The sequence below is a fragment of the Elephas maximus genome, chromosome 24, assembly GCF_024166365.1.
Source record: "Elephas maximus indicus isolate mEleMax1 chromosome 24, mEleMax1 primary haplotype, whole genome shotgun sequence".
In the NCBI taxonomy this organism is placed as follows: Eukaryota; Metazoa; Chordata; class Mammalia; order Proboscidea; family Elephantidae; genus Elephas; species Elephas maximus.
The window spans coordinates 58477803-58599698 of NC_064842.1; the positions used below are offsets into that span (position 1 = coordinate 58477803).

A 121896-nucleotide genomic window follows, 5' to 3' on the forward strand; every position below is an offset into this window, starting at 1 on the left:
GTAAGTCACCAACTGCGTGGTGCAGGCTCTTACCTACAGTCCTAGAAGGGTAGGGGTGATTGGAGTAGGCACAGGTATCTGGGTGCAGTGGAGGTTACATGCTGAGCAAGGCAGGGGGCTGATGGCTGCCCTGAGTGTCTGGGAGGAAAGTGTGCCTCTTTCCCAGAGTGCGTAGGTGGATGCGTTTTGCATCTGGACTGTGGGCACCCATTGCTGTTGGTTGTAATGACTGGGAGGCACCACTTATTCTTGGATCCCTGTTGCAGGTGGCTAGGTGGCATGGATGGAGCCACCAGTCCTCAGACCCCTGGTGTGGGTAGGTGAGGACCCTGCTTAATGGGCAGGGTGGTGTCAAATACCACAAGTCTGCCACTCCACCATATACAGTGAAGTTAGGCTTCAAGTATATACCCTGTTGCACAGTGCTAATGTCTGCCTGTGCTGTTGAAATGGGCCCACACAGGTCTATGCAGGGGTGAAAGTCATTCGAAGTCCATGGACCCCTTATGCCTGTGCCTAGGCAAAGGAGCTGTACCTGTCCTGAGTTCCTTGTTTAGGCGAGCTGGAGATTGTTTTTTCCTCTTTGTTAATTTGTTCCCTCTCCCAGGCTGGAAGAATGGCTCATGGCAGGTGACGGGCCCTACTTCCAGCCAGGGAAAGCAGCAATTGGCAATTGCTGAAGCTGACCTGGGACCCAGTGCAGAGTAGGGAGGGGCCGGGGGGAGAGGTTCTTTCCAAATGGGGTATTTTTTGATCTGCGTGGTAGGTTAGACACATGTACTTATCTTTTGCTGATTGAGGGCCGCTTCTCACTGGTTCAGAGGGTTGAGCAGACTCTCTGCCACTCAGTCTCTCCTAATGTGGAAGATACGTCGGGAACACCATTGCTTGCCTCAGGGCACTCATCCGCCAATCCAGCCTGCAGGGTGCCGGTTCCTGCCCCGTCAGGTCTGGCAAGTCCTCACTGCTTCTGAACCATGTCTTCCTACCCCTGCCACTCAGACTGATTCCTCGACCTTTGATGTTCAGGGCTTCTAGATTCTCATATGTAAGAAATTCACTTGTTTTTTCAGGTCTTTGTTGTTAAAGGGGGCCACCGGAAGTATCTGACTACTCTACCATCTTGGTCCCACCTCCCTAACCATTTCTATATATAACTTTTATTCAACCTATTTTCGTATTGAGACCCAAATAAACTTTCATAACCATGTAATTACCAAATAATTATAAATTAATATTCTGAGCTATTGAATGTTTGGTTCTGCCTGTATGCAATCCATCTAAGAAACGGCTGATTTGTACTACAGAAGGGAATGTCCTTCATTTAGGTTTCTGCTTAAATATCATCTCCTTAAAGGAACTTTCACAGATCATCCTGTCAAACCTCACCTCCCTCCATCCTTTTGCCCCACTTTATTTTTTAGTGTTACTCCTACCTGAAAAATTACATTATACACTTGTTTATATCTGCCTCACTATGAGAGCAGGGGCTTTATCTGTTCACCACTCTATCTCCAACATCTAGAACAACTCAGATATACATTGAATAAGTTACTGAAGAAGTAGTTTCCAAGAAGTTGGTATAATCGTCAAAAACACAAAACATTATGTGTATTTAAAAAGATGAATCTTTACCCACTTTATTTAGGCCAGTTAACCACATGTTAAAGAAAAAGAAATTAAAGAACATGCCTGACTAAGAATTCACGTTATTTAGAATGATGAAATCTTACCCTACGAATCAGGCTGTTCAGTTTGTGCATTTTATTTCTATGCTTTACTCCTTACTGGGGGCTTGCTAAATATGTTAGAGCATGTAATGGAATACCAAGCCACTGTTAAGAAAACGTGACACAAGTGCCTTTGTTGATACAAAAATTGTGGGAGAAAAAAGCAATTACATGATTCCATTTACATAGAAATAACTATGTATGTGAGTGTAAACATATGCATCCTTTGGAAAGATATACATCAAAACACTAACAGTGATCCTATCTGCGTAATGCAATTATATTTGATTTTTATGTTTTTTCTTCTCTGTATTTTCCTATTTCTCCAAAACAAGTACTTATTACTTATTATGTAAAAGAGAAAAATTGTTTTAGAGGATTATAGGTATGACTGAGTGAGTTTGCACTCAGCATCCATTCCAACCTCCTCTTTCCAGTATGTCTTCCATTGCTGCGACTGGAGAGGGAAAAACAAATATCCCAGGCTCCCTTACACCAAAAGTCATGTTTTAAGCTTTGCCTGTTGCTCTATTTTGGGATGGCATGTGCAGCCACAGAGAGGTCAAATTTTTCTGCATTCCAGTGTAGTCAGTGGGTGTCAATAAATACTATGGCAGTTTCTGTTTTCCTGGTACACAGCTACAGCAGCATTTTCAAACACTGATAATTTCAATGGTGGGCTGACCCTTGGACTACTGCAGGCATAGCATGTTTTGCTGGGAGTCATTACTGGAGGCCCAAACTTGAGCCCATTCCTTCAAATTTTACAATGACTTTGTAAAGAACTAAGTAGTGTCAAAATTTCCAATATTAACCTGCATCCCTCTTAAAATAGCTAGAGTGTGTTGTCTCCTACAAGTCATCACTGACATAAAAATGAGAAATTGTGTATCAAGTTACGAAATGATACACACAATGAAAACCCATTTTGGAGTGAGGAGAGGGCAAAACATGTGCATACAAGCAGGAAAAAAAAAATCACTAAATACACTAAAATGTTATTGTGGTCATCCCTGTCACCCTGGTGGTAGACCTATGGGTAATTTAAATTTTATTTTTACTTATTTGTTCCATTTTTTTTTTTTTTTTTTTAGGGGAAAATCTTAAGAGCCATCCCCCCCACACACAAAGGAAACAAAATCCTTCTACTGAAAAAAAAAAAAAAATTTCTGAATATATTCAGAATGTTATAGGCAAGAATGAGAATTAAAGAAGAGGTATTAATTTGCATCTAACACCCCAATACACACAGAAGTATGTATCATGGTCCTAAACAGGGGAGCAGCATAAATCCTCATGGTTCATGATCCCAAAACAAATACAGTGTTTGTCTATTCTGGTGGCACGGTCCAGCTGACGGCAGACTGCTAATAAAAGTGCAGCTACCTTGGAAACCAAACATATGAGGTGAGACTAGCCAGTGTCCCAGCTGTTGGCAAGCTTTTTTGTTTAGAATAGCAGAAGCGCATCTCTTAGAATTTACTAGCTATTTTAAAAGGCATAAAACAGAATGGAAATATCTTCACATAACCAATCACTAAGTGAGATTTTAGGACAGAAAAGGCAAAAGCAAAATGAACTAAGGAGACTCTTTTTTTCTTTAACTTTCCACATAGCTAACATTTCTTTGTTTCTGGATTGCTCTTTATTCCTCCATTTTCTACCCACTAGCTTTGAATCGGAATCGACTCGACAGCAACTAACAAGCTTCACGCCTTAGTTTCAAACCGGCAATACACAGGACCCAGGCAGAGCCTAGTCCCATTTCTTTATTCACTGGCAGAAACAACCAAGTGTCACAATGCATTTGCAATCAGAGAAAAAGCAGATAAACCGTAAGCTCCATGAGCTATGGAAATTCCTGTCAAGGTTTTTTTTGGATTAGATTGGTAAGAAAAAACACCCCTATTAACACAGTTAATGAAGCTATTTCTGAAGTGTCCAGGTTTGATACTGTTTCCTCTTAATAACAGTGTCCATCAAAGGTAAGTTTTTAATTTTGTTTAACTCTAAGTTTAGATCTTTATCGTTATTGCTTCTGTGACCTAAGAAATCTTTGGCTACCCCCAAGTCACAAAGATAATCTCCTATATTTTTCTCTAAAAAGCTTTATCCTTTAGCTACATTTAGGTCTATGATCCATCCCAAATTCATTTTTGTGCATGGTATGCAGTAAGGGGTCAAGGCTCATTTTTTTCCATATGCATATTCAGTTAGTCTCACTCTATTTGTTCAAAACACTTACCACCTTCCCTGTTGTATTGCTTTGTCACCATTGTTGAAAATCAAGTGACGGTGCAAATGTAGACCTACTTCTAGGCTCCGTCTTCTATTCCATTAGGGCTCTTTCTTCTAGTCTATTAATTTGTCAATCCTTATGCCAGCCCCGCACTGTCTTGATTACTGGATACCACTTACTGGTAAGGATTACATACTCCTTGAATTACTTTACAAAATTAAAAGCCTCTATAAAAAAGGGCATATAAGTTAAGTTGAAATAAATGAATGGGATCAAGATGAATCTCAAATACTCCTTAGGAAACCATTTGAAAAAACTGTATCGTGACTTTGAAAATACTCCAAAATTAGTACTGTTTCCAGAGCAAAACAAATTTTCTCCAAATAGCTTCATTACCTTCTGTTGAAACTATATAAGCAGGACAAACATTTCGTGTATTTTTCTACTCAACTTCCCAACAAGTTTTTTCACATTAGTTCTAAGTCATTTAATAACACTACAATGTAGTAGGACTAAAAATAACCCTTAAAAACCCATGTTTTGAAGCTGAAAGATAAGTACACATTTTCTCTACACATGTTTAAGTTTTGCCATAATAAAATGTTAAAAAGTCATGTATTAACTTCAGAAATGTGCCTGGTAAAGAAAAAAAGTAGATAATTTCCTTTATGAAAAGAAGTTTTATAAAAATTTCCTTTAAAGTTTGACTTGGAAAAGAAGATTAGGAGCAGTAATACAATACTGTTTTATAAAACAGAAAAACAAAGCAACTCCCAAAAGCAGTAATAAACCCCATTGTGGACAAAATGTACATAGCTCTTGTAAACTGGTGGGCTGTGATAATTTTGTTCAAATTGAGATAAAACGAGTCCCTCCTCCTTTTTCAAAGAAGATAGCCTGAACTGTCAAACCTCCAAATTTTTTTTTTTTTATAATGATACAGCCTAACAGCTTGTAAAAATGTTGCCAAATTAAGAGTAACACTAAAAATCTTTAAGATTTACTATTTCTTATCCTGAAATTTTGCTTTGACGCATAATGGTCACATCTTCTTGAAATAAATCTATAATAAATAAACAAATAACCCCAAACACTTTGAGAAAGTTCGCTAAAATAAAGCCAGGATGCTTATTATCTTTTCTATTGGCGGCATGAAAATCACTAGAAATTGTACTTTTGTCCTTTTCAAATGATCTGCATTAAAATCATACTTGGTCAAATGATTGATACAGGAGATAAACAAAATTCAGTTTTAAAACCCTCATTACATTTAAATATCAAAGATATTTTTTTTTCCATTAATGATGAGAAGAAACAAGAGATCCGATTTAAGCGATATCTGACATTTATACATTTTCAGTCTCTAACTGGGCTAAAGAATCAAAAGATTAAAAAAATTACAGGTAAAGAACAATCATTTGTGCCTTGTCTAGGTTCATTACAGTAGTTATATACCCAGAAAACCAACAGGAATTCTCAGATACAACGTTGAATAATAGAATTTGGGCAGGCGACTCTTAACATGACTTTTATTTAGGATGTAGTACATGCACATGATGCAGGTAGGAAAAAAGTGTACGAATCCATGCATTAAAGACAAGACTGGTGCTATCGCCAGACGTGCACTGGGCCAATCACGATGTTGCTCCAAGTTTTTAATGGTTTCCATGAAAGTAAGTGTGGAAGCAGAAATGTGCACACATCCCAAAGTATCCTCTTCATTTGGTTTCCTGAGCTTTCTTGGCATTCTGTTTTTCTTTTGCCTAAAAATTAAAGATAGTATGTTACAAATTCTTAAGTCTGTTTTAGATGCTATTATTAATGTAAAATGGGTCTAAGAGGGTATTCTCTAGCTCAAAGACTTGAGATGTATTGTTCACAAGATATCTACAGCATTACATTTTGTAACTTGAGCGCTGCAACAAGCCACTCCTGGACAATTATAGACCTAAGCTTTGCCCTTAATAAGAAAGGGTTATGTTTGGTTTGCAGTTCTTTCTTAAGTTGCAATGTATTATTATAATTGTAATAATTTTAAAAAATATGACTCATTCCATAAAGTCATATTCATTATTTAAAAAAAAATACATTTACATGATATTTGCCCGTTTCTCATTCAAATAAAGTGTAAGAAAAATACTTTGGTTTCAGCATATTTGAATTATGGTTAAATGAGTTTAACATAACAACGGTACTAAAGCGTTATGCATCCTTTGCTGTCAATACTCATAGAATTATTTTATTGTGGTGAATGTATACATAACAAAATATAAGCTATCTCAACAATTTCCACATGTACATTTCAGTGACATGGGTTACATTTTTCAAGTTTTGCATTCTCACTATCCTTTTCCAAATCATTCCACCACTAACATAAACTCAATGCCCCCTAAACAAAACCCCCCCTTTCCTCCACCCTCCCACCTCTGGTAACTACTAATAATCTTTGATTTCTATATATTGCTTATTTCATGTAAGTGAGATCATACAGTATTTGTCCTTTTGTGATTCGACTTATTCAGCACGATGTTTTCAAGGTTTATTCATGCAGTGCCAGGCATCAGAATTCCATTTCTTTATGGCTAATTAGTATTCCATTGTGGTTATATCCCACATTCTCTTTATCCATTCATCTGTTGAGTGGCATTTCAGTTGTTTCCACTTTTTCGCTACTGTGAAAAGTGCTGCAGTGAACATGGTATATGGGTTTCTATCTGCATTCCTGTTTTCACTTCTTCTGTGTATATGCCTAGGACTGGGATTTCTAGATCATACGGTAATTCTATGTTCAACTTTTTGTGGAACTGCCAGACCGTTTTCCATAGTGGCTGCACCATTTCACATTCCCACCAGCAATGGATGAGGGTTCCGGTTTCTCCACAACCTCACCAAAACCTGCTATTTTCCATTTTTTTGATCACTGCCATGCTATTATGGCTGAAGTGGTATCTCATTACAGTTTTGATTTGCATCTAATGTCTAACGGGAACCCTGGTGGCCAAGTGATTAAGAGCTCAGGCTGCTAACCAACAGGGTGGCAGTTCGAATCCACCAGCCCCTCCTTGGAAACACTATGGGGCAGTTCTACTCTGTCCTATAGGGTCACTATGAGTCAGAATCAATTTGACAGCACACACAACAACTTCTAATGACGTTGGTCATCTTTTCCTATACAGGTAGTCCCTGACTTAGAAGGGGATTTGCTCCAATGACTCTGTCATAAGTCAGTTCTGATATGTCAAATACCTCTTTTTTTAGTTTTCATTGTTATTACCTTTTATTATCAGTATCTTCATAAATCTGATCTTTGAACATCCGTGAGTAAACATCTGAGAATAACACCAGCAAATTACACGCTGCAACACTGTATGTGGTACTTATTACTAACGATAAGGTATACACATAAAAAATTTAAAACAAAAAACAACGGATGGCTGAAGTGAGGTTCGTTCTAACTCAAATACGTTGTAGGTCGGGGACTACCTGTACTTGTTGGCCATTTGAATGCCTTCCTTGATGAGATGTCTGTTCAAGTCCTTTGACCATTTTTTGAATGGGTTGTTCGTCTTTGTTGTTAAGTTGAAGAAGTTGTTTATATACTTTGCATATTAGACCCTTATTGGATACATAATTCCCAAAAATGATCTTCCAATCTGTAGGCTATCCTTTCATTTTTTTGATAACGTCCTTTGATGAAAAAAAGTATTTAATTTTTATGAGGTCCCATTTATCTACTGTCTTTCGCTACTTGTGTTTTTGTCAAATCTGAGAATTCATCGGTGAAAACTAGGCCCTGTAGCGATGCCCCAGTATTTTTCTTCTAAGAATTTTGTGGTTTTAGTTTTCACATTTAGGCCCTTGACCCACCTTTAATTGTTTTTTGTGTATGTTGTGAGACACAGATCCCAATTCATTCTTCGGCGTGTGGACATCAATTTTCCCAGCACCATTTATTGAATAGACTCTTCCTTCACCTTTGAATGGATTTAGCACCACTGTCAAAAATCAGTTGACCATAGATGTGTGGATTTATTTCTGGACTCTCCGTTCTACTCCATTGGTCTACTGTATTTTTATACAAATAACGCACGCCTTCTGCGTCTGTTTGCCAACAGCACCCTCCCCCAGTGAGGTATTTTTGTAAGTGAGCTATGTTAATTTTGACGCAGTTATTTGCATGAAAATACAGTATATGCCTGTTATTATACCAGTCCAGGATATTTTAGGAGACCTGGTGGCACACGATGTTTTAATTACTGTGCTGACCTTACTTGTAGTGAAAAAATGTTTTTACATATTATTTCATTTGATCCTCATAAAAAACTGTATAAGATTTAATGCAGCAATTATTTTTTTATTCTTTTCCAGATGAAGAAGCCAAACCTCACAGATGTTATCGAGCTCAATCGAAGTCACACACCTAGTAAACAGTAAAACTTCAATCAGAGGTCAAAAAATACATGTTCTACAGCAGTGCTTTTCAATGTACGTAACAATAATCTGGGACTCCTGTTCAAATGCAGGCTGATTCAGTAAAATGCCTACTATTCTGAATTTCTATCAAACTCCCAGGTGATGACAATTCTGCTTGTCCTTGGACCATACTTTGAGAAGCAAGATTTTAGAGTACTAGAATACAATGTTCTTTCCATTATGCCACTTGGAGAGAAACCAGTAAGTTAGACTCCTGATATTATACAATAAAAGTTTTTTTTTCTTTCAATAAGATACAGAATAAATAGAAAAATTACAATATTTTTTATAACGTATTAGGTAATACAATTACCATACAATAGTAAGACAAGGCTGAGTGTGTGCCGTAGAGTTAATATACTAAGCACAAATGTTTTATGTGTCATATAACAAAATAATAAAATTAACTGCCTGCAAACATAATTTGTAATTTGATGTCTATAGTTTTGCACAGATTAATGCTAAACAAAGAACTTTTCTGTTTTTAAATAATAAAAATACAATTTGATTTCAGACATAATTGAAAGTATGTACTTCTTTCCTTACTGATCTCAAGATACACGTAACAGAATGTTTAGTAAAATTAAACAAGAATATAATTACCGGAGTATGATGTAAGCTTGACAACACAATATAATTAAATGACCAAAGACATACAAGGCAGAGAGTACCCACGTTGTTGTTGCTAGGTGCCATCCAGTTGGTTCCGAATCATAGCAACCCTATGTACAACAGAAGAAAACACTGCCCAGTCCTGCACCATCCTCACAACTGTTGTTATGCTGGAGCCCGTTGTTACAGCCACTGTGTCAATCCATCTTGTGGACAGCCTTCCTCTTCTTCACTGACCCTCTACTTTACCAAGCATGGTGTCCTTCTCCAGGTACTGGTCCCTCCTGAAAACATGTCCCAAGTCTTGATACTCTTACTTGTAAGGGGCCTCCTGGCTGTACTTCTTCCGAACAGATTTGTTTGCTCTTATGGAAGTCCATGGTATATGCAATACTCTTCACCAACACCACAATTCAAAGGCTTCAATTCTTCTTGTCTTCCTTATTCACTGTCCAGCTTTCACATGCGTATGAGGCATCTGAAAATACCATGGCTTGGTTCAGGAGCACCTTAGTCCTTAAACTGACATCTTTGCTTTTTTAACACTTTAAAGAGGTCTTTTGCAGCAGATTTGCCCAATGCAATGTGTCATTTGATTTCTTGACCGCTGCTTCCACAGGTGTTGATTGTGGATGAAGTAAAATGAAATCCTTGACATAGAACTTGTATATAGACTAAGAGGCAGTCATTCAAACAGAACAAGGGAATACTGCACAGTTTAAAAATCAGAACAGTTATACATTAGGGTTGTATCTTTTCACCACACTTACTCAATCTGTATGCTAAGCAAATAATCTGAGAAGCTGGACTACATGAAGAAGAATACAGAATCAGGATTGGAAGAAGACTCATTAACAACCTGTGATATGCAGACGACACAACCTTATGTGCTGAAGGTGAAAAGGACTTGAGGCACTCACTGATGAAGATCAAAGGCTATGGCCTTCAGTACGGATTAAACCAAATCAAAAACCAAACCATTGCTGTCGAACTGATTCATAGGACATAGTAGAACTGCCCCACAGGATTTCCAATGAGCGCCTGGTGGATTCGAACTGCTGATCTTTTGGTTAGCAGCCAAACTCTTAACCACTACACCACCAGGGGTTTCCTAGTATGGATTACACCTCAACATAAAAAAAAAAAAAAAAAAAAATCTTCACTACTGGACCAATAAGCAAAATCATGATAAACAGAGGAAATAATGAAGCTGTCGAGGATTTCACTTTACTTAGAATCACAATCAACACCCATGGAAGCAGTGGTCAAGAAATCAAACAAGGTATTGCATTGGGTAAATCTGCTGCAAAAGACTTCTTTAAAGTGTTACAAAAGCAAAAATGTCACTTTGAGGACTAAGGTGCACCTGAGCCAAGCCACGGTATTTTCAGTTGCCTTATATGCTTGCAAAAAATGGACAATGAACAAAGATCGAAGAAGGATCGATGCATTTGAATTACGGTATTGGTGAAGAATACTGAAAATAGCATGGACTCCCAGAAGAAGAAACAAATCTGTCTTGGAAGAGGTACAGCCAGAATGTTCCTCAGAAGCGAGGACAGTGAGACTTTATCTCACATACTTTGGACGTTATCAAGAAGGGACTACTCCCTGGAGAAGGACATCATGCTTGGTAATGTAGAGGGTCAGGGAAAAAGAGGAAGACCTTCAATGAGATGGATTGACATAGTAGCTCCAACAATGGGCTCAAGCGTAACGACAACTGTGAGGATGGCGCAGGACCAGGCAGTGTTCTGTTCTGTTCTGTTGTTCATAGGGTCACTATGAGTCGGAATCAACTCCACAACACCTAACAACAAGAAACTCTTTCCACACATTGTTTCCTTATCCTACTATCCCTTAAAATTAGAAAGGATTCTAATAATCCATTTCTGAATTTTTCTTAGAAGTATTACTATTAAATAACTATTATTAAATTCATCTTATATATAACTATGAAATCCAATCTTAAATATTTATATATATTCTAGCAATTTTTCAATCTGCTTTACATTTTAACATCGCATTTAAGAGCTGAAAATGATATATATGACACAATGGTACTTTTTTTAAAATAATATGAATAAAAATATACTTGTGCTGATTTGTAATTAAACATTTAATTCCAACCACAGATTTAAAATGCTGTGGATATGAAATTTTAAGTGGCGAAAGGGCTCAACCATCACAACTATTGTGAGGATAACGCAGGATCAGGCAGTGTTTCATTCTGTTGTACACAGGGTCGCTACATTCAGAACCAACTCAGTGGCACCTAACAAGGCTATTTAGTCCCTCGGTGTTACAAATGGTTAAGTGCTGGACTACTACTAAAGATTTATGGTTCAAACCCACCCAGAGCTCCTCGAAAGTAAGGCCAGGCAGTCTACTTATAAAATAAAAAGGTCATAGCCTTGAAAACCCTATGCAGCAGTTCCACTCTGTTCACATGGGGTTGCCATGAGTCAGAATCAACTCAAGAGCAACTAAAAACAACTCAAAGCTATATTCATGTACCTGTGTAGTATAAACAGTTAACACACTGGGCTGCTAACCAAAAGGCTGGAGGTTCAAGTCTACCCAGAGGCACCTCAGGAGAAAAGCCTGGCAATCTACTTCTGAAAAATTAATCACTAAAAACCCTGTGGAGCACAGTTCTACTCTGACACACATGGGGTCAACATGAGTCAGCATCTACTCAATGGCAACTAGTTACTGACATGGAGGAGAAATTACCTGTTCTGTATGCACCAAAGCCCCTCCCTCACTTCCTCCTCCCAGGATAAGAGATATTGCATATACGCACAAAATAAATGTATCTCAATACTGTTTATGTAATATTATTAATTAATGAATAATATAGAGAAATAGACAAAAGCTAAAACCTGTAGCTGTCAAGCTGACTGACTCACAGCAGCCCTGCAGGACAGAGTAGAACTGCCCACAGGGTTTCTACGGGGTGGCTGGTGGATTCAAACTGCCAGCCTTTTGGTTAGCAGCCGAACTCTCAGCCACTACGCCACCAGGGCTAGAAGTTCACTAACTACCCCTCTCAATAAAACAAATGCAAACAAGAGCACGCTGAGTTCGTGTTCCACTACAACCAGGTATTCACATACTGCCACCTTGTGTCCAAATAATGTGAACTAGGCAAATATGATTCTAATGCAAAACTGAAAAGCTCACAAAAATCTCGGGATATTCTGTCATTAAAATCAAATGAGTTATTTCTTTTCCTAACTGGCACAAAAAAATAATATTCACAGACTAATTTTAAAGCAAAATTTATACATTAAAATTCCCCTAAGAACATCTGTCTGCTCGCTAATAACATTTATTTATACCTAAAAGCTGGTACAACATGTCATATGATCTAGTGCAACACTCTATATTGTTATTTTTTGTTTAATATTTTCAATAGAGAAATGTTTCACAGTGTTTCATACAAAGAACACCATGTCTAGGTACTCTGCTAACCAAGCATTTCAAGAACCACAGGAGAGTAATTACTCATCTAAACTTTAAGTATTGGTTTCTCATCTTGGACTTCCTGAAAATTTAATATCCTGAGATACACGAATAGAAAAACCTATGTGGCAAAGAAAACATTGAGTAGTCTTATGCAATAGTTTTTGCCTTTAATGCTAAAAGTCAGGTCACACCTATTTTAGGAACTAGGTAGTAAGATACGTACAAAAATCGCATTAACTCACATCAGTTTTTTTGAATTTAAGATAATATCAAACAGCTGGGTTGAAATGTATCTTTGCTTTGTAAACTTTAAAATTAGTAAGAAAAATATACCTACCATGTATTACGGTCTTTTATCAAAGTGATGCAGTGTCTGCTCAAAGTGCTTCTCAAAATACAGTACACAAACCAGCTGCATTAGAATCACTTGGGGGGATTTATTAAAGATTCTTCCCCCCTATATCAGAGTCTCCGGGATGGGGCCAGGCAGCATGCATTTTAAAGAGTATCCAGGGATGGTCACTTTCAGAAACATTGATTTATAGTGTAAACTTAAAAACAATTTAACTGCATTTCATTTATTCAACAAATCTTTTATTAAGTCCCATCTGTTGAAGAAAAAAAGATCTTAGAAGTTAGATTTTTCCCTCAGTGGAAGGGATCCTAGACCAGGAACAAGAAAATCTATTTCTTAACGCAGCCTGTTTTTTGTGTTTTTCTTTTTTCCCCCTTAATGTCCGTTCTAATTCTACATTTTATGATTTTTAATTCATATTTTTGCTGAATTAAAAAAGGAAAATATCTGTTATTTCAATTATTAACATTAAATCTGTTTTCTGCTTAAAGAAAGGAGAGTATTTTAAACTTTATTTTAATACAACCGAAACGAAAAAACCAAATCCATTGCCGTAGAGTCGATTCCAACTCACAGAGACCCTACAGGACAGAGTAGCACTGCCCCATAGGGTTTCCAAAGCTGTACATCTTTACAGAAGCAGACCACCTCTTCTTTCTCCTGCAGGGCAGTTGGTGTGTTCAAACAGCTGTGCCACAAGATAACCTGAGTTTTTAACACTAAGTATTCTGGAAAACTAGAGAAATGGGACAATTCTTTATTTTTATCTTAAAATAGTTAGATTGAACTAATTCTTATTTAGAATATAAACAACTGGCTAAAGCAAAAAAATAACTAAGTAAGCTTAAAAGAATTTTACTTCTATTCATGCCAAAAAATTACTTCATGTTTTTGGAGAATCTTAACCTAGTTTAAGTATTCACCAATAAAATACTTACCTTTTCTACTAGTGGTATTAACTGCTGGTGTTCGGCTAAAGTCTTTAACAATTCCATTATGAAAGGCAGATAATTATGCTTCCTTCTGATATTTTCAATCTAAAAATAAAACAAACATCAAACCATGCTAAGTATACTTTTCTGCTAATATTTTGAGATTTGTAATTTTTGCATATAACTCAAGACAGAAATGGGATAGAATTTTCCATTCTCATAAGAAAAAAGTATTACAAAAAAATGAGATTCAGTTCCCACAGCAAAGAGACTGATATATCCAAGCATATGGAGAGAGTTTTTTGGATTTGGCTTCCTAGGCTCAGCTTAGCAAATGACAGAGACATTTAAAAGCACAATCTAAGATTACTTATAAATACTTAATTTATGAAAGCAAATATAAGAAGGCCTAAATGATAAAATTAACATTCTTGCTGCACTTACACAAAAAATCAGAATAACCTCAATAAGGCCAGCTTTATTTTGTGAACAAGATTAACCTTTCTTTGAGATATTTTTGATCAAAAGAGGGTAGACTATAGGAAAAAATACCTGCTTCAATGGAAAACTATGGATCTACACACCATCCGGAATTACGTGAATTTAGCCTTTCATTGCTGTTGAGCTATATGACAACACTGTAAGCTAGAAGTGATAGCAATGGAAAATTAATTCTTGTCTGGGGACATGCAAAATATTGCTAACTAATTCTTGTCTATAGACATGCAAATAAAAACATTGTTTGGTCGGAGCTCAAATGACTTCAATTTCTCTCTAAAAAAAAAGGTTTCCACCTACGTGTAAATTCAACATTCCTTTACTTCATATAAATTTGCATTTCTTTGACTTCTTCTAACTGGTTATGATATTTTACTGGTTCCTTCCATTAATTAATGAATTAAATAAAATCTTAACATATGTTCATTTTTTTATCGGTACGAGTCATTTTACATCTTCTTGAACAAAGAATTCTCAAACTGTATAGCACACAAAGATTCTGAGAACTCAGTTTGTGTTTTACTTTAGGCAGATATTAAAAATAGTTTATTACGTAATAGCCCTGCATAGGAGTATATAAATGGTGGGCAGTTGTTTTTTAATATCATGTGAAATGGAACATAAACACTGGAACATTCATCTCTTACTTTCCTGTTTCCATGAACTTGGCCTTTCCCTTTCCCTCTTCCTGAAATGCTCTGGAGCCTGCCTGTCCCCACCGTACCACCTGAAGAAATCCGACCAGTCCAACGTCCATTTATTTTATTTAACAATCGTTCACTGACTGTTAACCATTTTACAAAGCACTATGGTGACACTGTGGTGAGCAATAAAAAAAAAAAAAAACAGTCCTTGCCTTCAAATCAGTTTCAAATGGATAAAAATTCTTTTTGCTGGGACACACGACAAATGACATGAGTACCACATCATACAAAATATGTACAAAAAGTCATACAAAATTCAAAATTCTCACTACTCTTTTCACTTGCACTGAAAAAAACTTATCAGACTGTACGTGAAGGAGAACCACATTATTAAAGACATCCTTAATTTTATATTTGACTCGAAATCTATAAATGTTTGACATAATTAAACAAAACAAAATCACAATTATAAAATAAACCCTAAATAATCTCAAAGCAAAGTAAAACAAATGAACCTAAAAAAATCAAATCAGTAATATAATCTCACAGCAAGAACATTTTTTCAAGTAAATTTAAAACACAGTAATTTGATTGTACATCCAAAATGGGATATATTCTAAGAAAAAAGCAAATAAGAAAAAACTTCTGTAATCATACTGTTCCTGGTATGCTGTTGCTATTGTTATTCTGAATACACACACACACAATACATATATATATATATATACACACAACACACACACATATGCTATACATATACCAAACCAAACCCACTGCCATCGAGTCGATTCCGACACGTAGTGACCCTACAGGACAGGGTAGCACTGCCCTATAGAGTTTCCAAGGAATGCCTGGTGGATTTGAACTGCTGACCTTTTGGTCTTACCCACTACACCACCTAGGTTTCCTATATATATATATACAGCATAAATCAAATAAGTAATTATGTTAATGTTTTCAGGAACCAAGATTTTCAGCTTAAGAGAAGAGACACAAATACTTAATTTCTTCAATTGTAAGGCCCTTTAATCCTAAATTTGAACAGGAAAAATGTGAATTCACATTCTATTTTCTCTTCAAAACGATAAATCTCTCCATTCTGAAAATGCCGAGAAATAATAACCAATCAGCAGGAACAAGCATCCTGAGCACCCAGATAAAAACCAAAAACCAAACCCGTTGCCATCAAGTTGATTCTGACTCATACACAGCAAGCCTACAGGACAGGGCAGAACTGTCCCGTAGGGTTTACAAGGAGCAGCTGGCAGATTCAAACTGCCAAACTTTTGGTTAGCGGCCTAGCTCTTAACCACTGCATCACCAGGGCCCCAAGCACTCAGATAGTGATCTCTAAATATCATTTTCCAGTAAAAAGAAGCAAGGTTTCTTAAGAAAAATAGGCTAGTTCCAAGTCTGAGGTACGAAATGTACAAGACGAGCCTAAAACACTTTGTCATATTAGACAGCGAAGAAGCTATCAAAGACTATGGGGGTCATAACAAAAGGATTTGTAAGACAACCTGAAGAGGTTCCCAATGGCCAAAGGTAGGAAAATTTGAGTATCAATAAGAATAGCTGCAGTGAACTGAAGCATCAAATAGGTTAAAAATTTGTTTGTAGTAATGCTTAAAAAAAATTTAAATAGAAAAGAAGAAATCTCACTAGTTACCTTTGTAGAGTGCCAGAGAATCAACTCATTATTCTGAAACCGATAAACGATGGAGAAAAACAATCAAGCATTTTTAAAATATACCTTCCTGTCAAAAAGTTCTCTATTTTAAAACATTAAATGAATAACTTTTTAAGAAATAACATACCTTATATCTTTTTAATTTTTGTACTTCTTCTTCAATAAGCATCTGATTTTTGGCAACCTCTGACTGAATAGCACTTAACATATTATTACCCTGATCAGTATCCATGGGTTCCTCCTTAGGGAGAAAAAAAATACAGCACACCCTAATGATTGTGTTAAAATGATAAACAGTATGAATATGTTCAAATTTCCACTCTTAATACCGGTGACAGAATATCAGCCTAATGGCATCAACACTAAAAGATAAAAGCACTAATACTTAATATTTCTATTTTCTATAATAATACATATGAATTTTGTGTCTGGGTGCTTTAGGTGAAAGTTTAAACAGCAAATTAATTTCTCATTCAACAATTAGTACAAGAATTGTTTTGTGACATTGGTTGCAATCCCCGCGATGTGGCAACACTCTCCCCTTCTCCATCCTAGGTTCCCTGTTTCCATTCGTCCCATTTTCCTGTCTCTTCCTGCCTTCTCATCTTTGCTTTTGTGCAGGTGTGCCTATTTGGTCTCATATACATGACTGAACTACAAAGCATGTTCCTCACACGTCTAATCTTTGGTGGTGGCGAAGAATATTGAACATACCATGGACTGCTGAAAGAACGAGCAAATCTGTCTTGGAAAAAGTACAACCAGAAAGTTTCTTAGAAGTAATAACGCCAAGACTACATCTCACATGCTTTGGACATGTAATCAGGAGGGATCAGTCCCTGGAGAAGGATACCATGTTTGGTAAAGTAGAGGGTCGGTGAAAAAGAGGAAGACCCTCAACAAGATGGACTGACAAGTGGCTGCAACAATGGGCTGAAGCAGCAACAATTGTGAAGATGATGCAGGACCGGGCAGTGTTTCATTCTGTTGTGCACAGGGTCTCTGTGATTTGGAACCAACTCCATGGCACCTAACAACAACAATCTTTGGCTGAAGGGTGAACTTCGGGAGTGACTTCAGTTCTAAGTTAAAAAGGAGTCTGGGGGACACAATCTCGGGGTTCCTCCAATCTATGTCAGACCAGTAAATCTGGTCTTTTTGTGTATGTGTGTGCATTTGAATGGCGCTCTACATTCTTCTCCTGCTCTGTCCGGGATCCTTTATTGTGGTCTCTGTCAGAACAGAATACCTATGAATTTTCACCTAAAGAAAACTATATTTTAATCTATTATATTGCTATAATCTTCTATTCAGCTATAAAATAAATTTGCTTAAGTATACTCTTAAGAAAATGTAATCAAAGGTGTGTGTAAAAAAGCTATTTGTCTATATTTCTAATTCTTTAATCATATTTACTACAGGAAAATATTTAATCACAAAGACTAGTAAACAATTACATGTGAATCTAACCGTATCCAATAAATTCTTGGAAAAATACATTCTAACTTGCTTAATTGTATAATGAAGTCACAGTAAATAGTTTACATAGCTATTAATTGCTAACATACTATGTGTCAGTAACCACCTAAAGCTGTTTAAATATATTACCTCATTGAATCCTCACAACAGCCTCAAGCACTCAGATAGTCATCTCTAAATATCACTTTTTACATGAAGGAACTGAGGCATAGTGAAATACACCCAAATTTACATATTTACTAAGCGGGAAAGCCAGGAACTAAATCTAAGCTATCTGCCTCCAAAGTCTATAAATTACCACTCAGGACACTTGATTAACTCTACAGTATAAAAAAAAAACCTAAAACTTTTCCAGAGAAAATTACTAAGCTACAACTTTTGACTTAATAGCATGGCCACAAACCTCGGCAAGCTGTCTCTGTAATTCTGCTATCTTCTGTTCATATATCATTTTTCTGTCAGACACAATGGCCATTAAGTTAAATCGAATTTCACCTTCACTGTACCTAAAAAAAAAAAAAAAAGTCACTTTAAAGTTTACAATGTAATAAAGAATTGTAAAACTATTTATAATTAAGATAATCCATTAGGATATTCCATAATTCTCCTCTGGGATAAACAAAAATATATCAATTGGCTAACAATAAAAATTGACTTTTTTTTAAAAAGCTTCTCATATTTGATAGAGTACAACTGCAGGGAAAAAAATTAGCTAAATTTCATCAATCACAAATATTTTTAAATGCTCTAAAGTGATGTTAATTTTTCTTAAAACATTTGAAATAACAAGTATTTTCACCAGTGTGTCTATGTTTACGAGAAATATGGTAACTATCATTTACTTAAGATCTCAGAGAAAACAACCCAACAAAGAGCCCACATCTGTTGGACTAATTATAACGGCATCTTGATGGTAGTTAATTATATTCCTTATTATACATTTTCTCCAAGTCATGATTAATTTCTGTTTTTATTAATACTGCTTTTTGCTACGTAGCCTGTTGTGAATTTTCTGAATGCTATCTGATTTCCACTATTCTGGTATCAATGAAAACATTCAGCATAAGCTTGTTTATGGTAAGGACTGAATTTTAAAAATTACCCATAAGATACACATGTCATTTAATCATGATGAAAATATATAGAAAATGTAAGCCATTTCTATATTATTTCATCTCTAGAAGTTTCTCATACATAGTTAATTCACTGCAAGAATACGCCCCACTATAATGCTTTGAACTATGTAAAAATGTTTTTAAAACTCTACTTGTGGGACTTCTATTTCCCTATTCTTCCCAGTAAGTACAGCTAAAAACCCTGGACATTACATACATACATATAAATTTAAGACTCTGAAAGGCAGGCAAGCTGAGGAGTTCATGACCCAAGGAATGTCACAGTAGTGAATTGACTGGAATGTCTTTTTGCCTCATATACAGCAGACATGGAGCTGAAGAAGCCAGCAACCCATAAATGCCAAGAGGTGCAAGTAAAAAAAAGGAAAAAAGCCTAAGGACTAGGAAAGGGACAGCCTCACAAGACAGAAGACTTTTACACAATAACCACTCTGCTGTTGGCAAACACAACAAAAAAAAAATGAGGCCCCACACCAGCAAAGGCTGTGTGGGAAGCACAGACTCGACCTCCGCTAGACTGTAAAGAGATGCCTTAATGGTCCATCTAGCTGGCATCCTAGGAGGCTCAGTAGGGAGCTAGGACTTTCACCCCTGCCTTGTGGTCATAACAACACCCCCTTGCGGTATCAGTAGAGACGAAGTGGAAAGTCATAACTGTCGCTATCATCCGGCAGTAACAAAGCCTCCCCCACTGCACTGTCAGTGGAGGCCGTGTGGAGAGCAATAAGGAGACATTCTTACCACTCTCAGCTAGGCGCATACCAGTGGGGGCCTAGAGGGGAGCCAGAACTTCCGCTCCTGCACAGCAGCAGTGTTCATGGAGACTAAGTAATGGTCCTGAATTCTACTCCCACCTGGCAATAACAGGGCAGCACCCCCTTTTTCCCTAGCTGGAGTGATAGCCATGGAAACTAGCTAAACCAAAAGCTTTAGGTAAGATTGAAAGTCTCGTAACACACAAAATGTCCAGATTCCAATCAATAATCACTTGTCATATTAAAAACCATGAAAATCTCAACTTGAATGAAAATGATACTCAATAGATGCCAACATCAAGATTTATGAGAATTATGGCAAAGATTTTAGGAAAACCATCATAAAAATGCTTCAATGAGCAATTACGAACACACTTGAAACAAATGAAAAAATAGAAATAGAAGAAATTTTAAAAAATGGAAATTTCAAAAGTGAAATACACAATAGACAAAATAAAAAAATTCTATGGATAGGTTCAACAGCCGAATAGAAAGAGAAAACAGCACTGAACTGGAAGATAGAACAATAGAAACAACCCAATCTGAACAGAGAGAAAATAGACTGGGGGAAAAAAACACCAGCGCTAACATTCACACCACTGTAGTCCTGGAAAGAGAGGAGAAAGAGGGTGAAGTTGAAAGACTACAAAAACAATAGCTAAAACTTCCCAAATTTAAGAACATGAACATATGGATTCCAGAACAGAGCAAACCTCAAACAGGATAACACCAAAGAAATTCACACCAAGACACATCATAAACTTCTGAAAACTAAAAACAGAAGAAATCATGAAAGGAGCAAGAGACAAACTGCATACCCATAAGGGAAAAACAACTTGAATGACAGTAGATTTCTCATCAAGAAACCGTGGAGGCAAAAAGGAAGTGGCACAACATTGTGCAAGTGCTAAAAGGCTGTCAACCCAGAATTCTATACCCAGTGACAATATACTTCAGAAGTAAAAGTAAAATCAAGACAATCTCAGAAGAAGGAAAACTAAGTGAATCTGTCACCAGAAGACCTATGCTAAAAGAAATTCTCTAAAGAGAAAGGAAGTGAAAAAGAAGGAATTCTAGAACATCAGGAAGGAAGAAAAAAACAATGAAAAGGTAAAAATATGTAAATACATTTTCCTTCTCCCCTTGAATTTTCTAAATTATGTTTAACGGCTGAAGCAAAAAATATATATAACACTGATGTGGTCCTAAATGTATGTAAAATAATTACTTAAGGCAATTATAAACAGGGGCGGGTAAAAGTACATAAAGGGAGGTAACGTTTCTACATTTCACTCAAACTGGTAAATGTTGACAGCAGTAGACTGTGATAAGTTAGAGAAACTAAAAAAGCTATACAAGAAATATACTCAAACACACCAGACAGGACAAGGATGCCCTTCTAGCACCACTCCTATTTTACACTGTATTGGAAGTCCTAGCTAGAGCAGTAAGGCAAGAAAGAGAAATAAAGGGCATCCAGATTGGTAATGGAGAAGTTAAACTCTATTTGTGGATAATATGATACTATACATAGAAAACCCAAAAGACTCCACAAGAAAACTATTGGAACTAAAAGAAAGATTCAGCAGAGAAGCAGGACATATAAGACAAACATAGAAAAGTCAGTTGGATTCCTATACACCAATAAAGAGAACGATGAAAAGGAAATCAGGAAAATAATACCACTTATGATAGCCCCTAAAAAAAATAAAATACTTGCGAATAAATCTAACTAGAGAGGTAAAAGACCTATACAAAGAAAACTACAAAACGCGACTGCAAGAAACCAAAAGAGATCTACATAAATGGGAAAACATACCATGCTCACGGATAGGTAGACTCAACATTGTGCAAACAACAATTCTATCCAAAACAATTTACAAATACAATGCAATCCTGACCCTAATACCAACAGCATTTTTTAAAGAGATGGAAAACTAATCGATAATTTTCTGTGGAAACAGAAGAAGCCCTAGATAAGTAAAGCACTACTGAAGAAGAAGAACAAAGTAGGAAGACTCGCATTACCTGAACGCAGAACCTACTATACAGCTATAGTAGTCAAAACAGCCTGGTACTGGTACAATGACAGGTACATTGACCAATGGAACAGAACTGAGAACCCAATAATATAATTGCCTTAAATAAATCCATTCACCTATGGTCACCCGATCTTCAACAAGGGCCCAAAGTCCATCAGATGGGGAAAAGACAGCCTTTTTAACAAACGGTCCTAGCAAAACTGGATGTCCATCTGCAAAAAAATGGAACAGGACCCAGAGCTCACACCATATACAAAAACTAACTCGAAATGGATCAAAGACCTAAATATAAAGCCAAAAACTATGAAGTTCATAAAAGATAGGATCAACACTAAAGGCCCTAATACACAGAATTAACAGGATACAAACCACAACCAACAATGCACAAGCTCCAGAGGATAAGCTAGATAACTGGCATCTTCTAAAAATTAAACACTTATGCTCATCAAAAGGCTTCACTGCAAGAGTAAAATGAAAACCTACAGACTGGAAAAAAAATTTTTGGCTATTACAAATGAGACAAAGTTCTAATCTCTAAAATCTAAAAGAAAACCCAACACCTCTACAACAAAAAGACAAATAATCCAATTAAAACATGGGCAAAGGAAATGAACAGACATTTCACCAAAGAAGACATTCAAGTGGCCAACAGACATATGAGGAAATGCTCACAATCTCTAGCCATCAGAGAAATGCAAATCAAAACCACAATGAGATACCACAACACCCCAGCATTACTGGCACGAATCAATAAAACAGAAAGTAACAAATGTTGGAGAGGCTGAGGGGAGACTGGCACTCTTATGCACTGCTGGTGGGAATGCAAAATGATACAACCATTTTGGAAAACGATATGGCACTTCTTAGCAAGCTAGAAATAGAAATACCATATGATCCACCAATCCCACTTCTAGGAATATATCCTAGAGAAACGAGTCGTCACACGAACAGATATATGCACGTCCATGTTCGTTGCAGTATTGTTCACAATAGCTAAAAGATGGAAACAACCTAGACGCCCATCAACAGATGAATGGATAAACTGTGGCACATACACACAATGGAGTATTACGCATCTCATAACATGGAGGAATCCGGAGGGCACTGCACTGAGTGAAAAAAGTCAATCACAAAAGGACAAAAATGTATGAGACCACTACTATGAAAACTCATGAAAAGGTTTACATACAAAAAGAAACAATCTTTGATGGTTACAACGGAGAGGAGGAGTGGGGATGAAAAAACACTTAATAGACAACAGGTAAGTGGAAACTTTGGTGAAGGGTAAGACAGTACACAATACTGGGAACGCCAGCACAACCTGTACAAGGCAAGACCGTGAAAGCTCCACAGACACATCCAAACCCCCTGAGGGACTGAATTGCTGGGCTGAGGGCTATGGGGACCGTGGTCTCGGGAAACATCTAGCTTAACTGGCATGACATAGTTTGTAAAGAATATGTTCTACATTCTACTTTGATGAATAGCATCTGGGTTCTTAAAAGCCTGTTAGCAGCCACCTAGGATACTCCACTGGTCTCACCCCTTCGGGAGCACGGAAGAATGACGAAAACTAAAGATACAAGGGAAAGATTAGTCCAAAGGACTAATGGAACACATCTACCATAGCCTTCACCAGACTGAGTCCAGTAAAACTAGATGCTGCCCGGCTACCACCACTGACTGCTCTGACAGGGATCACAATAGAGGGTCCCAAACAGAGCTGGAGAAAAACGTAGAACAAAATTCTAACTCAAAAAGACGACCAGGCTTGCTGGCCTGACAGAGACTGGAAAAACCCTGAGAGTATGGCCTCCGGACACCCTTTCAGCTCAGTAATGAGGTCATTCCTGAGGTTCACCCTTCAGCCAAAGACTGAACAGACCCATGGAACAAAACAAGCCTAAGGGACGTATCAGCACTGGGGCAGCAACTGGAAGGCAGGAGGGAATAAGAAAGCTGGTAATAGGGAACTCAGCGTTGAGAAGCGAGAGTGCTGAATGTTGTGGGGTTGTTAGCCAATGTCATAGAACAATGTGGATACTAACTGTTTGATGGACACTAGTTTGTCCTATAAACCTTCATCTAAAGTATAATTAAAAAAAAAAAAACATTTATAGATAAAAGGGAATTCTAAAAATGTTCGAGTAACCCACAGGAAGGCAAAAGAAGGCACAGAAACAAAAGTTAGAGAGAACAAAGAGAAAACAATAAAATAGCAGACTTAAACTATAACACAGAAATAATTACATAATTTTACATGTAATTTTACATATACATTTCATATATATAAATATACACATACCCAAATGTAAACGGTCTAAATATACCAAAAAGATAGAAATTGGCAGAGTGAATTAAAAAACAAGACACAATCTCTTCTGCCTACAAGAAGCTCATTTCAAATACAATGATATGACTGAGACCAGACCAGACCCAGTGCCGTTGAGTCGACTCTGACTCACAGCGACCCTACAGGGCAGAGTAGAACCGCCCCGTAGAGTTTCCAAGGAGCACCTGGCGGATTTGAACTGCCGACCCTTTGGTTAACAGCCGTAGCACTTAACCACTACACCACCAGGGTTTCCAATAATGATATAGGTAGATTAAAAATAAAAGGATGAAAAAAGATGTATCCCGCATACATTACTCAAAAGAAAGCAGGAGTACCAGATAAATTAAAATTGGGGCAAAGAACATGTCCAGAGGCAGAGAGGTACATTTCATAATGATAAAAGGATCAATCCACGAAGAAGAAACATGTATGCACCAAAGAACAGATAGGCTGTTTGCAAAGTGGCTCCAACAATGGGCTCAAGCATAACAATAACTGTGGGGATGGCACAGGGTCACTATGAGTCAGAACCAACTTGATGGCACCTAACAAAAACAACAAACAACAGAGCTGCAAAATATGTGAAGCAAACACTGATATGGAGGAGAAATAAATCCAAAACTGCCCCTATTTGCAAATGACATGATTGTCTATGTAGAAAATGTCAAGGAATCTATAAAAAAAACTCCTCAAGTTGGTGGATGAGTTCAGCAAGGCCAAAGGATGCAAGGTAAAGATGAAAAAGAAAGAAAATTAATTGTATTTCTATATACTAGCAATAATGAAAATCAAAACTGAAAATACAATACCATTTGTATCACTCAAAAAAATACAAAGTGCTTGGATGTAAATCTGACAAAACGTGTACAGCACTTATATAGTAAAAAAGTGGAAACTACAAAATGCTAATGAAAGAAATCAAAGAATATCATAATAAACAGACATACCGTGTTCATGGATTGGAAGATTGAACATAACAAAGATGTCAATTCTCCCCAAATTGGTGTAAAAGTTTAAGCCAATTTCTATCAAAATCCCACCAAGAACTATTATAAACAAATTTTTACACTAAAATTCATATGGAAAGACAGAGGAACTAGAATAGCTAAAACAATTCTGGGAAAAAAAAAGAATAAAGGGGGAAGAATCAGTCTGTCTGATTTCAGGACTTACAGCGACAGTAATGATTGTGTAGTACTGGCAAAGGGACAGACACAGATCTATGGAACAGAATTATGAATCCAGAAATAGACCCACACAAATATGCCTGACTGATGTTTTACTGGGTGCAAGAGCAACTAAGTGGAGGAAAAATAGTCCTTTCAACAAATGGTGCTAGCATAATTAGATGTCCCAGTACTTAAGCAAAAAAAATGAGCCTTGACTTAAACTTCATACCTTGTACAAAAACTAACTCAAAATGGATCACAAACTTAAATGTAAAATGCTACACTTTAAATCTTTTAGAAAAGAACATACAAGAATATCTTAGGCTCTAGGGCTAGGCAGAGAAATCTTAGACTTGACAACAAAAACACGATTTATAGAGGGAAAAGCTGATGAGCTGAACCATGTCAGGATTAAGAACTTTTGCTCTATTAATGTTATGCCAAAGATCATGTTGGGAGGAAAAGGCCATAGGCTACAGATGGGAAAAATATTTGCAATTAGTCCAAAGAAGAACTAGTATCTAGGATATGTAAATATGTTCAGAGTTTAACAGTAAAAATAAATAAATATATAAATAATCTAATTAGAAAATGGGCAAGAGACATAAAAGACATTCAATATCCTTAGTTGGTCATTAAAAAAAAAAAAAACATTGCCATCTAATCAATTCTGACTCATAGCGACCCCATAGGACAGAGCAGAACTGTCCCATAGAGTTCCTAGGGAGCGCCTGGTGGATTTGAACTGCTGACCTTTTGGTTAGCAGCCATACCTCTTAAACACTACACCACCAGAGTTTCCAGTTAGTCATTAGGGAGATGCAAATTAAAACCATAATGAAATATTACTACATACCTATCAGAATGACTACAGTAAAAAGTAGTGACAATACCAGATGCCAGCAAGGATGCAGAAAAACTGCATCAATCATATATTGCTGGTGGGAATGTAAAACAGTACCACCACTCTGGAAAAGTCTGGCATTTTCTTTAAAAAAAAAAAACACTAAACACGCATCTACCATATGACCCAGCAACAGCATTTTTGGGCATTTATCCCAGAGACATAAAAACTTACATTCACACAAAAATCTGCACACAAAGTTTTATAGCACCTTTATTTGCAAAAGCCAAAAAGCGGAAACTACCCAGATATCATTCAACAGGTGATGGACATCAGTGGAACAAATTATGGTACATCTACACCATGGAATACTACCCATTAATTAAAAAGAATGAACTGTTGATACGAATAAACAATCTGGATGAATTTCCAGAGAATTAAGCTGAGTGAAAAAAGCCAATCCCAAAAGGCTGCACAGTGTATGATCCCATTTATATAACATTCTTTGTCAAAAACTATAGAACGAACTAGAAAACAGATTAGTCATTGTCAGGGATTAAGGACAAGGGGGGCAGCAAGAACAGGGGAGGAGGTAAGGCTATAAAAAGGCAACACGAAGGATCCTTTTGATGATGGAACGTCTCTGTATCTTGACTGTATCAGTATCAACACCCTGGCTGTCATATTGCACTACAGTTTTGCAAGATGTTACTTTACCACTGCAGAAAATTGGGCACAGTGTTCACAGGATCTCTCTGTATTATTTCTTACTACTACATGTGAATATATAATTATCACAAAATAAAAAGCTTAATAAAAATAGATGCTAAAAAACTACAAAATATCTGTGCAAATATCTAACATAATAGAGATCTACATGTTTAACTTCTCTGAAGACAAGAGTTCATGTTACTAAAATTTAGAGCTTTCCCGAAACAGAAATGTATTATTCCTAAACACATTAATCCAATCAAAATGAGTCAATAAGCATTGCTTAAAATAGAATAAATGCATTAAAAATGCTTAAAAACCAGAAGGTCACACCAATGAGACTAGCTGAGCATTTACTTTTGTATCCTTTTTTCTATAACTGGCCTCACGGCGCTGATCCAGTCATCTTGATTGCATGCCCCTAGAAAGAAATTTAAAAACACTTAAATAAAAATAAGAAAAATCAACATTGAAATTATCAATAGTTTGTCTCGAAATATCTCTCTGTACAAATATTTTAGCAAATGCAGAAAAAGAAAAATCTTTTTAGCATAACTATGTTAAGCTTCAATTCTAATTTTCTTGGTAACGGTGAAAGGCGAGAATATGATCATAATTTGCATTGCCACATTATTGCGTCACTTAGTAGATGCTGAACAAATGTTTGAGAAGGTAATGAATCGGTGAGTTATCTCATTTAAATTTACAAACCCGTGAGACAGTAACTACCCTGATTTTACAAATGATGAAACTGAAGGCTAAGAAAAACCAGCTCACATGTTAGTAGCGAAATAAGGACTCAACCCATATATGTCTGATTCCCATGTTCATAATTATAAAAATCTGAAATCCATGTGTAATGCAAAACTAACTTTACCTAGCACTTTAGCCCCCTCCCTTTTTTTTACCATAAATTTTAGCATAGCCACCAACTATATAATCTTTGATTTCTTTATGTATGATGTTTCTAATGAAAAGAACATGGCTGACTAGATAGAAGCCAAGAGAGAAAACAAAGAGATCAAATCAACCACCATACTAGGGAAAACCAGCTTCTACAGGATTGAAAGAACATTCTTCTAATTTTCTTTTAAACAAACAAAAAAAACCCAAACCCACTGCCATCAAGTCAATTCTAACTCATAGCAACCCTATATGACAGAGCAGAACTGCCCTACAGAGTTTCCAAGGAGCAGCTGGTGGATCTGAACTGCTGACCTTTAACCACTGTGCCACCAGGGTTCCAATGTTCTTTAACAGATATAGAAAAGTATTTTTTTTTTTTAGAGGCAACATGCAAATCTGCATCAGATAAGCTATACTGGCTTAATATATGAGGCATAGTCAAAAAGTACAAACCAAATGAACCAATGTTAATTTTTTTTAATCTAGAAGTATAAAGTTATATGAGCAGCATATAACAACATTAAAAAAAACAACATCGGATTCAATTAAAACAAGTTTTATAAACTTAAAAACAAACCTAATTTAAAAGTAAGAAAACTTAATGAGGTCAAAATAAAGGGTTAAAATTCTTCTGTGGGCCTATTATCCCAGGCCAATTTTAGAACCACAGACTAGTCCCAGTCTTGAGAAGCATTTACTACTTTTGCTCAAGGTTAGAGACAAGGCAGGTCAGAACAAATCCACTCTCCGGCACAAAAGACAGCACATGAGCACCTTATCTAAATAGAAACTTCGAGGGAAAATACTTTTGTGGACAATTAGATTGTTAAGCACTGAATTCAGGTGATTCTGAAAGATCCAATTCCCCCTCCGAAAATATTTTAATATAAGATAAAATGCTTGATATCTGTTACCAACAGGTTAAAAATCACAGGACTATTTTTTAAGTTGATTTAAGAAACAGTAGTTTTTAAAAGTTAACTAAAAAAAACACATATGTAATCTATAAGTTAAAAAATATTTTCTCTTAGAAAAAAATGAAAGGTCTCAATTGAACTACAGCAGTCAACATGACTTCCTGTAAGTTATTTCATTACATAGAGTGTTGAAGAACGTAAGGCCTTCGTGATTTAGACTACCTTGGGGTTACCTTTCCCTCCAAAAGTTAAGCAGCACTGTGACTAAAATGAAGGGGAACACCCAAATTTTTCTTACTTGTCAAAAGTGAAATACCAGGACATCTACAAATTTTGTTACATATTAAATTTATTTCGTGAGCAGCACAGAGGAATGAGATTACCTAAATCAATTGGTCCTTCTCTTAATCCATCTAATTCATACAGTCTTCCATTAACAGGAACGTAACTGACAAAATGAAAAGCATCTTCTTCTTTTGCTGACGTCTTTGCATCAAATTCAAACATTTGCTGTCTACAGTGGAAAAAAAAGAAAAGAAACAGTACTGGTTGTTGCTGTCAACTCCGCTCTTGACTCATGGCAACCCCATGCACAAAGGATCAGCCTGTCGTGATTCACAGGGTTTTCACTTCTGATATTTGAAAGCAGATCACCAGGCCTTTCCTCCTCTCTGTCTTATTTTGGAAGCTCTGCTGGAGCATGCTCAGCATCATAGCCACACTCGAGCCTCCGCTGACAGGTGGGCGGTGGCTCCACTCTAGGTGCTCTGGCCAGTGTTCACACCTAAGTGTCCTGCACGGAAGGGGAGACTTCTACCTCTGAACCACTACCGCCCTCGAGCAGTATTTATTTAATGTAAAGCCTCTTTACCTGGCAAAACTGTTGTGAACTTGTCGAATCACATCTGAATTGCTCAGTGCCAAACCTTTCATCTACAATAATAATTTTAAAAAGAAGAACATATTAAAATAAGAACTATCACAAATAGAGCATTTTAGGAATAAGATGATAGTACTTACAGCTGCATCAAAACTTTGTGAAAATTCTTTAAACTCTGATAATGTCTCTCCTAAGTGGACATCTTGATGGGTGCAGTTTAATAACACACTTACTATGGCTTGAGTAGCACAAGCATTATTAATTACCTGTAAAATACAAAAGCAAAGACATCAGCAATTTGTTTTAAAATAGTTTTTAACTAGTGACGGTGACCTCAAACATATAAATCAAGGTAACAGTTTTCAAGTTTTATTACATATAGTCTTACCACAAATATAATAAACATGTTTATTTTGTATTCTAGTCTGTTTCCAATAATCTTTAATTCTGAGGTTGAAGATTCTAGGAAACCAAATTAATGAACTCGTAACATGAGTGAAAACCAATCCACTTAGGGTAACGACCAATTTCTCTTAACCCGAAACACAACCGGTTAAGTGAAAAGAGCTTGTCCTCAAGTGAAAAGAGCTTGTCCTCACCTCCTATTCACTTCTCCGAAACTCACTCCTACCTATCCAGATTGAATTCATATTTCTCGTACGCAGCACAAGCCCCAACTCGTCAATTTTAGAGAAGTTCTCCAACAATTCATATTAGTTTCTACCCTCATATGAATTCCTAAAAAAGGTACATACTGTCCACATACTTTTTTACTCTATAACATATAGTCTTTACAGTGCTGTCATTTAGCTGGTAACTGTTTATTTTATAAATTACTTGGAGCTTACATTCTGGCCAGAGCAGAAAACATTTTCATAGCACTTACTATATGCCAGATACTTTTCTAGGCACTTCACGTGTATTAATTCTTTTAATCCTCTTAACCTATGAAGGAGTAATATTATCTTCATTTTACATTTGCAAAAGCTGAGGCACAAAGAGGTCAAGTAATTTGCCCAAAAGTACACGGCTAAGCAGGGGGCAGATAGTCTGGCGTTCCAGAATCTGTGCACTTAGCTACCATGCCATAGGAAGGCTCAGTATACATATTTGGTCTCCCTAGCAAGACTATAACCTACTTATGGACAAGAGCTTTTTCCATACTCCATTACCTGCACAGTGTTGAGATCACAGAGCTGGAAAGAACCTCAGAGACGATCCGTGTGAATGCCAGCAAGGTTAATTGTAGAGTTGAACTAAATTGGTAAACGATTTGCACTATCCGTGATATATTACAGCTCACTATTTTGTGTGTGAAAAACAGTAATTGCTGTGCGCTTAAGTATAAAAATACCTCTTAAGGTTTTAAAATGAGTTTAGTGCCACCAAGTGGCTATTCTAAGTATGTACAGAATTACCAAAAATAACTTTCAAAACGTATGATCAGCCATTCATTCATTCAAATAATATTTACCGAGCACCTACTATGTGCCAGGCATTGCACTAGATGCTGAACATACAGTGAACAAGAGATATGTGGTCACTGACTGGATGAAACTCATATAAAAATCACCTTATACACATCTATTTGGGAGAATTTTAACGTCGGCTTATGTTACAAAAAATTCTTTGCAGTATAAGTTATTTGTGTAGTTCCCAATTTTTTTAAATCTTTATTCACCATTTTACAATAAAGTAGTGGACTTCAACGATAGAAAAGAGGCCACAGCAGGGGTCACAAGTAGAGCTAGCCCAGAACTTTCAGAATTTGGTTTGAAATCCTTGTAGAATCATTTACTCTTCAGCTCATCAGGGCTCTTCCACTCTCTACCTCTAACTTCCACTCCCTACTTCATAACCCGATTCACATTCATGTTGCTAGCCTGATCCTGCAAGCATTTCACATTACAACCCCTGGATTGTGGGCTCCTAAAGGGAAGACAACATTAAATAAATAAATAAGGCAAATGCTCCGGCCATGAAGAATACGTCCACGAAAAAGAGATGCACAACAGAAAGACAAAACGGTGAAGGAACAGGTCATCTTAGGCTAGAGTATCAGAGGTTTCTCTATGAATGTGAAATTTCAACAGGGCTTTGAAAGCTTGGTAGAACCTAGAGAACAACGAAGGATATTCATTCTAGGAAGCAAGACGGTTACAAATGAAGGAACAAATTAAAACGTTAGGTTCAAAAAACAATAAGCACGTTGGTTTATATTGGTGTAATTGTATTCATAACATGAGATCATGCAATACCTCTAAAATCAATGACCTTCAGGAGTTAGGAGTTTACCCTAAGAGTGCAAAATGTCTGATTGGGGAATAAAAATGTTTCAGAAAGATGAAGCTTAAGATAATTCAAAGGAAGGGCTGAATGTAGCTGAAACCAGAAACAAGATCAGCTGGGTTGCTAACTTTATGCAGAAACTTTATGCAGATAGGAAATAAAGGGTGGTAAATTAATGGAGTAAATAAAACCACTATCACACAAATATGCAAGCCAGAAATCTAGGGGTCAAGAATATAACTAAAAATAAGATTAAAAAGAGAATTCTGGAATACTAATAACAACCATATGAAACAATTTTGAAAATTTAAGCTGAAATGGAGAAATTTATATATATCCATATATATATCTTACCAGAACCAATTAAAGAAGAAATAAAAAAGCCTGAAGAGTCCTTTAACTATTAAAGAAATTAAAGTAGTGGTTAAAAATATTCTTATATAGAAAATACCAGGCCCAGATGGTTTTACAGGCTAATTCAAACAAAATACTACTAAATTAAATCCAACAATGCATAACAACACAATGCATAATGACCAACTGGACTTATCTCTTATGTAAGGATGCAATTATTCTGGTATGAAAGGAAAATTTAATGTAACAAAAATTCATATAAAAAAATTGACCACATTAACCTAATAAAAGATGGGGAACTAATCACTTGGGCAGTTGCAAAAAAAGCCATCTGATAAAATTTAAGATCTTTTCATAAATAAAGACTCTTAGTAAATTAATAATAAAACTGCTATACCTGAAAAGGGATATAAAAAAATAAAAACAAAAAACATGCCAGGTGAACATCATCCTAAATGTGGAAATGTAAAAAGCATTCCCTTTGAAATTACGAAGAGTTTTATTGGTGGTGCTAGCCAGACAATAAGACAAGAAAAACAGAAGCATAAGGATTAGAAAGGAAGAAATAAAACTGTTATTATTTGTAGATAAGCATCACCCTCCCAAAAGGAAAAAAAAAAAAAACTACAAACAAGTTACTAGAGGTAATAGAAGGGCTTATCAGGATGGCTAAATATATTATTTATATATAAAAGTGAACTGCATTTCTTTATACCAGCAGGAAACACCTAGAAAATGTAATTGAAGTGAAGACGATTTACAATAGTAATATCAAGTAACTATGACTAAACTGAAGATGTATAAGACTTCTACAGAAAAAATTATGCAACTTATTAAAAAGACATTAAAGAAGATCTAAATAATTAGAGATACATACTACGTTTGTGACTTAATATCATGAAGATATCAATTCTCCCAAAATTGATCTATATAGTCAATGCAATTCCAGTCAAAATTCCAACAGAATTTTCCATACAACTTGATAAGATGATTCTTAAATTTACATGAAGACAACAGGGCCAAGAATATCAACAACATTTCTGAAAAAGAGCAAGGGTAAGAGACATGATCTATTAGATATTAGAGTTTATGAAGAAGCAAAAGGAATTTAGACAGTGTGGTTTGGTACAGAGATAGATAAATTGATCAATGCAGCTGAGTAAAGACTCCAGAAAACACACACACAGGTATGGAACTTTGGTATAGAACAGAAGTGGCATGTCAGATCAGTAGAAAAAACAAGGGATGTTCAATAAATGCGGCTAGGAAAAAACAGTAATCCATATGGGAAATGATAAAACTGAAACCCTACCTCACGCCATATACCAAAACCCAACTGTTAATGAATTAAGGACATACATGTTGTCTTAGTCATCTAGTGCTGCTATAAAAGAAATACTCCAAGTGGACGGCTTCAACAAAGAGAAATTTATTTTCTCATTTTTTTTTTTTTTTTTTTTTAGTAGGCTAGAAGTCCAAATTTAGGGCATCAGCTCCAGGGGAAAGCTTTCTCTCTCTGTCGGCTCTGGAGGAAGGTCCTTGTCATCAGTCTTCCCCCGGATTAGGAGCTTCTCTGTGCAAGAACCTTGGGTCCAAAGGACGTGCTCCCAACACCGCTTTCTTAGTGGTATGAGATCTTCCACTCTCTGCTTGTTTCCCCTTCCTTTTATCTCTTATAAAATAAAAGGTGGTGCAGGCCACACCCCAGGGAAACTCCCTTTACACTGGATCAGGGATGTGACCTGAGCAAGGGTGTTACATCCCACCCTAATCCTCTTTAACTACAGGCAGAGATTAGGATTTATAACACATAGGAAAATCACAAAATGGAGGACAACCACATAATACTGGGAATCATTGCCTAACCAAGTTGACACATATTCTGGGGGGACACAATTCAATTCATACACATGTCAGAAATAAAAATTTAAATATATAAATCTCTTTTACAACTTCAGATAGATAAGTTTCTTTAAACAAGATACAAAATGCATAGACTCTAAAATAAAAAATTCTATTCATCAAAAGAAAGAGAAACAATAAGTTCCCAACTTAAAGAAGCAGTATCAAGAATATATAGACAATTCCTACAAACGAAAAAAGAAAAGCACAGTTCGCCCAATAGGAAAATAACATAAACAGGAATTTCACAGAAGAAATACATGTGGCCAGTAAGCACATGAAGAGCCTTTCCACATCATTAATGATCAGGGTACACAGAAGTACCATTTTAGAACCAACTGATGAGCAAAAATTAATAAGGTCTGACAATGAACTATGTGGCTCTTATACACTGCTAAGTGTGAATTGCCAGTGGGAATGTAAATTGGATCATCCACTTAGGAAAACATTTTGGTATTTCCTCCTATAGTTGTACATTTTCATATCAGACGAAGTAGTCATTCTATTTCTAGCTATATACCAAGAGAAACTTACACGTGTACAACAGGAGACATGTACAAAAATATTTATAGTAGCACAGTTCCCAGCAGCAAAATGAAAAACCCAAATGCCCATCTACAGAAAAGTAAATAAACTGTTATATGTTCATGTAATGGACATTATTTTATATGACATGCAATATAAATGAACTATCACAATAAACTTATAGATAAATCTTAGCAATATAATATTGTGAAAAAAATCCCCCATAATTACATGATATGTTTTATCAAGTTAAAGTTTCGTATACGTGTACAAATTTTAGGATTACAAAAAATACACAAAAAGGAAAGCAAGGAAATAAACAGAATTCAGCATGGATCTTAGATATAACCAAACACCTCGCAAGATTGATTTTCTGCATTTGAAGGCTGAGGACCACAGTATCGTGGAACAATTCGGTTAACTGACATGACACAGCTCATAAAGTGCATTTTCTACATTCCACTGTAGTGAGTAGTGGCTGGGATATTAAAAGATTGTGAGTGGCCACCTAATATATAACTACTGGTCTCTACTCATCCAGAATAGGAGAAAGAACGAAACCAAAGACTCAGAGAAGAAGGTAGTTTACAGTACGAACAGTCTACACGAACCACAGCTTCATCTACCCTGAGACCAGAAGAACAAGATGGTATGGAATCCCCTTCCTATTGTCTGAAATGTGGAACAGAGAGAATGGCTGGAGCCCAGCAATCATCTTGGACCATGAAGTAACCTTTAGAATAGAAGTCACACACAAAGGAACAAAATTAAACAGCCTGTAACCTTGACAACTCTTAGTTGTGAAGGAAAAAAAGAAAAAAAAAAAAAACTTTTATTTTATGTAAACCATTGTTTTTCTACACCTAACCAAACATTATCCTAATGTAACATTTTTTCAGCTTCAAATCTGATGGCATCCTCCCCACTTGTTTTCTACACTCCACTACAATGGATGAGTTCTAGTACCTTTTACCAGTCTTACCCCCTTTTGCCATAAGGCTGTTAGTTTATCTGGGATAAACTATCCCCAACCCCTTTTTCCCAATTAATATCTACCTAACTTTTAGATTTCAGCTGAACTGTCACTCAAGGAAGTTTTCTCAGATGTCCATGACTAGGTCAAGTCCTGCTGTTACATGTACACAGTGAAGAATTTAACCTTGTCCAAAGAGAAGTCTGGCCTTTACCATCAGTTTATGGGAGGTGATCCCTAAACTCTTTGAATGTCATGCCTAACGTCTTTGTTTACTTAAGGGTTCTGGGCCATATCAGTCTAACAACGTGACTTTAATAATATTCCCCAGGTGATTCTTATATATACATACGACCTGTTATATGTGTAACAAGATCTGGGGATTTCAACAAGATTCCCAGGGGATTCTTATGTCCTCATCTACATCTTAACAAGACACCCAGATCTTGTTATGCCTATAACAAGATCTTGTGTGCATGTAAGAATCACCTGGGGATCTTGTTAAAATATAGGCTCTGATTCAGTATATCTGGGGTGGAAATGTAAAATCTCAGCAGAGGGTAGAACGGAATGAACCAGTTCAAAGCCCTGTGTGTAACTTACCACACGTAAATATAATTTTCATTAAATTTTTTTAAGTTTCTGAAAACACTTCTAAGAGTCCAAAGCACCTGGTTTGGGAATCATTACTATAGGTTCTTGAAGGCTAAGACCAAAGATTATATATTTATGTAATATACACAAAATGTATAGCTTAGGCTCATAGAAGGCATATTCTACAAACCAACAGATATTACTGGGGAATTACTGATCTGCCAGCTTAATAAAAACTTAGCATAATACTAAAAAAACTAAAAACATAATGCAGTACCAAGAAAAAAAAAAACAGGCACCACTGGAGAATCACTAATCTGATATCTTAATAAAGGCTACTGGAATATAGTACAAATAAAACATTAAATTACAGTAAAACAGATATGAAATGCAGAACGAGAAAAATATCAAGGAATTATAACTTCAGACACCAGTATTTTTTTTTTTTCCTTCTTCTTTACAGAGTATCTTCCTATACCTTAAAAATATTTAGGCCACTGTGGGGTCACTATGGGTCAGAATTGACTTGAGAGCAAAGGGTTTGGTTTTCAGTTTTATAAATCAAAAACATCGTTAGTGAATTCCAGTGTTCTTTATTGTAACATTCTTAGAGATCAACATTCATCTACATTTGTTGTATATCTACGTGCCAGAAACTGTGTATAAAAATAAAATCCCTGACTCCTGGATTTACAGTTTAGTATGGAAGAAATACAATTAAAGAAGCAATTACCTGGACTTGTGTGTTTATGTATATATACATGGTAAGAAATCTGAAAAAATTCTTTTCAATGATGGAGCAGGAATTATAAGGTACTTTTATTTCCTACATGATATATTTCTATAATATTTAAATTTTGTATAATGAACATATACTCTTACAGACATTGAAAAAATAACAAAACTTAACTTAAAAGAAGAAAAATCACCTGAAGTACTTTTAAAACTATTTATCCCTTATCCTTTGCCTCCTATCCACGTCTGGAGAATCACAAACACCTGCAGTTTTAAAGCTGTAATTATTGTACTAGATGACACATAAGTACAAAAATATTACAATATACAACTTGCTTATTCGTGTTAGAGAAAAATTAGAACTCAAAATGTTGACCATTAAGAGATTAAATAAATTATGGAACATCTATTCCAAGAACACTTTTAAAGGAGGCAATGTGGTAACATAATTAAGAGTGTCAACTTCAGAGCCACAATGCCTGGGTTTGCAGTCCAGCTCTGCCACTGACTGGCTGTGCAACTCAGACAAGTTGCTTAACTTCTCTGGGACTCAGTTTCCACATCTGTCAAATGATAAAGAACCTGCAAAACCTCATAGGGTTGTTGTGAGGATATTTACTGCGAATAAATTAACAATAAAAAATACATACAAAAGGACCCAGTAAACCTTCAATAAATGTTAGCTATTATTGTTAATATGTACTAAAATGGAACAATGTCAAACTTTTATCATTAAGTTAAACAAGATGCAAAATATTTTGCATAATCATCCAATTTTAGTAAAAAAAAAAAAAAAATTAAAAGAAGCTGAGCATATGAATAGAAAACATGGGAGGCAGCACAGCATGCTGATCCGCAAACCTGGCTTTAGGCCTCAGTTTAAGTTCCAAACCCCCCATGTATCAGCTGTGGGACCACAGGAAAACAAGTTAATTTTTCTAGGCCTTTATTTCTTCATTTCTGAAATGAGGATAACAACCTCATCGGGTTGTTACAGGATTTAATAAAATACTACATCTAAAGCACATATCTGGGCCACAACAGGCACAGTAAATGTTGGCTACTATTATATTTTTATTGTCATCATTATAATTGTTATCAATAAGAAGGGTCGTGGGAGGCCTCACTCTACCTGATTTTAGAACCTATTATACAGCCACAGTAGTCAAAACAGCCTGGTACTGGTACAACAACAGACACATAGACCAATGGAACAGAATTGAGAACCCAGATATAAATCCATCCACATATGAGCAGCTGATATTTGACAAAGGACCAGTGTCAGTTAATTGGGAAAAAGATAGTCTTTTTAAGAAATGGTGCTGGCATAACTGGATATCCATTTGCGAAAAAATGAAACAGGACCCACACCTCACGCCATGCACAAAAACTAACTCAAAGTGGATCAAAGACCTAAACATAAAGACTAAAACGATAAAGATCATGGAAGAAAAAATAGGGACAAAGTTAGGAGCCCTAATACAAGGCATAAACAGAATACAAAACATTATTAAAAATGATGACGAGAAACCAGATAACTGGGAGCTCCTAAAAATCAAACACCTATGCTCATCTAAAGACTTCACCAAAAGAGTAAAAAGACCACCTACAGATTGGGAAAAAATTTTCAGCCCTGACATCTCCGACCAGTGCCTGATCTCTAAAATTTATACGATTCTGTTAAAACTGAACCACAAAAAGACAAACAACCCAATCAAAAAATGGGCAAAGGATATGAACACGCACTTCACTAAAGAGGATATTCAGGCAGCTAACAGATACATGAGAAAATGCTCTCCATCATTAGCCATTAGAGAAATGCAAATTAAAACTACGATGAGATTCCACCTCACTCCAACAAGGCTGGCATTAATCCAAAAAACACAAAATAATAAATGTTGGAGAGGCTGTGGAGATTGGAACTCTTATACACTGCAGGTGTGAATGTAAAATGGTACAACCACTTTGGAAATCTATCTGGCATCTTCTTAAAAAGTTAGAAATAGAACTACCATACAACCCAGAAATCCCACTCTTCAGAATATACCCTAGAGAAATAAGAGCCTTTACACGAACAGATATATGCACACCCATGTTTACTGCAGCACTGTTTACAACAGCAAAAAGATGGAAGCAACCAAGGTCTCCATCAACGGATGAATGGTTAAATCAATTATGGTATATTCACACAACGGAATACTACACATCGATAAAGAACAGCGACGACTCTGTGAAACATTTCATAACATGGAGGAACCTGGAAGGCATTATGCTGAGTGAAATTAGGCAGATGCAAAAGGACAAATATTGTATAAAGACCACTATTATAAGATCTTGAGAAACAGTATAAACTAAGAAGAACACATTCTTTTGTGGTTACAAGAGGGGGGAGGGAGGGAGGGAGGGAGGGAGAGGGTTATTTACTGATTAGTTAGTAGATAAGAACTACTTTAGGTGCAGGTAAGGACAATACTCAATACAGGGAAGGTCAGCTCAACTGGGCTGGACCAAAAGCAAAGAGGTTTCCGGGATGAACTGAATGCTTCAAGGTCAGCGGAACAAGGGCAGGGGTTTGGGGACTATGGCTTAAGTGGACTTCTAAGTCAATTGGCAAAATAAATTCTCTTATGAAAACATTCTGCATCCCACTTTGAAGTGTGGCATCTGGGGTCTTAAATGCTAACAAGCAGCCATCTAAGAAGCATCAATTGGTCTCAACCCACCTGGATCAAAGGGGAATGAAGAACACCAAGGTCACATGACAACTATGAGCCCAAGAGACAGAAAGGGCCACATGAACCAGAGACTTACATCATCCTGAAACCAGAAGAACTAGATGGTGCCCAGCCACAACCAATGACTGCCCTGACAGGGAGCACAACAGAGAACCCCTGAAGGAGTAGGAGAACAGTGGGATGCAGACCCCAAATTCTCATAAAAAGACCAGACTTAATGGTCTGACTGAGACTAGAAGAATCCCGGCGCTCATGGTCCCCAAACCTTCTGTTGGCCCAGGACAGGAACCATCCCTGAAGACAACTCATCAGACATGGAGGGGACTGGAGAATGGGTTGGAGAGAGATGCTGATGAAGAGTGAGCTACTTGTATCAGGTCGACATTTGAGACTGTGTTGGCATCTCCTGTCTGGTGGGGAGACAGGAGGGTAGAGAAGGTTAGAAGCTGGCAAAACGGTCACGAAAGGAGAGACTGGAAGGAGGGAGCGGGCTGACTCATTAAGGGGAGAGTAAGTGGGAGTATGGAGTTAGGTGTATATAAGCTTATATGTGACAGACTGACTTGATTTGTAAACTTTCACTTAAAGCACAATAAAAATTATTTTAAAAAAAAGAAGGGTCATGCCTGTCTTGCTTGCTGTTACAGCCTTAGTACCTAAAACAATGCCCAGCACAAAGTAGGTGGTCAAACACTACTTGTTGATTACATTAATGAGTCAAAGTGGTTAATAGAGGTAGGGTAGGATTATAAAGATATTCACTTTCATCACTAAATATTTCTATAGTGTAAATTCTGCTATCAGGAAAAAAAGGATACTTTTTTTTAAGTATACAGTAATAAAATCATATTTTCCAAATTCTTGAAGTAAAAATGAAAAAGTTCTGATTTCTCTAAATATACTGAATTCAAACAAGTTGTGGGAAAATGAATTTAAAAGCAAGGAAAAAGCTATAAAATAGGAAAAACAACTTACTAAAATAGCAAAGGCGTGATCTAAAAGGGCAGGAATAAGAAGTAGCAATTTCATTTTCTCCATCTTTCTAAAAGTTAGATTACCCTAAGCAATTTTTTGAGTCTCAGAAATAAGTACCATTTAAATATTAATCAAACCTCTTTTGTCATTTCCTTTTTCAGCTGTTCCAAACAATGCAGTTATTTAATAATGCTAGTTCACATTATTTTCTGATCAACGTATAGATTAGAAGAGCAGTTCTCAAAGTGGGATTCATGGGAATCCCTAAGACCCTTTCAAGTGGTTCGTGAACTCACAATTGTTTCCATAATTCTAAGAGAGTTTTTGCCTTTTCCAGTTTTCACACTTAAACTGATGGTGTAAAAGCCATTGTGGGAAAACCTGATGGCATCTGAGCACAAATGTAGGCAGTGGCACTTATCTGTTTCAATGCCATACATACGTATGTAAAACAACAGTACAAGCCAGTTTCACTTACGAATGTCTCTGATGAAACAGTAAGTTATTTTTATTAAATTTCAACCTTCAAACACCTTTTTAGTGTTTTATAGGAGGAAACAGAAAGCATAAAAAAAAAACACTTCTGCTGCATACCAAGATATGATTGTTGTCTTGAAAAAAGGCACTTGTCTGATTGTTTGAGTTATGAGCTAAGTTGGCTGCTTTTTTTCTTGGAGCATAATTTCTATTTAAAAAAATGAGTATCAGACAAATATGGCTATTCAGGTTATGGTACCTGGCAGATGGTTTCTTGAAAATGAGTGAAATGAATCTGTCACTTCAAGGAAAAAACCTGATGATATTTCTTCCCATCGATAAAACTTGAACCTCCAAGTGAAAAATTAGAATTTTGTTAAAACTTGGGTCCACCACCATGAGCTTAAAAGTGTCTCAATATTTACTGACTTTTCTGACTAGATAGATGGTGAGATTAACAAATGCGATTGGTTGATACTATATAACCAAATGTGTCAACAACTGAAGATCTGCATAACTGGGTGAAATTTTCCAAATGACCAATGCATGATGCTACAAAATCATGCATGAGGAAAAGATTCATTCAAAGGACAAAATAAACCAAAAGATTTTAATATCACAAAATACAAAAAGTTCACTGATACGGTTTCAGATTTCGCACTAAAATGAACCTTTAAGAAAGCAATACTTTTGGAGTTTTGATACAGTGTCAAAGAATATATTCACACTTACTGAAAAGATATTAAAATACTCCTCCCTTTTCCAACTACACATATGTGCGAGCCTGGATTTTCTTCATATACTTCAACCAAAAAAAAAAAAATATTGCAATGGACTGACTGAAGAAGTATATATGAGAATCGAAAAGTGTACCATTAAGGCAGATACTGAAGAAATTTGCAAAAATGTAAAATGATGTATTCTTCTAACTTTTTTGTCTTGGTAAATATGGTTATTTTTCCATAAAATGATATTATGTTAACATGTAATGAGTTTACTGCCCGTCTTTTTGAATTTATTAGTATTTTTCAAATTTCTCAGTTTTAATGTGTAACACAGTAAATATCAATGGATATAATCCACATAAACAAAAGCTCTTTGAGGATCTCAATCGTTAAAAGTGTAAATGGGTCCTGAGGTCAAGTGTAAGAACAGCCACACTAGAGGCACATAGGTAGAATAGAATCCTGCATACAAAAAGGGTTGCTTTTGAGACTTTTCAGAGTATCCAGGGACCATACCTGCTTGGCAAAAAATATCGTGTCAAGTCTGGAGTCCTGAACCACAGAGCCTGCTGGTTCTTCTCCTGGCTGCCACTTGAAAAGAAAAATTAACCCATGAACTGGCCTACAAAATAAAATACAAATTAATGACACCAAACCCTGCTTCTTTTATGGCACACTGTCAGTATATTAAATTTCAGTAAGCTACTTAGCACATATAATGACAAATTAAATAATAGAAAATTTCAAAAGATCACTATTGCCATTTATAGTTTTTTTTTTTTAGAATGTTGCCTAAAAGGAAGTTAACAACACTTAAAATTGTATCAGTTAATATAGAATTATTATGAAAGGTTTAGTGGATTATTCATTTCTAAATCATCACTCATTTAAAAATGGAAGAAAAAAATAGTAAAACTATGAAGTTATTAACCATAGACTGAAATCTATGATATATAAATAAAGTTCACAAAGGCTGTTTATAGGTAAATGGCTGAGAGCATACATATTATTAAATGTAGGGAATCACCTTCATATAATCATTGAATTCATAAACAATCCTCAAGCTACGGTATGAATGGATGCTCTCATCTCATATGCAATGAGGTCACTCCCTTTCTAAAGGAACTGTTGTGGCTTAAAAAACATTAAATTACTACTTCACAATATCGTCCAGTCTGTCTGTATTTCACAATCCCACTTAGCAAAAATCTTTTCTTTTTAGGAGACAACTCAAATAATGTATCTTTAATTAACTTTCCCTCATCGCTCAGTCAGAATCAATCTCTTATTCCATCTAAAGTGATCCCTCTTTTTGTGGAGATGTGGAAGATGGAGGAAGTAAACTATCCCCTTCTTGCTACTGAAAAGACCAAAAAAAAGACCAAACATGTCCCTACAGCCCACATTTTTTCCTTTTCAAAGCCTATTCCTTATACCCGTTCCAAGATTCCAGGAACTCTCCCACCAACGCAAATGACACTGGCCCTCCTCCTGAAAAAATGCAGACGCAAGGTCAATGCTGGGGGAAGGGGGAGGTGGGAGTAAGGAGAAGGCTCAGAGAGGTGATTCTGGTCAGAAAGATGGGAGAAGAGGAAGGTACTTCCTGTCATCCGCATTTTAAACTTGGAATGTAACTTCCCCAAAAAGCAATATGACAATATGTAGGCAATTTCTCTATTACTAGTATCAAATATAATAATAATAACACTAGTAATACAGAAATTGCCTACATATTGTCATTTTTTTTAGTATTATATATTATCTCTTAAATATATTTTGTAAACTGACCTATTATTCCTATTTTTTATGTTAAAATGTGTTCCATGTTCTAGCACGACTGAGCTACAAATGAATTTTGTGAAAAATCAACCAACAGGTATTTTGTGAATATGACATTATAGAGACTTAAGTGTAAATCCTTTACAAATTGATTATCAATAAGGCTTAGATTCTTGGTTACAAAATGCTGATAATAATAGGTATCTCACAGAATTGAAAAAAAACTTAAAGGAAATAATATGTTGAACTTAGAGTAATCCAAATAAACAGACCAATATGATGATCCTTTAAGTTTGCTAAAATATAGATACATTATTATTTTTAACATACTAAAATTATTCTTACTTTAATTTTTCAAAATTCTCAGGCTCCAAACTCCATATTTCTTCTACTTGGGCTCCTCGGCAACCTAAAATAAGAAATTATTTTCTTCAGAAAACAAGATAATTCTTTTTTTTTTCCTTCACCATTTAATAAAATATTAACTACAACAAAACGACACTGGGGAGAGTGGGGGAGCCAAGATGGCAGACTAGGCAGACGCTACCTCGGATCCCTCTTACAACAAAGACACGGAAAAACAAGTGAATCGATCACATACATAACAATCTACGAACCCTGAACAACAAACACAGATTTAGAGACGGAGAACGAACTAATACGGGGAAGCAGCGATTGTTTCCAGAGCCTGGAGCCAGCGTACCAGTCAGATACGGCACAAGCACAGAGAGCTGCTCAACCCCCCTGAACTAACCCTGGGAGGGGGACCAGCCAGTTCCGCAGGCGGCGTGGGATGCAGCCGGTAGGAGAAGTCCCCAGGAGGCAGTGACTGGTCTTGGAGCAGAAAGAGCAGCGTCCGAGCTGGGGAACCGTCCCGCAGGGATTTGGACTGGACGCAGGTACGGCATAAACACGGAGAGTTGCTCCACCCCCCTGAACTAACCCCGGGAAGGGGACCAGCCGGGTCACACAGGCGGCATGGGACGCAGCCGGTAGGAGAAGTCCCCGGGAGGCAGCGACTGGTATTGGAGCGGGGAGAACAGCGTCCCAGCCGGGACACTTGGTCAAGGCACAAGCACGAGGAGCTGCTCCACCCATCTGAACTAACCCCGGGAGGAGGCCCAACTGGTTCTTGGTGGTGGCACGGCCACGCGGCTGGAGGGACGAGAAGTCCCCGGGAGACAGTGACTGATTTTGGAGTCGAGAGTGCACCGTCCCAGTAGTGGAGCCTTGACGCTGGGCGTGGGGCTGGAAGCGGAGGATCTGACCGTGACTCCAGCGGGCCAGACCCCCCGGGGGCAATCTCCACACAGCCAGCACACATAGGCGACGCGCCCACGGGAATCTCAGATATAATAGTCATTACAAGCAAGACAAGCAACTCTGGCTATATTCTGAGGTGCTACTCTCCTATCTCTCTGTTCCCTCCCCCACCCTCCCCAGGCGGCTTCATTAACATCTGAATAGCCTGAGCCAGAGGGAGAACTCTGATAGGGATCTGACTGCATTTTTTTTTTAGCAGATTTTCTGGAAAAACTAGTTTCCCAGTGATGGCTCGGAGACAACAATCCATATCAAACCACTTAAAGAAGCAGACCATGACAGCTTCTCCAACCCCCCAAACAAAAGAATCAAAATCTTTCCCAAATGAAGATACAATCTTGGAATTATCAGATACAGAATATAAAAAACTAATTTACAGAATACTTAATGATATCACAAACGAAATTAGGATAACTGCAGAAAAAGCCAAGGAACACACTGATAAAACTGTTGAAGAACTCAAAAAGATTATTCAAGAACATAGTGGAAAAATTAATAAGTTGCAAGAATCCATAGAGAGACAACATGTAGAAATCCAAAAGATTAACAATAAAATAACAGAATTAGACAACGCACTAGGAAGTCAGAGGAGCAGACTCGAGCAATTAGAATGCAGACTGGGACATCTGGAGGACCAGGGAATCAACTCCAACATAGCTGAAAAAAAATCAGATAAAAGAATTACAAAAAATGAAGAAACCCTAAGAATTATGTGGGACTCTATCAAGAAGGATAACCTGCGGGTGATTGGAGTCCCAGAACAGGGAGGGGGGACAGAAAACACAGAGAAAATAGTTGAAGAACTCCTGACACAAAACTTCCCTGACATCATGAAAGACGAAAGGATATCTATCCAAGATGCTCATCGAACCCCATTTAAGACTGATACAAAAAGAAAAACACCAAGACATATTATCATCAAACTCACCAAAACCAAAGATAAACAGAAAATTTTAAAAGCAGCCAGGGAGAAAAGAAAGGTTTCCTTCAAGGGAGAATCAATAAGAATATGTTCTGACTACTCAGCAGAAACCATGCAGGCAAGAAGGGAATGGGACGACATATACACAACACTGAAGGAGAAAAACTGCCAGCCAAGGATCATATATCCAGCAAAACTCTCTCTGAAATATGAAGGCGAAATTAAGATATTTACAGACAAACACAAGTTTAGAGAATTTGCAAAAACCAAACCAAAGCTACAAGAAATACTAAAGGATATTGTTTGGTCAGAGAACCAGTAATATCAGACATCAGCACAACACAAGGTCACAAAACAGAACGTCCTGATATCAACTCAAATAGGGAAATCACAAAAACAAACAAATTAAGATTAACTAAAAAAAAATACACATAACAGGGAATCATGGAAGTCAATAGGTAAAAGATCACAATAATCAAAAAGAGGGACTAAATACAGGAGGCATTGAACTGCCAGATGGAGAGTGATACAAGGCGATATAGAACAATACAAGTTAGGTTTTTACTTAGAAAAATAGGGGTAAATAATAAGGTAACCACAAAAAGGTATAACAACTCCATAACTCAAGATAAAAACCAAGAAAAACGTAACGACTCAACTAACATAAAGTCAAGCACTATGAAAATGAGGATCTCACAATTTACTAAGAAAAACGCCTCAGCACAAAAAAGTATGTGGAAAAATGAAATTGTCAACAACACACATAAAAAGGCATCAAAATGACAGCACTAAAAACTTATTTATCTATAATTACCCTGAATGTAAATGGACTAAATGCACCAATAAAGAGACAGAGAGTCACAGACTGGATAAAGAAACACGATCCATCTATATGCTGCCTACAAGAGACACACCTTAGACTTAGAGACACAAACAAACTAAAACTCAAACGATGGAAAAAAGTATATCAAGCAAACAATAAGCAAAAAAGAAGAGGAGTAGCAATATTAATTTCTGACAAAATAGACTTTAGACTTAAATCCACCACAAAGGATAAAGAAGGACACTATATAATGATAAAAGGGACAATTGATCAGGAAGACATAACCATATTAAATATTTATGCACCCAGTGACAGGGCTGCAAGATACATAAATCAAATTTTAACAGAATTGAAAAGCGAGATAGATACCTCCACAATTATAGTAGGAGACTTCAACACACCACTTTCGGAGAAGGACAGGACATCCAGTAAGAAGCTCAACAGAGACACGGAAGATCTAATTACAACAATCAACCAACTTGACCTCATTGACTTATACAGAACTCTCCACCCAACTGCTGCAAAATATACTTTTTCTTCTAGCGCACATGGAACATTCTCTAGAATAGACCACATATTAGGTCATAAAACAAACCTTTGCAGAGTCCAAAACATCGAAATATTACAAAGCATCTTCTCAGACCACAAGGCAATAAAACTAGAGATCAATAACAGAAAAACTAGGGAAAAGAAATCAAATACTTGGAAAATGAACAATACCCTCCTAAAAAAAGACTGGGTTATAGAAGACATGAAGGAGGGAATAAGGAAATTCATAGAAAGCAACGAGAATGAAAATACTTCCTATCAAAACCTCTGGGACACAGCAAAAGCAGTGCTCAGAGGCCAATTTATATCAATAAATGCACACATACAAAAAGAAGAAAGAGCCAAAATCAGAGAACTGTCCCTACAACTTGAACAAATAGAAACTGAGCAACAAAAGAATCCATCAGGCACCAGAAGAAAACAAATAATAAAAATTAGAGCTGAACTAAATGAATTAGAGAACAGAAAAACAATTGAAAGAATTAACAAAGCCAAAAGCTGGTTCTTTGAAAAAATGAACAAAATTGATAAACCATTGGCTAGGCTGACTAAAGAAATACAGGAAAGGAAACAAATAACCCGAATAAGAAATGAGAAGGACCACATCACAACAGAACCAAATGAAATTAAAAGAATCATTTCAGATTATTATGAAAAATTGTACTCTAACAAATTTGAAAACCTAGAAGAAATGGATGAATTCCTGGAAAAACACTACCTACCTAAACTAACACATTCAGAAGTAGAACTAAATAGACCCATAACAAAAAAAGAGATTGAAACGGTAATCAAAAAACTCCCAACAAAAAAAAGCCCTGGCCCGGACGGCTTCACTGCAGAGTTCTACCAAACTTTCAGAGAAGAGTTAACACCACTACTATTAAAGGTATTCCAAAGCATAGAAAATGACGGAATACTACCCAACTCATTCTATGAAGCCACCATCTCCCTGATACCAAAACCAGGTAAAGACATTACAAAAAAAGAAAATTATAGACCTATATCCCTCATGAACATTGATGCAAAAATCCTCAACAAAATTCTAGCCAACAGAATCCAACAACACATCAAAAAAATAATTCACCCTGATCAAGTGGGATTTATACCAGGTATGCAAGGCTGGTTTAATATCAGAAAAACCATTAATGTAATCCATCACATAAATAAAACAAAAGACAAAAACCACATGATCTTATCAATTGATGCAGAAAAGGCATTTGACAAAGTCCAACACCCATTCATGATAAAAACTCTTACCAAAATAGGAATTGAAGGAAAATTCCTCAACATAATAAAGGGCATCTATGCAAAGCCAACAGCCAATATCACTCTAAATGGAGAGAACCTGAAAGCATTTCCCTTGAGAACGGGAACCAGACAAGGATGCCCTTTATCACCGCTCCTATTCAACATCGTGTTGGAAGTCCTAGCCAGGGCAATTAGGCTAGACAAAGAAATAAAAGGTATCCGGATCAGCAAGGAAGAAGTAAAGTTATCACTATTTGCAGATGACATGATTATATACACAGAAAACCCTAAGGAATCCTCCAGAAAACTACTGAAACTAATAGAAGAGTTTGGCAGAGTCTCAGGTTATAAAATAAACATACAAAAATCACTTGGATTCCTCTACATCAACAAAAAGAACACCGAAGAGGAAATAACCAAATCAATACCATTCACAGTAGCCCCCAAGAAGATAAGATACTTAGGAATAAATCTTACCAAGGATGTAAAAGACCTATACAAAGAAAACTACAAAGCTCTACTACAAGAAATTCAAAAGGACATACTTAAGTGGAAAAACATACCCTGCTCATGGATAGGAAGACTTAACATAGTAAAAATGTCTCTTCTACCAAAAGCCATCTATACATTTAATGCACTTCCAATCCAAATTCCAATGTCATATTTTAAGGGCATAGAGAAACAAATCACCAATTTCATATGGAAGGGAAAGAAGCCCCAGATAAGCAAAGCACTACTGAAAAAGAAAAAGTGGGAGGTCTCACCTTACCTGACTTCAGAACCTATTATACAGCCACAGTAGTCAAAACAGCCTGGTATTGGTACAACAACAGACACATAGACCAATGGAACAGAATTGAGAACCCAGACATAAATCCATCCACGTATGAGCAGCTGATATTTGACAAAGGACCAGTGTCAATTAACTGGGGAAAAGATAGCCTTTTTAACAAATGGTGCTGGCATAACTGGATATCCATTTGCGAAAAAATGAAACAGGACCCATACCTCACACCATGCACAAAAACTAACTCCAAGTGGATCAAAGACCTAAACATAAAGACTAAAACGATAAAGATCATGGAAGAAAAAATTGGGACAACCCTAGGAGCCCTAATACAAGGTATAAACAGAATACAAAACATTACCAAAAATGATGAAGAGAAACCCGATAACTGGGAGCTCCTAAAAATCAAACACCTATGCTCATCTAAAGACTTCTCCAAAAGAGTAAAAAGACCACCTACAGACTGGGAAAGAATTTTCAGCTATGACATCTCCGACCAGCGCCTGATCTCTAAAATCTACATGATTCTGTCAAAACTCAACCACAAAAAGACAAACAACCCAATCAAAAAGTGGGCAAAGGATATGAACACACATTTCACTAAAGAAGATATTCAGGCAGCCAACAGATACATGAGAAAATGCTCTCGATCATTAGCCATTAGAGAAATGCAAATTAAAACTACGATGAGATTCCATCTCACTCCAGCAAGGCTGGCATTAATCCAAAAAACACAAAATAATAAATGTTGGAGAGGCTGTGGAGAGATTGGAACTCTCATACATTGCTGGTGGGAATGTAAAATGGTACAACCACTTTGGAAATCCATCTGGCGTTATCTTAAACAGTTAGAAATAGAACTACCATACAACCCAGAAATCCCACTCCTAGGAATATACCCTAGAGATACAAGAGCCTTCATACAAACAGATATATGCACACCCATGTTTATTGCAGCTCTGTTTACAATAGCAAAAAGTTGGAAGCAACCAAGGTGTCCATCAACGGATGAATGGGTAAATAAATTGTGGTATATTCACACAATGGAATACTACGCATCGATAAAGAACAGTGATGAATCTCTGAAACATTTCATAACATGGAGGAACCTGGAAGGCATTATGCTGACCGAAATTAGTCAGAGGCAAAAGGACAAATATTGTATAAGACCACTATTATAAGATCTTGAGAAATAGTAAACCTGAGAAGAACACATACTTTTGTGGTTACGAGGGGGGGAGGGAGGGAGGGTGGGAGAGGGTTTTTTATTGATTAATCAGTAGATAAGAACTGCTTTAGGTGAAGGGAAAGACAACACTCAATACATGGAAGGTCAGCTCAATTGGACTGGACCAAAAGCAAAGAAGTTTCCGGGATAAAATGAATGCTTCAAAGGTCAGCCGAGCAAGTGCGGGGGTCTGGGGAACATGGTTTGCGGGGACTTCTAAGTCAATTGGCAAAATAATTCTATTATGAAATCATTCTGCATCCCACTTTGAAATGTGGCGTCTGGGGTCTTAAATGCTAACAAGCGGCCATCTAAGATGCAGCAATTGGTCTCAACCCACCTGGAGCAAAGGAAAATGAAGAACACCAAGGCCACACGACAACTAAGAGCCCAAGAGACAGAAAGGGCCACATGAACCAGAGACCTACATCATCCTGAGACCAGAAGAACTAGTTGGTGCCCGGCCACAATCGATGACTGCCCTGACAGGGAGCACAGCAGAGGACCCCTGAGGGAGCAGGAGATCAGTGGGATACAGACCCCAAATTCTCATAAAAAGACCAAACTTAATGGTCTGACTGAGACTGGAGGAATCCCGGTGGCCATGCTCCCCAGACCTTCGGTTGACACAGGACAGGAACCATCCCCGAAGACAACTCATCAGACATGAAAGGGACTGGTCAGCGGGTGGGAGAGAGACGCTGATGAAGAGTGAGCTAATTATATCAGGTGGACACTTGAGGTCGTGTTGGCAACTCATGTCTGGAGGGGGGATGGGAGGATAGAGAGAGAGGGAAGCCGGCAAAATTGTCAAGAAAGGAGAGACTGGAAGGGCTGACTCAAGAGGGGGAGAGCAAGTGGGAGTAGGGAGTGAGATGTATGTAAACTTACACGTGACAGACTGATTGGATTTGTAAACGTTCACTTGAAGCTTAATAAAAGTTATTAAAAAAAAAAAGGACACTGGGGGGCAGAAAGACATTAACAAAATGGTAAAAGCTGATAAAGCTCACAGCCAAATTCTATTACTTTCTATAATAAAATAGTTCCTAATTATTTACAATGACAGTGTATTACTTTTATTTAAAAAAAAGAAAAATCCAAGCGTTTATGTGCATTGTATCACCACCCTACAAATCTCGGTTTCTCTCAATCTCTGACTTCTATTCATTCACTTTTTCTCTAAACTGTTAGTTCCCCCCACTCTGCCCTTTGTCCTCTTTTTTTCCTACTATAAACTTTTTTTCACCCTCCCCTTAAGAAAGCAAACAATTACTACTTAACAATGCTTTTAAATTCTATCTTTAGTTCTCATCCTTTTCTTAAAATTCCAGATCTGTATTTCCAACTACTTCATAGTCACTTCCCTCACCCGGCACTTAAATGTCGTCTATTAACTATATCTCTAGGGCAGTTGTTCCCAACCAGGGTAATTTTGCCACAAAGGGTACATGTGGCAATGTTACCTGGACACATTTTTTATTGTCTCTATGAGGGGGAGGGAAGCCCTGCTGGTGCAACGGTTAAGAGGTTGGCTGCTAACCAAAAGGCTAGCAGTTCAAATCCACCAGCTGCTCCTTGGAAACCCTACAAGGCAGTTATATTCTGTTCTATAGGGTCACTGTGAGTCAGAATCAACTCGATGGCAAAGGGGTTATGGGGTATAAGGGTGGGGTTGTTACTGGCATCTAGGGGGAAAGATGAGAGAGACCATTAAACATCCTACAGTGCATAGGGCAGCCACCATCAACAAAGGCAACTATTTTATGGAAGAGGCAGGATAAGGGATATTAAATGACTTGCCAAAATCTGCTATACCTAATATGATGGATTATTTTATATGTCAACTTGATTAGGGTATGTTGTTCTTATTAGGTGCCATCCAGTCAGTTCTGACTCATAAGACTCAGAACCCAGTGCCGTCGAGTTGATTCCGACTCATAGCAACCCTATAGGACACAGTTCTGACTCATAGCAACCCTATATACAACAGAACAAAACACTACCCAGTCCTCCGCCATCCTTACAATCATTGCTATGTTTGAGCCCACTGCTGTAGCCACTCTGTCACTCCATCTTGTTGAGGGTCTTCTTTTTTTCACTGACCCTCTACTTTATCAAGTATGATGTCCTTCTCTAGAGACTGGTCGCTCCTGGTAATATGCTCAAAGTACGTGACAAGTAGTCTCAACATCCTCCCATCTAAGGAGCACTCCGGCTGTATTTCTTCCAAGAAAGATTTGTTCACTCTTCAGACATTCCACGGTATATTCACTATTCTTCACCAACACCATAATTCAAAGGCATCAATTCTTCTTCCATCTTCCTTATTTATGTTCCAGGACTTGCAAGCATGAGGCAACTGGAAATAACCATGACTTGGGTCAGGTGCACCTTAGTCCTCAAAGTGATATCTTCACTTTTTAACACGTTAAAGAGGTCTTTTGCAGCAGATTTGCCCAATGCAATAAGTCGATTTATTTCCTGACTGCTGCTTCCATGGGCATTGATTGTGGATCCAAGTAAACTGAAATCCTTGACAACTTCAATCTTTTCTCCGTTTATCATGATGCTGTTGGTTGGTCCAGTTGTGAGGATTTTTGTTCTCGCTGTTAAGGTGTAATCCATACTGAAGGCTGTAGTCTTCCTCCAATTCTGATGCCCTGTTCTTCATATAGTTCAGCTTCTTGGATTATCTGCTCAGCAAACAGATTGAGTAAGTATGGTGAAAGGAAACAACCCTGACTCACGCCTTTTCTGATCTTAAACCATGCAAAAGTAGCCCCTTGTTCTGTTCAAACAACTGCCTCTTGATCTATGTACAGGTTCAGCATGAGCACAATTAAGTCTTCTGGAATCCCCATCCTTCTCAATGTTATCCATAAATTGTTATGATCCACACAGTTAAACGCCTATGTATAGTCAATAAAACACAGGAAAACACCTTCCCGGTATTCTCTGCTTTCAACCAAGACCCATCTCCATCTGTAATGATTTCCCGTGTTCCATGTCCTCTTCTGAATCTGGCTTGAATTTCTGGCAGTTCCTGTTGATGTACTGCTGCACACTTTTGAATCATTTTCTGGAAAATTTTACTTGCATGTAATATTAATGATATTGTTCAATAATTTCCAGATTCCGTTGGGTCACACTGGAATGGGCACAAATATGGACCTGTACCAGTTGGCCAGGTAGCTGTCTTCCAAATTTCTTGGCATAGACAAGTGAGCGTCTCCAGTGCTGCATCCAATTGTTGAAATATCTCAATTGATATTTCGTCTATTCCTGAAGCCTTGTTCTTCACCAGTGCCTTCAGTGCAGCTTGGACTTCTTCCTTCTGTACCATCAGTTCTTGATCAGATGCTACCTCCTGAAACAGCTGAACTTCGACCATTTCTTTTTGGTACAGTGACTCCGGGTATTCTTTTCATCTTCTTTTGATGGTTTCTGCATCATTCAGTGTTTTTGTCCACAGAATTCTTCAATATTGCAACTTGAGGCTTGAATTTTTGGGTTTTTTTGTTCAGTTTTTTCAGCTTCAGAAATGTCAAGCGTGTTCTTCCCTTTTGGTTTCTAACTCCAGGTTTTTGCACATTTCATTATAATACTTTGTCTTCTTGAACCACCCTTTGAAATCTTCTGCTCAGCTCTTTTACTTTAGCATTTCTTCCTTTCACATTAGCTACTATACATTCAAGAACAAGTTTCAGAGTCTCTTCTGACATCCGTTCTGGTCTTTTCTTTCTTTCCTGTCTTTTTAATGACGTCTTTGCTTTCTTCACGTATGATGTCCTTGATGTCATCCCACAACTAGTCTGGTCTTCAGTCATCAGTTTTCAATAAGTCAAATCTATTCTTGAGATGGTCTCTAAATTTAAGTGGGATATACTCAAGGTTGTACTTTCGCTCTTGTGGACTTGTTTTAATTTTCTTCAGCTTCAAGCTGAACTTTCATATGAGCAATTGATGGTCTGCTCTGCAGTTGGCCCCTGGCCTTGTTCTGACTGACAATATTGAGCTTTTCCATCGTCTCTTTCCATAGATGTAGTCGGTGTTGATTCCTGTGTATTCCATTTGGTGAGCCCCACATGTATAGCCACTGTTTATTTTGTTGAAAAAAGGTATTTCCAATGAATAAGTCATTGGTTTTGTAAAATCTCATCATGTGATAAAATACCCAGCTATTTGATCAAACACTATCTAGGTGTTGCTGTGAAGGTATTTTGTAGTTGTGATCAACATGCACAATCACTTACTTTAAGTAAAGGAGATTACCGCCTGACCGTCTGCCCCACAAATTTCACACTTTCCAGTTCCCACAGTCATGTAAGTCAATTCCTTAAAATAAATTTCTTGATACGTGTGTGTGTACGTCCATTTATCTGCTACTAATTCTGTTTCTCTGGAGAACCCTGAATGATATAGATTTTTTACCAAAAATGGTTCAAGAGGAACAAAATCTTAAAATATATTTTCTGAATTGGTCCTGGGGTTTCTGAAACACATTATCATAGCTGATTAGAGGACACTGTTAGTCCATGGCATGATGTAGCAACAAAGATACACAAACTATCAACACAAAATATCATATCCTAATCAAACAGTAAGATCCCTGGTGGCACAGTGGTTAAAGCTCTTGCCAGCTAATCGAAAGGCTGGCAGTTCGAATCCACCAGCTGCTCCACAGGAGAAAGATGTAGCAGTATACTTCCGTAAAGATTTACAGCCTTGGAAACCCCATGGGGCAGCTCTACTCTGTCCTACAGAGTCGCTATGGTTCGAAATCTACTCCATGGCAGTGAGAGTAGGAGAATCGAACACTGATGAGACAAGGTTCTCATCTTAACCAGGTAGTGACTCTAACTGTAGCTACTTTTCCAGATATGATTTCACTGGTAGAACAACACATCTTCTGATATCTGGTATGCAGGTACTGATCTGGCAAATGCTTTTTTCTGAATACCTGTTAGTAAAGACCACTAGAAGCAGTTTGCTTTCGGCTGGCAATACACCTTCATTGTCCTACCTTAGGGGTACATTAACTCTCCAGCCTTATGTCTTAATTTAGTCTGCAGGGACCTTGATCACTTTTCCCTTCACAAAATATGACACTGATTACATTGATGGCATTATGCTGATTGGACCTAATGAGCAAAGAGTAGCAACTACTCTAGATTTATTGGTAAGACATGTGCATGTCAGAGGTGGGAAATAAATCAGACAAAAATTCAAGGGCCTTCTACCACGGTGAAATAGCTAGTGGCCCAGTGCTGTGGGGGCATGTTGAGATATCCCATCTAAAGTGTAGGATAAGTTGTTGCATTTGGTACCTCATACAAACAAAAAAGCAGCACAACGCTTAGTAGGGTTCTTTGGATTTTGGAAGCAACACATTCCTCATTTGAGTGTGCTACTTCAGCCCATTGACTGAGTGACCCGAAAATCTGCAAGTTTTTGGTGAGGCTCAGAAGAGACAGTTTTACAACATGCCCAGGCTGCTGTACAAACTGCTCCACAATTTGGGCCATATGATCCAGCTGATCCAATGGTGCTTGAAGTGGCAGTGGCAGAGAGAGACGCTGTGTGGAGCCTTTGGCAGGCCCCCAATTGGTGAACCACAGCAAAGACCCTCTGTGGATAACTACTCTCCTTCTGAGAAAGGGCTTTTGGATTGCTACGGGGCCTCAGTAGAAACTGAAGGCTTAGCCACCACGTTATCATGCAATCTGAGCTGCTCATCACAAACTGGGCATTGTTTCACCCAATATGCCATAAAGCTGGGTATACACAGTAGCACTCCACCATCAAATGGAAGTAACATATACAAGATCAGGCTTGAACAAGTAAGTTACAATGAAAAAGCTACCCAAATGTCCATATCCCCACTCCTGCTACATTACCTTCTCTGTCCCAATCTGCACTTATGGCCACATGGGGAGTTTCCTACAATCAGTTGACTAAAGAGAAATACTCAGACCTAGTTTACAGACAGTACTCCATGATACGCAAGCACCACCTGCAAGAAGACAGCTGCAGCACTACAGTTCTTTTCTGAAACATCACTGAAGGACAGTGGTGAACAGAAATCTTCCCAGGGGGCAGAACTTTAAGCAGTGCACCTGCTGGTCCATTTTGCTTAAAAGGATAAGTGGCCAAATGTGCAACTGTATTCCAATTTATGGGCTGTGGCCACTGGTCTGACTGCACGGTCAGGAACTTAGCTGGAATATGATTGGGAAATTGGTGACAAGGAGGTCTGGGAAAAAATATGTGCACAAAATTCTCTGAATGGGCAAAAGTTGGAGAATATTTGTGTCCGTGTGAATGCTCACCGAAGGGTGACCTCAGCAGAGGGGGATTTTAATAATCAAGTAGATAGGATGATCAATTCAGTAGATACCAGTCAGTCTCTTTCTCCAGCCACTCCTATCACTGCCCAATGGGCTCAAGAACAAAGTGGCAGTGGTAGCAGGGATAGAGGTTATGCATGGACTCAGAAACATGAATTTCCACTCACCAAGGCCAACCTGGCTATAGCCACTGTTGAGTGCCCAATATGCTAATAGCAGAGACTCACTAGTCCCTGATATGGCACTATTCTTCAGGGTGATCAGCCAGTTACCTGCTCGCTGGTTGCCTACATTAGATGGCTTCCATCATGGAAGGGACAGTTCTTTATTCTTACTGGAATAAACACTTCACACTGGATACAAATTTGCCTTCCCTACACACAATGAATTATGGATAATATTGTGAAGAATGGGAATTCCAGAACACTTAATTATGCTTATGAGGAACCTGTACATAGATCAAGAGACAGTCATTCGAACAGAACAAAGGAATACTATATAGTTTAAAGTCAGAAAGGCTGTGCATCAGAGTTGTATCCTTCACCATACTTATTCAATCCATATGCTGAGCCAATCCAAGAAGCTGGACTCTATGAGGAAGAACAGGGCATCGGAATTGGAGGAAGCCTCATTAACAACCTGCGTTATGCAGGTTGCTCAAAGTGAAGAAGACTTGAAACACTGATGAAGATCAAAGACCACAGCCTTCAGTATGGATTACACCTCAACATAAAGAAAACAAAACTCCTCACAACTGGACCAATAAGCAACATCATGATAAACACAGAAAAGACTCAAGTTGTCAAGAATTTCATTTTACTTGGCTCCACAAACACAGCCCATGGAAGCAGTAGGCAAGAAATCAAACAACACATTGCACTGGGCAAATCTGCTGCAAAAGACCACTTTTAAAGTGTTAAAAAGCAAAGATGTCACTTTAAGGTCTAAGGTGTGCCTGACCCAATCCATGGTGTTTTCAATCACCTCATATGCATGCAAAAGCTGGGCAATAAATAAGGAAGGCCAAAGACATGATGCCTCTGAATTGTAGTGCTGGCAAAGAATATTCAATATACCGGACTGCCAAAAGTGTGAACAAATCCGTCCTCGAAGAAGTACAGCCAGAATGCTCCTTAGAAACAAGGATGGTGAAACTTCATCTCACGTAGTTTGGACACGTTATCAGGAGGGACCAGTCCCTGGAGAAGGACAACATGCCCGGTAAAGTAGAGGGTCAGCAAAAAAGAAAAAGACCTTCAATGAGATGGAATGACATAGTGTCTACAACAATAGGCTGAAACATAGCAACAACTGTGAGGACAGTGCAGGACTGGGCAGCATTTTGTTCTGTTGTACACAGGGTTACTATGAGTTGGACCAAATCGATGACACCTAACAACATGCAATGCTTCTGCCAAAATTACCGTCTGTGTACTTTCAGAATGCCTTATTCCACATAACATTGCTTCTGATTAAGGAACTCACTTCCCAGCAAATTAAGTTTGGCAGTGGGCCCATGCTCACGGAATTCACTGGTCTTAACCATGTTCCCCATGAAGCAGCTGGCTTGATATAATGGTGGAACGACCTCTCGCAGACTCAGTTACAGTGCCAGCTAGGCGGCGATAACTTACAGGTCCCCAGGAGGCTATATATGCTCTAAATCAGTGTCCAATATATAGTGTGGTTTCTCCCATAGCCAGGATTCAAAGGTCCAGGAATCAAGGGGTGGAAATGGGAGTGGCACCACTCAGTATCACCCCTAGTGATCCACTAGCGAAATTTTCGCTTTGTCCCACAGTCTTATGGTCTGTGATCTAAAAGTCTTAGTTCTAAAGGGAGAAATGCTTCCACTAAGCAACACATACTGATTCCCTTGAAATAGAAGTTAAGACTGCCACGAGGTCACTTTGGGCTGCTCATGCTCCTGAATTGGCCAAAGAAGAGAGTTATTGTACTGTCTGGAGTTGCTGATTCTGAGTACTATGCGGAAATTGGGCTGGTACTACACAATGGAGGTAAGGAAGGGTATGTCTAGAACACAGGAGATCCCTTAGGACGTCTCTCAGTACTACCATGTCTGTGATTAAAGTCAATGGAAAACTTCAGCAACAATTTCAGGAAGGACTAATGACCCAGGCTTCTCAAAAATGAAAGTTTGGGTCACTTCGCCAGGCAAAGAACCATGACCAGCAGAGGTGCTTGCTGAGGGCAAAGGGAATGTGGAATTGATAATGGAAGAAGGTAGTTATAATACCAGCTATAACCACATGACCAGTTTGCAGAAACAAGGTTTATAGCTGTTATGAGTGTTCCTTACTGTGTTATAATTATATTTGTTGTACATATAGATAACAAATACCTTTTCTTCCTTCTCTTACCCCTTACATAAGATGTATTGATAATGTTTCACTGCTATTCATAAGGTTTTCACTGGCCAATTTTTTCAAAAGTAGATTGCCAGGTCCTTCTTCCGTCTGTCTTAGCCTGGAAGCCCCACTGAAATCTGTCCACCATGGGTGATCCTGCTGTGACTCTAATAGTCCCCAGCATGTTTTCTCCCTTTCAAAATGGGCGACTGAGAGCCTGACATAACTAATGCCACAATAATAAGTTCTTCTCCTTCGTCTGCCTGCCTTCTCCTTTCCACGTACCTGTTAATGACTGTTCCCAGCTGATGTAAATAACTTTGTTCTTTGTTTTTATCTGCTACTAATAACTTTGTTTTGTTCTGTCGGACCACCTGTGACTTACAACCCCCTACAGGGAGTTCAGAGCCCAGGTGTCTGACAGGAATATCTTCAGCCTGTTAAGGAGATATTCAACATGTACCTCTTTAGTCTTATAAGTCTCTTGTCATTACCTTGTAATGAATAACTCCTCTGGCCATGCCATCTGTGGGCTACAAAGGCACTTTTTAATCTTATATAAGCTCTAACGTAAAATTGCTTTTTGGGACTCCATACAGTCTGTGTTACTGTCGGATTACTGATGGTAGACACCTCCTAAATAAACTTTCTCACTCTTTCTTACTTGGAGTACATTTCATTAGCTTGACTGCTGCAGGGCACGGACCCTAATCAGGCAACACTGCAGGCATTTGAAATATGGGCGGCACAGCTTCCAGCTTCCAGACATAACATGCCTTAACAGTTATCCTTACTTCATAATATTTAAGTTACAGGACATCAAGATGAATGAAGAATGATTAAGGACTTCCCATCCTCTTCTGAAGGAAAGGTTTAGTGTGTTTTCAACTGTACACAGAATAGTTGTATCATGTTGGCAGAAATATGACTTTGTTATTGTCTTTATTTGGAGATTAAGTGTGGTTTACGGAGATGTGTTTGGATGCCAAGTTGACAAGGGACAGACTGTGATAGCTAATATTATGTGTTCACTAGGTTGGGGTCTTAAAAAGAAAAAAAAAAAAAAAACCATTGCCATCGCCTTGATCCCGACTCACAGTGACCCTATAGAACAGAGTAGAATTGCCCCACAGGGTTTCCAAGCAGCAGCTGGTGGATTCAAACTGCTGACCGAACTGCCAACCTTTTGGTTGGCAGCCAAACGCTTAACCACTATGCCACCAGGGCTCCGGTTAGGGTACAGTACCCAGTTACTTAATCAAATATACCGCCACTTCAAAGAGATGATGTCTTAGTCATCTAGTGTTTCTGCACAGGAATACCACAAGTGGATGCTTTTAATAAAGAGAAGTTTATTTCCTCACAGTAAAGTAGGCTAAAAGTCCAAATTCAGGGCATCAGCTCCAGGGGAAAGCTTTCTCTTCTCTGTTGGCCTTCTCATCAATCTTCCCCAGAACTAGGAGCTTCTTCACGCAGGGACCCCGGTCCATAGGACACACTCTACCTCCAGCACTGCTTTCTTGGTGGTATGCGGTCCCCTTTTATATCTCAAGAGATTGCCTCAAGACACAATCCAATCTTTTAGATGGAGTCCTGCCTCACTGAGGCAACTGCCGCCCATCCTCCCTCATTAACATCACAGAGGGAAGATTTACAACACATAGGAAAATTATACAATACCTGGAATCGTGGCCCAGCCAAATTGACACACACATTTTTGAGGAGACATAATTCAATCCATGACATCAAGCAACTCTGTGACTAAGCATTCAGACCATTCTGTGCCTCAATTTGTCCTGTTCAACTAATAACTATTAAGTGCCTGCTCTGGTATTAAAAACACATGTACAAGGAGAAAAAAAAAAAATAGTGCTATTGAGTCGTTTCCAACTCACAGCGACCCCATAGGGTTTCCTAGGAGAGTACAAGGAGAGCTACTACATAATTTATGGTGGAAATGAACTGGATACAATCTGAATGTCTATCAACAGGTTGATAGATATTCACACATCAAGTTGGAAAATCCTTAGAAATGTGAATCTAGATATTTAGTCTCAGGAAGGGCACAAAAGGACATCAAAGCAATTATTAACATTGGCTATTACTACATCCTCTCCTCACTTATTGACATAGTTGGGTTCCAAAGACCAGATTGTTTTGTAAAATCAGTGTTATGCGAAAATGGAGGCTGACCACACCAAATCACAAAATGGAAGGCGACTACACATCACTATATAACTGCCAAGTTACATCATGACGTAACTGCCAAATCACTGAGAATTACGATTCAGCCAAATTGACATATATCCTTTACCATCAAGCTAGCCTTACTCTCACCTCACACCTCGGCATTCGTTACTGCCAGACAAATATCATTAATGCTCAAAATAGTTGGATAGTAGATTTTTTACTATAGTCATACATGCAAAATATCTGATAATGCGATAATAAGCGAGAAGGTGTACTGGAAATCAATAGTAAAAAATGGTCAAACATTTATAAAGAAAATGTTCTACATTCTACTTTGGTGATTAGTGTCTGGGGTCTTGAAAGCTTGTGATCGGGTATCTAAGATACTCCACTGGTCTCACCACATCTGGAGCAAGGGAGAATGAAGAAAACCAAAGACGTAAGGGAATGTATAGTCCAATGGACTAATGGATCACAAGTACTACAGCCACCACAAGACTGAGTCCAGCAAAACTAGATGGTGCCCAGCTACCACCACAGACTGCTCTGGTGGGGATCACAATAGAGGGTCCCAGTCAGAGCTGGAGAAAACTGTAGAACAAAATTCTAACTCACAAAAAAGGACCAGGCTTACCGGTTTGACAGAGACTGGAGAAACCCCGAGAGTATGGCCCCCGGACACCCTTTAGCTCAGTAATGAAGTCAATCCTGGCTTCACCCTTCAGCCAAATATTAGACAGGCCCATAAAACAAAACAAAACTAAATGGGCACACCAGCCCAGGGACAAGGAAAAGAAGGCAGGAGGGGACAGGAAAGCTGGGAATAGAGAACCCAAGGTCAAATAGGGAAGAGCACTGACATGTCGTAGGGTTGGCAACCAATGTCACAAAACAACTTGTGTACTGATTATTTAATGAGAAGCTAGCCTGTTCTATAAAACTTCGTCTAAAGTATGATTTAAAAAAAAAAGGTCAAACAATAAAAATCCTACATATCATACCAAAACAAAAACGTCGCTGAATAAGTGTCCCAAAATCTTCTGCAAAGGTATAATTTCAGGTGGTGACGCGCTTACACAACCCCGTGTTAAACACATACACACCTTTTCGGAGGAAGGCACAGTGTTCAGTTGTTAGCATCTATAAAGCAAAATCCCTTTATCAGTATCTAAGAAAGCACGGTATAACAGAAGAGAAGTAAGCAATGATTCATGAGACGTGGGCTCTAAACACTGCCTTGTAGTTCTTAACCTTGAGCAAAAACACAATTTCTTTGAGTCTCACTCTCCTCATGTATAAACCAAGGATTCTACCTTGCTTTATCCAACCCACAAGATTCTTGTAAGGCACACAAAGTATTAAACACTAAACAAAGGAATCAATTAATATAGGGTCCTTTTATACTTATATTAAGGAGTGGTTAAAGCGCTTGGCTGCCAAACGAAAGGTCAGTGCTTCGAACCCACCAGCTGTTCTGCAGTAGAAAGATGTGGCAGTCTGTATCCATAAAAATTTACAGCCTTGGAAACCCTATGAGGCAGTTCTACTCTTGTCCAGTAGGGTTGCTATGAGTTGGAATCAACTCAACAGCAGTGGGTTTGGTTTTCTGGTTTTATATTAAGTAAAACATTGGGGAGGGGGCTTTAAAAAGTTAATGAAATGCTGATATTTACCAAACACAATTCAATGCCAAGCATGTTAGTAGGCCCTGGCAAAGATACATATTAATAAAATATTCTCACAATACCTAAGAACCTCAGAATGTCGGAGATAAGCACATAGGACTCCAAGGCAGTAAAGCATGTATAGGCTGCATAAGAAATGTACACAAGATGTGTTCTAGAAGTTCGGAGGTAGGAGAGATCACTACTATCTGTGCTGATCCAAAAAACTCTGATGGATAGTTGAACTGAGTCTTAAATAGGGTAAACATATAATTTGTCATCCAAACCAGAACACCACTCCAAAGTGAAAGGGAGTGCTAAAATGTAAACAACATAAGTTTTGAAATATTTATCTATGGACTAACACATTTTATTGTATTTATATGCACTGACCTACTGGTAGGTCTATATATATATATATATATTTCAAAAATAATTTTCTCAAAAATATACCTGGATCTTCCTCCCCAGCAAAATACTTTGGTAGGGTTCTCCTAAACTGTTGCCAGTGCCTTACTGTGAATTGACTGTTAGGTCTTCTATGCACACAACAACAAGGTTTTCTGTCCCTACCAGATGCTTTGACAACACTTTGACTGCCATTCCTCTTAACCTTACAAACAAGTCTTATCATAAACAGCAGGCATAGCCTCAACTTCTGAACCTCCCATGCAAAACACCAGCAGGTGGTCCTTCTCCAACCCCATTTTCAGTCATTCTTTCGCATGGGCAAATGTGATTTGGCTGATGGTTTGAGCAACAGGACAAACTGCGTCGATGGCCCTTAGTTTCTCCAAAAACAAGGACTAACCTCAATCACCGAACTAGAAACTCTAAATTGGAGGCACTGTCAACTTGTACTCCATGACGGAACAGGTCCCATTTTAGAGGCCCCAACAACTGTAAACAACACTTTCTTCCAGGGGTGCCATGAAAATACTTCTATGGAAGTCAAGCATTAACTTACCTCTCTTCTCAAAACAAGATGACATACATCTTGGTGTATTACTAGCTGCAACTGAGTTGGCTCCAACTTGTGGCGACCTTACGTACAATAGAACAAAACATTGCCTGGTCCTGTGCCATATTTGCCTTCCAACCTGGGGGGCTTATCTTTCACGACTGTATTAGGCAATATTTTGTTGTTATACAGTGTTTTCATTGGCTAATTTTCAGAAGTAGATACTCAGGCCTTTCTTCCTAGTCTGTTATGATCCAGAAGCTCCACTGAAACCTGTCCATGTGGGTGGCCTTGCTGGTATGTAAAATACCTGTGGCCTAGCTTCAAGCCTCATAGCAACACACAAGCCACCACAGTAAGGCAAAGATAACAGACCCTCAAGTGTTTAAGGAAACAAACACCACCTTGGCCTAGAAAGGCAAATCTGCCTTAACTCAGTTTTTATGCATGATGAAATTATCCCAGACTTCCTCCTTGTAGAGGCCTGCTGGCACAGTGGTTAGGCACTTGGCTGCTAACTAAAAGGTCAGAGGTTCAAACCCACCATCAGCTCCATGGGAAAGATGTGGCAGTCTTCTTCCATAAAGATTACAGCCTTGGAAACCCTATGGGACAGTTCTGCTCTGTGCTATATGGTCGCTATGAGTCGGAATACCACAAAGTTAATACCATAATGTTACTTTTCACCAAGGTTTGTATTTATATATTCACTGCATATAATTTCCCCTCCAATGCTGAACTTTTAAAATGAATTTACAATAGCATCCACAATATAAATTATAATTTTGAACAAATGAATTTCCAAAAGACTTTTTAAATCCATGAATTCAAAACTTCTTAAATTCATGAGAAAAGAGGAAAATATTGGAATAAACTAATTTTTTCTTTGAAGCACCTGGTGATGATATAAAACTACCACCATTTAACTTTTTGCAAAGTTTTTCTGCTCTTACACGCAGGTGCAGAAAATACACTTATATACCACTCTGAAGAGCATGACTTCAGTTAAATCATTTTCAATTTCCAATCTTCTGCACATATGAAAAGCAATACAACAGCAGTTAACAGATTAGATTCTTAAATTTACCTCGTAAAATATTTCTCAAAGTTAACTTTAATATGTCGTAACAGTTAAGGTTTCGAAGATAAAAATTTACAGCTTAACCTGCAAACATCTCAAACTCAGTGTATGCCCCAAACTGAACCCGTTTTCTTGCCCATCAAGCCTATGCTTCTCTTGTACTTGTACTTCACACAAGATACCCAAGCTAGAAACCATAGTCATTTCACCTCTCTTCTCCCCCATATCCAGTCAGTCAGCATTCCTGTGGATTTTAATTTAGCAAAACTACTGATCTACCTTCTCCTGTCTAACCCACTACTTAAAGCAAGGTCAAACATCTCAGACTTTGATCATTTTAAGAGACTTCTAGCTTTTCTCACTTCATTCCAATTCACTCTGTATACTACAAGCATAGTCACCCTTCTTAATTATAAAAACAATCATGTCATTATTCTACTCAAATATCTGTGACAGTTAAATCCCCTGTGATTGCAGGGCAATCCAAACTACACAATATGGCATACAATCTGGCCTCAGTTTATCTTTTCAGCTTTAGAACCAAATACTTCTCCAGACGGTTACATTGTTTCACTTTGCTAGCTATTCCCTAAACCGTATACTTTAACATTACTACTGTTCACGTTTTTCCTCTGCCCATGCTCTTCCACGACCTGTGTTGTAGAACATTTCATACATACTATAACATAGCAAGGGAGCCCTCGGAGTGCAGTGGTTAAAGCACTAGGCAGCTAGCTGAAAGGTCGGCTCGAACTCAGCAGCCACTCTGGGAAAAAAATATGGCATTCTGCTTTGATAAAGATTTACAGCCTTAGAAACCCTATGTGGCAGTTCTTCTCTGTCCTATACGGTCACTATGAGTCAGAATCGACTCCACGGCAGTGGGTTTGGTTTGGGATAACAAAGCAATCAGCACACCATATAACTGTTTGCTTGTGAGTTCTTTACAAGAGCAGTCATGCTTTATTCACCTTAAAAACTGCCAATCCCGTCAGCCTGAGACCAGAAGAACTAGATGGCGCCCAGCTACCACCAACGATCGCCCTAACAGGGAACACAACAGAGAATCCCTGACAGAACAGCAGAAAAGTGGAGTGCAGAACTCAAATTCTAGTAAAAAGACCAGACATAATGGTCTGAGACTGGAGGAACCCCGGAAGACATGGCCCCTGGACTCTCCATTAACCCAGAACTAAAACCGTTCCCGAAGCCAACTTTTCAGACAGAGATTAGACTGGACTATAAGACATATGGAAACCCCGGTGACAGAGTGGTTAAGAGCTACGGGTGGCAATTCAAATATACCAGGCACTCCTTGGAAACCCTATGGGGCAATTCTACTCTGTCCTGTAGGGTCACTGTAAGTCAGAATCAACTCGACCGCAATGGGTTTGGACTTTGGTTTGGATAAGACATAAAAGGAAACCCTGGTGGCGTAATGGTTAAGTGCTATGGCTGCTAACCAAAGGGTCGGCAGTTCAAATCTGCCAGGCGCTCCTTGGAAACTCTATGGGGCAGTTCTACTCTGTCCTATAGGGTCTCTACGAGTCGGAATCGACTCGATGGCACTGGGTAAGACATAAAATGATACTCATGAAGAGTGTGCTTTTTTAGTTCAAGTAGATACATGAGACTAAATCGGCAAGGCCCCATCTGGAAGTGAAATGAGAAAGCAGAATGGGACATGAGCTGGATGGAGTGTGTTGTCACATTATAGAGAGAGCAACTAGGATCACGTAACAACGTGTGTATAAATTTTTGTATAACTAACTAGAGCCGTAAACTTTCATTGAAAGCACAATAAAAAAAAAGTAATTAAAAAAAAGACACTAAAAAAAACTACCAAGCCCTAGCAGTGTGCCTGAAATACAGTAGATGAGCAATATATGCTTATCAAACGATGTTCCAGATACTCAACTATGTACAATAAACAATATATTAACATTTCATTTTTATCCCGAGTACAAGTTTTAACCAACAGTTAGAATTAGCAACACTTGAGAAAATTAACAGGTAAAAAAATAAAGTTACTGACCAAAGAAGAGATCGCGAACAAGAGAGAAAAAGATAAACCGCAAAATATGCTGGTTATTTAGAATGGAAGCCGGAAAATAGAGCCAGAGATAAATTATGGGAAAAATCTCTAGTCTAGAGCACTAGTTCAAGAAAACACACTTCACTGGAAGCTAAGAACGAGCAGCGGGGAGAGGAGCCAGCGAAGTGGCCTGTCAGTCTGGCACAGTCAGCGTGCAGGAAGGTCCTGCAAACCTGGTAATGGTAACACATTCAAGGTGTTCTGCTTTGAATAACTAGAATCCCGGGTTCCTGAGCGGCTTGGGCTTTAGATACTCCACCCTCCAGAAGGCACACCCTTGTTGGGCTTTTCCTGCAGGACCGATGGCCTGAGCGATGCACCCGGGTACTCTTGCCCGAGATAGTGAGCGCCCAGCAGAAGAGAAGGAAAAAGATGTGTGCCTACGTGGATGCGGGGAGCTCAAGTTAAATAAGTTTCGTTTCTCGAGTGCTGGGTCCTGAGCGCACAGAGAGGTATAAGACAGATACGGTCCTTGCCGTCGTGGCGTGTCTTTCAAAATCACTGTGGAAACACGACTGCCAAAGGCTGAGGAAAGGGGACACGCGAGCCCTGCACTTCCCCTCCCCGACTCCAGGTTCCTGGAGCCACCTCCCCTTCAGACGCGGTGTGGCGGGGCCGCAGGCAACCTCTCCATGCCCAGACCGGGCCTCCTCCCGTGACCCTCAGCCCCGGACGGCCCCCTTGGTTCTCACCGAATCCTTTAATGAGCTCGGTGAAGACCCCGGGGTCGCTCTCCATGAGGCACCATTCCCCGGCATTGCCCGTCATGGCCCCGACCGCACGCCGCCCCCCGCGCCCGCCGCCGCCGGTCACAGATCTCTGTAAACCCGCCGCCGAGCGCGTCAACCCCACGTCACCCCGCCTACTTCCCGACAGCCTCCGGGCGCCGGCACCTGCAGCGCGACGCAGCGCGGGAGGACGCTCTAGCCGCCCAAGGGACAACGAAACCCTGCCTCGGCCTGGCGGGACCCGTAGCGGATTCGGAAGGGGCCGGGGCCTGAGAAAAAAGGGGCGGGGATTCAGACGCCGAAGAGGTAACATCCGGGGTCCTAGGGGCCCGAGGAAAAAAGGGCGGGGATTCAGACGCCGGAAAAGGGAACATCCGGGGTCCTCGGGGCCCGAGGAAAAAAGGGCGGGGACTCAGACACCGAAGAGGTCACATCCGGGGTCCTCGCTACTCCTGGCGGGAGGGAGGGCGGGGCCCGATCCCAGGCACCGAACCTGTAAGCCCCCGTAGCGGTGGAGCTGGAGCAGCGGCTGCGCTCCGGGCCGCCGACTCCCGTGATTCCCAGCGCTGCGCAGAGCCTCTGCCAGCGGCGCTGAGGGTACGAGGGTCCGCTGGGATCTCGGCCGCCAAGCACAGGTGAGGAGCCGCGGGAGGCCGGCTGGGGGCCCTTTGTGCGGCCTGAACGGCCCCGAGGACGCTCTCCGGGGTCGTCACCCTGCATCCCGGCGGCGTGGCCCCGGGAAACACGGTGCCAGACCGTCCTTCTCTTCTGCCCGCCTCTGCGCCCTGCCCGTGCTGGGTAGCGGGACCGGCATCGCTGTGGAGACATCGTCGCCGAGCCGGCGGCAGCCTCTCGACGGTGGGCCTTCCCGAACCCGAGAGCCCTCCTGCTTTTAGCTGTAGAGCTTCCTGCAGGCCCGCGTCCAGGGCTCCTCTTTTACTCCTCCTCTTCCTCCTTCTCCCCTGGCTTCTGCGTGGAGGGGCGTTGCCGCTGATCCGGGGTTTGGAAAAATATGGGAATAGGGAAAGTGAATTTCCCCACGAGGGATTTGGTGAGGGAGAGAAGGTCTGTCTGAGAGGCCCATGGTGATGGTAGATAGATGTAAGGGGATGCGATGTTCTAGATGAAAATGAGGTTGATAAAACAGTGTACTAATGTAAAAATATTGACTGAGCAGGAGAAAATTTAGAACAAAAAATCAAATTCACAAAAAAGGTCAGACTTACTGGTCTGACCGAGTCTGGAGGAATCATGAGACTATGGCCATAAAACACCCTTCTGACATGGAATTGATACTATTCCGGGAGACCACCTTTCAGCCAACAATAGGCAGGCCCGTAAGATGAACAGTAACACCGGAGACGAATGCATTCCTTAGAACAATAAGTTAGAGATCGAAAGGACAAGATTTGACCAAAAGCAAAGATGAGAAGGCAGAAGGGATAGAGGATACAGACAAAAGAAAACGGGGAACCCAGGATGGAAATGGGGAGAGTACTCACACATTGAGGGGAAAGCAATTAATGTCATGGAACACTTTATGTACAAACTATCCAATAGGAAAATAATTTGCTGTCCAAACTTTGACCTAAAGCACAATAAAAAAAATTTTTTTAAATAAATAATAAATCTATCATGGTTGTAAGACTGATTGGTGATGACTTAAGACAAAAATGGCTATTTTCACTAAATAAATTCTCATTCAGCAGGCTCTTACAAAGTAATACAGTGTTAAGATTAAAGTCTTTAAGAGTACATTTATGCATCACCCTAAACGCTAAGCATTCCAAGAAGGGCCTTTGGCTTCCAGAAAGAAATTGAGTTAGCGGATAAAACTCTTGACTCCTTGCTCCTCAGATGACTTCTACTTTAGGGTTCTCTAGAGAAATAGAACCAGTAAGATACATCTAACTATATGTGTGTGTGTGTGTGTGTATACATATATGTATACACACAGAGAGAGAGATTTAAGGAATTGGCTCGCTTGTTTGTGAAGCTGGCAAGTCCAAAATCTGTAGGTCAGGTTGTTATTGTGTTCTGTGGAGACAATTTTCAACTCATAGTGGCCCCTGTGACAGAGTAGAACTGTCCCCTAGGGTTTTCTAGCATGTAACCTTTATCAGAGCAGATCGCCTTGTCTTTCTCCCATGGACCCACTTGATGGGTTCAAATAGCCAACCTTTCAGCCAGCATCCAAGCACTTAACCGTTGTACCACCAGGCCAGGTAACATGTAACAGACTGGAGATTCCTTCAGTCTTCTGTCCCCAAATCTGTAGGTCAGGGAAGAGTGGAGGAGTTCTGGCAAGATGTCTGATTACAATCTGGAGACAAAATGCACTTTGGGAAAAACTCCCTTTTTGCTCTTAAGGCAATCGGCTGATTGGATGAGGCTCACCCACATTATGGAGGGTAATTCTGTTTTATTCAAAGCCAACTGACTTAATTATATGTACCTATTTCATAGCATGAGGCATTGGTGGTTCAATGATAGAATTCTGACTTTTCGTGCAGGAGACCTGAGTTCACCTTCTCGCCAGTGCACGTCATGTACAGCCAGTACCCTGTTATTAGAGGCATGTGTGTTGCTATGATGTTGGATAGGTTTATCTAGAGCTTCCAGACTAAAATGGAGTAGAAAGAAAGGTGTGGCAATCTACTACTGAAAATCAGGCAATGAAAACCCTATGGATCACAATGATCTGATCCACAGCTGATTACGGGGATGGCACAGAATTTGGCAGCAATTCATTCCGTGGTGCGTAGGTTCTCCATGAGCCAGGGCTGACCTGATGGAAGCTAACAACAACTTCATATGATATCTAAATTAGTGTTTAACCAAAAACAAGGTACCATAGTCTAACCAAGTTGACACATAAACATATTAACCATCACACCTATATCTTCAATTTAGAGAGCACTGGTGGCACAGTGGTTAAGAGCTATGGCTACTAACCAAAAGGTCAACAGTTTGAATCCACCAGCTGCTCCTTGGAAACCCTGTGGGGCAGTTCTACTCTGTCCTATAGCGTTGCTAGGAGCTGGAATCAACTCAGTCGCAACAGATTTGGGGTTTTTTTTTGTTTTGGTGCAAAGGATGGAGCCCTGGTAGTGTGGTGGTTAAGAGTTTGGCTGCTAACCAAAAGATCAGCAGTTAGAACCCTATGGGGCAGTTCTGCTTTGTCCTGTAAGGTTGCTATGAGTCAGAACTCAACGGCAATGAGTAAAGGATGCTAAGGATTATGTGAAACCACAAAATAAACATAAATTTTACTGAGGGGAGATAACTGCAACAAAAAAGCTTTTATGTTAAAAAACAATCATGGATAATTTATGGAGTAGAAGCCAAAATATGTGTGAAGTGTTGAGACTTCAAAAATTTCTTCTTGGGAGACTCTCCCTCAAACTTTGGGGCCTCCCTGTTCAATATCTGTCCCTGAGATACTTAAATGGAAAAGTTTGAGAGACATAAGGGTCTAGCCCTCCTTCTTTATAAATTATACTTAGAATAATTGTCATCAGAGCCCGCAGCTGTTTATGGTAATTTCAAGTACCTTTTAATCTGTAATGTTGCTGTGAGCTTGAAACAGTTTTCTTGTCCTGTATATATCAAAACTAACATTTAATACTTAACATAGCACCTATTGGAGAAAGGCCAAACCAAATATTTAGCCTTTGATATAATCTGGAAGACACCAGAATGGAGGATTAAACTTTCTTTAACTATGCTGTTAATATTCAATCCTGAGAGTTTGCATAAAAATCCGTATTTCTGGATATTCAAGAAAAATAAGATCTGGCAACACACTGCCTGGCAGCAGTTGGCAGGAGGTACATATGTTGACTGCTCTCTTCAGACTGGCAAGCTCTCATGTTTGCCACAGTTCTGTGACAGTTCTCGCTGCATTACCTTTGACTTCATTCACTCATTTCCGTCACCTATCTGTTGATACAGCTATTTGAATTTGTAACCCCAGTTTTTGTAATACTATTTCGAAACTGTTACTGTATTCTCTTATAGATTTAAATCAGCTTTGACTTCATTAAAAAAAGGAGTAAGCTATAAATCTTTTTGACCTCTTGGGATAAAAGGCAGCATTTTCAAATAACAGATTATCAAGAGACTTTGGAAAGATACTCAGATGTGTAAATATGAGAAAAGGTGGCACAATAGTTCTCAGCTGCTGACTGAAAAGTTGGCAGTTGGAACCCACCCAGTGGGTCCTCAGGAGAAAGACCAGACTATCTACTCCCATAAAGATGCCACCCTAGGAAACCCTATGGGGCAGTCCTACTCTGTCACATGGGGTGGCTATGAGCCAAAATCAACTCAACAGCACCTAACGACAACAAATATGAGAAAAAATATAAGAATCCTTAGGAATAGTGTACAGTCACGTGTTGTTTAACGTTCATAATACCCAGAACGGTATATGATTTTTACGTTGTTACAGAGTTCTTATGGCTGTGGCTTTTCCTCTCAGCATTGAAGCCTCAGATTCCTGTGTCTTGAGCCATGCCCACGGCCTCCTCTGGGTAATGATGGCCATTCCTCCTTCTCCGGAAGTCCCCCTCCACCGTCTGTGTGCTTGGGGGCAGGAGGGACAGTTGCATTCGGGCCCAGGTGGTGGTTTCTGCCTCGCGCACATCCTTATGAACCAAACCCACACCAAAGAGCCCACCAACCTGGAGTGAGCAGGCCTTCAGTCATGCATGAGCTTTGGTTCTGACTTTGGATCCTTAAAGGATATCAGCAGTCATCAAGTCCGACCCCTTCCTGGTACAGACAAAATAGACCCAGGGAGATACTTTGTTGCACAGTACATTTATGACAGAACAAAGATTAGAACCCCAGACCTGTTATTATTCGTTGCTCTGTAGAGAGTGAAGAGTATAACCTTGTGGGACCACAGGTGTATCTGTGGTTGATGACCAACTGGACATAATGTGGCATATGACTATTGTTATTCTTAGTAAAAGAAGCTGTAAATCTTCTAATGAATGTGAAGTGGAAGTATTATTACATGTTGTGTTTTACATACTGTGATTTTGCATTCTAAATGAAGTCAAGAAAGAGAAATAAGCAGTGTGTAAAATACTCACAATTTTACGTTGTGGCTCTTAAGAGTACTGTGATCTCTTTAGTTTCTTCCCAATATTTTAATTAATAGAACTTGAATACAACTTTAACTGTATTAAATTCTTTGAAGTTGTGCACTTTAAGAGCACTGGGTAGGTCAGGCCAACCCAAAAAAGAATTAACTACTTTTTCATTAATCTGGATTTGAAACACTTCATTATTCAGGAGCGAATTAGCTCATTGCTGGATGAACAGGCTTTGACCTCACTCGCTGCCCAACTGCCTTCTAAAGGACTGATAAGAGAGTTTAAGCATCTAGGGGGGAGATGGTGGCAGATGAGGAAAAGAAGAAATTCAGGTGCTGCGTATAGCTGTGTAGAAAAAGTCCTGGTGGCACAGTGGTTTAGCACTTGGCAGCTAATGAGAAGGTTTTGGTTCAAACCCACCAGCCGCTCTGGGAGAAAGATGTGGTAGTCTGCTTCCGTAAAGATTTACAGCCTTGGGAACCCTGGGACAGTTCTCCTCTGTCCTGTAGGGTCACTATGAGTCAAGATCAACTTGGCGGCAACAAGTTTAGTTTTTTGGGGGGTTGGATATCTGTGTGTCTCAAGTTGCTTTCTAAAGTCAAATATAAAATGTAGGGCTAAATACCATTTTTACATAATCTCTTCCTTTCTACTGCTGATAGAGGCGACAACAGTTAAACAAGTACGTATGTATTTAAATAACTTCCCAAGTATATCTCACCTAGCTAATTTTTAAAATTTTTTTTAAAACAGCTTATTTGAGAGATAATTCACACATCATGAAATACACTGTTTTCAAATATAATTCAGTGGGTTTTAGTATACTCACAGAGCTGTGTCACTGTCACCACTGTCTGACTCCAGGACATTTCATTGCTCTAAAGTCAAACCCATTAGCAGTCACTCCCTAGTCTCCTCTCTTTCCAACCCCTGGCAACCACTAATCTACCTTCTATTTCTACAAGTTCACCTATTCTGGAAATTACGTACAAATGTAATCGTACAATGTGGCCATTTGTGACTGGCTTGTTACACTTTGTTACACTTAGTATAATGTTTTCAAGATTCTTTGCTTTTTTTAATTGCCGAAGGATATTTCATTGTGTAGATATACCATGTTTTATTTTTACATTCTTCTTTTGATGGACATTTGCATTGTTTCTAGTTTTGGGTTATGAATGATGCCACTATGAACATTCATACACAAATTTTCATGTGGACATAATGTTTTCGTTTCTCTTGAGAATATAAATAGGAGTGAAATTGTTGGGTCCCATAATAACTCTAGGTTTAACTCTCAGAAACTGCCAGGCTATCTGTTTTCCAAAGTAGCTGCACCATTTTACATTCCCACCAGCAGTGTATAATGGTTCTAAATTTTCCAAATGCTCACCAACTCTTATTATTATTGTCCTTTTGATTATAGCCATCCTAATGGGTATGAGGAGCCCTGGTGGCATATGAAGGAGTCCCTGGGTGACGCAAATGGTCAAGCACTCAGCTATTAACCAAATGGTTGATGGTTCAGACCCACATGGGTGCCTCAGAAGAAGGGCCTGGTGGTCTGCTTCCAAAAGGTCACAACCAAGAAAACCCTGTAGAGCGCAGTTCTACTTTGTACCACAGGAGGTCACCATGAGTCAGAATCAATTTGACAGCAACTAGTTTGCTTTTTTTTTCTTCTTTTTTTAATGGATATTAAGTTGTATCTCGTGGTTTTGGTTTGTATTTTCCAGATGATTGATGTTGAACATCTTTTCATGTACCTCTTGGCCTTCTGTATATCTTTGGAGAAATGTCTGTTCCGATTCTCATTTTTTAGTCAGGTTATTTTTCTTTTTATTATTAAGTTGTGAAAGTTCTTTATCTATGTTGGATACAAGTCCCTTATTATGTGTTATTTGCAAATATTGTTTCCCATTCTACACACTATCTTTTCATCATCTTGATCATCTCCTTTGAAACACAAGTTTTTACTTTTGATGAAATCCAATTTATATCTTTTGTTACCTGTGCCTTCGGTATCATATCACAGAGCCAACTATAAAGTTAATTTGATTATCAGCACTCTGGCAGGAAGGAGAATAGTTTGGGACATGCTACCATTCTGTTTTCTTCCACTTTAAAATTTTGATTCTGATAAATTTATACATGCATACTTAGATAAAGTTGTGTGAGGTTTTTTTGTTGTTGTTGTTCTTGTAATATACAAAGCTGATACTGTGTTATTCCTTTCAGCTTTTTGTAATTTAACCCACTTTTCTCTAAGCTCATTAGGCTTTTTGTTACATATTTTTATATGGTTTCTTTATAATTGACAAGATTGGGAAAGTATGATTTTAAAAAGGCTCAGTGCTTATTTATTTGATAGATTTTAAGTTTTAAAATTTGTTTTATCATGATGCTACAAAATATTTAATAGTTTGTGAATAACGTTTTAGAATGACTTACAAAACAAACAAAAAAACACCAACCCTTTGCCGTCGAGTTGTTTTTCGACTCATAGTGACCCTACAGATTAGAACTGCCCCAGAGGGTTTCTGAGGCTGTAATCTTTATGGAAACAGACTCCCACATCTTTCTCCCACAGGGCAACTTTCAGTTAGCCTGTGAGCCAACTGCCCAGCTTTCAGTTAGCCCGTGAGCACCACCAGGACTCTGACATTACAAAGTAGAGGTGTAAATGTTGCCCACGCTGCTAGTGATGTGATCTGTACTACTGTTTTGTGTTGTATCCTGAAAGTATGGTCACACCATATGAAAAGCTAAGCACAATTTCAGCTACAGAAATATTGAAAGGGTTTGTCTTCACGGCTGTCATTCATATCATAATATACAAAGGGAAGAAGGTTTCATTGTTACAGCTATGAATAAATGGCTTTAATTTATTTCTTATAATCGGGATTACAAGGATTATATTTAGGGATTACCTCTCTCTGGATTCAAAAGTTCGTTTTGCTTCTTGTAAAAGATCCTTGATACCATAGCTCAAGCATGTATATGATACTAAATGGGCACAGCAGCCCAGGGGCAAGGACGAGAAGGCAGGAGGGGACAGGAAAGCTGGATGAATGGAAATGGAGAACCCAAGATCGAGAACAGGAGAGTGTTGACACGTAATGGGGTTGGCAACCAATGTCTCAAAACAGTATGTGTATTAATTTTTAATAAGAAACTAATTTGCTCTGTTAACTTTCCCCGAAAGCACACAAAAAAAAAAATCCTTGAATACCTAATATTAAATAAATTAGAAAAGCTGACAAGAGAAATACTGTTCTCAAATGACATTTTTTCTCAGTTCTCATTACTTTCTCTTTGTAGCTTTTTCACTTTCTATTTTTTTATTGTATTTCCATTACCTACATATAGTACATTTATTATTTTATTCTGATTACAAAATTTATCTAAAGGCTTCAGACTTAAAGATAGTAAATTTTTATTTTGCACATTGAGACTTTTTTTTTGTAAAATAAATGTGTTATAGGAATTAAAATCCGATCTTGTGTAATTCTCAGACAAATGGTTTAGAAAATCAACTTTAAATGCTATTTAGTTCTTTCTAAGTATGAATTACTAAGTACTTTAACGTGGTGTTATAGGTGCTGAGGGAATACAAAAGACCTGGTCCCTGCCCTCAAGGGAACTAATAATATAGCTAAACTGGACATGCTCACGAAGAATAACATAAGGGAAAGAGTGGGGAAGGGGTTGGCATTTATGTTGAGACCTTTAAATCTCACCACTTTGGCCTTGGTGCAGAAAAGCTGGTGCAGTAGAACAGTCTGATATTAAATGTCATTCTAACATTATTCACCTAACAAATATAACTAATATGTTTTTATTAAATACCTACCAAGTGAAAGTATAGTGTTAGGTAACTTGAGGGGGTAGATGGCTAGAATTTGTGAGACAAAGATGAATCAGATATCTACCCCCAGGAAGCTTACAATCTAGTGAGAAAGGTAAGATTTATATCACTGTAATATACCAGTGAAATTAGTAGACTGTAATTTCCTTTTTCAGGGAGGGATACAAGGTCTATGGGGGAGCACTTTCTAGATTTTGGGGACAGAAGAGCATGCCAGATAATGGGGCCATATTTAAATCCCACATTAGGGAATTATATATGTAAATCTCAAATATCACTAGAGCTTCCCTTGATTCTTTCCCCCACCCCAAAAAAGGAAACAGTTTGGATGATTGTGCTTATTTTATTTTGCTTTTCTGTCGCTTTTTAATTTATTAATTTTTTTAACAAAGGAGTTTTTTTGTTTTTTTTTTTTAGTTTTGTCAGATGTAATGCCAGGGTATTTGTAATTGATAATTAGATAATATTTTGAGTATACAAAGCTCAACATCCAAGTTATCCCATTTAATTCAGTCTTCTTAAGTCATATAGAGGACAGATAAAGTAACCTTTCTTATATAGATTTTATAGCTTATGAATTGCATACAGCGTTCCAGCATCTACTCAGATCTAATTACTTTTAATGTTCTCTCTTACTGGTTACTATTATTTTTATTTTTTCATTTGGTTAAAATATTTACAAAACTGCACAGATGAATTTAATAGAAGGAATCCCTTTTGCTGAGAATTCCGTATTATGACCACTTTTCCCCTAGTTTACTCATGTATTCTGTAAATATTTATTGGATGCCTGGCACTGTGGTATACAATGATAAAACGGATGTGATTGTTGTCCTCATGAAGTTTATGTTATTGATTATTCTTGCTATATCTTCTTATTTCACTGGATGTTGGAACCCATCGAGAGCCAAGAGGAAAGAATAGTACTTTTACAACCTTCTAATTAGTTCTTTCAACTTCTTCAGTGATCCTTTCCCTACTTACTTTAGGTGTGAGCTTGAGGGCACATATAGAATTCTGTATTTATTAAATGCCACTCTGTTTGAGCCATTGTTTTGTATTCATTTGAGAAAAGACTATTCAGTACTCTTGTGAGGAGAAATTAAGTAAAGAGGAAGGAGTTTGGATTTTATCTTCAAAACTCTGAAGTACCATTGAATGATTTTAAGTAGGTGAGTAGTACAATCAAATTTATGTTTTTGAAACTATCACTCTGGGCTGCAGGATGGTGAATAAATTGGCACAAAATAAGCCAAGAGGCAAGGAGATGAAGTAAAAGACTATTGTCACACTCTGAGTAGAAGCAGTGTAGTCCTGGATCAAGGTGTAGGCAGTGGATCTGGACAGGAGATAAATTCAAATGATAAATAGGAAGTAGATGACTGGACTATTGACTGACTGAGTGTGAGGGTGAAAAAGAAAAATGAAGGATCTTTTGGGCTTATGCCAATGCATTTCAATCTTTTTCACAACATAGCACGTTCAGAAAATGATACCACTTGTAGAACATACTGGACTATATGGATGAGACTCCAGCTGATCAAAGGCAACCTCAGGCTAGGAAGGCGGTGCGGGGAGGGTTGCCTCTGCCAGCCTCAGGCCTCACTCCTGTGATTGTCCCAAGATCTCAGAGGTCAGTGTCTGGCCCCCTTATAACCCATTCATGGCATGGAGGTTGAGAAGCTCTGGCTTTGGCAACTGAATAAGAGGAAGAGGTCATTTTATTTTGAGGTATGTTGAGTTTGAATTGCCTGAAGCCAAGATATCTGTTAGTTGGATGAGTGGATCTGGCACTTGAAAGAGATTTGCACTGAGAAAGGTATAGATTTGAGAGTCATCCCCGTAAATGTTATAGTTGAAAGCATGGAGTACATGAGATCACTCAAAAAGAGCATGGACTAGGAATTCTTAACAGTAGATTTAGTAGATAATGCATACAAAAGTTTTCAGCATAATACATGGCACATACTAGGTGTTCATTAAGTATTAGCTATTAATAGTTATTTTATTACTGTTAGCTTCTATAGATGTCATGAAGGAGCCCTGGTGGCACAGTGGATAAGCACTCACCTGCTAACTGAAAGGTTGGGAGTTCAAACCCACCAGCTACTCTACGGGAGATATATGTGGCAGTCTGCTTCTGTAAAGATTACAGCCTTGGAGACGCTATGGGGCAGTTCTACCCTGTCCTGTAGGGTCGCTATGAGTCAGAAGCGGCTTGATGGCAATGGGTTTGTTTTGTTTTTTTATAGACATCATCAGGAGATGTGTGAACACCTAAAATGAGAATATTAAATGTTTAATGTGCATACATTTTTCTGGGCAGAAGATTCTTAGTTTAATCAAATCCTCAAAGGGCCCTGTGGCCCAAAACAGGTTTGGAATCACTTATATAGAAAGAGGAAGGCTAAAGATGGAATCCTAGTGAATTTTAACAGTTAAGAGTTAAGAGGAAAAGGACCCTTTAAAGGAGACAGAAGGAGGGGTACATAGAGTTAAAGAAAATCAGGACAGAATAGCATGAACCACAAGGAAACAATTTCAAGGAATGAATGACTGATAGTGTCAAACGCTCAAAGAGAGCAAGTAAAATAAAGGCTGGAAAATGACCACTGGGTTGAGCAAAAAGGAGTGACTGTGGTAAAAAGCAATTGCAGGAGAGTGATGCAAGAAATAGCTTGATTCCAATGAGATTCACAGGGTATGCAGTGACGTATAGACTTCTCACAAGCATAGTTATAAAAGGAGAGAGCGTGGGTGCTAGAGGAAAATCTTTACCTTTTTAAATGAGAGAACTTTGAAGTTGAGGTTGAGAGTTGTAATTCAGAGAGTTGAAGATACTGTACAGAATGGGATAATTGAGGGGTTAAGATCCCAGAAGGAAGTGGGATGAAGGAGCTTTAGACCATCCAGGTGGGGACTGGCCTGTTGACAGCAGAAGCGACACCTCCTTCTCTCAGGATATGAGTGAAGGGGAAGAGAGAGGGGCAAGGAAATCAGGAAGTTTCTACCTGAGGAGATGTAGAGATCCAGAGAGTATGGGGAGAGCAAATCGCCCTTCTCAGAGAAAAGAGCACATAATGGTGTGGGGATAAGTACATGGGAGAATGGAGAGTCTCACATTTTAATTGTGACTGAGGGGGGCAGTGATTTGAATTGTGTTGGAAATTTATATGTCGTTATTCCATTCTGGTGTAAAGTTGCTTGTATTAGTGCAGACCTAGGCCTCAGGACATTAAATATTTTCCCCATAGAATCCTTCAGCATTGCAGCTCGAGCCTTGAATTTTTTTCTTCAGTTCTTTCAGCTTGAGAAATAGCAAGCAGGTTCATCCCTTTTGGTTTTTTATCTCCAGGTCTTTGCATATGTCACTGTAATACTCTTTGTCTTCTCGAGCTGCCGTTTGAAATCTTCTGTTCAGTGTTTTTACTTCATCATTTCTTCCTTTTGCTTTAGCTGTCGACATTCAAGAGCAAGTTCCAGAGTCTCTTCTGACATCCATCTTGGTCTTTTCTTTCTTTTCTGCTTTTTAATGACCTCTTGCTGTCTTCATGTATGATGTCCTTGATGTCATTCCACAACTTGAAGGAATACACAGAGTCACTATACCAAAAAGAATTGGTCACCATTCAGCCATTTCAGGAGGCAGCATATGATCAGGAACCAATGGTACTTACTGAAGGAAGAAGTCCAAGTTGCACTGAAGGCACTGACGAAAGACGAGGGTCCAGGAATTGACAGAGATGTTTCAGCAAATGGATGCAGCACTGGAAGTGCTCACTCGTCTATGCCAAGAAATTTGGAAGACAGCTACCTGACCAACTGACTGGAAGAGATCCATATTATGCCTAAAAATATTCCCCAGAAAGGCGATCCAACCGAATGCTGAAATTATTGAACAATATCATTAATATCACACGCAAGTAAAATTTTGCTGAAGACCATTCAAAAGTGGCTGCAGCAGTATATAAACAGGGAACTGCCGGAAATCCAAGTCAGATTCAGAAGAAAATGAGGAACCAGGGATAGTATAGCTGATGTCAGATGGATCCTGGCTGAAAGCAGAGAATACCAGAAAGATGTTTACCTGTGTTTTATTGACTACGCACACGACTGTGTGAATCATAACAAATTATGGATAACATTGCGAAAAATGGGAATTCCAGAACACATAATTGTGCTCATGAAGAACCTGTACATAGATCAAGAGGCAGTTTTTCTAACAGAACAAGGGGATAGTGCATGGTTTAAAGTCAGGAAAGCTGTGCGTCAGGGTTGTGTCCTTTCACCATACCTATTCAATCTGTATGCTGAGCAAATAATCCAAGAAGCTGGACTGTATGAAGAAGAACGGGACATCAGGATAGGAGGGAGACTCATTAACAGCCTGCATTATGCAGATGATACAGCCTTGCTTACTGAAAGTGAAGAGGACTTGAAGCACTTACTGATGAAGATCAAAGACCACAGCCTTCAGTATGGACGACACCTCAACATAAAAAACAAAATCCTCATATCTGGACCAATAAGCAGTATCATGATAAACAGAAAAGATTGAAGTTATCAAGGATTTCATCTTACTTAGATCCATAATCCACACCCATGGAAGCAGCAGCCAAGAAATCAAAAGATGCGTTGCATTGGGCAAATGTGCTGCAAAAGACCTCTTTAAAGTGTTAAAAAGCAAAGATGTCACCTTGAAGACTAAGGTGTACCTGACCCAAGCCATGGTGTTTTTCGTTGCCTCATATGCATTCAAAAGCTAGATGATGAATCAGGAAGACCGAAGAAGAATTAACACTTCTGAATTGTGATATGGGTGAAGAATATTGAATATGCTATGGACTGCCAAAAGAACAAACAAATCTGTTTTGGAAAAAGTAGTATGTCTCACGTACTTTGTACTTGTTATCAGGAGGGATCAGTCCCTGCAGAAGGACATCATGTTTGATAAAGTAGAGGGTCAGCGAAATAGAGGAAGACCTGCAACAAGATGGATTGACACAGCGGCTGCAACAGTGGGCTCAGGCATAACCACAATTTGAGGATGGTGCACGCAGTGTTCCGTTCTGTTGTGTATAGGGTTGCTATGAGTCGGGACCAGCTGGATGGCACCCAACAGCAACGGACCTCAGGTGGTGTCAAGAGATGCAATGACCCTGTTAGTCACTGGGGACTGATTTATAGTTACTCCGTACAGCTGAGGCCAGAACCTTGTTGCGGTGGATGATACCTCTTCTATTTATTGTTAAGCCCCTTTCAATCTGGTTTGGAGCCCTGGTAGCACGGTGGTTAAGAGCTCGTTTACTTGTCAAAAGGTCAGCAGTTCAAATCCATCAGCCACTCCTTGGAAACCTTGTTGGGTAGTTCTCTGTCCTATAGGGTCGCTTTGAGTCAGAATTGACTTGATAGCAATGGGTTGGGTTGGGTTTGGTTTGGATTCAGTTTGACTTAGACCTCTGCCTTTCCATCCACAAAAACTATCACCGTAATTGCCAGTTCCAGTACAAAATTTTATCTTACTTTGACCTTGCATTGCATCTGACATCGCTAGCCTCTTTCTTAGCTTTCACAAAAACCATCTCTGGTGATTCTTCAACATGTTTATTCCTTTTTATTCTTTAGTTATCCTGTCTTCCTCTTCCTGCTCCTTAAATTGGTGATTTTTAATGGTGATGTTCCCTCTTCCTCTCTAAGGCCAATACTATGCTCTAAGGCCATACCCCCTTCTAGCTTTTGAGAAACTTCTATCAGTTGCAGTTATCTTGTGTCTCAACTGTAATACCAACCCTTCCATTCCTACTGGCCCTTTTCCCACAGTATATAAACATGCTCAGGTATGTATCATTGTCAAAATAAAACTTCTTTAGCCTTGTGTTCCTCTTTAAGCTACTACCTTGTATGTCAACTTTTCTTTACAGCTATGCCAATACATTTAGACAGTTCCTTCTCTAGAATTTAAAGACACATAGCAAGATTTCAGAAACCTCTTCCTGAAGTACCTGCCCCAAACTTTATCAGTTTTTCAGTTTGTCTTCCTCACACAAGTCTTCCTGGCTTGTTGATTCAGCATTTATTGTATCCTCCTCTGCTCACTTATAGTACTTTTCTATTAGAGCACCTTACTACAGTTTGCTCTGTGTTGTGTGTATACCTCTACCACCCCGAATAGATTTCCCCAAGGGCTAGAAGTTTTTTTTTTTTTTTTTCATTCTCCTGAAACAGAAATCATCTTTGTGTTATACACATCATATGTATTCAGTAAATGCTTACTGAGTTTGTTTTGTTTTGTTTTGCCATGTGTACCATTGCTCATGCTCACCAGTGAGAGCCAGAACTCGACGGGACTTACTTGTTTTTCTGGGTCTGAAATTTTCCGCCTTTGATAGGGTGCAGTCTTACCCCTTTTCTGTCACTCTCTATTAGTGGAAAATATTTGAGTCTTTTTTTCTGTGATAGGTTTCTGCATTACACAGGTTCCAGGTTCACAGGTTTTACCGTAACATAGACAGTAGACTTGTGGGACCTGGATAAAAAGCTAAAAAGCTATGCCATAGTAAGGATAGTGGTGGACTGATAAAGTAGTGGACAATTGTGGTTGCTTCATTAGAAAGATAAAGAGGCGTATCATTGCCAGAAAACTAGTTCTAGTAGCTTTAGAGATTGTAGGTGGAGAAAAGTGAGGGTGGTTACAGCTAACATAAACTATAAATGAGCACAGTTGGTAGGTTGTTGATGAGTTAAGATGTTCTCAACTAAAAGGAACAGAAAACTAAAAAATATCTTCAACAATAAGGATACGTTTATGACATAATAGGAAATGGGTAAGTAGGGCTGTTCCAAGCAGCTCGATGATATCAAGGACCCAGGTTCCTTCCACTTTGTACTTGCCCTGCCATCTTTAGATATTTACTGGCTTGTCCTGGTAAACTGGCTCCCCTCTTGGTCTCAATATGGCTGCCACCACTCTAGGCATGACTTGCAAATGAAAATGTCTTGAGGCAGTAAAGAAAAGCTTAACCCCCTTTTAAGAGTGAAGAAAACCTCAGAAGTATTCCCAGCAGACTTCTTATCAAGTCGATTGACCAGAGTTGTGACACACACCCAATGCCTACACCAATCGTGAAGCAAGGGAAATTATAGCACCATTATGGAGCCCAGGCCCTGCACTACCTGATGTAATCTGACATTGTCAGAACTCGTCTGCATTCACAAGAGAGAAGAATTAGGATCAGCACAAAGCTGTTCCCTATGAAGTGGAGGTCAAGGATACCTCCACTCTCCAACTTTTCACCATTTCTGACACCATCCATCCCCTCCATGGTACACTCTACTTCTGTACTGGCTGTGATAATTTGTTGCAGTGGCCACAAAGAACTCACCATACTCCCAGTTCCAGAGTTTATTAGAGAAGTAACAGGCTACAACTCGGGAACAGGATACAACTTAAGAGGCAAGATCAACTTCATGAATCAGGACAGTTTCCATCCAGGACAGCTCTCAGCTCCTTCTCAGCTGTGACCGCTGATCACCCTTCTCTTAAGCAGTGCTAGCCAGTGGCCCATGTAGGTGTCTGCCCTGTTCAGGCAAGTGTTACAACTCTTTTCTCTTTGCCAGCAAGTCCCTGGAGGCACCCCACTCTGCCAGCAAGTCCAGCCCAAAGGCACTCAACTCTCTCTGCGTGGGCTTGTAGCCAGCAGTCTGCCTGTCCCATGGTTCCCACTGTTTGTACCGCTGCCCTGACTTCTCTGCCACTGGACACTGCTGTGCTTGCCACCATTCTCACCATCTTGTGCCATTTTCCATGTTACAGCTCTCTCTTCTGGGACTAGGAGGTTCTCAGCATAGGGATCCTGGGTCCAAAGGACATGCTCCTCTCCAGACTCTAGTTGATGGTAGTGAGGTCCCCCTTTAACCTCTGTGAGATTGGCCCTTATATAAACCTAGTAGGATGGCAAAACCAACTGATCCTGCAAGTCACTCGATCCTATTGAGTGGCTTTATTTGTATAGTAAGTTGACCAATTCCTGCAAGGTGCATAAAATAGACCAATTACAGGGCAGATAGCATCCCAACCAATCATTTTTGGCATAATTATAAACAAGGCCATATATAAAGAGAAACGCATTGCATTGCCTCACCTCAGACCTGCTGAACAGGAAAGAAACTCTCAGGGCTAGGATGCCCCAGTTTGTATTTTAATAAGCACTTCAGGCAATTCCGATGCACAGAGTTCGAGAACCACTGGCTATAGCAATCAAAATTTATTCCGTGGGGCTAGGGAAACACCTAACCTCCCTTGAAGGACATGACTGTGGTTCTTCAGGGAGCAAGATCTGCCTTAGTGGCAGTTACTGTTGCTGCCCTCCCCCACCCCCCAATTTATTCTTTTTGTACCTCAAGACCCTATGCTAACCTACCTGCTTAATCTCGGAAGTAACACATGAAGCCTCAGTCATGTGACTACTTAGTTATTGCTTATAATGCACATACCACCATGGCTATAGTCTAGTTTGTTTGCTTTGAAGAATTCTGAGTTTCCCTAAACAGTAAAAATAGAAATACAAAACAAAAACACTTTGTAAAACTAAACCAAAAGCAAAGAAGTTTCCTGAATAAACTGAATGCTTCAAAGGTCAGCAAAGCAGGGGCAGGGGTTTGGGGATATGGCTTCAGAGGACATCTAAGTCAATTGGCAAAATAAAATCTTTTTTTTTTTTTAAACATTCTGCATTCCACTCTTAAATGTGGCGTCTGTGGTCTTAAACGCCAGCAAGAGGCCATCTAAGATGCATCAAGGAGTCTCAACCCACCTGGATCAAAGGAGAATGAAGAACACCAAGCTCACAAGTTAATTATGAGCCCAAGAGACAGAAAGGGCTGCATGAACTAGAGACTACATCATCCTGAGACCAGAAGAACTAGATGGTGCCTGGCCACAACCGATGACTGCCCTGACAGGGAACACAACAGAGAACCCCTGAGGGAGCAGGAGAGCAGTGGGATGCAGACCCCAAATTCTCATAAAAAGACCAGACTTAATGGTCTGACTGAGACTAGAAGGACCCCGGTGGTCAGGGTCCCCAAACCTGTTGGCCCAGAACAGGAACCATTCCCGAAGCCAGCTCGTCAGACATGGAATGGACTGGACAACGGGTTGGAGAGAGATGATGATGAGGAGTGAGCTACTTGTATCAGGTGGACACTTGAGACTATGTTGGCATCTCCTGTCTGGAGGGGAGATGGGAGGGTAGAGGGGGTTAGAAACTGGCAAAATGGTCACGAAAGGAGAGACTGGAAGGAGGGAGCAGGCCGACTCATTAGGGGGAGAATAAATGGGAGTATGTAGTAAGGTGTATATAAGTTTGTATGTGAGAGACTGACTTGATTTGTAAACTTTCTCTTAAAGCACAATAAAATTTATTTAAAAAAACACTTTATAAAACTACTTTAAGTGGTCATCTCTGGATAGTCATACGTTTTTTCTGCCTTTTCTAATTTTTTGTAACATTGATTTCACATTAGAAGAACTGAGTTCAAGACATATTTTTAAATTAAAAATTCCATGACAGATTTTAATAAGCATAGATTAATAAATATTGCTTTCCTTTTTGTAATTTTGCTATGTTTAATCTAGCTATAATTTTTTGTTTTTTGATAGTCTTCCTAAAAGAACAAATGGAGGAATCAGTAAACCAAATGCAACCACTGAATGAGAAGCAGATAGCCAATTCTGAAGATGGATATGTATGGCAAGTCACTGACATGAATCGACTACACCGGTTCTTATGTTTTGGTTCTGAAGGTGGGACTTATTATATCAAAGAACAGAAGCTGGGCCTTGAAAATGCTGAAGCTTTAATTAGATTGATTGAAGATGGCAGAGGATGTGAAGTGATACAGGAAATAAAGTTGTTTAGTCAAGAAGGCAGAACCGCAAAGCAGGAGCCTATGCTCTTTGCACTTGCTATTTGTTCCCAGTGTTCTGACATAGGCACAAAACAAGCAGCATTTAAAGCTGTCTCTGAAGTTTGTCGTATTCCTACACATCTCTTTACTTTTATCCAGTTTAAGAAAGATCTGAAGGAAAGCATGAAATGTGGTATGTGGGGTCGTGCCCTCCGGAAGGCTGTAGCAGACTGGTACAATGAAAAAGGTGGCATGGCCCTTGCCCTGGCAGTTACAAAATATAAACAGAGAAATGGCTGGTCTCACAAAGATCTGTTAAGATTGTCACATCTTAAACCTTCCAGTGAAGGTAAGCATAAGATCCTCATTGGGGCAGGGGAGGGGGGCATTCCAATAAATAGCAAATTTTTATTTGACATAGACAGTGGTATATTTTCCAGAAATAACCTTTAATTCTCAAAACATAATATTCAAATATTTTTAGTGCCAACCTAGAACTAAAAACTTACCACAAGCTAGCCAGAGGTTAATAATCAAGAATTAAATGACAGTTTGCAGGTTAATATTCTAAATCTTAAAATGTTAACCATGCTTGTTCAAATGTTCATGTAAGGGACTGTGGACCATGAAAGCAACATGGACAAGTTGAATGTTGTGGAAGGGAAAATAGCTCCTTTCCACTAGGTGGCAGACACTCAGGCTACACTCTTTAGCCTCTTATCATTTTCTTCCCTATCTGCCTAGAGGAGCCCTGGTGGCATAGTGGTTGCTAACCAAAAGTCAGCAGTTTGAATCCACCAGTCATTCCTTAGACACTCTATGGGACGGTTTTACTCTGTCCTGTAGGGTCACTGCGAGTCGGAATTGACTCGATGGCAACGGGTTAGGTTTGGCACAGGTCTTCCTGGGATATATGTTCCATAGAACCCAAAGGCTACCTGAAATAGTGCTGAACTTAAATAGCAATTTAGGATGTTAATTGCTTCCAGGCAATCAGCCAGAAAACATTGTTTTTCTATGTCTATGGGGTTGCTGTATGGTCGCTATGGGTCAGAATTGACTCGACAGCAGACGGTTTGTTTTGAGAGCCAGAATTCAGCAGAACTGCCTTGTTCTCCCAGGTCACACACATTTTCCACCTTCAACAGGGTGCAGCTTACCACTTTTCTATCGCTCTCTATTAGTGCAAAATATTTCAGTTTTCATTTTCTAGCAGGTTTCCGCCTTACACAGGTTCTGGCTTTTGCAGATTTTACTGTATAGTAATATCTTTGTGCACAGCATGTCCTCAGATAATGTCTAATTCATCACTTTTTGGCTATAAATGGACTTTTTCAAATGAAACTTAAGAAATAAATTATTGGATATATTTATATATGCAGGCACATATATATTTTGATTCTTTACTGCATTTACATGATTTTTAAAAACAGTTGAATATAGAAATTTATCATGCAGAAAGTGGAAGTCTGTCCCTTCAAAAAAAATCAGTACATATAGTATATCTTAGTTCAAACTTTTCCTTAACATATAGTACCGTATATTAAGTTTTTTTTATAAAACCCTATTATTTATCCTCTTTGTTTCAATTAAAAGTATATTATTAATAGTTTTCCAGGCCAACAGAAATAGTTGTATGTATATATACCATTGTATAGATATAATGTATTTAAGTAGTGTCTTACTAGTAGACAGGTAGTTTCAGTTTTTTTGTTTTTTTTTTACTGTTAGAAAATATTGCAATGAAATAATTTGTGTAAAAATTCTGCCTTAGTCATCTAGTGCTGCTGTTAACAGAAACACCGTAAGTCAATGGCTATAATAAAGAGAAATTTATTTTCTCACATGTAGTAGGCTAGAAGTCCAAATTAAGGGCATCAGCCTCAGGGGAAGGCTTTTTTCGATGGCTCTGGAGGAAGGCCCTAGTCAATCTTCCCCTGGTATAGGAGCATCTCTGCACAGGAACCCCAGGTCCAAAGGAAGCACTGTGCTCCTGGTGCTTCTTTCTTGGTGGTATGAGGTCCCCAGATCTCTGCTTGCTTCCCTTTCCTTTTTATGTCTTGTAAGATAAAGGTGGTGCAGGCCACACCCCAGGGAAACTCCCTTTACATAGGGTCAGTGATGCGACCCTAGTAATGATGTTATAATCCTACTCTGATCCTCTTTAACATAAAATTACAATGACAAAATGGAGGACAACCACACAGTACTGGGAATCATGGCCCACCCAAATTGATACACGCGGTTTTAGGGGGACAAAGTTCAACCCAAGACATATTTCTATAGTGGTTAAATCATAAAATAGAAATACTGGAACAAAGGAATTGGCATATAAATTTTATGTTTTGAAAGGTAATTCTAAAGACTGCAGAACTAATTTACATTTCCACAGATAGTATATGAGAGTGACCAGTCTCCCCACATTTGAAGACTAAGTATCATTAATGTTTTTAATCTTAGTGGTTAGGTGAAAAAGTTATCTGAATTTGCAATTTGGGAGTACTCTTTTTTTATGTGCTGATTATTTGTATTTTTTTCCGTGGATTATATTGTATCTTTGATCTTTTATCCATTGGGTTGCTATTGTTTTTTAATATTGATCATGGTTACTACTCATTCATTCAAGAAAGATTTACTGAACACCTACGGATAGGTACTGTTGGATACATGTTATAGCAGTTAATAATTTATTATCATATACGTTACATGCATTTTTTCCTAGTTCTTTGTCTTTCAGTTTGGGGGATGGGTGTTTCTAATATACTGAAGTTTGGGATTTTGATGTAATTAAACTTAACTGTTTTTCTTCATAGATTTTGAGATTTTGTCTTAGGTTTTGAAAGGCCTTTTCTGACTAATATAAAAATATTTACCTGTGGTTTTCTTTCTAACACAGACGTGATTTTGTTACTTTTAAATCTGTGATTCTGTATATGAAGGATGTAGGGATCCAGCTTTGTTTGTTTATTAAGACACTACATGGTGGTGTGGAGTGAGTTCTGGACTAAAAAGAAGACTGCCTACATGCTAGTTCTAATTGTATAAATTAGTTTCTGAACTTGTGCAAATAATTATTTTCAGCTTTGGTTTCCTGATCTATAAAATGAGGCATTAAATGTACCCTAAATTTACTCTCACATATAAAATTCTTCAATTCTAAAATGAAACCTTGTAATACCAGCAATCTCATGTTTAGCCATAAGGGATGCCTGAGCTTCTCAGACTGAAAAGAATTTTGAAACGAACTCCAAGTAAGCTACAAATAAGTAATATTTTAATGCCTTAGCTGAAATGCACATTTATAATAAATAAACTAAGCCAATTAATCAGGTATTTACTGTGCATCTACTGTGTAGCCAGGACAATTCTACAGCTGGGTTGTCCTAGTCATCTAGTGCTGCTATAACAGAAATACCACAAGCGGGTGGCTTTAACAAACAAAAATTTATTTTTTCACAGTTTAGGAGGCTAGAAGTCCAAAATCAGGGTGCCAGCTCTAGAGGAAGGCTTTCTCTGTCAGCTCTGAGAGAAGGTCCTTGTCTCTTTTAGCTTCTGCTGTTCTTCTTTTAGCATCTCTTTTCTCCCATCTCTGCAGTCTCACTTGCTTGTTTAATCTCTTTTATGTCTCAAAAGAGATTAACTCAAGATACACTCTAATCTTGCCTCATCAACTAACAAACATAACCTAATCTTGCCTTACCAACATACAAAACCCGTTGCCATCCAGTCGGTTCTGACTCATAGCAGCCCTATAGGACAGAGTAGAACTACCCCATAGAGTTTCCAAGGAGTACCTGGTGGATTCGAACTGCTGACCTTTTAGTTAGCAGCCATAGGTCTTAACCACTTCACCACCAGGGTTTCCACGTCATCAACATATAGAGGTTAGGATTTACAACACATCACGAAATAGAGAATAATTATATCAGATTACAAAATGGAGGATAACCATAAAATACTGGGAATCATGGCCTAGCCAAGTTGACACATATTACCATTAAGAAGTTTTTTTATTTTAATTGGAAAATCAAAGTAGAAGTTATGCTAACATGGAACAGTTAATTAATCATTTAAGACAATATGAGAGATTCTGTACCAAAATCTGGAAGATAGCAAAAGTCAGAATAGTTAAGAAGTTCCTGTATATTAATATTGACTTTTGATGAAATTATTCAAATTAGGTTCAGAAATAGCACATTGGCTGAATCTAGCTTAGAGATACATTTTATTTTGGTCACACAATAATTTTGGTGGAAAATTAATTCTTTGCCAGCATTTTACAAAATAAGACTTGCCATGAAAATCCACAACTTTTCTTGAACATACATTTTCTTAGCAGCACTTGGCTGAAATGCTCATCTCGGCATACTCTCTTCAGTTCACCACACGCAGTCATAACCACTTCCTGTTATATCACTGTATTATGTCACTGTGCCTGTTTCACTTATTTATTTTACCTGCCAGCTCACCCTCGTAGAGATCTGGATTTGAAAATGCAGTCCCCATGTTTTATAGAAGTGGAAATTAAGGAAAGATCATGTGGTTTCTTTATTGGCAAAGTTAAGGCCAGAACCCAGATTCTCTCACCTCCAATCCAAAGCTCTTTTCTGGTATTAAATGTAATTGTAAAAGGAATGAACAAATACTTATAATCATTTTCCTTTTTTTTTAAACTTGGTTTATAATGCTTTCTCAGCTATAAAAACAAATAAAAATTACCTACCTGTTTACCTTCACTTATCTCTACGATTCAAAAATGCATATTTATTCAGTACCTGAGAGGGACAAGTCAATAGAAGATTAACTGAGATAGATCCATTCACTTGTAAATTGTGTTGAGATTTTGGACCTGAAGTAGGCACTGTCTACCAAAATTTCTAATTCTGGTGTCTCCAAAAAAAAAAAACATCTGTAATAAATGACTTAGGATATAAGTTTTTTTCCCCCAAAGTCTCATATTATGACTATCACATCATATATTCTCAGTTAACATGTTCTATTTTTTTAACCTGGTAATCCTACATGTCTTTTTAATTCTTTATTTTGTTAAGGACTTGCCATTGTGACCAAATATATTACAAAGGGCTGGAAAGAGGTCCATGAATTGTATAAGGAAAAAGCACTTTCTGTGGAAACTGAAAAATTATTAAAGTATCTGGAAGCTGTAGAGAAAGTTAAGCGAACAAAAGATGAACTAGAAGTCATTCATCTAATAGAAGAGCATAGATTAGTTAGAGAACATCTTCTGACAAATCACTTAAAGTCTAAAGAGGTGAGTAAATTATAGTATGTGATTAAACAGGTCCCTGAGTGATGCAAATGGTTAGTGCTGAGCTACTAACCTTAAGTTTGGTGGTTTGAACCTAGCAGGGCCACGGAAGAAAGGCCTGGTGACCTACTTCTGTAAAGATTACAACCAAGAAAACCCTATGGAGCAGTTCTACTCTGTAGCACATGGAGCCGCCATGGGTCAGAGTTGACTAATGGCAATGAGTTTGTTTTTTGGTTTATGTGATTAAACATGAATAATTTTATTGTATGTTTAAAAAGGATAGACGTGCAACTATATACTCATTACTTCTTTTTTAAGGAAGAAAGTAACTATATCTTGATATTAATGTTTATTTAAAACACCTTTCACAAATGCCTGGAGTGTAGTTGGCATTCAGTAAGTATAGTTCCACTCCAGAAAATACACTAGATGATATGCGTTGCCAGTTAAAACAAAACTTTCCTATGCAGTTTCTTTCAGTATTCTTCACTTCCTTATTCTAGTAAAGAACAAGTTAGCTTATTTGATAAGCCTTTGACCAGTTGGCATAGCTTTAACAAAAGTGTTCTGAGACCCAGATTTAAGCCTTAAAGAATATATTATGAATATTATTATAACTGTATTAACACCAGTTCATTTCCCTGTAATTCCTTAAACTTCTGCCTGTGTTATTGCAATAGGTATGGAAGGCTTTGTTGCAAGAAATGCCTCTTACAGCGTTACTAAGGAATCTGGGAAAGATGACTGCTAATTCAGTGCTTGAACCAGGAAATTCAGAAGTGTCTTTAGTATGTGAAAAACTGTGTAATGAAAAACTGTTAAAAAAGGTAAGCATTCTCAGTGCCCTTTCTTAGTACTTCTAATTTCAAAAGTTGGCTTCTAAATTTTGGAAATGCAGTTAGATGTTCTGAGATTTTTCTCATACCAAATTGCATTTTGACCTTTAAATCTAAGGTTAATATGTCCTCTTTTTTTTTTTTTTTTGAAAGATATTTACTAGATACAAAAATAACATGAAAATGCAAGGAAGATACATAATTACTATTATTTCTGACTTTAATTTTGCATTTACTTTCTGCCATTGTCTTGTTTCTAGGCTCATATACATCCATTTCATGTTTTACTTGCACTGGAAACTTACAAAACAGGGCATGGCCTCAGAGGAAAACTGAAGTGGCAACCTGATAATGAAATTTTGAAGGCATTAGATGACACTTTTTACAAAACATTTAAGGTACTTATTTGATGTAATATCTTATAAAAAACATTTTAATGATCATATCAATAATCAAAACCATTCTGGGTTAGGTATTTGTTTTTCCTTAGTTTATGTAAATGAAGGTATATGATGAATCTTGTAGGTTGATGAGTAAAGTATTTCTCCCTGCCTTTGAGCAGCAACCAGTTATCCTAAGATCATTTTGATAATTGTAAATTGCCACATTTAAAAATGTGCATTCCTGTGGGGACCTTCTGTCTTCTGCTTTTCTACATAGTCAATAAATAGATGTCATCGGCTTTGATAGGGAGTGATTTTTTAGGAATGGAAATCCTGTGTCAGAGCCAAAAGATAACAATGTGGTTTTAAAAATTTCTTGTTAGAAATTCTTACTCGAATTCAGTGAGAAAGACTTAAAATATATGTGTGTGTCTGGTTCCTTCTTTAAATTAGTACACAGGTTATCTTACTTGCTTTGTTACAGCATTAGTAAAAGCTAAGCATGTTGGAAATAATTGTCAAAATATCAGAAACCCTTTTATGATAGTCTTTTGAATGAAAGGTGGTAAGCAAATATGATTTGTTAGAAACATAGTCTACTTATAATTTCTGTGATTGCATGTAATGATTGTTTATTTTGTTCTCTCTTTAGACAGTTAAGCCAACTGGAAAGCGTTTCTTGCTGGCTGTTGATGTCAGTGCTTCTATGAACCAAAGAGTTTTGGGTAGTATACTCAACGCTAGTGCGGTTGCTGCAGCAATGTGCATGGTGAGAACTAAGACAATCTAGAATTTTTTTCTCCTCTAAAAAAGTGTTTAGGACAGGGCAAAACTGTGAAGTTAGACATGATCAAGAGTTACGTTTTCACTTATTTGTGTTTCTCCGACTTAGTTGGCACTTTTTTCTGTCCTTTTATAACAAGACAATTTTGTAAAGCAAAATTTTAAGTATATTAAAAAAGGCCATGTCTAAAGAATTGTAAGAATAGGAATTCTAGTTTTTACTATAAAAGATTAAATATTATTTTTGAGAAAGCAGATGATGCTTAGAAACATTATTTAATGAATATAGAACTTAAAGATCAAGGATCAGGTCAAAAGACTTCAGTTCAGCCTGTCACTGGATAGCAGATAAATCATAGGGGAGCTTCTTAGCTTTTCTTCCGTGACTTTATTCTTTATTTAATAAAATGAGAAGGAGAATATATACTCAATTTGCTTCAAAGGATTGTTGCAACAGCCGGTTTCTTTATGAAAGTACTTTGAAAAATATACTACCGTTACTGTAGCTCTAAAACAGTATAATACAGGTTTTGTAATAACATAAACATCATTGAGCGTTTCTGTTAAAGTTGAAGTTTTATAAGCTTCTGGATACAGTAAAACCTGTGAAAGCCAGAACCTGTCTAAGGCGGAAACCTGTCAGAGAAGGAAAACTATTTTCCACTAAAATGAGTGACATGGAAAGTGGGAAGATTTCACCCTGTCAAAGGCGGAAAACTTGTAAGACCTAGAAAAACCAGTCCCATCTAGCTCCAGCTCTCACAGGTTTGACTGTACTATATTCATTTCCTCAAAATCTGCTGAAAATTACTACCATCGACTTTTTCAGGTTGTCACACGGACAGAAAAAGACTCTTACATAGTTGCTTTTTCAGATGAAATGGTACCATGTCCAGTTACTGCAGATATGACCTTACAAGAGGTTTTAATGGCTATGAATCAGGTAAGAAAGTAATTTATGAAGTTTACTTAACATGTATTATATAACAGTTTCATATAAATACAATTTATGAAAATAAATTTTTTTATCTTAATTTTCTCATGAGAAGCACTTTGGAAAGGCCTGTCTATTGGCTCTAAACAAAAAGTTAATGTAAAAAGTAGTATTGTTTGTATGGAAACTAGAGCAATTATTTTATTCATGTTTTTGTTCTGGTTAGATCCCTGCAGGGGGAACTGATTGCTCTCTTCCAATGATCTGGGCTCAGAAGACAAACACAGCTGCTGATGTCTTCATCGTGTTCACTGATAATGAGACCTTTGCTGGAAGCATCCATCCTGCTGCTGCTCTAAGGGAGTATCGGAAGGTAGAATGAGTCCTAATATTTTTTCTTACCCCAGATAATACTCATTTCTCAAATATCCCCTTTTCTTTTTCAAAAAGTGTTACTAGAGGTAGTTCCGTACCTTTGGATAGGCATCCGCTGCCAGTTACAGATGCAGCAGTGCGTGGAATACGGAAATGGATTGGCCACACATACGTAATGTTTTTTTCAGCCTGTTTCAATGCTATGTATTGCTAATAATATCCTTTGCAAACAGTATTTTTAGTAATAATCAACAGAAATAAATATTTTACCTTAGCTAGAAATTTTTGAATGATTCATTTTGCTACTTGAAAAATTAAAGTATCATGTGAGAACTTTGCTAAAGGACTTCATAGAATTAAAGCAAAGCTATAATCTATGTTTTAAGTTTCATGGATATGTCTATGTTCTAACCAGTGCTCCCCAGTAGGACTTTCTGAAATGACAGAAATGTTCTATATCTGCACTGTATAATAGCCACTAGCCACAGGGGGCTTTAGAACGCTTGACATGTGGCTAATGTGACCGGAAGCAGGAATAGAACTTGAGGAAGAGCAGTGGTCCTCAGTGTGGTTTTCCTCCAGCAGCCTTAGCATCACCTGGGACCTTGTTACAAATGCAAATTCCTGGGCACCATCAAAGGTCTGCTAAGTTAGAAACTGAATCAGCAATCTATATTTTAACAAGCCTTGCAGGAAATGCTGATGCACATTTGAGTTAAAGAACCTCAGATGAAGAGAACAGATTTTGGAGTAAACACAGCCTGGGTTCTGAGTCCTGAGTCTGTCTCTTCTGCTGACTGTGGACTTGAGCAAATTACTTAATAGTACTTACTTTTTGAGTTGTTACAACGATACTAGATAAATTACTTACACAGCTTATTGTAGTGTCTGACATAGTGCACACTAATAATTAGTTTTTCTTAAAACTCATTTTAAGTTGTAGCTGTAGAGGATAACACAGGTTCTTCCATGGGACATGTGAATATTGTAGATATCAAAGTCATAGGCCAAGTTGATAATTCAGAGAATTCCTTATATATAGCCACACACAGTATCCCAGTGTTTGAGATGTTGATAAAAATGTCTGAATACCCGGACAGATCTTGTAAGCTCAAAGTATCCGGGCTGCTTATGGAGGACTCTGCCCTGAAAGATGGCGGATTTTATGGAGAGGGAAAAAAAAATTAACTTCGTAATGAAAAGCTGTAGTATAGAGGTTTTAGAGTATTTTAATTTTGGAGGGTATTTGCTCTTAAATGTAACTTTTAAATATGATTTTGATCTTTTTCTACAGAAAATGGGGATTCCAGCCAAATTAATTGTTTGTGGAATGACTTCAAATGGTTTTACCATTGCAGATCCAGATGATCGAGGCATGTTGGATATGTGTGGCTTTGATACTGGAGCTCTGGATGTAATTCGAAATTTCACATTAGATGTGATTTAAGCAGCAGCATGATCTCAGAGGTCCATTGCCATCAGTGGATCTAGCTAAAAAATACACAGCTACTTGCCAGCTAATCTTAGTCCAGTGAAAGATGATACAGTATGTGCGTGATGGAAAGTTACTTTACAAAAAAAAAGGATGAAGAAGAAAAAATAATAAGATGAACCCAAAGTTCTTTCTGTCTACTAAACTACCCACCAACTAGCTCTTGGGAAATAGCATCCGAACATACTTTAGCTTCCTCTAAGAGAGAGGACTTCTTGTTGATAGGCACTGTAAAATAGTCGAATAGTAGAATGGTTATTTCTTTGGGGAATAAGGATATTTGTACTTAAAAGAGGTGAGAGCCAAAAAAAAATTCAAGTAGTTCCATATCATAACATTCTTAACAGCTTATTTGAGAAGTTTTCTTAAATGTTTTCATTGGGAAAGGACAACTTTGATAACTTCCAAATACTCTGAAATGCACTAGACCATGTTACTGTGATGGAATATGAAAATCATCTGTAAACTTTTATACTAAAGGGGGAAAATGCTGACATTTGATTAAATTATGAATGAGTTTTTACCAGGTCTTTTCAGAGTCTTCTAAGATCACATAAATAACAACATATTCAATGAAAAAGATATTTTATTTCTGATGAGAAGAGACTAACGTTTGTGCCAAGGAAGCCTATTTGTTTAATTGCCACGAGTGAGAGGTGTGACTTGACAGTTCCTCTGAATTACAGCAACACAGACAACATGTACTCATGCTTTCTTTTGCTCATAATCTTAAAACATAAAATGTTTCAAGCATTTAACTCTCCCATCCATAATGTTAAAATTATAACAATTAAAATTTCAATTACAACCAGATTAGATTTTTACTTCTAAAAAAAATTTTTTTTTAGCCAATTATAAATTGGTTTTAGATCTTTTTTAATTGTAAAAATGTCAGTGGCCTCCTGTCTTTTTGTCTAGTAGTCATTTTGTGGCAAACATTTTTTTAAACAGTTTAAAACATGACACTAGATTTATTGTTGTGGTAAAAATATATATGATCCAGCATTTGCCAGGTCACCATTTTTCACATGTACAGTTGTGTGACACTGATTACATTAGCAGACATTCTTTTTTGATAGTGGAAAAAAATAATAAAGCAAGCTAGGTCCTTCAGGTTTGAAAGGCAGTATTTAGTAGTATATTACCACCAAGCAGTCTTTTAAGAAATTATTTCTCTTTTCAGTTTGTGTAAACTAAGCTTACTTTTCGTTACACTAAAGTACATTATTTACTTGAGCGAGTACCTCTTCCTCGTAGGGAGGTTTAATATTAAAGCAACCCGTTGAAATGACAAAATCTTCGCTTGTAGTTTTGTCATCGTCGTCGAAGGTAGCTTACACGTAAAACCTCGATTTGTATTCATTGTCCTTTAAATATTGAGGATTTACTGTGGGATTTATAAAGCCCTTCTTAACCGTTATGTGAAAAGTCAAACTAATAAGTGTAAATTACAGCCTTTTACATGTTTGGGGCTTACAGGTTTTATGATTTGGGGAGGAAGGGGGCTTTGGTACTATTAGAGTTGTATATTCTCCTCTGTTTCATGGGAAATTGGGCTCCAGGAGTGATAAGAAAATACTCCTTTTCAAATTCTTAGTTGACATGTTAATATGTAGCCATTCCTTCAGGGGAACTGATAGCAATTTTTAAGTGTTGTGACTTACCTGGGATTTTTTTTTTTTTTTTTTTTTGGTCAGCAAAGCTAATAATGGGAAAAAATGCATTGCTTTAGACCACTATTATGTGGTGGATTTGAAAACATTGTTTTTAACCCTCTGTCAAGCATTGAATTTAACATGTTAGCTACTTTTGATACATTAAAATGTTTTTCTGATTAAATTTAAAGTGTAAATTCTAATCGAATTGTGTTATAGCTCTTGAATTCAAGTAAATCCAAGGTTTTCTTCAAATAAATGGAGTATAGTATAAGTTTATTTCCTTCAGTTATATGACTATTTCTATAGTACTTTTTGGAGTCCTTGTGGCACAGCGACCCTTTGGCTGCTAACCAAAAGGTCGGCAGTTCCAGTCCACCAGCAGCTTCTTAGAAACCTTATGGGGCAGTTCTACTCTGTCCTATAGGGTTGCTATGACTTGGAATCAACTCGACAGCAACAGGTTTTTATAGTACTTTTAGTCAGATATATCTAGGAGCTAATAATAAATCCACCAGAGAAGGATTAGATGTGACCTTTCTGAAGTATTTAGGTAAGTCTAATTAATTGGATTAGGGTTATAATTTAAGAAAAAAATTAAGGAAACCAACACAGAAAGTAACATTATTTTCAAATCATGAAATTTACAGCTGGAAAACTTAGAAATTTATCAGCTAACTTTTAATTTTTGGTTAAAGCTCTAAGGTCCAAAAGAGATCATGGCTTTGGAGCACTAGACTTAGAAATTCTAAGTCTCATGAATCCCTTGCCAGTATTCATTTCCCCACAACACGGGAAGACTTTGGCTTAGAAGAGTAAGAGATAAAATGGGATCATTCAAGACTTTTATTTAAATATTAGGAAACAATGTATATACACAGTTAGGAATAGAGAAACAAGGAGATGTGAAGAGGTATACTTGTGTAATTCATAGTAGTCCTCAAGCGCAATTAATGTTGGTTGAATAACCTGTGTTGATACATAGCATAATCCTGTAGAAAAAAATTAAGAACTTTACCTCATTATAAATAAAATGTACTCAAGTGGTAAACAGGTTTTATTTTCTAAGTTACTTTTAGGATTTCTGTCACATTAATATTTGGGAAAATGTTTTTAAAAACAATATTGAGAAAAATTAACTTTTTTCCTGGCTACTATGTAAATATTTTCAGGATATAGTTGTCTAACTAATGAAACAAAAACTAATGAGCCCACCCCGCCTCATTAGTTGAAATTCCTTAGAAATTCCCCTTATTAATACTGTTGTATATTATTCAGTTATAGTAACTTATCAGGTTATTAGTGAGGCAAGATGCTAGTGAATTAAATTTAGTGTTACCTCTCTTGAACTTCTCTTGCTTTAATTTAAATGTGACTGTAGACAACTAGTTTAACTTCTCTGATTTCACTATTTTTAAAAAGTAACATCTGATCAATGACTTAATATTTTTTTAAAGTTGAAACTGGAGGGAGGGCTCGCAATACTAGTTAGAACTTTTTTTTACTGAAAACACTCTTGTTAATAGAACGTGTTTTGAAAGATAAATATTTTAGAAAAATAGCTCAATAAGCCTTCTTAATTTTAACCACTCCAGTGCAGAGTAGAAAATTTTTCACAATGGAAGTGAGTACTAACAAGTTACTATTCTCAAAAAACAGAAAAAGAACTATATTCCAATTCTTGAAGAGACCTAGAGAAACACTCATATTCTAAATGAGGAGATGCTATTAACATTTACTTAATCTTTTAAAATAACAAGAAAATCTCCAAATGATCAAATACAACTGTATCAGGCTTTTTTTTCCCCTTCGTTTTCTGAAATTTTGTTTTTAAAAAAACACAAAATTCGTTTGGAAACATAACTAGAACTCCTGAATAAATTTTAGGTCCTGACAATTAGGTGGAAAATATCTTTAAAAGCACAATAAAGCTACATCTGAACAATAATTAAAAGCTAAGTCACTGTAACCTTTTTTTGGACTTATTTTAATTTGGCAAAAGGATATTACAGCAACAAATCCAAATTTCTTGGTGACTCCCTTAAAATGGGTAAAATGAAAAATTCTAGTCCTCATATATCACAGGTATGGTGTGATTTGATAATATCCTTCTAGAAAAATGTCATATAGCCTCAATATAAACACGCACAAGGAAGAATTAGAAGATAGGTTAAGCTATGAAATTAGTTGTATTTACTATATTTTTTTTATTTAGCATTTATTACATGCTCCCTAATCTCGTTTGTTGGGAAGATTGCTTTTATACCTCTCTTTTCCTTTCTTTTGACATTTTTTGTATATTTCTTTTTCTAATCCTGTTGCATCTGGGTAGTAAAAATTAGGTTTGGGATGTTAATTTGCAGATTGCTGTTTGTTCCACATAGATTTAAAGTTTTTTTTTTTTTTTTAATTAATAATGGGCAGGTCTTTAGGAAAAACAATTGACTTGATATATTCTCTCCCCAAATTAAAGTTACATTATGTACTTTTTGTATTAGATATTTGCAGAAATTTTGTGGCCTTTTGAGTAAGGTCAGTTATTCACCCTTTGTTTGCAATTATAAATGTACTTACCTGTATTTGAGAAGTGCTCTCCTATGTAAGCACTCTTAGAAAAATAGCATGTCTCAATGCTCATCCCATAATTTTAAAGACTACTGTCAACATCTTTGGTCTACTAAATAGTTCACTGAGCTTCTATGTATACGGTGTGTAGGATTAAGAGTCTTGTAAATAACTTGTATTGACATTCAACATTTTTTTTTAAACTGGTCAGCTTTTTCCTTTTTTGAAAAATTAGTTACTTAAAAAGTTAATTCTATAGTAATATTTTTCATGTAGAAAACTCATATATAGCTAAGCATACTGTCTGAATAAAATTAAACATTTTCTAAACCCCCAAAATGCCAAATTATATTGGAAAGAGGTAAAGAAACAAACTAGAGGAGTTACATTGCAAAATTCTATTACTGAGATTAATGTGATTATTTTCAATGAGAATATACAAAAGCTGTTTCTGATCCTTTAAGAGATTTTTTCCCTTCTATTTGATAGCATTACCATGCATATTAATTTTATAAACAAATGATACTTGATTTTTAATTTGAAAACATATTTAAATTTCTACACTTTTAGAAGTTATCACAGTCTGTGCTTGGACAAAATAAATAGTAAATCAGCTACATTTCTCCTGGTTTCACTTAATGAACACCTGAATTGTAAGGGTAGTGAATGAGGTTAAAGTCTTTGTTTTAAATATCGCATTACCACAGATAATGGATGGAATATTAATACTGACATTCTATTGAAGCTTATGTTTAAGTTACTTGTTAGGCTTTATTTGCAAATGTAAACTTCCAGAATCCATACATGGCCAAATTACGATATATGAAATTATCTACAAAATCAGGTGGGATTAGGGAGAGTATTGTAAACTAGTTCTAAACTGCCCATTTGCTTTATTAAAAACAGGCTTTGATGTCCAAAATTGACCACTTGACGAATATTTACATTATACAGAACAATGTTTACATAGATTGTATAGAATAAAATTTAAGTGTGCAAGAGCCTTAAAGTGAAAAAAAAAATGAACCTCTGACTGCCTTAAAATAGCACTCCAGCACAGGCATTCTAGTTACTTTCCATGGGGTCTGTTTGTTAAGTAATGCCTTAATAGTGTTTCTGAAGTACAGAACTCAAATGGTCTTTCAGAACTTTTAGAATATAATGAATGGAAGTTAAACAATTAAGTTAAAATCTGACTGTACATGAGCAGTTTAAGCACCCATTGACAAGCTAATCTGTGCATACCAATACGCTATACATACGTGATTGTTAACATTAGTAATATTTTTGGTAGTTTGTTTTATTGTTTTGTATAATAAATTATCCAAGAAGCTGGACTTTATAACATGACCTCCAAGGACCAAGTTGCATATTTAACACTACAATGAAAAATACAGTTGTACAGTTACAAAAATGATTAATTTTATAATGGAGTTTTTCAAGACAAAAGGCAAATATTTTGTCTCAATCCTATAAACAAATCTATTCAAAGAAGGGAACATAGTAGTAAAACATTGGGACGACTGCAATAAAAAGCATCCCGGCCAAGATTTGTTTAATTATGGTCACATTTTTACATTCACTTTGCCTTTCAAAGCAGGAATATTTTATAAACCTAAAAGAGAAATTGTCAGGCTGGTGCTTAAAGGTATATAAAGTTTGATTTATAACAAGTTTATTTTATTTCAGAGGACCCTGAAAAGATAGGGGAGGGGATTCTGTCTGTTGATAAAGTGATGCTTTGTCAAGTCTTCCAAGTTTTTTCTGTATATAACACACCTAAAAATGTAATTTTGCTGTTTTCTGATAGGAAATGGGTGAATATACTAATGTATTAAATTTATTTCAAGATAAAAGTTTTCACTGGTACTGTGGAACCCTGACTTTCTCTCCTTGCCAGCCTTGCAAAATACCACACTGAATAAATCATTTTGGACATGGAGTGCAGGTGGGCACAATATGAACTGTTTCTGATCATCTGTATTGATACTGTAGAAATTCATAGGTGTACAAAATAAACTATGCATATCAAGTATCTGTCTATTTCTTTCAAGAAGTATGAATGTTAAGGTTACAGCATACCTTATGAAATCAAAAGCCCTTAGTAATTAACCTGTTGGAATATTTGAAGATGAAGTGAAAGCTTAACTAACATCCATTTAATGCCTCTAATTGTATACCAGTATAAGTATTTAAAATACATGTTGTTGGGGATTAGTTTCCAATGGAATTCAATTATAGGATCAGGAAAATTGAAATGAAATGCAAATTCTTAAAGAGAGGTTTGAAACAGGATTCTTTTGTGAAAAGATTAATCTACTCAGAGTTGCCTTTGGGAAAAGCCATCATTTTAACACTAAAAAATGGCAACTATGGAAATAAATGATTCAGGCCCAAATCATAGGAATTTCTTTTCTCTCTGAATTGCCAAAAAACTTACCTGAAAAATTGTGAAATCTGACCTGTGGATAATGCAAAAAGGGTGAGAGCAAGTTACATCAGGATATACCCACCAAAACCTTTGATTTTTCAGTTTTCTATTTAAAGATAGGGTCAAAAATTGCAATGAGATAGGAAGACAACAAAGTATACATTTCTTCATAGATGAAGAAAACTAGATTTTAAACATTTTAACCAAATATCTCAAAATCTGCCCAAAGAAGTTGCTCAGATGTTTTTTATGAGGTATTTTTGTGTAATATCTAATGATAAAATGAACAGTGGCTTTTTAATATTAATGGACTCCAGCAAACAGTTCTTTCATTTCATATCTTAAAACGGAAATACCGTGGGGGATAAAAAAGAATGGCCACCGGACTTTGTAGCTTATGATTCTTGAAGTAAAGCAGAGCTGCTGGAACAACTCATACTTCCTAGTTTTGCTTTATATTATACTTTGACCCAGCTCTAAGTATGGGAAAAAAAGCCCTAGTGGCACAGTGGTTAAGCACTTGACTGTTAACCAAAAGGTCAGCAGTTTGAACCCACCAGCCACTCTTCAGGAGAATGATGTGGCAATTGGCTTGCAGCTTCCATAAAGATTACTGGCTTGGAAACTCTATGGGGCAGTTCTACTCAGTCTTACAGGGTTGCTATGAGTCAGAATCCAGTCAAAGTCTAGGCTAGGCTAGGCAAGGTATGGGAAAGTAGAAAAAAAATCGACATCGGAGGCAACATTAAAACCCAGCTGCTCACTCCTCCCCCATCCCCAAATCTTGGCTAGGTACCTATGGACTATGCGAAACCCTGACAGATCCACAAGAAAACCACATTTCAGAGCAAGTGTGGTTACTAACCATCACAAACTGAGTATATACTCTATGCATGATTTACATATATTACCTCCACTCCTCAGAACCTAAAATTAGATGGTATCCACATTTTATAAGTAACCTGAAGTCCCAAGAGATTAAGCCATCTACTTTTCACAGCTAGTATCTATTAATTTGAACATTTATCTGTCTTGTTATAAAAACCCATTGCCATCGAGTCAATTCTGACTCACAGTGACCCTATAGGACAGAGTAGAACTGCCCCAGAGTTTCCAAGGAGCACCTGGTGGATTTGAACTGCTGACCTTTAGGTTAGTAGCCATAGCACAAAACTACTATGCCACCAGGGTTTCCTGTCTTGCTATAGTTGCTGAAAATACCAGGTACTGTTCCAGCCCACACCCATTACTGTTAATTTATAATTATTCTCTTCCAGTACGTGAATGAAAAAATCAAAAGGGATAAATGAACCCAAGATTTAAATGCATATACACTGAGCCATTGGGAGTGGTGCTATGTGGATGGTGTAATTATGGATAATTTTACTTTTTGGTTGTTGTTATTGTATACACATATGTATCTGTTTTTATCTCCAAAATTACTATTTTCACTCTCTCCACAAATCTCCAACAGTTTTCCCCATTCATCACTAAAATGATGACGTTACCCCATATTTAAAATATATAAACAACCAGAGGGGAACTTCCTTGTCTTCTCGCCTTCAAATTTTCCAATGTAGCTTTCTGCCTTTACTCCTATCATGATGGGTAAAATGACTGTTTATCCAGAGGCCCTCCCCTCCACTTGGGCTCTGAAGTCAGTCCCCTCTCCTGCTCCCACAACTGGGTCTGATGCACCTGATGTGCTTAATATCTGTTGGATGAATTAACTTCTCTGTCCTCAAAACCCTAGTGGCATAGCGGTTAATTGCTACAGCTGTCAACCAAAAGGTCGGCAGTTTGGATCCACCAGGCATTCCTTGGAAACCCTATGGGACAGTTCTCTGTCCTATAGGGTCACTATGAGTTAGAATCCACTCGACAGCAGTGGGTTTGGTTTTTGGTTCTGTACAAGCAGTTTTATTAATCCTTTTTAAGGAACCAATTCTTGGATACGTCAATGGTCTCTCTGTTTCCTAATTCATTAAATTCTGCTCTTTTTCTGCTTTGGATTTCTTGTTCTTTTTCTAGTTTCTTCAATTTTGTTGAAATTTTCTATGTTCTGCATTCTTTGGATTTTTTCTTTTTCTTAGCTTCTTAAAATTCGATGAGATTTGTCAGAGGCAAATGGACAAATATTGTATAAGACCACTATTATAAGATCTTGAGAAATAGTATAAACTGAGAAGAACACATACTTTTGTGGTTACGGGGGGGGGGGGAGGGAAGGAGAGGGTTTTTTTTTACTGATTAATTAGCTGAAAAGAACTGCTTTAGGTGAAGGGAAGGACAACACTCAATACATGGAAGGTCAGCTCAACTGGACTGGACTGGACCAAAAGCAAAGAAGTTTCCAGGATAAACTTCAAAGGTCAGCGGAGCACGGGCGGGGGTTTGGGAACCATGGTTTAAGGGGACTTATAAGGCAATTGGCAAAATAATTCTATTATGAAAACATTCTGCATCCCACTTTGAAATGTGGCGTCTGGGGTCTTAAAAGCTAACAAGCGGCCATCTAAGATGCATCAGTTGGTCTCAACTCACCTGGAGCAAAGGAGAATGAAGAACACCAAGGTCACACGACAACTAAGAGCCCAAGAGACAGAAAGGGCCACATGAACCAGAGACCTACATTATCCTGAGAACAGAAGAACTAGTTGGTGCCTGGCCACAACCGATGACTGCCCTCACAGGGAGCACAATAGAGAACCCCTGAGGGAGCAGGAGATAAGTGGGAGGCAGACCCCAAATTCTCATAAAAAGACCATACTTAATGGTCTGGATGTGACTAGAGGAATCCTGGCGGTCATGGTACCCAAACCTTCTATTGGCACAGGACGGGAACCATCCCCGAAGACAATTCATCAGACATGAAAGGGACTGGACAGTGGGTAGGAGAGAGATGCTGATGAAGAGTGAGCTAATAATATCAGGTGGACACTTGAGACTGTGTTGGCATCTCCTGTCTGGAGGGGGGATGGGAGGATAGAGAGAGTTGGAGGCTGCCGAAGTTTTCACGAAAGGAGAGACTGGAAGGGCTGACTCATTAGGGGGAGAGCAAGTGGGGTAAGGAGTAAGATGTATATTAACTTATATGTGACAGACTGACTTGATTTGTAAACGTTCACTTGAAGCTCAATAAAAGTTAATAAAAAAAATTGATGAGATTTGCTATATGGCATTGAGTATAATCAATTTTCATAAAGGTTTAGTATGTGCTTGAAATAATGCATATTTTCTCCAAATCTTGGGTGTAGTATTCTATATATGATCATTACATCAAACTTATTAATACTTAAATCTTCTATAGGTTTACTAATATTTTTTGTCCATCAATTACTGAGATGTTAAAATCTGCCACTATAATGATGTCTCTGTCGTTTGTCCCTTGTAGTTCTGTCCATTTTTGTTTTATATATTTTGAAACGTTACTAGTTAATACAAGCTTAAAATCATTATGCCTTTCTCCATCTAAGAAATATCTATTGCTCCCATCCCATTCGGAGCAAAGGAGAATGAAGAAAACCAAAGACACAAGGAAAATACCAGGCCAAAGGACTAGTGGACCACATGAACCACAGCCTCCACCAGCCTGAGTCCAGAACTAGATGGCGCATGACTACCACCACCAACCACTCTGAAAGGCATCACAATGGTGGGTCCAGGACAAAAAAAAAAAAAACCCATTGCCATCGAGTCAATTCTGACTTAGAGCGACCCTATAGGACAGAGTAGAATTGCCCCATAGAGTTTCCAAGGAGCACGTGGTGGATTCAAACTGCTGAACTTTTCATTAGCAGCCGTAGTTCTTAACCACTATGCCACCAGGGTTTCCATGTCCAGGACAGAGCCAGGGAAAAATGTAGAATGAACTTCAAATTCACAAAAAAAGACCATACTTCCTGGTACAACAGAGACTAGAACCCCCAACACCTGCTCGCCCAGAACTGACACCATTCCCAAAGTCTACCTTTCAGCCAAAGATTAGACAGGCCTATAAAACAAACAATAACACACGTAAGGAATGTGTCTCATATATTCAGTCAAGTATATGAGACCAAGTAAGCAACACCTGCCCAAAAGCAAAGACGAGAAGGCAGAAAGGGACAGGAAAACTGGACGAATGGACAAGGGGAACCCGGAGTAGAAAGGGGAAGAGTGCTGACACATTGCAGGGATTGCAACCAGTGTCACTTGTGTATAAATTTTTGAATGAGAAACTAATTTGCATTGTAAACTTTCACCCAAAGTAAAATAAAATTTAAAAAATAATAAAATCATTATACCTTTCTGCTGAACTTTATTCTTACTATTCAATCTAGAAATGCTTATTAAAGTATGCTTTCTTATACTATAACTAATCAGGTTTCTTTCAGTTGTTTTTTGTCTGACATCTTTTTCTATTCTTTCACTTTCAACCATTCTGTGTTCTTCTGTTTTAAAAATGTTTCAGGCGTGTCTCTTGTAAACACATATTTTGCTGAATTTAAAAATCAAACCTGTAAAATACTTTTCATAGTCAATTTATATTTTTTGTAACTACTAATATACTTGTATTTCTGCCAACCATTTGTTTTCTCCTTATCACCTTCGTGACTGAGTGATATTTTCCCCCTCATTTTTCTCCCCTGCCTTTTCTTCTAGTCTTTTATTGGTTACCTTAGAAACTTAACACAATCTGAAAATAATAGTTTTACCTTCCTCTTGGACTGGCACAGTGTTTAAGAGCTCGACGGAGTTCAAATCCACAAGCCACTCCCTGGAAGCCCTATGGGGCATTGTGAGTTGAAATCACCTTAATGGCAATGGGTTTGGTTTTGGTTTGGTCTTAAACTTGAGGTGAACAGAAAATGTCAAAGGCAGCTTGAGAAGACAAAGTGAAGTATTATAAGGACACGTGCAAAAAATGGGAATTCCAGGACACTTTTAATTGTGCTCATGTGGAACCTATACCCAGACCAAGAGGCAGTTGTTTGAACAGAACAAGGGGATACAGTGTGGTTTAAAATCAGGAAAGGTGTGCATCAGGGTTGGATCATTTCACCATACTTATTCAATCTGTGCTGAGCAAAGAATCTGAGAAGCTGGACTGTATGAAGAAGAATGTGGCATCAGGATTTGGAGGAAGACTCATTAACAACTGCAATATGCAGATGACACAACCTCGCTTGCTGAGAGCAAAGAGGACTTGAAGCACTTACTGATGAGGATCAAAAACTACAGCCTTCAGTATGGATTGCACTTCAACATAAAGAAAACAAAAATCCTTACAACTGGATCAATAAATTACATCATGATAAATGGACCAAAGATCGAAGTTGTCAAGGATTTCATTTTACTTGGATCCACAATTCACACCCATGGCAGCAGCAGTTAAGAAATCAAAAGACATATTGCATTGGACAAATCTGCTTCAAAAAACTTCTTTAAAATGTTAAAAAATAAAGATATTACTTTGAGGACTAAGGTGCACCTGACCAAAGCCATGGTATTTTCAATCGCCTCATGTCCATGCGAACCTGGACAATGAATAAGGAAGCTCCAGGAAGAACTGATGCCTTTGAATTATGGTTTTGGTGATGAATAATGAATACACCATGGATCTCCAGAAGAAGAAACAAATCTGTCTTGGAAGAAGTACAGCCAGAATGCTCCTCAGAAGTGAGGATGGCGAGACTTCATGTCACAAACTTTGAGCTTCTTATCAGGAGGGACCAGTCCCTGGAGAAGGTCATCATGCCTCACAGAGGATCAAGGAAAAGGGGGAAGACATCAGAGGAGTTTTCTTCTTTATTAAATAAAGCCATAAGTGATAACTAGGTATATTACCTTCTCTGGAGTTTTTGAGCTTTGATAAGATTTCTCTCCTTAACGTTTCATTATGTCAAGGTCTAAGCATAGTCAAGAATCAACTGCTCATTCCCCACCCTCCTACCAATCTAGGAAGAGTTCATAAAAAGATGTTTTTTTGCAGTCAACACAACTTGGTCAGTGCTTCTACACCTTGAGGACCTTTGATACCTAATATGATTGACAGTGATGATATACAATTACAATTTTGCTTTTCTCATACATTTTCTAACAGATTATACAACAGCATGCATGTAGAATTTTTCATAACATAATGTAGAATAAAAGGACTAAAACCCAAAAAACCAAACCCAGTGCCGTCGAGTCGATTCCAACTCACAGCGACCCTATAGGACAGAGTAGAACTGCCCCACAGAGTTTCCAAGGAGCGCCTGGCGGATTCAAACTGCCGACTCTTTGGTTAGCAGCCGTAGGACCTAACCACTATGCCATCAGGGTTTCCAAAAAGGACTAAAGAGCATCACACTCTCTGTTCCATACCATTGTTATAACTTAAATAAATTACCACATGGGAATAAAATCATCTAAATTCTTGCTTTAACAAGGTCTAACGACAGTTTAACAAGGCTATGAAGGAAGCATCATTGTTGGCAAATGGCCATGAAAGCCACTGTCTGACTTCCTCAGGACTGTCTCAGATTCCCTGGTCCATCTTGACGAGAAAGTAGCAGCACTCACTATATCTTAAAATCCATTTTCCTACCATTTCTGAGGAAGAGATTTCTCTTTTCTGCATCTGATGATCTTCCTATGTGACTCTGTGGGATCAGTTAGGAAAATGCTTTGTAAAGTAGGCATTTAAAAAATTATTGCTAATAAGAAGCTGGAGATATGACTTGATTACTAGAGTACATAAAATATTTTCTTTATTCTGAAATAAGACTTCCTATAGTTACCCTATCTTCAGTTTATCTGAAATAAAACCAGTCAGAGAACTGCAGAATCAAATAAACTTATGTCAAAAATTACTTTAGAGAATTTCAAGTCAACCCTCTCATCTAATACCTGAATCACTTATGAAACATTTCCAACAGTTTTTCAATACATTCTGGAAGTGAGAATTCTTCACACCTCATAACATAACTCAAGTACATTTCTGAACTATTTCAAAAGTTCATCCTCAAATCCCAAAGAGTCCACAAGAAAACTTCTGGAGCTAACAGAGGAATTTAGCAAAGTTTCAGGAGATAAGGTCAACAAATAAAAATCAGTTGGGTTTCTATACACCAGCAGTGAGAAATCTAAAAGGGAAATCAGGGAAACCATTCCATGTACAATAGCATCTAAGAGAATAAAATACCTAGAAATAAATCTAAACAGGAACATGAAGGACTTAAAAATGAAAACTCTAAAACACTGCTGAAAAAGATTAAAGAAGCCTTAAATAAATGAAAAGATGTTCCACGATCATGGATTGGAGGACTCAGTATTTTTAAGATGTCAATATTACCCAAAGCAACCTATAAATTTAACACAATCCTGATCAAAATTCCAATAGCCTTCTTTACAGAAATAGAAAAACTAATCATCAACTTTATATGGAATGACAACAGGTCCTGTATAGATAAAGCAATAATAAAAAGAACAAAGTACGCGGATTCACACTTTCTGATTTTAAAATATACTATACAGCTACAGTCAACCCTCCTTATCCATGGGTTCCATATCCATGGATTCAAACAATTACAGGTAGAAAACATTAGGAAAAAAAATGTGTTATTGCTGACATGTACTATATAATTAGGCCTAGGATGGCTACATCTGTACTGAACATGTAGACTTTTTTTTTTCTTGTCATTATTTCCTAAACAATACAGTATAGCAACTGTTTACAAAGCCTTTACATTGTACTAGGTATTATAAGTAATCTAGAGATGATTTAAAGTATATAGGAGGATGTGCATAGGTTATATGCAAATATTACACCATTTCATATAAGGGACTTGAACATTTGTGGATTTTGGTATCTGTGGGAGGTCCTGGAACTAATCCCGGGCAGATACCAAGGGACAGCTGTACAGTAATCAGACAGCCTCGTACTGATATAACACAGACACATAGACCAATGGAATAGAACTGAGAGTCCATAAATAAGTGCATAAATAAACCCACACATCTATGGTCAGCTGATTTTTAACAAGGGTGCTAAGTGCATTCAATGGGGAATGAAGAGTCTCTTCAACCTATGGTGCCCGGAAATTTGGATTTCCACATGCAGAAAAATAAAACAGGGTCCATAACCCATACCACACATAAAAACAAATTCATTAAGGACCTAAATGTACAAACTGAAGAAAAAGCAGGGGCAACACTGTCAGGCCTAGCTTTTAACAATGGATATTATCTACCATAATGACAAAAGCACAAACAGTAAAAGACAAAATAAATGGGACTTCATAAAAATAAAAAACTTTTGTTCACGCAAAGACTTTACCTACTGACTGGGAGAATACGTTTGGAAACCATATATCCGACAAGAATCTAATAACCAAAATATATATATAAAACTTGGACAACTTAACGACAAAAAGACAATCTAATCATAAAACTGGCAAAGGGCTTGAATAGACATTTCACCAAAGAGGACATTCAAATGGCCACCAAACACATGAAAACATACTCAGTGTCATTAACCATCAGAGAGATGCAAATCAAAATCCCAATGAGATACCATTTCACTCCCACTAGGGCGGCTAGATTAAAAACTAACAGAAAATAAACAAATGTCGGCAAGGATATGGGAAAACTGGAACCTTTACCCATTGCTGGTGGGAATGCAAAATCGTACAGCCGTTATGGAAAACACTGTGGTGGTTCCTCAAAAAACTGAAAACAGAACTACCATAAACCAAAACAACCAGTCGCCATCAAGTCAATTCCAACTCATAGCGACCCTATAGGACAGAGTAGAATTGCCCCACAGAATTTCCAAGGAGTGCCTGGTGGATTCAAAGTGCTGACCTTTTGGTTAGCAGCAGCAGCTCTTAACCACTACGTCCCCAGGGTTTCCAGGACTACCGCAGGACTTAGCAATTCCGCTGCTAGGTATATACCCAAAAAGATTTGAAAGTAGAGACTCGTGAAAACAGACATCTGTATACCAGTGCTCAATGCAGCACTATTCACAATAGCCAAATAGTGGAAACAACCTAAATACCCATCAACAGATGAATGGATAAACAAAACTTGGTATATACATACAATGGAATACTCAGCCAGTAAGAGAAATGAAGTCTTGATACATGCTATAATGTAGATGGAGCTGGAAGACATATGCTGAGTGAAATAAGTCAATCACAAAATGCTAAATGACCTCACATAAAAAAACAAGAAAAGGCAAATGCATAGAGAATAGAGTTTATTAGCAGATATCGGGGGTGAGAGGGAGGGGGAAAGGAGGGTTAGCCATGATGGAAATATGACATTGATTAGGGCAGGGCTGCACAGCCGATTACTATAATTGCTGTCGATAAGTTGTACACCTGTAAAAAGCTGAAGTGGCAAAAGTTGTGTGATAGATAAATTAACAACAATGACCAAAAAAAAAAAAAGAGTAGCTGCTGATGCTTGTCATGTACAATCAAACACCTCACGGGATATGGTTTCTTGGTTTAGAGGTTTAGGGTCATGGTTTCATGGGCCATCCCAGTTAACTGGCCTAATAACTTCTTTAATGCTTCTGTTCTGTCTCCTAGTTCAACATGTAGTGCCTGGGATCTTAAAAGTTTGTAAGTGGCCATTCAAGGCACAATTGGTCTCTATTCACCTGCAGCGAGAGGAAGAAGGAAAGTCAGGAACAGAAGGAGGATATGGAATGTGTGGCTAATTGCTCCATGGCTAACTGTCTCCTTTGCTATGAGACCAGAACTCATGGTGCCCAGCTACCATTACTGAACATTCTGATCACATTCTATAGAAGAATCCTGATCAAAAGAGGGAAAACGCAGCACAAAGATTAAAATTCTCACGGACTCCAGAATTCCTGGAGCCATGAAGGTTGGATGAGCCCCTGAAACTATTGCCCTGAGATTATCTTTAAACCTTAAACCAAAAATATTCCCTGAAGTCTTCTTAAAACTAAAAATAGTTTAGCTTGACTAGTAAAAAATGTCTGCCTTGAGCATTATGTTCTTTTAAGACTATCTACATGGGATCAAATTGACAACAGCCACTTGAAAAATTAAATAGGAACCTTAAACCAAAAAACCAAATCCATTGCCATCGAGTCAATTCCAACTCATAGCGACCCTACAGGACAGAGTAGAACTACCCCATAGCGTTTCCAAGGAGTGCCTGATGGATTTGAACTGCTGACCTTTTGGTTAGCAGCTGTAGCACTTAACCACTATGTCACCAAGGTTTCCAACAGGCACCTTCGGGGGTAATAAATTTATGTTAATGTGGTAGGAACAAATGAGAAAAGAAGGGTGAGAGTGGTTGCACAACTTGAAGAATGTAATCAATGTCCCTAAATTGTACACGCAGAATCTGCTGAACTGGTGTGTGTTTTGCTGTCTATATTCTCAACGACAAAATGAATAAAACTATAAAAAAAAAAAAAAAAAGAATTTTACTGACAATTTTAATCACTTCTGTCTCAGCAGAGCGAAATTTCTCCAAATTGAAAACAATAACTTAAAAAACAATATTCAAGGGAGGTATTCTAGTTTGGCCTTACTATCAACAGAGGACAATTATGTCAAAATATTGATTATAACAACATAATTAGTGATTTTGCTGAAATGAAAGCAAGAAACATTACTTTATGGATAAATGTATAATAATATGTACAAATAATATAATGTATAATAATAATAAAGTTCATCCTTATATGATGCTGAAATCTGCCTCCTTTTAATTTTTGTCCAGAGGTACAGTTCTGCTCCGTGGAACTAAGACATTAAATGAATAATTTGGTTTCTTTAGATAAATTTCATTCTCTTCTACAAATTTAATATACTTCCATTACTCGGGAAATAGAAAATATGAAGGCCTGTCAATATGCCACAAGGTATTCCTACCTAGTTTAGGTATACTACAGGAAGCAAAGAATTCCAAATGGTCATCTACCACCTAGCTCTCGGTTGTAAGATTCATATATATAATTCCTAGTAATACAAATTTTCTACTTCACTTTTGTTTTCATTCTTAAATACCATCTCTTTTGCTCAAGAACTGGCAAATAGGACAATAAGGTTTCTATAGGAATTTATTGTTCATTATTTTCTACATCTGAGTCTTTTGTGAAGATAATTCATATATTTAACACATCTTCAAACATTTAAAAAGCATCATCAGGCATTATCACTTTAAAGAACTGATATTTTACTAGCAAAGGTATGTGTACCTACATCACTAAAATTCTTTCCTCTTACTTTTTTTTACATAACATTGATGAACTAGCGGAAGCAATTTCCCTTCTTTGTGAAGCCTATGAGTGTCAGTTGCACCTCCAATAAAAGTTCCGTTGACAAATATTCTTGGAACCTGTTGGATAAACAGCGATAGATTAGGTCTCACCCTAGCGTCAGAGATAAAACGCCATTTCATACAATAATAATAGACGCTCACAGACTGGGGATTTTTATGAGCTGGGCACCACGCTGAGCTCTTTCACAAATTATCTCTGTAAATCTTTACAACCTTTGAGGTAGGTAACAGTTGTGGCCCTATTTGGAGGAAACAGGCACAAGAGCTTGCCCAAGTTCACACTGATAATAAATGGCAAAGCTGGGGTTCAGACGCAGGACAACCCGACTCTAAAACACCTGCGCCTAATCACTATTCTACTTAATGTTGTTGCTGTTGTTAGCTGCCATCGAGTTGATTCTGCTCATGGCGACTCCGTGTCTACAAAGAACTGCTTATAGGGTTTTCAAGGCTATGACCTTTTGGCCTGTCTTCCAAGGTCCCTCTAGGTGAGTTCAAGCTGCCAACCTTTTGGCTAGTAGTCGAGGGTGTAACCATCTGCACCACCCAGGGACCCCTACGCTACATAATAAACCAAACAAAAAAAAAAAAAATCAAACCCTTGCTGTCAAATCAATTCCAACTCCTACAGAACAGAGTAGAACTGCCCCACAGGGTTCCCAAAGCCATAAATATTCATGAAAGCAAACTGCCACATCTTTCTCCCATGCAGCGGCTGGTGGGTTTGAACCGGTTTGAACCGCTGACCTTAGAGTTAGCAGTGAAATACTTTAACCACTGCACTACCAGGGTTCCTTATGCTATATAATAGGTAAAATATTCTCTAATTAATTATCACATTTACGCAGTTCTTTCTCACATTTGCTTTACTAAGGGGGAAGAGCACACCATAAACTTCTTCCTTGCACATATAAACGAGAAGGAAAACAGCAACATTAAATATGTTTCTGATTATGCATATTATAGAAAAATCTACCAGAAAAGCTAAAAATATGGAGCACTAAAGCACTCTTATTAGTACAGTAACTGAAGACTAACCCTGGTCTATACTGTTCAAGTAAAGGAAGAAAGAATACTTTCACCTTGAAAAAAGTTCCAAGAAGACCTTAAAGAATCAGAGACAAGTGTTCATGACAACACCCTTACCTCACTCCTCCCAGCCAAAGCACACAGACACATGTGCACGCGTGCACACACACACAAAGTGAGAATAACATTAAAATAAATTAACTCTGCTGTTTCCTATTCTAAGGATCTGCTTCCCAGATCTGATGCTTCTTTATAAATATAAACTCCTCTGAGAATGTCCAGCTCACTCTTCCCAACACGAGGGTCTACATTCTGGATGACCAACATTCACCTATTTCAGGAGAACAGTACTAAAGAGGATATACTCACAGTTCTTTCACCAGTCATTTTGAAAAGGGCATCCTGAAATTGGTTTCCATATTCAAGCATGTCCAGTTCCACTACTTTATAGTTAATGTTTATGTCATGAAAAAGCTTTTTTGCCATCGTACAGTAAGAACAAGATGTTTTTGAGAAAATCACCACACAATTATCTGAAATTGTTTCCTGAAACAACAGAACAAAATAATCACTTTAAATCTCGGCATTTCCTTTTGAAAAGAAATATTATGATTTTTAGTGGGAATTGTATGGGCTTGAAAGTCTGATGATTCAGGGCTCAAACTCAAGTCTATCACCTGTATTTCTCATCATCAAATATAACTGAGGATAATATTAGTCACAAGAGAATCTTATATGACTTGTAGCCTGCAGAGGAAAAAAAACACATACAAAAGACTTAACCGAGTATTGCAGTGAAAGAGAAAAAACAAGGGAACACAGTAGTGCATGGTGTCCCTGAAGGATCGTTTATAGATTATCTACTGCATGCTAAGGAGCTCTGGTGGCACAGTGGTTAAAGCTCTCAGCTGCTAACTGAAAGATCAGCAGTTTGAACCCAGCAGCTGCTCTGAGGGAGAAAGATGTGGCAATCTGCTTCCGTAAAGATTACAGCCTTGGAAACCCTATGCGGCAGTTCTACTCTGTCCTATAGGGTCATTATAAGTCAGAATCAACTTGAAAGCCATGGGTTTGGTTTTCTGGTTTATTGCATGCTAGGTCCCTGGGAAGTACAAATGGTTTGCACTCATCTGCTAACCTAAAGGTTGGTGGTTCAATCTCACCCAGTGGTGGCTGGTGATCTGCTTCCACAAAGATTACAGCCAAGGAAACCCTATGAAGCAGTTCTGCTCTGTAACACACGGGGTCACCGTGAGTCGGGGTAAACTCAACGCGAGAGGGTTTGGTTTTTGGTTTACTCCATGTTAGGTTCTATGTTGGGGAAAAGGCTGTTAAATAGCTGCCCAGGCCAGAATCAGATAGTATTTCTGGTTAAATGCAGTTTGCCTGGTGTCAACTGGGGACCTGAGGTTAGGTATGCTGAAAAGGGGCAGCCAATCTCACACATCTGACTTAGAGGGAGTGAAGGCTCCATGAAGAGTACCCAAAACCAAAACCAAACCCAGTGCCATTCAGTCGATTCTGACTCATAGAGACCCTATAGGACAGAGTAGAACTGCCCCCACGGAGTTTCCAAGGAGCACCTGGCAGATTCGAACTGCCGTCCCTTTGGTTAGCAGCAGTAGCATTTAACCACTACGCCACCAGGGTTTCCCCATTAAGAGTAAAGCATATAAATTTTGATAACCAAAACGATCTAGGGCTTCTCATATGAATCATTTTGGTAGCAGATCTTAAAAATATGTATTAATTTAGTAATTCATTTGCTGAACTATGAAGATGCCAAGTTTGGATACTGAGTGAGCATATGAATTGTCTAAGACAATACTTTTCCCACAGATGAAAATTTTTTCCTCGTCTTCCATATCACTCACTTGGATCTGGTTCATAGGAGCAACTGCTGACTTCCCCCAAGATGATGATATGTTACTTCCCATCCTAAAAGGAATTAAAAAGGGCAGTGCAGTTTAGTAATCAGTAAAGATACTATCATGAGTACCCTTTGAAGAAAGTTACTAGGTTTTGCATATAAGTGCAAATATATACCCAAACATATTAAATATAAAAGTTTTACTTGTTATCAGTGCAAAATATGTGTTTACAAAGTATCTGTTTACTAAAACAAAAAGAGCCTGTGGGCTTATCTAACTAGCTTCCCAACGATCTTCGTTATTTGATAAAAACACATTCGTTGTGTTTAAAGCCTAACACACTCTTATTCATGACCACTGAATTGCAAATGGCGCCCTGGTGGCACAGTGGTCAAGAGCTACGAAAATTTTTTCCTAGTCGCCCACATCACTCAATTGGATCTATAAATTTCAAATATTATGTCCTCTATTGACTGGTCATATGACCTGACCTTTGGTTTAAAAATATAGTCTCCATATTCTTATTAAAACATGCCAAAACTCCATGAACACTCTGTGAAGCATGAAGCTTACAAAGACTCCAATTTTAAGGAAACTAAGGTATCCATAGGGTTGCTATGAGTCAGAATCAACTCAACGGCAATGGGTTTTTTTTTTTTCTTTTAAGGTATCTAAAGGGAGCCTGGGTGGCACAAGCAGTTTACAATCAGCCGTTAACCCAAGGTTGGTGGTTTAAACCCACCCTGTGGCTCCACTGAAGAAAAGGCCTTGTGATCTGCTTCTGTAAAGATTACAGCCAAGACAACAAAATGGAGCTCTGCTCTGTAACACAGAGGGTCCTGTAAGTCAGGGGCTGACTCAAGGCATCTAACAAGAACAGCAATGTATCTGAATCACAGTGGTTCATAGCTCTAAACTTCCCAACCTATAAAATGGGAACAAGAATCATTTTGACCTCCATGAGTTCTGTGAGGATTAAATGAGTTGATATACAGAAAGGAGAACAGTGTCTGACACACAGTAAATGTAGACTAATGTTTGACATTATTATTTACTGATTACAAGGATCGTCATTACCTCAGTATTTATTACACAAAGCCCAGCTGCTGGGAGCTGGAGTATACATTGTAACAGGAAAATATCCACTAAAAAAGTGATCCCTTTAAAGTCGTCAAATCTCTCTGCTTACCTCTAGAACCTTTCCCCATCCATCTCATCTTTTTCAGTCAGCAAGGCCCCAATACATTGTTGGAATAATATCCAACACAATGATACAAACTAACCGCAGTGTAAAATTGCACATCTTGTAAAATAATTTAGATGCTTCAAAAGAATTACTCAAATATCTAAGGATAAAGTCGGATTAAGAAGTGAAGCTTCAAATATTCAAAAAAATATTCTTAATAATTACGTTGCAAAAGTCAAATTTTCATATAAAATTTTCTCCAACACTTAATTCATTTACTGTTAGTGTATTTAAAATTTAGATGTTGTTAAATGTTGTTAAATATAAGATAAATGGCTTTGTGTGTTTACTTTTTTTTCCCCCCCATACAGCATAAAAGTTTAGTCCTGTTTTAAACAAGTCCATTCTAAATGGCCTGTTCCAGTACATGTTATCCTTGGATGACGAGCATCTGCGCTACATAGTGCTGTGTGAAAACTTAGAATACAGAAGCTGTAACAATGGTCACCTTTAGGAATAACAGAGGAGTTAGAAAGGTAGATGGGAACTGAAACCAACTGAACATTGTAACATTTCTTCCATCTCCAACTCCCCAATGTTTACAATCTTTATTATCCCTTATTTCCCAAGAGATTAGCAAGGAAGCCCTTAAAACAAAAAAGGCCTGTGCTTATCTCAGGAAGAGGTTAGGAGCAGGAAAGGAAGGAAACTGCAGCCAACTTGGGAAGAGAGTGGAGGGTGTAGCTTTAAGAGAAAAGCACATTGAGTTTCTGGAGCCAAAGGTTTGGAAGGACAGGAGGTTAGGTAGGAGGTGCTTGCCTGGACTTAACAAAGGGCCTCGGTGAGATCAATCAGCAATCCATTTGGTGTCCTTTTCATCTCAAGTCTGGCATTTAACTGTCATTTCCAAACCATCTATTCCAGCATTTATTACTGAAACAAGATTTTCAGCAGAACTTTCGGGTAGTAAAAAGTGGTGGGAGTGCATTTTGAAATATCACCGCCTTTCTTTTCAAGGAAAAGACAGGAAGTTTTAGGAAGGCACCCTACCCTTCTGCTTCAATCTGTAGTTAAGCTTCATAAACGTTTATCGCCTAGTAAGGAAAGGGGCATCCATGAAGGAAGTAAGAGCACACAATAAACATTTTACTTCAACATGGATGGACCAGACGCGAGTTATTCTACATTTATGCAGCTCTTACTATGTGTTAGGTAGTAGGCAGACACAGTGCTATATAACCCAGGGACACAGATTAAAAAAAAAAAGAAAAAAAAACACAACGGGGCCTCAAGAAGCTGTCAAGTCCAGTAGTTACACCAAGTGATTAGTGCGGCCTTCATTTTTTTTTTTTTTTTTCAAGCGGAGTCTCTAGCTTGGACTGTAACGTTAATCAAGAGTTTCCAGTTCAAACAAAGAGGAAAAGACACCCAGACAGAGGGATGGAAGCGCAGCAGAGATGGGCGCCAGGCCAGTCTGAGCAGCCAAGGGGAAAGCACCGTCCTCGGCCTAGCCAGAGGCGCCATCAACATGAATAACTTGGCCACAGTTCCTAGGATAAAAGATTTGGCCATTTAGGAAAGAGAGTCACCTTCACATCCTGCACTAGGGTTGCCAGACAGAAAAAGTAAAAATACAGGACACCCGACTAAACATTTCAGAGGAACAGCGAATAATCCCTTAGCCCAAGTGCCCCATGCAATATTTGGGACATATTTGGACTAAACAGTTATTGACTGTTTATCTGAAATTCTAATTTAACTGGGAGTTCGGTGTTTTATCTGGCAACCCACAGTGGGGTCCAAGAGAACCGCGCGGGAATCCAGGACCCTGAAGCCTACACCACCCCGTGGGCACCCTCCCCAGTGCCGGCAGCAGCCATTCTCCCCGCCCTCCAGGACCTCCCCGGACCGCCGCCCTCCGAGGGCCTCCGCACGGGAGGGCCAGGACCACCCGGCGCCGGCGGATGGGCGCCCCGCTCACCGCGCCCCGACACCCGCCAGGCCTCCGAGCCTCGACTGGCCGAGCCGGCGCAGCGCCCCGTACCCGGACGCCGCAGCTCCCGCCGTGCCGCGGGGCCCCCCAGCCGAGCTGCTCCCGCTCCTGGCCAGCCGCGTCCCCACCGCGAGCGCGCGACGCAAGGACATGGCCAGAGCGCGGGGCAGCCGCGGGCGGAGAAGCCGAGGTCCGAGAAGCCGCGGCCGGAGAAGCCGAGGTCCGAGAAGCCGCGGCCGGAGAAGCCGAGGCCCCGCCTCTGCGGCCTGCCCCGCCCCGCGCGCCCGGATGGCCCCGCCCCGCGCGCCCGGATGGCCCCGCCCCGCGCGCCCGGATGGCCCCGCCCCGCGCGCCCGGATGGCCCCGCCCCGCGCGCCCGGATGGCCCCGCCCCGCCGGGCTGCCCGCGCGGCCAAGGGTCTCATCTGCGCAGCCGCGTACCGTCTGCCCACCAGGTAGCCCCGACGTTGGGCAGGGCGCAGCACCGAGTCGGGCTCTAGCCGCCGACTTGTCAACAAAAGTCAGTGCTTTGGACGGCTCATCTCCGGGTTTCCAGCGCTCATCCAAGTCCCGTACACGTTTCCTTTAGGGCCAGGGAAGCTCACAGGACTCTTGGAACCAGTTCGCGGGGATTGTGGCCAACATTCTAGAGAAACGGAAAAGAAAAATAATGACCGCCTGAAACAGGATCAAAGTGCCCGGCAATGCTT

The 121896-nt window shown here is 38.3% G+C and overlaps 3 protein-coding genes across 14 annotated transcripts; 1 reads left to right on the forward strand and 2 right to left on the reverse strand.

Annotated features, from left to right (window-relative positions):
- Positions 1-5481: 5481 nt before the first annotated feature.
- On the reverse strand, positions 5482-68634 carry UCHL5 (ubiquitin C-terminal hydrolase L5). 5 transcript variants are annotated; one of them, XM_049867954.1, is made up of 11 exons: positions 68365-68634; positions 44227-44290; positions 42619-42724; positions 29959-30084; positions 29810-29871; positions 29322-29452; positions 27473-27536; positions 18527-18629; positions 16772-16885; positions 13819-13917; positions 5482-5732 (listed from the first exon to the last, which is right to left on the reverse strand). In XM_049867954.1, exons 1-11 carry the CDS (start codon positions 68510-68512, stop codon positions 5688-5690), a joined length of 1062 nt encoding a protein of 353 aa, XP_049723911.1. In that variant the 5' UTR covers positions 68513-68634; the 3' UTR covers positions 5482-5687. The 5 variants fall into 5 exon arrangements, with proteins under 5 accessions (XP_049723911.1, XP_049723913.1, XP_049723912.1 ...); XM_049867956.1 differs by lacking the exon at positions 68365-68634 and adding an exon at positions 68164-68335 and having other exon boundaries at positions 16772-16882; XM_049867955.1 differs by lacking the exon at positions 68365-68634 and adding an exon at positions 68164-68334.
- A 33-nt stretch (positions 68635-68667) lies between these two features.
- Positions 68668-102308, forward strand: RO60 (Ro60, Y RNA binding protein). The gene is made up of 9 exons (XM_049867950.1): positions 68668-68834; positions 86834-87430; positions 92133-92353; positions 93034-93180; positions 93450-93587; positions 94225-94341; positions 95185-95298; positions 95516-95662; positions 96959-102308. The coding sequence occupies exons 2-9, from the start codon at positions 86851-86853 to the stop codon at positions 97109-97111; spliced, it is 1617 nt and encodes a 538-aa protein (XP_049723907.1). The 5' UTR covers positions 68668-68834; positions 86834-86850; the 3' UTR covers positions 97112-102308.
- On the reverse strand, positions 99724-121455 carry GLRX2 (glutaredoxin 2). Of its 8 annotated transcripts, XM_049867965.1 has the most exons (7): positions 121239-121287; positions 118751-118830; positions 118012-118075; positions 116507-116683; positions 115054-115165; positions 103817-103838; positions 99724-99803 (listed from the first exon to the last, which is right to left on the reverse strand). In XM_049867965.1, the coding sequence occupies exons 3-7, from the start codon at positions 118072-118074 to the stop codon at positions 99752-99754; spliced, it is 426 nt and encodes a 141-aa protein (XP_049723922.1). In that variant the 5' UTR covers position 118075; positions 118751-118830; positions 121239-121287; the 3' UTR covers positions 99724-99751. The 8 variants fall into 8 exon arrangements, with proteins under 8 accessions (XP_049723922.1, XP_049723919.1, XP_049723914.1 ...); XM_049867962.1 differs by lacking the exon at positions 118751-118830 and having other exon boundaries at positions 121239-121455; XM_049867957.1 differs by lacking the exon at positions 118751-118830 and having other exon boundaries at positions 121176-121455.
- Between the last annotated feature and the right edge of the window lie 441 nt (positions 121456-121896).

Coding starts and splice junctions, on each gene's coding strand:
- RO60 (XM_049867950.1), top strand. CDS start 86,851: ATGGAGGAATCAGTAAACCAAATGCAACCACTGAATGAGAAGCAGATA. Junction 92,354..93,033: donor ATCACTTAAAGTCTAAAGAG/GTGAGTAAATTA, acceptor TTATTGCAATAG/GTATGGAAGGCTTTGTTGCA. Junction 95,299..95,515: donor TTTTAATGGCTATGAATCAG/GTAAGAAAGTAA, acceptor TGTTCTGGTTAG/ATCCCTGCAGGGGGAACTGA.
- GLRX2 (XM_049867957.1), bottom strand. CDS start 121,339: ATGTCCTTGCGTCGCGCGCTCGCGGTGGGGACGCGGCTGGCCAGGAGC. Junction 116,684..118,011: donor CTCCTATGAACCAGATCCAA/GTGAGTGATATG, acceptor CTGTTGTTTCAG/GAAACAATTTCAGATAATTG. Junction 99,804..103,816: donor CAGATTTCACAATTTTTCAG/GTAAGTTTTTTG, acceptor TTTTTTCTACAG/GATTATGCTATGTATCAACA.
- UCHL5 (XM_049867952.1), bottom strand. CDS start 44,789: ATGCCGTACCTGCGTCCAGTCCAAATCCCTGCGGGACGGTTCCCCAGC. Junction 30,085..42,618: donor CGATATTTTTTGCCAAGCAG/GTATGGTCCCTG, acceptor TGTATTTTACAG/GTAATTAATAATGCTTGTGC. Junction 29,872..29,958: donor CACAAAGTTTTGATGCAGCT/GTAAGTACTATC, acceptor TTATTATTGTAG/ATGAAAGGTTTGGCACTGAG.